This window comes from Culex pipiens, chromosome 2 (genome assembly GCF_016801865.2).
Source record: "Culex pipiens pallens isolate TS chromosome 2, TS_CPP_V2, whole genome shotgun sequence".
Lineage (NCBI taxonomy): Eukaryota > Metazoa > Arthropoda > Insecta > Diptera > Culicidae > Culex > Culex pipiens.
This window is the reverse complement of record NC_068938.1, coordinates 88,691,348-88,830,883: the sequence shown is the minus strand read 5'-3', so window position 1 is coordinate 88,830,883 and position 139,536 is coordinate 88,691,348. Positions and strand designations below refer to the sequence as shown.

Below are 139,536 nucleotides of genomic sequence, written 5' to 3'. Positions count from 1 at the left end.
AAACGTGTCGTGTTTTAGTAAAAATCCAGAAAATGTTAAGGCGTCAGTTTTTCTAAGGAATTGCTGTGAAGATTGTTAAACGTATCGTAACATTTGAAAATTGATTTAAATCCATTGGCCGGATCGAAAACTTATTTGATTATTTTATCATTCCGTTTGTCTCTTATAATTTTCACATTTTTCACGATTTATAATCAGAAAAATTGCTTCTGTTATGAGCCGACCAATTCAAAGGAACTGGTGATCACATACTTCACAAGATCGAACAACTACAATTACATCAATAACACGCTACATGTTGTGCCACTTGCAGGAGTTTATGCTATAATCACTTAATTTACAAGCAGAAACAAACCATTCAACTGCCCAGTAGCCAAACATTTCGGAGAACAAGACACAATTCTTGGAAAGGGCCAACGCAAAAAATGCTACGATAATCGCTGCGGGTGTGCGCACTCATTAATTTGTACGGCTCAAGCCCGTCAACGCAGCAACGGCTCATAGAGCGTAGCTGTCGTTGGCCATTGGGAAGCTGTCGAGAGGTACAAATTAAATTGCACTAAGCTCTGGCACCGAGCACCGCCTCCATTGGCGCGGTAATACTTTCTTCGAGTTTTTTTTTAGTTCTTTTTGTTTCTCTTTGATCTACTAAATTTAGTAATCACAGTTCAAGCCGTGTGAAACTCGACTTGGACCAGTTTAGTACAACAGGCGACATTTATTTTGCCTGCTGTCTGGTTGACGAAAACCTGAGCTTGAAAAAAAAACTACCCACGTCAAATGAGCTTTCAATCGCGACTTAACAATCGATTGAGAATGCCTAACTGGTAGTTTTGGGTTGACTTTTTTTATATGGTGATTGCTAATCCTGCTTCCGAAGGGCGAAACGGGGGCTGGTCAAAAGTTGGCTATCAATGAAATCGGTAACGATTGTGTGCAGAATGTGATTTGTATAAATATAGTTTTTGATCGCCTTCTAAGACACACAACAAGTTTAGCAGCCATTCAATCAAAACCTCACAGTTCTAATCAAACAGACCGAAATGGTTTTCAAGGTATGTTCTCGAAAAGCTGAGATCTCACAAAAGTGTTCTAATCCATCCGACTTTGTTCCATTGCAGTTCTTCCTCCTGTCTGCCCTGATTGCCGTGGCCAGCGCTGGTCTGCTGCCGGTTGCCGTCAAGCACGTGGAATACGCCGATGCCCCCGCCGAGTACCAGTTCTCGTACTCCGTCCACGATGACCACACCGGAGACATCAAGAGCCAACAGGAGGAGCGTCACGGAGATGACGTCAAGGGACAGTACACCCTGATCGATGCCGATGGTTACCGTCGCGTTGTGGACTACACCGCCGATGAGCACAACGGATTCAACGCCGTCGTCCGCCGTGAACCGCTGACCCAGAAGGTCGTCAAGGCCGTCCTCCCGGTGGCCAAGGTTGTTGCCCCAGTCCAGCACTACGTTGCCGCCCCGGTGGTCCACAAGGTTGCTCTGCCAGTCGCCAAGGTTGCCTACCCCGCCAACCTGGCCACCGTGAGCTTCTCCGCCCCGAGCCTGAACTACCACTACTAAGACCATCTCTAGTCTCAATTTGTTGATATGTGCGTAATATAATACAATAGTTGAAATGTGAAGCAAAGGGTTTTAGTGGAAGAATATCACATAACTAGCTGTTCTGAATTTTTGCCTTGCTCACCTTAATGAGGAAAGGCTATAAAATCACTCGAAAAATGAACTTCTTTATTTGACCTTGTAGACCCACCTTCACGTATACCTATCGACTCAGAATAAAATTCTGAAAAAATGTCTGTGCGTGTGTCTGGATGTGAGTCCGTGCATCGAAAAATATGCACACGATTATCTCCGGACTCCGGACTGTTTTGATCTCATTCGATTCGTCTTGGGGTCTCACAAGACCCTAGTTAATATTATGAAGTTTAGAAAAGTACTTCAAAAGTTATGCTAAAAAACGATTTGGCTAGAGTTTGAAACATTATAAAAAGGTGGTTTTTGTAAGAAAACCCGTCATGCTATGTATTGTTAGAAAGGTACTTGAAAGACCTTTCCAGCGCGTTCAAAAGATTGAAATCTGACAACCTCATCAACAGTTATGAGCACTTAACGTGAAGACTTCCATCATTGCCATGTTTTTTCGCTCAATGATATAAATTTTGCATCGCTATAAATATTTTGACAAAATTTCTTCTACAAGTTGTTTACAATAGTGCCCTACACATGCTGATTCCTTTTGGTAACGATTATCCCATTCTTTGCAATGTTATGGAAATCGTCATTAATCAATGATTACCAACTAGGACGTCATTGATTGTACCACAAAATTATATAAATTTTTAAACACATTTGATTTAGACCAAAAATTCTTTCAGTGGCTTCAAGAAGGCAACAACCTGCACATGCTGATTTATTTGCAGAAATTCATTAAATTGAATTCAATACAGAGAATTTCAGAGTGATGTTCAAATTTCTTCGAAAATGATCAACGGCTTCACCTTAAGTGTTATTTATACACTTTTTTGAGGCCGGATCTCAAATATTTTGATAAAAAAGTTGTCCGGATCTATCATGCGACTCATCATTGGACAGGTAATCAAAAAACCTTTCCAACAAGCCAAAAAGATTGAAGATCTGACAACCCTATCAAAAGTTATAAGTACTTTAGTGTTTTTAATACACTTTTTTTGAGGCCTGATCTCAGAAATTTTGATAAAAATATGCGAGGAAGGCACCAAACACCTAAAGGTGGATTAAGTAACGTTTTAGTTTTAATTTGACATATTTTTTCAATGTTTTTTTTATGTTTTTATTATCAACATTTAAGAATCCTAAATAGTTTTCAAAGCTTTTTTTAGTTAATTTCACAGTTCTGAAATCAAGCATTGATAATAAACTTTTTTTTTCGAATATGTTGCATATTGGAGTTCTTGAACCAATTGGCCCAATCTGGCCACTTTAGGGCCGGTTTTAGTTTTTCCGGATTTATTTGGTAAAAAATATACCCTAAAATGCTTCAGAATTGATCCATATCAAATTTTTCCGGTTGAAAATATTCACGAAAATGATCCGGCCCTGGCAAAAAAGATATGCGTCGCACCTCGTGACGCCCGAGACGCCCGAGATGCCAAACTTTCAAGGTCTGTACCGAGCTCCAGGGTGCTCCAAACTTCAATGTTATCAGTACCAAAACACGCGCAAGGATCTGGCCTACACGCCAGTGATGTTTTTGGTAAACGCATTAATGGCCACTTTAAAAATAGACATTTTTGAAAAAAAGTATTTTCAAGGGTTAAATCCCATTTAAATTTAAGGCACCAGCTATTGTTACGTCCAATCAAGCTCATATTTGGGATTTGAGTAGAATAATAATAACACCGGAACAAACCCCTGAATGCCCACCAAAAAGTCAATTTTGTTACACTCTAGCAACCACTCTCTGGTGTAATGTCCCTTTTTGAGTACCTTCCGAAATTACACCTTTCAAATTTACTCAATTTTGACTGTGTATCTCAGGATTGAAATTAGAACTGGATTTTTAAGATCTGCTATGGTCATAAGTTGAGACAGATTAACACGATCACTAAGTAAAGCAATAGTTTTTTTTTAATTAGTTTATATTCAGATATATTCCGCTACATTATGCTAGATTGATGAATTTGAATATGCCATTTAATAACTACACTCTTTAATGATGATAGTACGCCTTCTGCACCGGGACGGCCAGCACCTTGTGCACCTGTGGCTGCGGTGCCTGGTATCCCTTGATCGGTTCCCGGTGGACCTGGGCGATGAATCCGCTCTTGCCATCGACGTGGTACGTCACGGTGCGCTTGTGGCCATCGGCATCGATCAGGTAGTATTCGCCCTGGGTGGTGTGATCCTTGCGGGACTCCTTCTGGCCGTGCACGTCTCCGGTGTGGTCATCATGAACGTCGTACGCGTACTCGTAGTGGGCAGGTGCGTGGTGTTCCTCTTCATGATGACCCTGTTGATTACCCTGCTGGTAGTAATGCTGGGCAGCGATGGCGCCAACGAAAGCCAGGAGAACGATGGTGACCTGTAATGTTCATATTAGTATAGAAATTTATTTCTGATTCGAAAGAACAGTACAATTACCTTGAGAGACATGTCTACTGTTGAATAGTTTTAATGGTAGATCTTTGAAGAATGGGACAATCGACTGCACTGATATCAGGTCAACAACTTCACGCTGCTTATATATTGAATCTTGTTCGCCTAAAAATTTGAGAAGGAATCGTTTGCTAAACTCAATTCTACTTGATTTAGTTGTTTCATGGACATGGCTGAAAATAACCTCAAAACATTCAAGTTGACATGATAACACGAAACTGCTCTCAGTGAGAACCAGTTAACGTGAAAACTTTTTACAGCTTCCTTCGTGCAAACATTAGGTTGACTTTCGAATGATAAACTCTTCTAGTGCAGCAACGATAAATGCTGGGGAAACGCCCCAAAAAGGAAAGGAGTCCTGATTGACATTGCTTGGTGTGGGAAATTTTCAACGCATTATAAATTGCAGCCAGTTTCATGGCTTATGCATCAGTTTCAGTAAAGCTTTTCAAGTGTTTGTTTCTGCTTTACAAAAATCCAAGTCATAATGTCTGCCAAGGTATTGTTGAGCAATCAACTTTAGAAATAACAAAATGTCTTAACACAGATTTATCAACATTTTCTAGATCTTGTCTGTTGCTTTGTTGGTGGTATGCTTCGGAGCCATCGCTGCCCAGCAATACTACCAGCAGGGTCATCACGAGGAGGAACACCACGCGCCTGCCCACTACGAGTACGCGTACGACGTTCATGATGACCACACCGGAGACGTGCACGGCCAGAAGGAGTCCCGCAAGGATCACACCACCCAGGGCGAATACTACCTGATCGATGCCGATGGCCACAAGCGCACCGTGACGTACCACGTCGATGGCAAGAGCGGATTCATCGCCCAGGTCCACCGGGAACCGATCAAGGGATACCAGGCACCGCAGCCACAGGTGCACAAGGTGCTGGCCGTCCCGGTGCAGAAGGCGTACTATCACCATTAGAGTTGTTATTAAATACTAGTCCAATTGTAGAATAATAAAGTGAATGAAGCATGTTCTACACTAAATATACAAGTCTTAGTTATTTTCCATTAGTTTAAGCTTGGACGTTATTCTTGTGAGGATGGTTTGAGATAAATGAATAATTATATTTGCAAACAAAATCTCATTTTATATGTGTCAAGCTAAAACCGATATACTTTATTTTGTTTAAAAAAAACTACATTATTTTTTGTGCATATTTGCATAATTTATTTAACACTTTTGAAATTAATGTCATTATTGAAGATTTTTTTACAGTCAGTACACTGCCGCTCAAATCAGGTCCGTCTGATCTAATCTAATCTAACCTTATCGAACACAAGCGCAGCCAGCCCGAAGAAAGTATCCTGGAAGAACTTGGGGTTAGATTACGCCCCAAGTACTTTCTTGTCAATATTAATTATTGCAGTACACTTGAGTAACCCCGAAGATGTATTACATAAATTAAAGCGGCCAGGCCTACTGCGTTGCATTAACCGCAGAGACAGATTCTGTGAACGGAGCACATTTCACAGAATCTACAGGGGAGGAAGTATGCGTGGACATACCGTACCAAACGCTCGTGTTTACAGTTTCATATGTGTTTTGTATAATGTGTTAAGTGTAAAATATAGTGTGGTTATATAATCAATTAAATATAATAATGCAATGTAATGATCATTTAATAAAATCCCTTCGCCTATATATAATAACCACGCACCCAAGCACACAAACAGCGACACAAAAGAAATGAAAATGAGCATGCTACTCTTGAGCATGCAAGACAGCGCGTCCCCGCGGTCAGCTCACTAATCGCTCAAATCAGGTCCGTCTGATATGTAATTTTGTCAATGATGCAGTTTGGTTTCAAATCATGTGAACTATCAAAAAAAAACAATAAACTTTAGTACTTTGTTAAAGAAAACCGTAGAAAATTCACTTTTTCGTGAAATTCTAACACGTTACCTTATGGGCGGGACAAATTTGACGTGCGTTTTTCTCGGCTTGCTGTTCTTGCCTATGGGACGGACTCGATTAGAGCGGCAGTACAGTCATCTCACACATTCGGAACACCCACAAATTCGAAACACTTTTGTGATAATTTGTCAATAGCATGTGTAACAGTTGCACTTGTTAGCAGTTATTTATTTATTTATTTCGGTTTTTCCGTTCGTCTTTAAATGTAATTCGATCTCCGTTACCACGGTAATCAATGTAGGTGATGTTAGCCCTCACGATCGTTGGTAACTATCGTTACTGGTTTAAGACCTGGAGAGAGAATTTCGCTGAGGTCGCTCATATGTTGAATCCTTCGGGAAGACGGAAAGGGACGGTCAGAGCCATTGCCGACCGCTAGAGTGGGACGGGAACTCAGATCTTTAAAGATCCGAAGAAGCCCGAGGCAATCTCCGGGAAACGACGTACCAAAAGTACGTCTGGGGCCACTTTCCCCGTTCTGAGGAACCTAGTACTCGTTCACTTTGTCCCAGACCTTTGTGAAGTGTGGAGTGCGCGGACTTTTATCCCGGGTTCCCCTGTCCAGTCCTGAGGTTTGAAAGTGGCGTGGTAGTGTTTCCGGTTAGGCTTTAAATTCTAACTTCTCCCCCCCTAGATCTCGTCGAAGTTAGAAGTTTGTGTGTGCGAAGAAGTTAGCCTAGTGCGCGGCCTAGCTAGAGATCAGGTAAACCGTTACCCCGTGCGAATTATCCCCGTGCATGTGCTAACCTCATTCGCGAAGTTCGAAGGCTTCGCTTCTCTCGCCCTACCAGCTAAGCAGCACCAGAAGGAGATCGAGCGCGCGTCCACCACCGCCCCGCATCGAGTGTGGGACAAGTTTTGACCCGGCACACGCTACATCGCCGGAAGAGACGAGCCGTCAACATCTCGTCTGGAGGCGGTCCATCCGCCCACGTGCTGGCCCGGAAAGCCAAGTCCCGGCCCGCGCAACTTCATCAAAGTCGACCACGCAACCGCAGGTCGAACCGGCAGAGTCGTCCGCGCCGTCCGCGAGCACGCGGTAAGGAACAACAGCAGCAGCATCAGCAAGTAACAGGAGCAACAGCAGCAGTCCGGTGAGTCCATTCTATTGGTTCGGGTGAAGGGTGACGGCCACGAAAGGCGTCACGAACGTTTTTCCGTTCCGGCTGCGGCCGTAGAGCGGACGCCATTTTGATGGAGGGCGTCCATTTTGTTTAAGCGCGTGTTGCCATGCGCTCGGAGTGTGACGGCCTTTATTGATTCGCCCCACACATCCACGACATCGCACTCTAGTGCCTTTTGTCTGCCGCAGTCCGCTTGACTGCCGGTGACGTCAGCGATCAGCTGTTCCAGCTGACGAGCTGAAGATTTGAGGAGAGAGCACAAAAGCACGGGGTAACAGAAGAACGAAGAGTACAGACAGTAGGGTGAGCAAACGCACACAGTAGGAAGATGATTAGTTAGACGTTGAAGACGAAACAATGAATGAAATACAAAACCTTAGACTAGTCCAATAAAATGAGCACCTCTTTTTGATTTCCTACCTGAAGTATTTTGTGTAATTGTTTTGGAGTTAAATAAAGTCCCTGCAGTTAAAATGAGCTCACGTGTTAGTTTTTTTGGTCGATCCGGAGCGCTGCTTCCGTCACTTTAGGGTCCGTTCCCAGTCCTTTCCTCCCCAATGCAAAAGTTCGGCGTATTTCCCATGCTTCGTGAAGTTCTCTGGTGGCGGGTGTCGGTACTACCCATGATGATTCATACGGGCACGGGGGGTCCTATACTGGTGGATTTCTGAGGAGCTTTTTCGGGAGGCTGAGCTTTCCGTACCGTTCTTGTGGGTCACTTTGGTACGCTGGCCGATTCGATCTTGCTTCTTCCCTGGGAAGAAGTTCAACCGAGCACCTCTTCGAGAGTCTCAAACCGGGCAAATTTAACATGGCGGGCAGTCTCCCTCACGGGAGTGGCGCATAAGCTGCACCGTTTCCAACCGATCGAATCGCAACGGCTACATTTATTGATTGGGATTTGAGTGTTAGGATGAATGAATGAGGAATGTCAACCACTAGTCATAGTCAAACTGTTAGTCTTGGATTGTTCAAGCAAGTAGTTTTTCTGGGAGAAATTAAGGGATAATAGCCTGTAAAGTAAATGACCGAAAAAGAAAGTATCCATGATTAGGTTAAAAAAATTTTGCACTAGCATTTTGTTGAGGATTTCTGAACGTTCGCTGGAGACCGGAGTGAAGACGTTGATGGTCAGTAACAAGCATTTTCTGTGATGGATCATGACTTGGAAATAGAGATGGAGGTTACTTGTAACCGATGATCATAAATGACCCCGAACTGTTGAAGAATCTTTCGCAAATTGTTTTTAGTGAAATTTAAATATATTTGTAGTATTTTTTTGTTTTTTTTTTGTGTGGTTCCTCCTTGTTTTTTCGTATGATTTCCCCTTACGAAAATTCAGTTCTTTATAAACTGAATTTTCGTAATTTAAGCATGGAGTGATGTAACAGTTGCACTTGTTAGCAGTTATTTATTTATTTATTTCGGTTTTTCCGTTCGTCTTTAAATGTAATTCGATCTCCGTTACCACGGTAATCAATGTAGGTGATGTTAGCCCTCACGATCGTTGGTAACTATCGTTACTGGTTTAAGACCTGGAGAGAGAATTTCGCTGAGGTCGCTCATATGTTGAATCCTTCGGGAAGACGGAAAGGGACGGTCAGAGCCATTGCCGACCGCTAGAGTGGGACGGGAACTCAGATCTTTAAAGATCCGAAGAAGCCCGAGGCAATCTCCGGGAAACGACGTACCAAAAGTACGTCTGGGGCCACTTTCCCCGTTCTGAGGAACCTAGTACTCGTTCACTTTGTCCCAGACCTTTGTGAAGTGTGGAGTGCGCGGACTTTTATCCCGGGTTCCCCTGTCCAGTCCTGAGGTTTGAAAGTGGCGTGGTAGTGTTTCCGGTTAGGCTTTAAATTCTAACTTCTCCCCCCCTAGATCTCGTCGAAGTTAGAAGTTTGTGTGTGCGAAGAAGTTAGCCTAGTGCGCGGCCTAGCTAGAGATCAGGTAAACCGTTACCCCGTGCGAATTATCCCCGTGCATGTGCTAACCTCATTCGCGAAATTCGAAGGCTTCGCTTCTCTCGCCCTACCAGCTAAGCAGCACCAGAAGGAGATCGAGCGCGCGTCCACCACCGCCCCGCATCGAGTGTGGGACAAGTTTTGACCCGGCACACGCTACATCGCCGGAAGAGACGAGCCGTCAACATCTCGTCTGGAGGCGGTCCATCCACCCACGTGCTGGCCCGGAAAGCCAAGTCCCGGCCCGCGCAACATCATCGAAGTCGACCGCGCAACCGCAGGTCGAACCGACATCGTCGTCCACGTCGGCTACGAGCACGCGGCGAGGAACCGCAGCAGCAGCATCATCAAGTAACAGGAGCAGCAGTCCGGTGAGTCCGTTCTTTTTCTGCGGGTGAAGGGTGACGGCCACAGAAGGCGTCACGAACGTTTTTCCGTTCCGGCTGCGGCCGTAGAGCGGACGCCATTTTGATGGAGGGCGTCCATTTTGTTTAAGCGCGTGTTGCCATGCGCTCGGAGTGTGACGGCTTTTATTGACACGCCCCACACGTCCACGAAACAGCACTTTAGTGCCTTTTGTCTGCCGCAGTCCGCTTGACTGCCGGTGACGTCAGCGATCAGCTGTTCCAGCTGACGAGCTGAAGATTTGAGGAGAGAGCACAAAAGCACGGGGTAACAGAAGAACGAAGAGTAGACAGTAGGGAGAGCAAACGCACACAGTAGGGAGATGTCTAGACGCTAGAACAGAACAATGAATGAAATACACAAATGTTAGACTAGTCCAATAAACGAGCACCTCTTTTTGATTCCCTGCCAACTAAATTATGAGTGATTATTTTGGAGATCAATAAAAGTCCCTGCAGTTAAAATGAGCTCACGTGTTAGTTTTTCTGGTCGATCCGGAGCGCTGCTTCCGTCACTTTAGGGTCCGTTCCCAGTCCTCTCCTCCCCAATGCAAAAGTTCTGCGTATTTCCCATGCTTCGTGAAGTTCTCTGGTGGCGGGTGGCGGTACTACCCATGATGATTCATACGGGCACGGGGGGTCCTATACTGGTGGATTTCTGAGGAGCTTTTTCGGGAGGCTGAGCTTTCCGTACCGTTCTTGTGGGTCACTTTGGTACGCTGGCCGATTCGATCTTGCTTCTTCCCTGGGAAGAAGTTCAACCGAGCACCTCTTCGAGAGTCTCAAACCGGGCAAATTTAACATGGCGGGCAGTCTCCCTCACGGGAGTGGCGCATAAGCTGCACCGTTTCCAACCGATCGAATCGCAACGGCTACACATGTAGTGCGTCCATCCCGGGAATTCCCGGGACGAAAATCCCGGGATTTTCGTCCCGGAAATTCCCGAATCCCGGGATTTGCCAAAATTGAAAAAAATATCAAATTTTGGTCTGGAAATATCTTTTTTTGTAGAAATACATTAATAGTTGAATATATAGTAATTGATAAAAATTTTAAAGCATTAAATTTGTATTCGGCATTTATCAGCATTAATTTGGCTTATTAGGGAAAATTGATGAAATTCGAGCCTAGGACCTAGGAGTCCAAAGGCTTGAATAGGGAGGACACTCAAACCTCTTTCTACTCTAAGGAAACTTCCACCCCACGATTCGAACTGACGACCTTTGGATTGCGAGTCCAACCGCAGCCAGCGATTCCACCGGAGCAAGCTTGGTTTGGTGCGTTGTTTGTCTTTGTAGCGGGGAGACGACTCCCACGCCTGAAATGACTTAACGGCCTAAAAACAACCAAGTCCGGGACCGACGCTTTACTTCCTCATTCGATAGAAGGTTGGAGCAGATGGGAATCGAACCCATGATCTTCCGCTTACTAAGCGGCCAGCGTAACCATTCTAGCCTAGCCTAGCCTGCTGCCATTAAACGTATATTTCCCGAAAATTCAATAAATGACACACCGTAAACCGGGGTGACATTGAAAGGATTTCAATTTATTGGTAAAACATTGTTCTACCGGTGAGACACGTTCTGGGCTGGGTCCGACAATATCCATGCAGGTTTTTTTTAACACTGGAACGCCCAACGCATGTCCAACTTACACGGACGCCCAAGCCTCCCAAATAAGGTGGAATGGTAAATTCAACTCGCTGGTTCTCGGGCATTACTCAACCAATCGGGACGATTCTTGTTTCCAGTGATTTGTAAGAATTTCTAGATGATCCTAAAATTTTGCAGAACTTGATTTGAACAAATCTGTAATTTCTGCGACCGAAAACATCGTTCCACCTTTTTTAAAAACGACTGCCTCCGCGGAATTTTTGGCGAATTTTTTTACACGCGAAAAAAAAAGCTGGAACGATGTTTTTAATTGCAAAAATTACAGATTTGATGAAATTAAATTCTGCAAAGTTCTAGAATCTTCTAGACATCCTAACAAATCACTGGAAAGAAGAATCATCTTGATTGGTTGAGTTATGCCCGAGAACCATTGAGTTGAAGTTACCGTTCCAAATTTTTTGGAGCCTTGGGCGTTGGAATGTTAAAAAATAAGTTGTTTAACTTCTTTTCATTAATAACTACAACTTTGCTGAAAACATCAAATCGATCTGAAAGACCGATCTCAATATACCGATATTTATTGGAATCTTAAATATTTTTATAGCATTTCGGTATGAACTGATGCCAAAACTGTATGAAGTTGAAGGGAAGAACAAATAATGCGAACTGGACTTTTTGGCCATTGAGATTATACCCACAATGTGTTACAGCCATCCCTCATATTCGGAACAGTTTACAGATCGGCCATTGTTCAACAAATCATGGAAAATCGATAATTGAACATAATGATTTGCTTTTACCTTCATGTGAAAGCTTTTCTTGCGATCTTTCGATTGATGTATAGACCGGCTGTATATTTTTACGTTTTATATCAAGTTTTTAAAGAAAAACATTGACCCTTGAAATCCACAAATTCGGAACACTTTTTTCTTACGATGTAAACAAACTTTTTTTTCTCCAGGAGTACTTATTTTTTTTACAAAATAATGACTTCACACTCTGAAACCAATAAAACTTAAGCTTAGTGATGTTTTGAACATGGACTGATATTTTTTTTGTGAAAATATCAATTAAATTCAGGTGTCCCACAATTGTGGAAGGCACAGTAACATCCCACAATTATGGAACAGGCAATTTGGATGCAGTGTTTTGCTGCTCTGGTTAAAATAGTCTTGAAGCGCAGGTTTTTGTTTAAAAAGTACTACTTTTACTAGTTAAATAGCAAGAGAATATCCAAATAAAGGTTCTAAAAATAGTAAGGTCGACAGAAAAGTTGCATTTTGCATCCTATTGACAAATTACCACAAAAGTGTTCCGAATTTGTGGGTGTTCCGAATATGTGGGATGACTGTACCTAAATAGACAAAAAGCTCATTTTTAGCGAAAAAGATAAAACCAAGTATTGTTTTGTGTAATATGTTATATTTTACTACATTACGCTAGGTTGATGAATTTGACTATGACATTTGTTGACTACACTCCTTATTGGTGATAGTACGCCTTCTGCACCGGGACGGCTAGCACCTTGTGCACCTGTGGCTGCGGTGCCTGGTATCCCTTGATCGGTTCCCGGTGGACCTGGGCGATGAATCCACTCTTGCCATCGACGTGGTACGTCACAGTGCGCTTGTGGCCATCGGCATCGATCAGGTAGTATTCGCCCTGGGTGGTGTGATCCTTGCGGGACTCCTTCTGGCCGTGCACGTCTCCGGTGTGGTCATCATGAACGTCGTACGCGTACTCGTAATGGGCAGGTGCGTAGTGTTCCTCCTCCTGATGTCCCTGCTGATAGTATTGCTGGGCAGCGATGGCGCCGACGAAAGCCAGGAGAACGATGGTGACAATTGAAACGTTACATTATTCTAGAACACAAAATGTTCAAAAATTCAGAATCGTACTTTGAAAGACATGATTGAAGCTATTGAATGGTGCAGATGATACGAAAAAGTGAACTCAACTGAAACCAATTTCAACCAGCAGTGGGTTTATATAATTCCTTCGTTGCACATGAACTGGTTCAAACTCCAGAACTACTTTTACTAATTTCTCCCAAAAGCTGCACGCATTGTCTAACTTTGCCAAAAGTGAGCGAAAAATGGCCTGTTATCGGCGTGTCCTTGCCGTGGAAGTTGACGCCGGTAGCAGTCGGGTGAAAAACAGCCAAATCCGTTCAAGAAACAGGTTCGCCAATTTCGGCCATTTTTGCCACTCACGAGAAAGACAAGGCGGTCCGCAAAACGAGATGGAGTTTGCCAGTGCCAGAGATACAGACACACAATATATTTTGCAACAGTTTAGCACGTTGACGCGTAAGAACCATTTTTTATGTTTAATTACCTGTGGCCAAAGCCAACCAGGTGGCCAACTAACGGCTACTTGCGTGTTGTCACTTGGACCATGCGTAGTTTGAGCAATTTCTTCTTTCGAAAATGATTGCTGTGAAATTTACGAGACCGTTCGCGTTCTCGCTTGGGTCTCCACAAGCCGCCCATTAAAAAAGTTGATTTACGGAGGCATGCAAGGAATCCAACATGGAATTAATCTGTTTGGGTCGACAGCTTATTAGGCCGCTGCACGGAGGATTTCAGTGTCACAAGTATGGCACTCAAGGCCCCGCCGTTTTGCAGGTGATAATTGGCCGTAATTAAGCCAATAAACAGGAGGGATTTATCGTGGGGTTGATTTGACGTTGGTGGACACATTCTGCAGCAACAATGTTGCCGGAAAATGAATTTAATTTAGTGATATCTGTGTTCAATTTTGCAGTTCAATTAGAAGCTAATGCGCTTGCTTTCCGTGGTATTACTTTGTGACTTGACTGTTTTCTATTTTAAATTTTTGGGCCATTTTTACAAATTTTATTACGATTTGTTCGATTTCTAAAACAAAAACTAACTTAATCCACCTATGTGGTTGGAGCCTTCCTCACTGAGACTTTTGATAAGACTGTTGACCTTCATTAATCCTACCTTTAGCTATCTGGTGAGTTATATACAAATAGATAAAGAAAAGGAAATAAAACTGAAAATTTATTGACTGTCTGCCGTCGAAGCGCGATAGAGAACCTTCCCAAAAGTTTAATGTTTGAGGTGCAGAAAAATCATGAAAAAAGCGACGAAGTAGGGTTAATATCTTCTGGATTGACTATGCCCTCAAATTACTTTGTTCTAAATTAAATCCAATCAATTTCCAAATTATTCGGTACTTACGTTGGCCCTTCTGTATCGCAAGCATCTTGAAACTGGAAAGATATGAGAAAATATAAAGTTAAAAGAGAAAATTATCATAATTTTGAAAGACATATAATTACAAGTTCAAAAATAGAATAGCTTAATACAAATCAATTGCAAGAAATTTTTGTATTTGAGGTGTAAAAATGAAAAATCTATGTTTCGAGAAGGAGTTTTTTTATCGATTTGATTCTGTTAAATTCCGAAACAATAAATAAAAAAATACCGTCAATGGGGGTGACATTGGGTCTGGGGGGTGACATTGGGTCAAAGTTATTTTTACGGGTTTTACCATTTCTCAGGTTCTTCTCAATGAAACTGAATTCTGTTAAAACACTTTTGTAAAATGCTTACGTGTGTGTGCGTGTGTGCAACCAACCAAACGGAGCCACGCGGCCGCTTCTTACAAATTGAGTTGTTTCCATGTATTTTAGATTTACATTCTATACATGCAAATAACTCGCATAGGCATTTGGAAAGTATTAGCTCTGCCGAGCTTCGGTGACCCATTTCTACGCAGGCTAGCCGTGCGCGAGGTACCTCAGCTTGAACCGACAAGCCCCGCCCTAAAGAACGTTTGCATCAATCGGATTTAAACGTTATTCAGAACTTCCGGATCTCTGCCAAATGGACAAAAACCCAGCGCGTATTTAGTTGGTAGTAACAGTATTCCTAATTCCAGTGAAAGCTCACCAGGCCGTGATGGCGCAGTGATTAGCAATTTTGCTTAACAATCCATAGAACGGGGGATCGAACCCCGCCTCGAGCGACTTTGGTTTTTAGTTCATGTTACGTATTTAAAGTATTTTAAAGCCTTAAACATTTTCGTTGGGAGCAGACGGGCATCGAACCCAGGACTATCCGCTTACAAAAGCGAACACCGTTACCATTCAGCCACGGACACTCCCATATTTTTATCCGTTCCGTTCCGTGAAAATTTAACGAAGATCTAAAAAGGAAAGAGCTCACCGGGATTCGACGAAACAATCCAGGCCGAAACATAGAGACAAATCCAATTCTTTGACTCGATCATCTCGACCACCATTCAGCGTCAATCGCTCCGGACAGCACCGAAATTTTCACCAGCAGCTTCAAAAGATTCTGCTTCTAGCTAGGGCAAGCTCACCCTCGAAGGTCCCTGCTTCAGTTGTGCTTGCCAAAAACTACCACTGTATTTCCTGTTTACAAATCACATTTCTCTTTAACCTCCAATTTGAAATTCCGTCGCTCAACATTAGAAATCCGATTCTTAACCTCCCGGGCAATCAACATATGAATCATATAATTCAATTAGAAAACTATAATAATCAAAATAAGAAACGAAAAAAACGCGGAGCAAAAATTCAAAACGTCACGACGCGCGCGCGGCTTGCTTCGATCCCAAAACACTTTTGTAAAATGCTTAGGACCAAAAATTGTAACAAAACACCGCGACAAAAGAAATAGCAACAAATAAACAGACTCAACAATAGGGAAGATTTTAGGAGAAAACAATACACAGTAAATAACAATAAGTTTTTGAATTCAAACTAAAAATAAAACAGTTTTTGCTTTAATGAAAGTTGTTAAGCACACTACAAATGGTTAGGCGCTTATACTTACATCAAACCCTACTTAATGTACCACCCCCGGCCGAGTTAAAATGCGTAACCGGAAAAGAAGGTGTGCATGCCTGGCACGAACACTCAAAGCGTGTTCTAGCGTGCTGCTCGTACTGACTCAGAGCAAGGGTGAGATGTAGGTGTAAGGGCAGTGCGTGTTCGTCGGGAACCTAGTGCATAAGATCGGTCAAGGCCCGTTCTTACACTGAAAATTGCGAATTGCGAATTATCCTATCCCTAAAGAATTTTAATTTCAAATAGAGTACCTCAACAACCTCTAAAATTTTAATGGGTGAATTTTATGTTAATCAGTTAAATGTGCTCGGAATGACTTAAATTATTATCAAATAATTAATTGAATATTATTGAAAGGAAAAAATGTGGATTAAATTAGATCTTTTGATACCGTAAAACGGGGTGACTTTGATAGGTTTGCGATTTTTCCGAAAAATGAAGAGTACAATTAAAAAACGTAAGGAATGGTTCAGAATCATACTGACCGTGGTAGAGAAGTGTTCAAAGTTCCTCAAGAAGAAGTTTTCATAAAATTTTGAAGAGTTTAAAAAGTTAGTTAACTATAGTTAAGAAAATGTTAATGAAAGTCATTATTTTAAACTTCTCAAAGTGTCATGATTTTCTCAATGAACATGGTTTTGAATCGGAAAACGGAATGCATTTTCGGATTCTTTGGACAATTTTCCACTAGGAGAAGATTCAATAAGTTTGTAAATAATAAATAATATGTGTTTTTGAAACACAGTTAAAAAAAATCTTCAAATTTATAGGCATTTTCAATAATTTTATAAACAAAACTAGTTTTAACAAATTTCAGGCAAAATTCCGACTTTGGAGTGCGCGCGTGTGTGTGTTAAGGTGCGGCTGGCTCTGGTTGAAAAAATGACAGTTGAGCCAGTCCGTTTTGCGATGCCTGTCCGTCGGGTCGCATGTTTTTTCGCGTCGTTCGTCGTCGGTGAGTTTGTCGAGTGTGTGCGCGCGCGTGTGTGTGTGTGAAGGTGCGGCTGGCTCTGGTTGAAAAAATGACAGTTGAGCCAGTCCGTTTTGCGATGCCTGTCCGTCGGGTCTAGAGCGTCCAATTTCCCGTCCCGGGAAAAAAATTCCCGGGAATTCCCGGGATTTCCCGAAAAAAAATATTTCCCGATTCCCGGGAAATTTGGAAATTTCCCGGGAATTCCTGAAATTCAAGCGGAAGTATACATTTTCTCAACTTTCTGGTACATTTTTTAAACTTTCAAAAAAAAAATCTAAATAAAAAAACTTATTTTAATAAATTCAATTTACTGTTCTTATTGAACTTATCAGTTCGTCTAAAAATTTTATGATAATAATTTCCGAAGCATTCACAACTAGGTAAAGATCTTGTACGATATTATGAATAAACTTACGATATTAAAAATAAACTATTAAAATTTTGGTAAGCTTTTTAAGCAAAAATTCTTGTTATATCATTTGAAAATAAGGTAACTCTTCCCGCCAAGATCAAAATTGATTTTTTTTGTTCTTTCAAAAGTATTCGAGAAATTACAGTCAAAAGTTAAAAATTTATAGAGCACTTGAGCTACACTCAAAAAAATGAGTTCGCGTAAACGTGAACATAGCTCATGCCAACGGGAACCAGGAAGAAAACTGTTCACTTTCATGGTGCAATGCACTATAAAAGTTGAATAGTTTTCTTCCTGGTTCCCGTTGGCATGAGCTCTGTTCACGTTTACGCGAACTCATTTTTTTAGCGTACCAAGGGCGTAAAGTTTAAATCTGAAACTACTAAACAACTTTTTTTTCTATGAAAATTCTTTTTACCGAAGTCTTTTATTAGGCCGAATCATTAAAAATATCATTAAAAAACTACTTCAAAAAATGTAAACATATTTCAAATACTCGCTTTTATTTATATATTTTCCTGAAGTTGTATGTTTTTTTACAAGCAGCCAAGGCATTAAGTGAACCTTACACTTACTCTGACCATTAGAATTGCTATTTAATACTATTTTGTTGCAAAATATTGACCAAAACCAGGATCAGAACAATTTTCGATTAATTTAGAATTTCCCGGGAATTCCCGGGATTTCCCGGGAAATTTGTTGAAAATTTCCCGTTTCCCGGGAATTTTGTAACCCCGGGAAATTGGACGCTCTAGTCGGGTCGCATGTTTTTTCGCGTCGTTCGTCGTCGGTGAGTTTGTTGAGTGTGTGCGCGCGTGTGTGTGTGTGTGTGAGTGCGGTGCCTGTGTGGACGCTCAGTCCTGTTTTTTCGTGTTATTTTCCGTCTCTTTTGTGTCGCTGTTCGTGTGCATGGGGTGATTGGTCATTATAATTAAATAATGGCATCAGTAGTGCGGTGCCTGTGCCTGTGCGCTCAGTCCTGTTTTTTTTTCGTGTTATTTTCCGTCTCTTTTGTGTCGCTATTTGTGTACATGGGGTGATTGGATTTCTTCTTCTTCTTTTTTCATTTATTTTTTGTTCGCGCGTTCGTTGGCCGATTAATTTTATTTTTGTTCTCTTTAGGGACCATCCATAAACCACGTGGACACTTTAGGGGGGGGGGGGGGGGGGTTGTTTGGCGATTGTCCACGATCCATACAAAAAAGTTTTTTTTTTTGTATGGACAATTGTCCACGAGGGGGGGGGGTAACAGATTCAAAAAAAAGTGTCCACGTGGTTTATGGATGGTCCCTTATATAGTTTTCGATAGAAACGATCCGATTTTTGTTTTTTGAGACAAGCAAGTCGTATTGCTGGATTAAGTCCTTTCCATATCATCGAGGATCGGAAGGCACGTCGACGGATATGTTTTAAGGCTTATGATATAAAATAATTTTAATGAATGAAGCCCTTCCTACATCACCGTTGATCGGAAGGCACGCCGACGGAGAATTTCGGGAGAATCGCGGTCGAATTAATACTATATTTAAATCCTTAGATAGGTATCTTTCCGCAGCCGGCTGCCTAAGATTTTTAAAATTTCAACCGATAAACAAATTGCTCATGGTCGCTTCACCTACCACAGTGAATCCTGACCTCATACCCATCTTACTAACCCCTCAAAACTCATGTGATACTTTGTCGGAGACGCAGTCGATTTGGCGGTCCCATCACTCAAGTATCGGCTAACATTCCCATCCACTTCCCCGTGTCTTACCACTGGTCGTGGCCGGCGTCGGTATTGATAAGCACGATAGGGACCTTTGAAAATTGCGAAGGGGTGATGATTGGTTCCTACTTTTCATCTGTGGTCCACGGAGCAATGTTTGGGGGTCCTGGTCAATAACGAAGTAGCAGCTACGGGTAGACACCAATGCTATGCTATGCTATGCTATGTGGTTGGAGCCTTCCTCACTCATTACCAACAGTAGCTGTACACAAATTTCATCCATTTTTTAGATCCGAAATAAAAAAGTATATAAACATCACTTAAGTGACCATATATAAAGACAGGGTTGCCAGATCTTCAATGTTTTGGACTTATTTGGAAGGTCTTTTGATTACCTAACTAACGATGGGTTGGGTGGTCTGGACAAAGTTTACATACATTTAAATGAGATCCGGCTTCCAAAAAGTACATCAATATCAGACATTTGTTCAGTTTTCGATTCTGAGTCGATATGTTTGCATGAAGGTGGGTCTACGACGTTTTTATACAAAGTTCATTTTTAGAGCAGGATTATAGCCTTACCTCAGTGAGGAAGGCAAAATGATGACAATCCGTTGTTAAATTATGTGTAAACTTTAAACATAATTTGCAGTTGAAAATCGTGAGTTTTATTTATTAAATCTCAGAAGCATTTCCTTCAATCAATTGGCTTTATATTGCATTTCTAAAGACCAAAACAGACTGCGAAAGAAATGTAAGCTTACTGGTTGATCTCGAGGACACCGTCCCCAGCTAATGGTGGAAAATTTGCGTTCAACTTTCGAATACTTTCGGAGCTGAAAGACAACGGACAGTTTCTATTATAAAACGAGTCGATTTCAAAGGAATAGTATCATTCAACTATCGATACTCAAACCTTACCAACCTTTTAGTACTTTTTGACAAACTTCTAGAAACAAACATGTCTATGAAGGTTTGTTTAAAATTGGAAATTTTAAAACTTTAAACTCAAATTAAATATTTTTTTAGGTTGCTGTTCTATTTGCGCTCGTTGGAGCCATCGCAGCCCAGCACTACTACCAGCAAGGACATCACGAGGAGGAACACCACGCACCTGCCCACTACGAGTACGCGTACGACGTCCATGATGACCACACCGGAGACGTGCATGGCCAGAAGGAGTCCCGCAAGGATCACACCACCCAGGGCGAATACTACCTGATCGATGCCGATGGCCACAAGCGCACCGTGACGTACCACGTCGATGGCAAGAGTGGATTCATCGCCCAGGTCCACCGGGAACCGATCAAGGGATACCAGGCACCGCAGCCGCAGGTGCACAAGGTGCTGGCCGTCCCGGTGCAGAAGGCGTACTATCACCATTAAGGAGTGTAGTCAACAAATTTCATAGTCATATTCATCCACCTAGCGTAATGTAGTAAAATACAACATATTACACAAAACAATACTTGGTTTTATCTTTTTCGCTGATAATAAGCTTTTTTTCTATTTGGGTAAAACATTGTGGATATAATCTCAATGACCAAAAAGCTCATTTTGCCTAATTGGTTTCTCCATTCGACTCTCTGATGATAAATCGATTTGTAGGTAGTTTTCATCAAACTTGAAACCATGGGTACTGAACCAAAACGTGTATAAGTTTTATTTAAAGTTTGTTTTTATGTTAGCACATTTAATTATATTTTTTTACAAATTAAACATTATAACAACGAAATGTTTTTTCAAAGCGCTATTAAAAAATCTAATTATTCGTTAAAGTGGGTCGAGTTTGAGCACGCAGTGTTTATACAACAACACAATTCTGAATCTACAGGGGACACACCACCGTACGCTTCGAGATTTTTGTTGATTCTTTGGAAGCACAATGCAGAGATGTTTTTGTACTGCGGGACCTTCTGGGATGGGGCATTGTTTTACCACGAATGCCTTAGACACTAATTGTCGTGTTGATAGCACCACAGATCTCTCTTTGCCGGTTGAATAATGTTTTAAAAATAAATTCATAAATATCATCAATGTCACCAATGTATACGGTATGACGTTTATTGACTTTTCGATAAATATACATTTCTCGGGTGAGTTTTCAAAAAACCGTAAGAGCCATCGTGACCTCCGACACTAATTTTCGTTTTTCTTCAAATTGCAACAATATTTCATTTGTTTTTAGTTTAGAGCACTTGAAGGACGTGTAAATAAACAATCTCAAGCATTTTTGAAATTGGTTTATCGTAAGCAGGTCAAGTACCGATGCAAAATGTGCTTTGTTTACCAATGGCTCTTACGGCTTTTTTAAAAACTCACCCGAGATTTAATGTTTGACTTTGGATAAACAAATACATGAGCACACATTGCAAACAGAATTTGGATGCCAGAGTCTCGAGGTGTAATTGAAAGTTTGAATTTGAGAGAAAAATGAACATGAAAAATGAGGTTTTCCTAGTGCCGATACAGTAATGTTTTTTTTTTTTAAATCCAGGCCGTTGCAAATATTATTTAAGGTTCTGTTCCCAAAATCTGGTGAAGTTCGAAGGGTGGGATTGACCAAATTACTTTACGTTTCAGGCCAAAAATTAGAACTTAAAAACAAAAGTGATCAAAAATGCGTTAAACACAAAGTTAAAAAATTGTGTTATTTTGTAAGGTATAGTCAGATCCCTTCAAAGAGTAAATCTGCTCACTGGGAATACTGACCGGTAGGGGATGGGTTTCGACTAACGGCGTGCTGGATTTCCAATCCAGAGGTCGTGAGTTCGATTCTCGTACCGGGAACATGAAGTTTTTTTTTAAAAAAAAAGGTGGGTAATTCTCTACCAAATCACACGAATACGAGAAAAGTTGCCCCGACCCCTCTTTTATTTTCGCGAAACTTTGTTCTAATGGGTAATTTTTGTCCCTGATCACAAATCCGAGGTCCGTAGTTGGTATCTCATGACGGAGGGGTGGTACCTTAAAATTTTCGTAAAATCGCGATAGCTGTAGAACATTGTTACACTCTAAAAATTAACCCTGCAAAGTTAGAAAAAACACGAAATTTTAAAATGAAAAACTTTGTTCTAAATGAAATTGAGGGGAAGGGGGTGCAAAAAAATAAAAAATATATAAAAATAGAAATTACGAGCCATGGTTTCAAAATTTTAATGAAAAAAGTGTTTTAATATGCATTATATATCTAACCAGTTGTTTTGCAATCATTAGTTTCCAAATTATGTAAGTATTGACGAAAATTTTATTTTTTTGTAAAAAAAAATAGTACATAGAACACCGCAATTCTGCATTGTAATTTCGTGAAAACTCAAAATATTTTTAATCCAGCCCAGGCATGCCAAATGCAGAAAAATGCATTTTAGATTGTATTTAGTTGATTTAATTCTATTTTCATTAAAATTTTGAAGATTTTTGAAAAAATATTTTTTTGCCCCCTGATTTTCTGGACAGATTTTTAAGCAGGAGGGGGGGGAAGGGGCCACATAAACTTTGAAACATATTTGCAACGGCCTAACGGAAAATGGGAGAATTTTGAAAACTTTTTTAGTGTTTTTTTTTGATGTTTAAAAGATTACGAGATGTCAAGTTTGCTTTAAAGAATAATATCGTGCTCAGTGTTTTCACAAACACATTTCAAAAAAAAAATCGTAACATGTAAAACACAACAGGACCTTTAAAGAAAATCTCTAGATTTGTTAATTCAAATGTTCAAAGGTTTTCACAAGTTTTAGATGGCCATTGGATCTTTTAATGGATAAATATATTTAGTAAGGAATTTCTAAAAGAACAATTCGATTTTTTTTAAAAAAGGTCCTATCAACATATGAAAGACAATAGTATATAGGACCCTTTTAAAAATATTAGACTTATTGATAATCTCCCTTTTTAAATCAAACTCTCAGTAAAATAAAAATAAAATGTCTAGTTAGCAAAAGACCAAATAAAAAAAGCAATTCAGTGTTTAAAAAGTAGTTAGAATTCCGTACAAATCCTTATCATGCGAAAATTCCTTACAAAAATTCCGGCCTGTTAAAAATCCGCAAAGAGTGTCGAATATCCGTATGGTAAGGAAAAAATCCGTACAGTTGGTAGCCTTAAGTATTACCTATTTTTTGATGTGATTGAGAAAATATTATGACTGAAAAATGACATTTTACAAAAATAGAGATAAATTTAAAAAAAATAGTGGTAATATTAAACATTTTTTCGACAGAGAGCTGTACTAATTATGTGTTATATCATGACTAAGGCTACCAACTCTTGCTGAGAAAAAATCCGTACACTTTGCCGATATGATCCCGTGTTATAACAAAACATATAACATAATCTGTTAAGGAAATGTTCAGATTAATTAAGGAATAAACAATATAACACTGTGTCGTATAAACAGCTTATAAATTGCTCTTTGCTATAAGAGTGTATATTACTTGAACGTTTTAAAAACAGTCTCAAAATAAACAGTGATTTACTGAGTCAAATCATCAAGGTCATTTATAAAAGTTTAAATGTTTACGAAATGGCAAGTTTGCTGTTACGAATTATATCGCTCTGAGTGTTATCGCGAGAACAATTGTTGTTGTTGTTGTTAATTACTTTATTTCCGGAAGCTTTAACCTTTCGGTCATTCGCTGCCCCGCGAGAACAATTGAGTACAAAAATTAAGTTTAATATTGTTCACAACGATAAACCATATTTTTCTGACTACAATGACCCTTTGTACGAGAGGAAAGGATTTAAAATGGATTTATTTTTAATTTTTTGAAAAAATACCATTGCTGATTAAAAAAAAAAATTGGCTTGCTAATTTTATTTATTTTGCATTAAAATGAAAAAAGTGATCAGAAATGGCTAATGTTAATCCAGATTTTCACAAGGTTTCACAAGCTTAAGATAGCTTTTGGATCTTTTATTGGATAAATATGCTTTGTAAGGAAATTGAATAGAACAATAATTGAAAACCAACTAAGAACTGAAGGTAAATTATCCAAAAAATCTTTCATAAATCAAGCTGACAGTTATACACATGAAAAAATTTAATTAGCAAAAGCTTTGGCCAAATGAAAGAAACAATTCAATTTAAAAAAGGATAAAAAAATATGAAATTAACATTTTGAAATTTATGGATTGTTCGTATTGATGCGATTCTGGAGGAAAATGAATAACACAGACAAATTACGTATGAAAACTCAACATGCATCATTCACTTTATTATTCTATAATTGGACTAGTATTTTATAACAACTCTAATGGTGATAGTACGCCTTCTGCACCGGGACGGCCAGCACCTTGTGCACCTGCGGCTGCGGTGCCTGGTATCCCTTGATCGGTTCCCGGTGGACCTGGGCGATGAATCCGCTCTTGCCATCGACGTGGTACGTCACGGTGCGCTTGTGGCCATCGGCATCGATCAGGTCGTCGCCATCGTGCTAACTTGTCGTACGTGCATTTTGGGCCAAATTGAGTTAAGAACGCCATTTTGTGCAGCTCACAATGCCTCACCTTTTGACCTTCACAGATCCCCAAAATTCGATTTCAATCCTGAGATATTCAACAAAAACCGAAAAAACTCCGTGCATTTTTGTCACTTCATATATGAAAGTGGTTTCAATCTTGTCGTGCTATCTTGTCACTCCATGAAAATTGATGTAAGTGCGACAAAAGGCCGAAGGGATTTCAGGCCAGGAAAGTCAGGATGCGTTTGTCACACGTACAAGCTAGACTACCGTAAACATTTGTAATTATAACTCGGGACTCCAGCAACCAACTTCAACCAAACTTTGGGACAATGCACAGAATGGTGAGCCAAACAAAACGTGATTGTTATTGTTTACATTGCGTGCTCTCGTTTTTGAATATTCAAGGTCAAACATTAAAACGCGTTTTTCTCGGAACGTCAAAATGGCGGGTGCGACAAGATAGCACGACGACGTCGAGGTAGTATTCGCCCTGGGTGGTGTGATCCTTGCGAGACTCTTTTTGCCCGTGCACGTCTCCGGTGTGGTCATCGTGGACGTCGTACGCGTACTCGTAGTGAGCAGGCGCGTGGTGTTCCTCCTCGTGATGACCCTGCTGGTAGTTGTGCTGGGCAGCGATGGCTCCGAAGCATGCCACAAACAAAGCAACAGACAAGATCTAGAATGTTGATAAATTTGTCTTAAGATATTTTGTTATTTTCTACAGTTGTTTGCTCAGCGATACCTTAGCTGACATTATGACTTGGATTTTTGTAAAGCGGAAACAAACTCGTGAAAAGCTTAACTGAAACTGATGCATACTCCATGAAACTGCTTGCAATTTATTATGCATTGCAAATTTCCCACACCGAGCGTTGTCAATCAGGACTCCTTTCCTTTTTGGGGGCTCGTTCGTTGCAGCACTAGAAGATTTTGTCATTCGAAAGTCAACCTAATGTTTGCACAAAGGAAACTGCAAAAAGTTTTCATGTTGACTGGTTCTCACTGAGAGTGGTTTCGTGTTATCATGTCAAGTTTTATATTTTAGGATTATTTTTAGCCGTGTCCATGAAATAACTTAATCCAGTAGAAACGAGTTTAGCAATCAACTTCTTGCCAAATTTTCTAAAATGGCTTACAGTTTTGCATACATGCCGTTAAACTAAAGATATCAGTTTTAAAAGAGTAAAACTAAATATTACTAAACAAAAATAGAGAAGCCGGAGATATCTTATTGCCTGTATCAACAACTTTCCACTATATGTGTCACCAAAGAGAGGTCATATACAAGCTTGTCCAAAACGTAGTGAAATGGCTCAAGATACGCACAATCACACATACTATCAACAGGTGAACAAGATTCAATATATAAGCAGTGTGAAGTTATTGACCTGATATCAGTGCAGTCGATTGTCCCATTCTTCAAAGATCAACCACTATTCAACAGTAGACATGTCTCTCAAAGTAATTGTACTGTTCTTTTGAATCAGAATGAAATTACTAAACTCATATGAATGTTACAGGTAACCATCGTTTTCTTGGCTTTTGTTGGCGCCATCGCTGCCCAGCAATACTACCAGCAAGGTCATCACGAGGAGGAACACCACGCACCTGCTCACTACGAGTACGCGTACGACGTCCATGATGATCACACTGGAGACGTGCACGGCCAGAAGGAGTCCCGCAAGGATCACACCACCCAGGGCGAATACTACCTGATCGATGCCGATGGCCACAAGCGCACCGTGACGTACCACGTCGATGGCAAGAGCGGATTCATCGCCCAGGTCCACCGGGAACCGATCAAGGGATACCAGGCACCGCAGCCACAGGTGCACAAGGTGCTGGCCGTCCCGGTGCAGAAGGCGTACTATCACCATTAAGGAGTGTAGTCAACAAATTTCATAGTCAAATTCACCAATCTAGCGTAATGTAGCAAAATATAACATTTTATAAAACAAAATGTGTTTATTTTCGATGAAAATTAGCATTACTAAATTCTATATTTATTAAATATGGCTTCAACTTTGTAGGTAAATCCTCTATGACAAGGGTGGCCAAAGTATGGCCCGCGGTTTTATCCTTTTTAAAAATTAAGGTTTATTTTAAACATTTATTTGCGAATCTTTTTTGTTTTTTGGTAATATAAAAAAACTTATGATGTATCAATATTTTGATCCCCACATTAGGATACAAATCAATAGTTCAAAAAATTTGTATAATTAAAAAAAATCCACACGTTTCAATCGTCAAAAATTTCATCAAACATTTTTGAAAATATTTTTAAAAACGTTCAAGTTTGACTTAGGTAAAATACTGTAATAGTTGCAAAATTATAAGTTTTCTTTATTAATTTGCAAATCATAATGACCCTTTTATGAACTGGCCCTCAAACTTACATTGCACTTCCTACGGGATTCGAACTCATTACAGTTAAATGACAAATCTGGTTGACTACCAACTGATTCAATCAGACAAAATGTGGAAATCGCAGGATCAAGTTTGTTGCAAATATTTTACAAAGCTTTCGTCGATCAACCCACCCCTCCCCCATTATTAAAAAAATGGCTCGAAAAACCAGAAGCATAAATTTATTTTCAAAAAACTTCAAAACTTCAAAAAAAAATAAGTGTAATCAGCTGAAATTAATGAAATATGCATTCCTTTGCATTTAGAATCATTGGAGCATGTTTGGGATTATTAAAAATAATTTGAATTATAGTGAATTTTCGATGAAATAAATGTTGAATTCTGGCTCTTAACGATTTTTCATTAGCCACACTTAACTTATAGATAAAATCACGCCTTTTGATGAATTGTTCAATTGTAATGTCACCATTTTCGGATTATAAAAACAATTTTTAATTATTTTTTTTTTAAACACAAATACATTCAGCTAAAAACTCTTTTTTCAAATACCTGAAACAATAAAATTAACAATACCGACAAAAAACCGTTATTTTGTGGTTTCTTTTATTTTAAATTGAATTTTTTTTGAAATCTATTAAATTTAATTTTGGCCCGCAAGCTCAGTATTTTTAGAACGGTCTCTCCCGATTGATGTGATATTATCAGCAAAGTTTTCGATTTTGAAGATTAGAATTGTATTGTTAAACCTACAATTTTGGTGAATTTCTTTGAAATCGATTAGTTTTCTCATGTCATGTCGGTGAAAAGTTTGGCGGAGATCGACACTTTTTCACCAAACGTCTGCCTTACATGTGTCGTTATGGCGTTTTCAGACAAATCTGTCACCGCGCCACCATTGGTTTTGCTTCCGCGCCACAGGAGCGCGGTGACAGATTTCTCTAATATCCGTATAAATTTGTGCGATGAAATGGTTCCAGAAAATCCGCCAAAATAGTATGGAGTGATAAGAGGATAAGTGTAAATGGTTTGGATTGCCTCACCATTCAAGCCTTCGAACGCCATGAGCTGAGTTGGAATTTTGCCACCAAGCCAACTTTGTAAAGTGAACATTTAATTTTGTATCAAACTAACTCAAACGTACTTAAAAATATTGTTTTTTTTTTTTTGTTGATTCCCGATTCCAGTAATTTTGATATACATAAGCTCTCAAGATTTGGTTTCAAGTTAATAAATAAATCTGAACAGTTAATAATAAAACCCCTTAGAGGGGGTGACATTGGGTCATATGAAACTAACATGATGCTCAAATACAACGATATGGTAAAAACAAGTCATCCAACAGTGTTTTTATCGATTCTTGGTCCATTTACGAAAATTACGACAATGCAGAAAAGCTACAGTTTTAATTTTTACCTGTGGAGGGCGCAAAAATTATCAAATTCAAGTCATTTATATAGCCATTCAATTTTTACAATTTTTTATATGTAGGACCATCATAAAATTAAGAACAACTTTTCTCAAGAAACTATATTTTGAGGTTTTTTTCCCGCGAAGTTATGGGATGAACTTTGTTTTCAGGGCCCCGAAAAAACCCGGATTTGAACCACCCTTATGTACATGTATTCTATACGAAAATACCATATTTTTATGGTGCAAGACTTTATAATTGTGCAACTACTGACTGAAAAAAAACCTTAACAAAATTTACTATTTAAAAATATAAGGGTAATTCTCCGCCAACTCACACAGCAATTGCGAAAAAGGGTTTCTGGGAGACTCACCACACATAACCTTCGGTCACCCAGAAATGAGCAAAAACTGGCAACAGAGACCACAAAAGACCCGGGGGTCGTTAAAGTGGATTACCTTGCTTTTTTTCAAGTTCATAAAATGGAATAAAAAAAAGGTTTTCTGATCATTCTGATCACAAGAAAACTAATTTTTTTAAATCAACCCTAATTCACTTGAAGGTAAAAAGAACATTATAGGTTTAAAGTAGGCCATAAAAGCCTATTTAGGCCGTATGAGGGTTTTCAGAACCATGACCAAACCTGTAAGCTCGAAAATCTTACAAGGGAAATTGATATTAAAAATATATGAAAATATACGGATATTAGAGAAATCTGTCACCGCGCTCCTGTGGCGCGGAAGCAAAACCAATGGTGGCGCGGTGACAGATTTGTCTGAAAACGCCATAACAATATGTGAAAAAAATAAAAAAGGACAAATAAAGTTTAAAAAATCCCTAAAAGCATAATTTATTATATTTGACTATTACATTTCCTTTCCTTCCTAATGGTGATAGTACGCCTTCTGCACCGGGACGGCCAGCACCTTGTGCACCTGTGGCTGCGGTGCCTGGTATCCCTTGATCGGTTCCCGGTGGACCTGGGCAATGAATCCGCTCTTGCCATCGACGTGGTACGTCACGGTGCGCTTGTGGCCATCAGCATCGATCAGGTAGTATTCGCCCTGGGTGGTGTGATCCTTGCGGGACTCCTTCTGGCCGTGCACGTCTCCGGTGTGGTCATCGTGGACGTCGTACGCGTACTCGTAGTGGGCAGGTGCGTGGTGTTCTTCTTCATGATGACCCTGTTGATTACCCTGCTGGTAGTAATGCTGGGCAGCGATGGCGCCAACGAAAGCCAGGAGAACGATGGTGACCTGTAATGTTCATATTAGTATAGAAATTTATTTCTGATTCGAAAGAACAGTACAATTACCTTGAGCGACATGTCTACTGTTGAATAGTTTTAATGGTAGATCTTTGAAGAATGGGACAATCGACTGCACTGATATCAGGTCAATAACTTCACACTGCTTATATATTGAATCTTTTTCGAATGTTAGCATCTGTTAATAGTACATTTTCACTACATTTGGCACAAGCTTGTATGTGACCTCACTTAGGCGACAAATATAGTAGAAAGTTGTTGAAACAGGTCAATAAGATATCTCTCCCTTCTTTTCTATTTGATGATAGTTTTTATCCTTGGTATGGCCCATAATTTCAATAAGTTGCATTTTTGTCAAATTTTTAGCCTTTTGAGAAAATTTGGAAAGTAATCGACTGCTAAACTCGTTTCTACTTGATTTAGTTATTTTATGGACACGGCTAAAATAGTCCTAAAACATTCAATATGACATGATAACGCGAAACTGCTCTCAGTGAGAACCAGTTAACGTGAAAACTTTTTGCAGCTTCCTTGGTGCAAACATTAGGTCGACTTTCGAATGATAAAATCTTCTATTGCTGCAACAAACGAGCCCCCAAAAAAGGAAAGGAGTCCTGATTGATAAAGCTTGGTGTGGGAAATTTGCAATGCATTATAAATTGCAAGCAGTTTCATGGTGTATGCATCAGTTCCAGTACAGCTTTTCACGAGTTTGTTTCCGATTTACAAAAATCCAAGTCATAATGTCAGCTAAGGTATCGCTGAGCAAACAACTGTAGAAAATAACAAAATATACGGATATTAGAGAAATCTGTCACCGCGCTCCTGTGGCGCGGAAGCAAAACCAATGGTGGCGCGGTGACAGATTTGTCTGAAAACGCCATATCTTAAGACAAATTTATCAACATTCTAGATCTTGTCTGTTGCTTTGTTTGTGGCATGCTTCGGAGCCATCGCTGCCCAGCACAACTACCAGCAGGGTCATCACGAGGAGGAACACCACGCGCCTGCTCACTACGAGTACGCGTACGACGTTCATGATGACCACACCGGAGACGTGCACGGCCAGAAGGAGTCCCGCAAGGATCACACCACCCAGGGCGAATACTACCTGATCGATGCCGATGGCCACAAGCGCACCGTGACGTACCACGTCGATGGCAAGAGCGGATTCATCGCCCAGGTCCACCGGGAACCGATCAAGGGATACCAGGCACCGCAGCCACAGGTGCACAAGGTGCTGGCCGTCCCGGTGCAGAAGGCGTACTATCACCATTAAGAAGTGGAAATATAATAGCCAAATTGTAGTCAAATTTGTATGTAACTGATAAACAAATCGAAAGTAAAGTTGGAACATTATAATCCTCAACCTTTTCATTCATGAAAGATAGATCCCTAGAACCTTCCTTAGTAGGTCCCTTCGTTTTCACATATCCACTTTTTATATTGAAGAATGTATCATTCTTGTGCTATTATAAACCATTAGTTTTTCCTCAAAAGGCTACACATAATTGCGAATTGTTCATGTTATAATTCTAAAATCTGTGATTAGTGGTTTTCAGATTGATTTGCTGTCTAAGAAAAAGTAGTTGGTTATCCTACAAAAAATATGCTTGATAGAATAACAAAATTGATTTTGCAAACTTTTGATTTTGCTTTTCTGACTGAGGTTAGGCTTTAATCAGAGGGGCCAACATCGGGGGTACGGGACTTTTTGGCCCCTTGAATTTGACCCTTTCCCTTGACTAGATAGGCAGCCAGTCAGACAGTCAGAGAGTTGACTGCGTTTATTTTGCACTTGCAGAAATACAATGTTCCATCCCAGAGGATGGCCGTTAAGAAAAGAAGAAATCGCCTCAACATTCTCCAGGATGCTTCCACAAGTATGCCTGCGGGAAGGTTAGAATACGTTTAATTAGATGATTTTTTTTAAGCTGGATCACAATAATCAAAACTAACGAATACATTTCCGAATCTATCCCCAAGGATTTAGTTACACATATTTTTCTACATATCCGGAACCGTGGTGTAGGGTCACGCCTCCTGTCGGACAGGGAAGTTTATGTTGGCCCCGGTCTAACCTAGAGGTTAGGTATACTATAGTTAGCTATAGTTAGCTCATTCCAGGTGTACACACAATTTTTTTACTGAAATTCAGTAAAGCTTTACTGTATTTTCATCTACTGAAATTTCAGTAAACGATTTAGTAATTTACATTTTACTAAATTCTCAATTAACTGATATTTGTCACTTTGACAGATGATTAACTGAAATTTCTGTAAAATGATTGTCAAAACAACTGAAATTTCAGAAAAAAGGTGCAGGTGGTTATGTTCTACATGACCAATATGACAAAGAACTTTGTACAAAACTCTAAAAAGTAATTCTATTTTTATTTATATTTTTTAATTCTTTGCCAATTTATTTAATCATTAATAATTAATTCTAATTTAATGTTTGCAATCATTGGCACCTCTGTGGAAATAAGTTGCCAAAAAACGAAAAAATTGCCAAAACAAGTATTGTTCGGAAAATGAATTTTGATACACATATAGCCCAAATTTGTATGGTTCCGTAAATGTCCTCCCGGGAAAACCTTCCCTCAGGGCAATGGCCACTCCGGGTGTGGCCAATCCTGTCAAAATGGCCATTTTCATTACCAGTATCAAAAACCATGAATTTTGATACCCATATTGCCCAAATTTGTATGGTTCCGTAAATGTCCTCCCGGGAAAACCTTCCCTCAGGGCAATGGCCACTCCGGGTGTGGCCAATCCTGTCAAAATGGCCATTTTCATTACCAGTACCAAAAACCATGAATTTTGATACCCATATTGCCCAAATTTGTATGGTTCCGTAAATGTCCTCCCGGGAGAACCTTCACCAGGGCAATGGCCACTCCGGGTGTGGCCATTCCGGTCAAAATGGCCATTTTCATTACCAGTTTCAAAAACCATGAATTTTGATACCCATATTGCCCCAAGTCGTATGGTTCGGTAAATGTCTCCCCGGAAGAACCTTCCCTCAAGGCAATGGCCACTCCGGGTGTGGCCAATCCTGCCAAAATGGCTATTTTCATTACCAGTATCAAAAACCGTGGATTTTGATACCCATATTGCCACAATTCGTATGGTTCAATAAATCTCCCCGGTAGAACCTTCCCTCAGGGTAATGGCCACTCCGGGTGTGGCCAATCCTGTCAAAATGGCCATTTTCATTACCAGTATCAAAAACCATGAATTTTGATACCCATATTGCCCAAATTTGTATGGTTCCGTAAATGTCCTCCCGGGAGAACCTTCACCAGGGCAATGGCCACACCGGGTGTGGCCAACCCTGTCAAAATGGCCATTTTCATTACCAGTACCAAAAACCATGAATTTTGATACCCATATTGCCCAAATTTGTATGGTTCCGTAAATGTCCTCCCGGGAGAACCTTCACCAGGGCCATGGCCACTCCGGGTGTGGCCGATCCTGTCAAAATGACCATTTTCATGCCCAGTATCTAAAACCATGAATTTTGATACCCATATTGCCCAAATTTGTATGGTTCCGTAAATGTCCTCCCGGGAGAACCTTCACCAGGGCAATGGCCACACCGGGTGTGGCCAACCCTGTCAAAATGGCCATTTTCATTACCAGTTTCAAAAACCATGAATTTTGATACCCATATTGCCCCAAGTCGTATGGTTCGGTAAATGTCCCCCCGGAAGAACCTTCCCTCAGGGCACTGGTCACTCCGGGTGTGGCCAATCCTGCCAAAATGGCCGTATTCATTACCAGTATCAAAAACCATGAATTTTGATACCCATATTGCCCAAATTTATATGGTTCCGTAAATGTCCTCCCGGGAGAACCTTCCCTCAGGGCAATGGCCACTCCGGGTGTGGTCAATCCTGCCAAAATGGCTATTTTCATTACCAGTATCAAAAACCATAGATTTTGATACCCATATTGCCACAATTCCTATGGTTCAATAAATCTCCCCGGTATAACCTTCCCTCAGGGCCATGGCCACTCCGGGTGTGGCCAATCCTGTCAAAATGGCCATTTTCATTACCAGTATCAAAAACCATGAATTTTGATACCCATATTGCCCCAAGTCGTATGGTTCGGTAAATGTCCCCCCGGAAGAACCTTCCCTCAGGGCACTGGTCACTCCGGGTGTGGCCAATCCTGCCAAAATGGCCGTTTTCATTACCAGTATCAAAAACCATGAATTTTGATACCCATATTCCCAAATTTGTATGGTTCCGTAAATGTCCTCCCGGTAGAACCTTCCCTCAGGGCAATGGCCACTCCGGGTGTGGCCAATCCGGTCAAAATGGCCATTTTCATTACCAGTTTCAAAAACCATGAATTTTGATACCCATATTGCCCCAAGTCGTATGGTTCGGTAAATGTCCCCCCGGAAGAACCTTCCCTCAGGGCACTGGTCACTCCGGGTGTGGCCAATCCTGCCAAAATGGCCATTTTCATTACCAGTATCAAAAACCATGAATTTTGATACCCATATTCCCAAATTTGTATGGTTCCGTAAATGTCCTCCCGGTAGAACCTTCCCTCAGGGCAATGGGCACTCCGAGTGTGGCCAATCCTGCCAAAATGGCCGTTTTCATTACCAGTATCAAAAACCATGAATTTTGATACCCATATTGCCCCAAGTCGTATGGTTCGATAAATGTCCCCGATAGAACCTTCCCTCAGGGCACTGGCCACTCCGGGTGTGGCCGATATCCTACCAAATTGTTCCCAATCATTTCGGTATTCCGGTGACCGTTATGGCAACCGTCAATATCTTCTCGGACCTCCCTCAGGTTTGTGCACCACCTGTTTCTTTCAACGTGTGCGTGTGAGTGTGAGCAATAAAATTCCCAACGTAAGGTCCGTCTTTGATGAAAGTCTGATGGACACTAAATCCTCCAGAGGCTAACTTTTAGCTTAAATAGTTGGCACGGCATCCACGCAACAGAAACAGAATGTCACGCCGAGGGCATGCGACGGTAACGCTACATTTTCGAAAAATTTTGCATTGACACCGCAGATAGAGCTTTAAGACAAAGTCCTTTGTCAAAAGAAACGTCAAATCATTTTGCTGAAAATTTAGTAATTTTTTGTGGCAGCTTAACAGTTCATTTGCTGAAGATTCAGCAATCGTTGCCGGCATTTCAGTTATCGAAATTTAATTTGCTTGTCATTGAAAATGTTTCCAGTACTGTTATTTATTAGGATGTAACAAAAATGACTTTTTGGCGGGCATTCAAGGGTTTGTTCCGGTGGGCATACTAAGCCTAAATCCAAAATATGAGCTTGATTGGACGTAACAGGAGCTGGCGCTCCGCCTTTCAATTTTAAATGGGATTTAACCCGTAAAAAAAGATTTTTTCAAAAATGTCACTTTTTGAGGCATTTTGGCCACTGAAGCGTTTATTTTCAACATCATTGGCGTGTAGGCCAGATCCTTGCGCATCTTTTGGTACATATAACATTGAAATTTGGAGCACCCTGGAGCTCGGTACAGACCGTCAAATTTTGGCATTTTTTCGAAAAATCGGCCCCGGCAAAATCAAATGGCGTCTAGGGCGTCGCGAGGCGCGACGCATATCTTTTTTGCCGGAACCGATTTTTTGAAAAAATGCCAAACTTTGAAGGTCTGTACCGAGCTCCAGGGTGCTCCAAATTTCAATGTCATATATACTAAAAGATGCGCAAGGATCTGGCCAATGATGTTGAAAATAAACGCCTCAGTGGCCAAAATGCCTCAAAAAGTGACATTTTTGAAAAAATCTTTTTTTACGGGTTAAATCCCATTTAAAATTGAAAGGCGGAGCGCCAGCTCCTGTTACGTCCAATCAAGCTCATATTTTGGATTTAGGCTTAGTATGCCCACCGGAACAAACCCTTGAATGCCCGCCAAAAAGTCATTTTTGTTACACTCTATTATTTATACATGTATTTCATCAATCGTCCAAACCTGAAAAACAGGTGGTTATCATAGAGGCATTTGTTATTGACATTTTTCTTACCTTGGTTTCTAAAGATCGCAATACAAAATAAAAAAACACAACATGTTTGGAAGAGGATTTTCTCTCGGCAGCATCCTATCAATAAGTCATAAGTGACATTTCAGTTTGACAGATATGCAGTTACTGATTTTTCAGCAATGTTTTTGTTCATTACCGAATTTCAGCTAAAGTGATGATTACTGAATCGCATTCAGTTAATTATTTGACTGATATGGCAATCCAAAATTTGCTGTGTAGGAGTCGTCTCCCTGGGTCCTGTCTCGGTGGAGTCGCTGGTAGGAAGTTGAACTCACAAACCAAAGGTCGTCAGTTCGAATCCCGGGGTGGATGGAAGTTTAGGTTTAAAAGAGGTTTGCAATTGCCTTAACAATCATAAATTTGGACATCCAGTTTCTAAAGAAATCTCGCAATCGAGAACGCCAAGGAAATGCTGCAGAGCGAACAATTTATTTATTTAATTTTATATTTTTTCTACATCTAGTTTGGCATAAAACCTCCAAGAGATTCTTTTCCATTAACAACTTTTTATATGTTTTGATTTATTTTTATTGTTAACATAAATAATGTACGTCTTTGAACGAATGTTTTATGTTTTTTTTTTTAATATGTGTCATATTACACTTATTAAATTTTAAACACAACCAACCGCATATACTTTATGTGAAATTTTTGTTATTTACAGACAATCAATCGTTTGAAAATATTTATGAGAATGAAGACTTCAAGAACTTTCTTGATTAAATAACCTTATCAGCTAAACATGGTTGAATGATTAAGGTTTCAAGTTATGCAAAAAGTTCATAGTTTTGTGATAAATTGGTATCTTGTCCCATATGCATTTTCATCACTTTTGAGTTATTGATGCAGTTTGATTCAAAATTGAGTGCTCTTTCTGAAGAGCATATAACATTCAGTACTTTGTTCTAGAAATCATAAGGAAATCAAGTTTTTTCGCGAAAACTTGACATGTAGCCTTATGTGTGGGACAAACTTCAAATGCGTTTTCCTCAGCATGCTGTTTTTGCATATGGGACATTTATGGGAACATGGGCAGTTCACGAAAAAAAAATTAAAAACGCAAAAATATGGATTTTCATTTGTTTTGAATCATTTTAATGAATAAAATTGTGCTAAATTTCACTAGTTATGACATAAACTTCTAATGGTGGTACCCGTGGCTCACTGGGACGGCCAGCACCTTGTGCACCTGTGGCTGCGGTGCCTGGTATCCCTTGATCGGTTCCCGGTGGACCTGGGCGATGAATCCGCTCTTGCCATCGACGTGGTACGTCACGGTGCGCTTGTGGCCATCGGCATCGATCAGGTAGTATTCGCCCTGGGTGGTGTGATCCTTGCGGGACTCCTTCTGGCCGTGCACGTCTCCGGTGTGGTCATCATGAACGTCGTACGCGTACTCGTAGTGGGCAGGCGCGTAGTGTTCCTCCTCGTGATGACCCTGTTGATGACCCTGCTGGTAGTAGTGCTGGGCAGCGATGGCTCCAAAGAGCGCAAAAGCAACCAGAACAATCTGAAAGCAAAACATATTAGAAAAGTGATTTAAAGTTAAACTATTGTGAGTTCATACCTTGTACATTTTGTTGTAGATAGGTTGTAATGTGAAATCTAGAAAGACTAAAGCTGAATGATACTTTTCCACCGAAATTTCTCAACTTATATACAAAATCGATTTGATTGGGCCAACACCATCTTAAGAACAACTTTTCACCAAAGCAGTGCCAAAATTCATTCAGTTTCTTGTTTTCTGCTTTCCCTGTTGCACTTTCAACCGAGTGTCCTTGCAAACTTCTCTTTTTTTTTTGTTTTCGTTCAATGCAGTAAACCGGCTTTCGGATTAAAATTCTTAATGCTACCCGCTGATAGTGGCCAGCCAAGGGGGGTCATTGTCTGCACCTCGTTAAAGTCTTTCCTAATTGGCAGTTTATTTTTATATCTCGCATGACTTCGGCAGCTTAAAGTGGATAATTGTCGTGACATTACCGGGGTCTGCACGTTCATTATGGGCCACAGTCAAATGTGGTCTTCCGTAAACGAGATCGGACACGCCTCTTTGAGGGAATACTAACAAGATTTTCTGAATTGTAGCTTGTACTCGAATGGTTCTGTTGAATGGACGATCAAATCGGTATAAATGTGTAAGAAAAGCAATGTTAACACATCAATTTATGTTTATTATCTTGCTCCACATGTTGACTAACTGAACGATCAATATCCAGAACAATTTGATTTTCTTTTTATTTATTTTTTTATTTGAAAAAGCAACTCTGACTGAACTAATTTCAAAAAAAAAACAAAATTAATTCTCAGAAAAATATAAAACCATGAGGGTCATTGGGTGAATACTGAACCGCGTTTATACGTCGCATTTGGATCCACAAGGATCTTGGAGAGCCACTAGAAAGAGAGAGAAATTGACATAATAGAAGAGCGAAAGAATTGGTGTTTTGTAGAGGTGGGCAAAAAAAGAGCGAGTCGCTCAAAGAGCCGGTTCACCGAATAGAGCGAAAGAACCGTAGCTCACAAAAAAAGAACCACGATTCTTTTTGAAAATTCGGTCTTTTGAAAGTACCGGCTCACGATAGCATGATTTTTGTTATAAATATAATTTATTGAAATTCCAAAAAAAATAGTAAAATGAGTGTTTTTGAGAATTGAAAATGTAATTTCAAATATTACAATGCTTATAAAAAAAATCCCAATCTTTAAACAACATGAGAAACCTTTCACTTAACAACTGATTGTACTTTAAAGTATTACCGGAGTACAAATTTATGCATTATTATGCATTTGCATAATTTGTAAAACATTACTGAATAGTTTAGAAAAAAAATGGGAAAAAATAAATCCTTTTGTCCGATTAAACCTTAGCATTTATAGACTTTATCAATTCAATCAGAATGTAGAAAAGAGTTTACAGAATGTTTTCTCCAAATAAAATATCAGCATAAGTTCAATTCTTGCAGAAAAAAAACGCAATTTTAAAATTAATAGTTATTTTTCCAACATCTTAGATTTAAGCTTGGTAGCCATTCAATTACTCGAATGTTTAGGTTCGAGTAGAACTCCGCAAAGACCTATGGTTTTCAAGGGCATCTTCTCGTTTTCAGTTTTATTTTCTTTATCAAATAATTTGTAAAAGTCCAATGAGAAATAATGAAAATATAAAATCACACGATTCTTAAAAAAAACCTTTTCATCCAAATTTTGAAAAAGAACGAAAGAGCCGTTCAAAAGAGCGGCTCTTTTTATTGAGCGAACGAAAATGAGCGGCTCCTAAAAAAGAGCGGTTTTGCCCACCTCTAGTGTTTTGGTTGCATCGGAGACATGGCCTTGCTTCCGAATTCTGAGGAATTTCGAAAAAAGGCACTTTTTTTCTCACTAAAACTCAAATATCTCGGCACTTGAGTGTCCAAATTGCAATTATTTAGAGAAAAAAAAGTTTGCCGTGAAATTGCCTACAAGCTTCATGCATTGATTTTGCTGGGAAAAATGGGCTAACCTAAATTAAATATGCATCTCTGACAAAAAAAAATCGTTTTTTTTTTCGACAAAAATCAACCTGGGAGTAGCCAAAAACATAAATTTTGGTCCAATATTGATAGTTCACCTAAAGCTATGGACAAAACCTATCTTTTGAAGAGCAATTCTCTACGAAATCGGTCTTTTTTCTTCAATTTTAATTTTTGTATTTTTTAATCCGGCTGAAACTTTTTTGGTGCCTTCGGTATGCCCAAAGAAGCCATTTTGCATCATTAGTTTGTCCATATAATTTTCCATACAAATTCGGCAGCTGTCCATACAAAAATGATGTATGAAAATTCAAAAATCTGTATCTTTTGAAGGAATTTTTTGATCGATTTGGTGTCTTCGGCAAAGTTGTAGGTATGGATACGGACTACACTGGAAAAAATAATACACGGTAAAAAAAAATTTGGTGATTTTTTTATTTAACTTTTTATCACTAAAACTTGATTTACAAAAAACACTATTTTTATTTTTTTTTATTTTTTGATATGTTTTAGAAGACATAAAATGCCAACTTTTCAGAAATTTCCAGGTTGTGCAAAAAATCACTGACCGAGTTATGAATTTTTTAATCAATACTGATTTTTTCAAAAAATCGAAATTTTGGTCGTAAAAATTTTTCAACTTCATTTTTCGATGTGAAATCAAATTTGCAATCAAAAAGTACTTTACTAAAATTTTGATAAAGTGCACCGTTTTCAAGTTATAGCCATATTTAAGTGACTTTTTTGAAAATAGTCGCAGTTTTTCATTTTTTTAAATTAGTGCACATGTTTGCCCAGTTTTGAAAAAAATATTTTTGAAAAGCTGAGAAAATTCTCTATACTTTGCTTATTCGGACTATGTTGATACGACCTTTAGTTGCTGAGATATTGCAATGCAAAGGTTTAAAAACAGGAAAATTGATGTTTTCTAAGTTTCACCCAAACAACCCACCATTTTCTATCGTCAATATCCCAGCAACTAATGGTCCGATTTTCAATGTTAACATATGAAACAATTGTGAAATTTTCCGATCTTTTCGAAAAAAATATTTTTGGAATTTTCAAATCAAGACAAACATTTTAAAAGGGCGTAATATTGAATGTTTGGCCTTTGTGAAATGTTAGTCTTGATTTGAAAATTCCAAAATTATTTTTTTCGAAGAGATCGGAAAATTTCACAAATGTTTCATATATTAACATTGAAAATCGGACCATTAGTTGCTGAGATATTGACGATAGAAAATGGTGGGTTGTTTGGGTGAAACTTAGAAAACATCAATTTTCCTGTTTTTAAACCTTTGCATTGCAATATCTCAGCAACTAAAGGTCGTATCAACAAAGTCCAAAGAAGCAAAATATAGAGAATTTTCTCAGCTTTTCAAAAATATTTTTTTCAAAACTGGGCAAACATGTGCACTAATTTAAAAAAATGAAAAACTGCGACTATTTTCAAAAAAGTCACTTAAATATGGCTATAACTTGAAAACGGTGCACTTTATCAAAATTTCAGTAAAGTACTTTTTGATTGCAAATTTGATTTTACATCGAAAAATGAAGTTGAAAAATTTTTACGACCAAAATTTCGATTTTTTGAAAAAATCAGTATTGATTAAAAAATTCATAACTCGGTCAGTGATTTTTTGCACAACCTGGAAATTTCTGAAAAGTTGGCATTTTATGCCTTCTAAAACATATCAAAAAATAAAAAAAATTAAAAATAGTGTTTTTTTGTAAATCAAATTTTAGTGATAAAAAGTTAAATAAAAAAAATCACCAAATTTTTTTTACCGTGTATTATTTTTTTCCAGTGTAGTCCGTATCCATACCTACAACTTTGCCGAAGACACCAAATCGATCAAAAAATTCCTTCAAAAGATACAGATTTTTGAATTTTCATACATCATTTTTGTATGGACAGCTGCCGAATTTGTATGGAAAATTATATGGACAAACTAATGATGCAAAATGGCTTCTTTGGGCATACCGAAGGCACCAAAAAAGTTTCAGTCGGATTAAAAAATACAAAAAAAATCGAATGACCGAAATCCTAGAGAACTGCTCTGAAGACAATACACACTTGATTGAAATAGTTTTTTTTATTGATTCCAAGCGATTTTAGAATCATAATCTATTATTTAAGAGCGAGTCCACGAACAGGGCATAACCCTTTGTATGGGACGTCGTTTGGACCTCACCAATCTGCCTGAAATTTTCAGGAGTTGTTTGTACATATAAAACTAGCATCTGGCCAAAATATGAGCACTCTAGGTCAACGGGAAATGGGGCAAATCGGGACACAAAGTTTGAAGGTTCAAAAACGTCAAAAATCTTAAAAAGGCTATAACTTAGGCAAAATTCAATTTATTTTCAAAATTCAAAATGCATCCAAAAGGGCTTAAAAAATACAACAAAATGCAGGGAGAAGCACCCCAATTGGTTAAATCTAAAGGGAGTTATTGGCATTTTAGTGAAAAAATAGAATAATTTTCAAACTCAAATAAAAAAGTGTTCCATCCAGTTATCAACTCGGTTCGACCTGCAGTTTGTAGAGGACATCTGGGACTACCATTTGAGACAGAGAACGCTTTGGGTAAGGCAGTTTAACATATTAAATAGACACTTTTACTTTTAGTGAATTTTTTAGTTGTAAATTTTTGCTCGGGGGACCCCTTAGATCCCATTTTCTGGTGATAATTTTATCATATTCGTGTTCCTGAGACAATTTCACAATAGAAACATGCATAAAAATGTTTATTTTGATCCATTTTAAACCTTTAAAAAATAAAAGTTAAAAAAAATCTTCGATTCACATTTATTGAAAATCAAGCTCGTTTCCAAGGATACTAGATGACACCAGAAAAAGCAGCTTTTTAATTTTTTTAACTTTTATTTTTTAAAGGGTTAAAATGGATCAAAATAAACATTTTTATGCATGTTTCTATTGTGAAATTGTCTGAGAAACACGAATATGATGGAATTATCAACATAAAATGGGATCTAAGGGGTCCCCCGAGCAAAAATTTACAACCAAAAAATTTACTAAAAGTAAAAGTGTCTATTTAATATATTAAACTGCCTTACCCAAAGCGTTCTCTGTCTCAGATGGTAGTCCCAGATGTCCCCTACAAGCTGCAGGTCGAACCGAGTTGATATCTGGATAGAACACTTTTTTATTTGAGTTTGAAAATTATTCTATTTTTTCACTAAAATGCCAATAACTCCCTTTAGATTAAACCAATTGGGATGCTCTATCCTGCATTTTGTTGCATTTTCAAAGCCCTTTCGGATGCATTTTGAATTTTGGAAATAAATTGAATTTTGCCTAAGATACAGCCTTTTTAAGATTTTTGACGTTTTTGAACCATTTAACTTTGTGTCCCGATTTGCCCCATTTCCCGTTGACCTAGAGTGCTCAAATTTTGGCCAGATGCTAGTTTTATATGTACAAACAACCCCTGAAAATTTCAGGCAGATTGGTGAGGTCGATGTGAGATGGGTATGCTTTGCTCGTGGACTCGCTCTTAAGAAGTGAGCACCTGAAATTCCTCGACATGACCTCAAAATGGGTCAGGCTAATATTCAGTCATCAACCAACCAAGCGAGTGTGTAACAGGTTGCGTTTGTTTGTCTATAGGGGAAAGTAGGGCAAGTGTAACAAGCTAAGGAAATGCTCGTTATAACCCATTAAAAACGTTAAAAAATCTGTCGGATTTTTTTTATAATCATCTTATTCCAGGTCTTGACTAAGACTTTGATAGAACAATTTTTTAAAAACTCCTGTGTTTTAATGTAAAAAAAATGATTATAAAATGTTTGATTTTCCGTACGTTCGACAAAACTAGTGGAACAAGACGAACAACCCGTTTGGGTAAGAGGAACAATGCATGAAACAACATGTTAATTTGCTAACAACTGAACTGTTATCACTTAGATACATCAGATTGTATTTGAAACGTTTCTTTAATTTTTTGATTAAATAATTATACTTCACTATAAATTTGATCGTTTTTACGAAGAAAAAAAAAATTACTAAGATGATAAATAGTAAATTTTCGTAATATCACTATATTTTGTGTGGACAATTTTTTTTAAACAACTGTTTATCAGTTTTTAAGTACTTTTATGTATTTATTTCCCAATAAATCATCTTGTTACAGCAATTCGTATTTTTTTTCATACTAAAAATTTATATGGTACACTTGCCCCACCTGAACAATATTTTTTAAAAGCTCTCTACAAAAATAACCAAAAGATAAATTATACTTCATAATAGGTGCAATTCATTGGTAGGGACACTACTGATCTAGGAAAAACAGCATTTTGATAAAATGAGCCTTAAAACGAACCCCAAGCCTTATTTTGTACTTTCCAAAAATTATAAGAAGACTATGGTTTTTGGTCTCAATTTTGACATAATCGAAACCACGGGAAATTTTACGTTAGTTCTTGCGTTAGTTTGAACTTTGAAACCAGCTCCTTATCGTGTTTGGGAAAATCTAATTGGGACTACTTTACAACAGTTCATCATCTATTATCAGATCTGGTTTTCAGATCACCGTGTCATGCAGCATCCGAACCCTTGACATTTGAAATTGGTTTGGTCTTTTGTTTTGAAGCTCTGATTTTTTTTTCTCAAAAAACCCTCTCAAATCAAAATCTTCCTGACCCGGTGATCCCATGGAAAATTGGCAAGGCCACCAGCTGTACTTGCAAGTGCGTCACGCCGTACGTTCCGTTGCGTAACACCCAAAAGTTGCAACTTTCTGAACAGGCTTCCCAGTCAACTGGCGGCGTTGCGACGTTGCTGGTCGAAATTAAGCAGTTGATTTTATTTTGCCTCCTTCACGCGCCCGTGGTCCAAATTCACCGTGGCAGTCACGGGTTTTTATCAGTGTTGTCTACACGATATGGGCCCATAAAATGGTTTTTATCTTGAGTATGCATTTCAGACCACTGCTACTGATAGAGAAAGTATAGCGGGCCGAAATGGTGGCCAGTTTTTGGGCATGTTACAGAACCGAATCGGTTTTGGGGTATAAATACTATTCATTCGAGGATAACAGCATCATTCAGCCTTCTGCATTTCCCCGGTCAACAGTTTTGAACTGTGCTCAGATTAGAACATCAATATGGCATTCAAGGTAGAGCAACTTCCTTTGAAAATAGTTTGAGAAAGTTCTAAAAAAATTCAATATCTTACAGATCTTCGGATTGCTAGCATTTGCGGCGGTGGCCGGTGCCCAGAGTGGTATCGGTTATTACGGTCAACACCTTCAAAAGCAGGTCGAAGTGCAACCAGAATATAGCTACCAGCAACAACCTCAAGTGCAAGAGCAAGAAGAACTCCAATACCAGCCGCAAACCCAAGTCTACCAGGAGCAACCCCAGCAGGTTCAAATCCAGCAGCAGCAGATCCAAATCCAACAAGTTCAACCTCAGCAGGTGCACTATCAACCACAACAACAACAAAAACACTACCATCACCACGAGGAAGAACACCATGCACCCGCTCACTACCAGTTCACGTACGGAGTCCACGATGACCACACCGGGGATGTCCACGGGCAGCAGGAGTCCCGGTCGGGAGATAAAACCGAGGGTCAGTACTATCTGATCGATGCCGACGGTCACAAGCGGATCGTAACGTACCAGGTGCACGGAAAGAGTGGATTCGTGGCTCAGGTTCAGCGGGAACCGATCAAGGGATACCAGGCCCCGCAGCAACATCAGCAGCACTTCCAACAACAGCATCATCATCATCAGGAGCAGCAGCAACAGCAGCAGGAATATTACTAAGTTTAAATTAAGGTTAAGATTTTCAGTAGAATAACAAATTGCTTAAAGATTGTTCTTTTTCCATCTTTTGTTATGGAATTGTATATGAATAAAACACTTTAAGTGCGCAAAGCCAAACTAGTTGTCAAAAATTAAATATTTTATTTAAAAAAAATGGAGGCGGCAAAATCGACGGCATTGAAAACCATGATTAGGTGTCACAAGTTAAAGGAGCAGTATTCCATCAAACCCAGAAATGGATTAATTAGTAATTTTTAAGATTTTACAAAAAAAAACAGTTTTTCTATTTTTTTAAATAGTGCACACAGCGTTTTAAAAATAATGTCTTCTAAAAGTTTTGGAAATGTCAAATAAAGTTGCCTAAGAAACATTGAAGATTAGACCTCTGGTTGTTGGCATACAGTGGATAAAGGAAACAGAAACAGAAAATTGCAGTTTTCTCATTTTTCTTAGTCGAACCTGATGCCTAAATCTCAGCAACTTATGGTCCAATTTTCAATGTAAAAAAAAATGTGAAAATGTCTGATCTCCTCGAAAACAAAAATTTTGAACATTTTGGAATCAAGACTAACATTTGAAAAGGGTTAAATATTTAATAATACAATTTAAATTTCTCGTCGTCAGTTTGAATCCCGGGGTGGATGGAAGCTTAGGTGTAAAAAGAGGTTTGCAATTGCCTCAACAATCAAACCTTTGGACACCTAGTTTCGCCAAGGCTATGCTGTAGAGCGAAAATTTGATTTTGAAGTAATCCAATTGATTTTTATCTGATTTGCCTTTTGAAAAATGAAATTAAGATGTTATCGCTGATTTAAAATAAATAATTTTACTAAACATTTAAGGAAAATTACATTTTAACACTGCCTACAATTTCAGTTGCACTAATTTTTCTGCTACCGAAACCATATCATATCACTAACGTACACGATACCGTTAAGCGCCATGACATTGATAATTGTAACAACGTTGTGCTCAATTAACGACACCTTGCACTTCGCCACAAAAGGTATGAACTTATTTTTGTAGGTTCTGGGAGTTAGTATCAGCTACAGTTAGACACACTACACCATATTTGCTCAGTACTTCCCTCCATGCATCAGGTGATTCGTACAGTGGAAGAACGGATGACGAAGATCATCCAGGGTATCATCTTTCGCCCGGACCGGCCGGCAATCCACTTGACGGAAGCATCAGATGATTCCGCCTTCTAATCTAGTTTTCTGTATAAAAAGCATCATCTGCCTTCCAGAAGGCATCAGTTTGATCACAGCCTTTGATTAGCTAAAGTTTTTTGTGCTTTAGAGATTAAGGCTGATCTAGGAGAGAGCATGGCTTTTAAGGTAAGTTGGAATAGGTTCTCTGGTTGATTGCAAAACTTTTCTGATCTTTAAATCTACAGTATGTGATACTGCTGGTGGCAGCTGTCGGAGCGGCCAGCCTCCAGGATCGTAGTCGGGATCAGTCTCAACAACAGCAACAGCAGCGGCATCCTGCCACCGATTCTCAAGACCAAAGAAGCGACGATTCGGTGGGATACGACTTCTCGTACTCGGTCCACGATCCCAACACCGGAGATGTCAAAAGCCAGGAGGAATCTCGCCGAAACGGAAACGTCCGTGGTCGCTACTCGTGGGTTGATGCCGACGGAAACCGACAGATTGTGGACTATCAGGCTGACGATCGCAACGGATTCAACTCGGAACATCGACAGGAACCAGCTGTCAGACCACGACCAAGCCACGTCCTCGTCCCGGCTCCGCTGTACACCATTGACACCGTGATCGCTCCGGTTTGGACATCGGCAACCCGTTCAGACAACTCCCGAAGCAGAAGCCGCCAGGACCGCAACCGCAGCGATCAGGATCGTGATCAAGACCGGGACCAGCAAGATCGCGATCAGCGAAACCAGCGCGACGGTCAGGACAACGATCGTGAAAACCAACGCAACGAGCAGGACAACCGCGAAGATCGTGACAGCCGTGACAACCGGGATAACCGTGACAACCGTGATAGCCGTGACAACCGCGACGGCCGCGATAACCGCGAACAGCGTCGGGATGATCAGCGCCGGGATGAGCAACAGCAGCGCCAGCGTGGTCGTGACGAGCGAAGCCGTGGACGTGACTCGCATGCCCAGTCCGAGGTGCGATTCCAAGCTGCCGATGTTGCGTACCAGTACAGCAACTAAACCCAAAACTGCAACGACAAAACAGCTGCCAACCAAAACCACCCCGTAGACCGATCCCACGCAATGGAAGCAACCCGTTCAACGCTCTCTTATGATGTATAGTCTGCAACGCAATAAAAGCCCACCCTGAACACGAAATCAAACCTCTCCCCCCTAAGCTTGATCTTATCCCTAATCCCCTTCGAAATGTTCCGCAGTTGGCACCGTGTACGGTAGTGAAAGGACCAACGCCCCTCTTTATTTGCCCACGAGAGGAGGAGTTCAAAAGTTGGCAAGACCTGTCTCGCACTGACCTTGGTCGCATCGGTCGGCACGTATGATTTAATGGTTCGTTGCCTTAAAAAGTACGTTTCTGGTTGCGGTTTGCACTTTTTATTCTTTATCAGGGAGCTGACTGAAGACAAAACTTGAACATTGGAATTACGTACTACTCATTCATGGAACACTGCAGTCCGGTCAGTGTCCAATGCATATTGCCAGAGGGGTGAAGAGTTGTCGGAGAAAATAAGAAGCCACTAATAAGCTGCCCTGGTAGTACCACTTTTGAAGGTGGAATGGTCTGAGTGAGTGAATGTACTGATAGATCGATTCGGTGTCTTTGGCAAAGTTGTAGGTATGGATATGGACAACACTGAAAAAAAAATGATACACGGTTAAAAAAATTTGGTGATTTTTTATTTAACTTTTTGTCACTAAAACTTGATTTGCAAAAAAACACTAATTTTTTATATGTTTTAGAGGACATCAAATGCCAACTTTTCCGAAATTTCCAGGTTGTGCAAAAAATCTTTGAGCAAGTTATGAATTTTTGAATCAATACTGATTTTTTCAAAAAATCGAAAAATTGGTCGCAAAAATATTTCAACTTCTTTTTTCGATGTAAAATCAAATTTGCAATCAAAAAGTACTTCGGTGAAAATTTAATAAAGTGCACCGTTTTTTGAAAATAGTCGCAGTTTTTTTTAATTAGTTCACAAGTTTGCCCACCTTTGAAAAAAATATGTTTGAAAGGCTGAGAAAATTTTCTATATTTTGCATTTTTAAACTTTGTTGATACGACCCATAGTTGCTGAGATATTGCCATTCAAAGGTTTAAAACAGGAAAATTGATGTTTTCTAAGTCCCACCCAAACAACACACCATTTTCTAATGTCGATATCTCAGCAACTAATGGTCCGATTTTCAATGTTAAAACATGAAACATTCGTGAAATTTTCCGATCTTTTCGAAATAAATATTTTAAAAAAAATTTAAACCAAGACTAACGTTTTAAAAGTTCGTAACATTGAATGTTTGGCCCTTTTGAAATGTTAGTCTTGGTTTAAAAAAAATGAAATTATTTTTTTCGAAAGATTGGAAAATTTCACGAATGTTTCATATTTTAACATTGAAAATCGGACCATTAGTTGCTGAGATATCGACATTAGAAAATAGTGTGTTATTTGGGTGGGACTTAGAAAACATCAATTTTCTTGTTTTTAAACCTTTGCATGGCAATATCTCAGCAACTAAGGGTCGTATCAACAAAGTTCAAAAGTGCAAAATATAGAGAATTTTCTCAGCTCTTCAAAAAAAATTTTTTCAAAAGTGGCCAAACATGTGCACTGATTTTAAAAAATTAAAAACTTCGACTATTTTTAAAAAAGTCAACTAAAAATGGATTACACTTGAAAACGGTGCACTTTATCAAAATTTCACTAAGGTACTTTTTGATTGCAAATTTGATTTTACTTCGAAAAATGAAGTTGAAAAATTTTTGCGACCAATTCTTTGATTTTTTTTTAAATCAGTATTGATTAAAAAATTCATAACTCGCTCAAAGATTTTTTGCACAACCTGGAAATTTCTAAAAAGTTGGCATTTGATGTCCTCTAAAACATATAAAAAAAGTGTTTTTTTGCAAATCAAGTTTAAGTGACAAAAAGATAAATAAAAAATCACCAAAAAAATTTTTGCCGTGTATAATTTTTTTCCAGTGTAGTCCATATCCATACCTACAACTTTGCCGAAGACACCAAATCGATCAAAAAATGCCTTCAAAAGATACAGATTTTTGAATTTTCATACATCATTTTTGTATGGACAGCTGGCAAATTTGTATGGAAAATTATATGGACAAACTAATGATGCAAAATGGTTTCTTCGGGCATATCGAGGGCACCAAAAAAGTTTCAGTCGGATTAAAAAATACAAAAAAAAAATCGAATGACCGAATTCTGAGAGAACTGCTCAGCATGTAATTCAACTTGGAAATATGATTCAACTTTAATTTTGAACGTCAAATGAAACTAATTTACAGTGGTCCAAAACGCAAAATTTAATGGGAAATAGAAGAGTTGTTGCAAATAGGAAGGGACAACTTTTGGCTTGGTTGAAAATAAGTGAGGTTCACGGTTAGGTAATATTGAATTAGGTTTTAGAAAAAACTTACTAAACCGGCTCCGTGGCTTAATGGTTACGGCTTCTGCCTCACAAGCAGAAGATTCAGAGATCAAATCCCGGCCGGTACCTTTGAAATTCGGAATCATGAATTTGAACTTTGAAAATGAACAAAAACGAAAATGAATCAGGTTGGAATTCAATCTCACGCCTTTGAATTGGTGGTCTGGGACGCTAAGCAGTCGGCCATCAGAAGGTTTACAATCTAGCAATGAAATGATCCGTAGTGTTGAAACATGTTATCTTCTCATATTAAATACGCGCTGATCCCTGATTTGCCTGAGGGGATTGGAAGTCTAAATATAGATCAAGTTTCCTTCAGATGCTTGCTTCTATGTTTAGGCGGGGCTGAACAATGTCCAGCGACCTCGGAATTGGACCGCAAGAAGCTCTGTCATTCTGAAATGGGTCGTTGGCAAACCTCAACAAATGTTTTATGTAGCAATTCAGGGTTATGTGATGTTGTGATGTGATGTTCTCAACACTTAGTCAAAAATATTTCGGGTTTCAATGAAAAATAACTTAGGCTTAACTTTCACGCTCAAAAACTGCCATTTTCACGGGCATCTTCATTCCGAAACACAAAATTTTTCGCAAATTTTACGGAACGTGAAATTTTTTTTAAAATCCTCTAGTTTTTAAATCAAATTGAAATTTTCTTCATCGATTTCAATATTCTTATCTAAATTTCTTTGTTTTTCATCGACATTTTGGAAGCCTTTTCAAGACCAATAAAAATATTCATAAAAGTTTCCATCTCACCCTTTAAAATTTTTTTTAAAAAAATCTAGATGCAGAACAGATAAAAGATTATTACAAAATCAATAAATTTCAAAACGATTTAACTTTTATATTTCTAATTTTCCAGGGGGCCACTGAATTTCATGAAAATTTCACAAAACCTTAAAAAATCTCAGATATTTAAAATCAATCAAAATACTATGAAGCAAAATCAATTTAATCTAAAATATACCAAGCTTAGATCTTCTGGTCCTTTAAATAAAATGATGAAACTATTATTTCGATCAGTATATGTCCGAAGAAATGCTGCTAAAATACCATCGATGCTCCAAATAGTGTTTTCTGATTTCTCAATATTTTTACTCGGTCCCAGTAATATTTTTGTATTATGATTGGTTCAAGAATCAGAGCAGTCATCCTACCGTTTTGTTTTTGCGAAAACTTTCTACAAAAGACATATTTTTTTTTGAATATATAACTCACTATCTTATTTATTTAGGTAGTTGGATATTCATAGTATTTGTTTCTTAGTAAGTGTTGTAACAACATTGTTTTGATTTTTGGTTTCCTTTTCAATAGAAAATGTTATGGAATTCACATTAAAAAGGCTTTGTGGATGCAAGATTTGTTTAATGGTTTTATTTTTGATTTTATTTCAAAACTTTCAAATTTTACTTAAATGAAGTCAGAGAGTGGAACTTAGACGTTTCAAGCATTATTAGAAGTCCCATACAATTTTTCCGATAATCGAACTTTGGACAATATATAATATATAAATATATAAAGTTGAGGACGGGTTTGTAAACAGCTAAAATTTTACATACAATTCATTTTTATCATTGCGGCTTTGAACTACTGAAAAATCCAATCCAGTTGCCGATCCCGATGATGCTATGAGACGCGGGTTCGATTCCCGCCTTATCCACTGAGCTTCTATCGGATGGTGAAGTAAAACGTCGGTCCCGGTTTCTCCTGTCTCATCAGAGGCGCTGGAGCAGAAATCCCACGTTAGAGGAAGGCCATGCCCCGGGGGGCGTAGTGCCAATAGTTTCGTTTTTTCATTTTTGTAGTATATGTTTTACGCAAAAATCCGCCAAAATGTTTCAATAATTGTATTTAGAACAAAAAAAAACATAATTAATTATTTCGACAATTATTGCCAATTTTTCATAATTATATTTACCAAGATATTATTTATGCGGTTCTATCATCACTCCCAACTCGGAACTGCCACCACAAGCCATCATACATGTCTCTGCGTTTCCACCCCGAGCAACATAATAAGCGGGGTCTCTCCAACAAAGCCGGCTCCTCGCCGCAGACAATCCCTCGGGCGGTTCAGGTCGGGCAGCGAGTAGCTCTTACGTAACATCTGAACTTGTATCTTGAAATAAAAAAAAAACATAGCTGGAAATAAAACAACCATCTGAGTTATTTCACCGGCAGCCGCTCGATTTATGGAGTCTCCCCCCTTGAAGTAGATCTCGATCCGAAAAAAAACCGGTTCTGGCTCACCGGTTCACTGGGTCTCTGGGTCTTGAAGGGGGAGCCTTTCTCACGACACGCAATGCCTTCGTACGGCCAATGTTCAGGAAGCGGTGCAAAAAAAAATGGCGAATGCAACCGATGAGCGGGCGAAAGATGAGTGAGAGACGATTCTAGCCGTCCGCCGAGGATATTCATCAAACTGTGACGTAGGGAAGGCCCCCGACGATCTTAAGATCCATCGCGAGGGAGCGGCTTAAGCGCGTATTTAAGCGAGCCCACCGAAAGGAAAAGTCATCAGTGTCAGTTTTCAACCGATCGTATCGTAAAGCAATCATCTTGAAATGGCTTTCAAAGTGAGTGACGCAGTGTGATTTCGAGTGTTGGGAATTAGTTTTATATATTTTAATTTATGAAACTATTGTTTTGTATGCTAATTGAATAATATCAGTTTTCTTTAATTTTTCGTAATAAATCAAGAAGAATGTTCTATAAGAAAAACATGTTTTATAAAATCAGTGGATATGTAAAAAGAGCTGGGAGTGACTATGGGGCAACATTAATTTTCACGATTTTGTTAGAACCTAAGTAAATGAAACTTTTTAAAGGGTTGCTAAGGAACATTTGGTTAATGAAGATGTAAGCTTTGAAAAGAGCTGGCAGTAAAATTCACAAAATTTAAACCATTTAATAAATAAACGGTAAATTTATCGTTCCCAGTTCGCCGCCGTGTTTGCCGTCCTAGCCGTGGCCAGTGCCGGCGTTGTTCCGGTGCAGCAGCTGCACACGCAGTACCACGAACCGGCCGCGCACATCGCGTACCACCAGCCCCAACCGGCCCTGATCAAAACCGTGGCCCAACCGACGCTCGTGAAGACCTACGCGCAACCCACCCTGGTGAAGACGATCTCCCAGCCAACGCTGGTGAAACAGGTCGAAATTCACGACGATCACAACGCCCAGTACGACTTCTCGTACGGAGTGCACGACGAGCACACCGGAGACATCAAGAGCCAGCACGAGACCCGCCACGGAGATCAGGTCCAAGGCCAGTACAGTCTGATCGATTCTGATGGCCACAAGCGCACCGTGGAGTACACCGCTGACGATCACAACGGATTCAACGCCGTGGTGCACCGGGAGCCAACCGAATTCAAGGTGCCCCAGCCAGTGCAGAAGATCGCCATCGCTCAACCGGTTACCAAAGTGATTGCCCAGCCGGCTTATGTTGCAGCGGCACCAGTCCATGCGCACTACCACGAAGCTCCGGCGCACCACTACTAAGGAAGACATACGATAATGATCACGTGGTAATTAAATAGTTGTTTGCATTTTTAGCATTCCGTTTTCGATAGGTACAAATAAATTACTCAATAAATGATACAAAACACTTTTATAAATTTGAATATTTTGTTCTGTTGCTTTACTATTTTTTTATGACTGCACGTACTTTAATGCAAACATAACGTAATCTAGACACGTTCATTGATGTTTCTGCTGATCGCATTTGTCACTACCGTCACCAGGGGTGACATTCTCACCCCTTTGACCCAATGTCACCTCTGATGACGGCACTCGTATAAAGGTAAAATTTTCCAAAGAATTAGCTGTATTTATACAGCAATTCCATTTGCAAGGAGCCTAAACTGAAAAAAAAGTTCATCGATCGGATTCAAAATTTGTTGTGGGGGTTCCTAGCCGAAATAACCCGTATTTTTTTTTTGTTGCGCCATTAAGGTGACCTACATCGTGCTAAAGTTGTCCCAAATTCGGTCATTTTTGTAAATTTTCGCAAAAAACACATTTTTCAAAAAATCATAACTCCGTACCATTTCAACCGATTTGAGCTGTCTTGGACGCAAACGAAAGATGATTAGTTTGCCTTTGAAAGAAAAATAATTTGAGGTATGAAAAAAGTAGCCAAGCATCTGAAAAGTCTAATCTAATCTAATCTAATCAGACCCTAGCGCAGCCAATCTTTCGAAGGGATCCTGGAGAGTGCCTTAGGTTAGATGACGCCTAGCACTCTTCTTGTCATTTATTAACATTTGCAGTGCGCCATTGCATTGAAATGCATTGAAACATCACAAGTGTTAAACCGGCCAGGCCTACTGCGCAAAGCCGTATCGCAGAGATGACTCGTAATTGGGTTGAGTTTGAGCACTGAGTGTTCGAACAACAACACAATTCTGAATCGACAGGGGAGGAAGAAGCGTGGGGACACACCACCATACGCTCCGAGATTTTGGTTGTATTCGTTGGGAGTACCATGCTAAGCATATTTGGTACTCCGGGACCCTCTGGGATGGGACATTGTATTTCCACGAATGCCCTGGACACTATTTGCCGTGGTTATAGCGCCACAATTCGCTCTGTAGCCAAGCATCTGAAAAAGTCGTATGAAAACATAAAATTGCGTTTTGTCAGCGTTTGGACCAAAGAGTCTATGTCTGGAATTCAGGTTTATCGGATTCTTCGGGAAATTTCACATTAAATTTTAAAATATTGGTGATGTTGAACCGTACGTTTTAAAGATTTGATTTTTTGAAAATAAAAACTGGATTTTTCGAAGCGTCACGCGCCAAAACGGAAAAATGACGAAATCATTTTTTTTTTCTTTAAAACTACGATACTTTAAAATTTCAGCGATGACCGTCCTCCTTTCGTGGACCATTCCATACAAAAGAAATCTATTTTGCATGGAGCGTGGGCAGTATTTTTCTTACCATTTACTAAATACGCGCCGATCTCTGTTCTGCCTTATGGGATTGGAAGTTTAAAGATATGTTGGGGACTCGTCTATTTCTTGCTTTATGTTAAGGCGGGGGACAATGGCCCAGTAACCTCGGAATAGGACCGCAAGGAACTCTGTCATTCTGAAATGGGTCACTGAAAGCTGCGCGAGGGCTAACGCCACCAAATACCCGGGACTGTGATAAGCTGAGATAATATAAGCACACACACACACGCGCGTTTTTGCCAAATACAGGATTTCCTTCAAGTTTCTAGAACAAAGTACAGTCCAGACTCGATTATACGAAGGCCTCGTAAAATTTCACTTCGGATAATCGAATCACGAAAATATGTTTTTTTTTTTTGTTATTTTGTTTTCGAGTTCAGTATGACCCCTAAACTCCACTTAACTGCCCATGATCCCATGAATGTTCCATATTCCGCATTTGTAGTTTGTCCCACACATAAGACTACGTGTTAGGTTTTCGCGAAAAAAAAAACTCGATTTCCTCCTGATTCCTAGAACAAAGTACTGAATGTTTGAGGCTTTTCTATAAGCACACGATTCTGAACCAAACTGCAGCAATATCTCAAAAGCGATGAAAATTCATATGGGACATTTATGCTATCAGGGGCAGTAAAGTAATTTAGAATTTTAAAATCCAAGATGGCGGCCAATATTGTGGTGACAAAACATTTTAGAAAACCAACTGTGGTTGATGCCACCCTCACTTCTTCCCAGCGATGGAATAATCATCATCAAAAGAAAATCTTTGGACGTTCATCAAGATAAAAAATCCAAAAGGAGCATGGCTCTCCTCTCTCGCGCACGAAAGATCGGTAAAAGGAATCTAAAAAAATCATCATCTTGGTTATTCGGCGGAACATCTTTTTCACTACTACACTTGCATGTGTAACGTCACAGGTCGAAAAATGAACTGTCACTTTTTGTAGTTGGGCAATTAGTGTAAACAAAGCGAAATAAATAATTTTAAGTGATGCTAACAAGGAAAATCACAAAAAATCATCCACAGATTGATTTTTTGGAGAAGTTCGGGAGCGATTTTCTTTTGCGTGATTTGCCTCCTCTCTCTTTCGCGGGTGAAGAAAGTTCGCAAGCGAAAATGATTTTTTTGCGATTATTCCATCCCTGCTTCTTCCTAATAATTGATCCGGAAATATATTTCATCTGAATTATTAATTCTATGAAAATTACGTCAAAACTTAAGCAGGGTTTCCAGATTCAGACTCGTTTTGAAAGTCTCCGATCACCTTTCCAACAAATGGCCGGTTGATAAATCCGGACATAGTTTACATACATTTAAGTGCCTAAAAAAACATACATTTAAGTGGCCTCAAAAAAGTACATAAGTATCATTAAAGGGTTTAAACTTGAGACATATTTGAATCAATGTCTGGCCATTTATCTAACATTCCCATATATGAGAAAACACATTTTTATGCATAACATTTGAACTACTTATCAAAACTTCAATTGGTATAAAACTCGATCAATGGGACAATCGGTTCAGCCAGTGCCGAGAAACATGAGCTTGTTTGTTGGTCACACACATTTTTGATTCTGAGTCGATATGCACACATGAAGGTGGGCCCACGAACTTATTATGAAAAGTTCATTTTTAAAGCAGGATTAGGCCAATGTAAATATTTTTCAATGGTTTTGTCCCTCGGCTCTGTCCGGGTCGAGGCGGGGGCAAAAAAAAAATAAAAAAAAAATATAAAAATAAAATTACAAGCCGTAGTTTTAACATTTGAATACAAAAGGTATTTTAAAATGCATTTTACCTTAGTTCAGTTGTTTTGCAATCAATAGCTTTCAAAAAATTAAGATTTGACGAAAACAAAAAAAAAATGCGAAATGGTACTGGACATCGAAAATTTTCCAAGAATTCAAAGTGGTTTTAATTCAACCTAAACATTCTAAAAATTACTCTAAACACAGGAGAATGCATTTTAAATTGATTTCAACTGATTTCACTTAAATTTCTGTTGAATTTTTTATGTTTTTTGAAAAAAAAAATTTGCCCCCTGATTTTTCGGGCCAACATTGAACGATGGGTGGGGGGGCTGTGACAAAAACTTTAAATAAAATTTGTACCAGCCTTATAGCCTTTCCTCAGTGAGGAAGGCAAACATACATTTTATTACTTATTAAGCAATCAACTATTCAAATTTGATTAAAATGTTTTGTTCTAGATTTGATGGTTTACTCAGAATTCCGAAAAGAAATAATTATAAAAATATTTTTAAAATTTTGCCATTTCTCGATACTCAACTGTACAATTTTTGGGACATGGCATTTTAAGGGAAATTTAATGTACCTTTCGAATCTGCGATAATCCAGAAGGGTATTTTTTTCATTTAGAACGAAAAATTTCATTTTAAAACGTCGTGTTTTTTCTAACATTGTAGGGTTATTTTTAGATTGTAATAATGTTATACAAAGTTGTAGAGCAGACAATAACAAAACATAGATTTTAGGAAAAATATATTTTTCAAATTATTCACTAAATTACATAAAACTAAATTACATTCACCGCCTATCGAAGAACTATACTTTATGGATAGCATTTTTACTTAAAATTTTATGTTTCCCTAACTACTTCCGCCTCACTTTGTATACGAAACGCACCCTCACAAATTGCCTTAAAATGCCAACACCATTAGGATGCCACAACAAAAAAAAAACACTCAATTGAAAGGCGTGTGCCCGACCTCACTAAAGTTGAACGCACTTGTACCAGGTATCTCCAAAAGAATTCAAAACTCCCCCAGCATGATCGTCGCCACCAACCGTTGCGTTTGACCTGTTCTCTGTCCGGCCGAAGATCGCGGACTGATCTCATTTTTCCCCCGTTCGCTTCCACATTCTTCGCTCACGCGTGATTCGCAGAAATGCCGACGACGACTACGACCTTCAGGGACTTGCTCTGTTTGTCTGCACACTGCTGGCTGCGTTGATTCACGTGTTGTTCCACTTCCGAAACGATTGATCGCGTCCCATAATTCTTCTTTTGGTCTGATTTTTGTGTTGTTTTCGGCGTCGATCAACAGCGTCGCGGTGGAAGGGGTTGGACATGGCAGTCGTTGTCGCTGTTGTCTCTTGGTTTGTTCTTTGCAAGGTGGTTGCATCCGTTGTGCGATCAACTTGAAGTCCCAAAAGGACCATAACTGCCGTTGCCGAAGACCGAACCGAATGAAGCGGGGTTCTGTGTTCTCAAGGAAACCGCGCAACGGCTGATCGAATCTTTTTTCGGTATATAAACGCGAGATGTCAAAGCAGTGTCATTCAGTTAAGGTTCTACTTGCGAAACAGTGCGACAGTTGAGCAAATTTACAATGGCTTTCAAAGTGAGTTTTCTTGTGGAGAAATGTAGAATTCTTTGACTAATCAGCTTTTATTGTTTTCCAGTTCATCCCTCTGTTTGCCGTTCTGGCCATGGCCAGCGCCGGACTCCTGCCAGCCCAGCCCGTGTACCAGCAGGCTTTCCACGCGGCCTCCCCAGTCTACCACCAGCAGCCCCTGGTGCAGTACTCTCACCAACCGACCGTGGTGAAGACCATCGCCGCCCAGCCCACCTACGTTAAGGCCATCGCCCAGCCAACCATCGTGAAGACCCTGGCCCAACCAACCTACGTCAAGCAGGTCGAAGAGTACGCCCCAGCTCACTACGAATTCTCCTACTCCGTCCACGATGCCCACACCGGAGATATCAAGAGCCAGCACGAAAGCCGCAACGGTGACCAGGTCCAGGGACAGTACAGCCTGCTTGATGCCGATGGCCACCAGCGTATCGTCGACTACACCGCCGATGACCATAACGGATTCAACGCCGTCGTCCGCCGGGAACCTGCCGCCGTCAAGATTGCCCAGCCCGTGACCAAGGTCATCGCTGCCCAGCCCGTGCAGAAGGTGTACGCTGCTCAGCCGGCTTACTACTCCGGACATTACTAAGCCCGGAATAGAGAGTTCACACGCACACGCATGTAACCATCAACTGATCATCACATTATGCTAGGATAGATAGAGAAATTTTTGAAAAGTAAAACGAATTGTTGTTGACAAATTTAAACAATCTTCTTTTCTTCTAAAACTACATTCATCCCAATATTCAAATCACCCTGAAACTCGTTTTTTTTTTTTTGTTGGCACTTGTTTTGGTGATTTTCTTGAGTTTTCACTCAGTTGTGGGGAAAAAACCCAGCTTTTTATAAATCTATGAAAAAGCGTTCAAAATTTGTCAATTGCAGTCGATCAATTGGACTTACAATCCAGAGGTCGCAGGTTCGATTGCCACGGTTTGCGCCCAAATACTCTAAGTGTCAATATGGGTATTCGGCACCGTCGCTCCGTACCATATTCTCGTTCACTTAGGAGCTCAGGGGGCGAAGTCCTTGTAGATAAAAGGAAGAAGACACTAGTGTTTTGTACTGGCAATAGTGGCTGACAGCTATAAAGTCAGCTTCGTTTCTTTTTGCCTTTCTTACAAAAGAAAGGTTTAAGGTTTGCTTTTGGAAAAACGCTTTTTCAGATATCTTAAAAAAATCGTGCGTGGCGAGGAGTCCTCCCAGCAAAAAGTCCTATTACTAATTTGAAGGTTTTGATGCGCTCTTTCGATTGAATTTTGGCCCGAAACCCGGAACTCAAAGCCTAATTTTTGAGAGCTCTTTTTCTGAAATACTTAGGCGATGTCTGTATCCGCTCTTACAAATTTGAGTCTTCCATCATTGGAAAACCGCTCGTAAAACCCACATTTTTTATATTTCAGATTTGTAGTCGTGGGGTCGGAGACGAACATTTTATTTTTCGATTCACAATTTTCAGCCAGTAAATGTGGTCAAAGCCATTTTCAGAGGTATTTTTTTGACTATTTTACAGATAACACTATAAAAGACTGAGTCAGAGGTTCAATCCTCGGGTGGCAGCTTTGGAGCTTTGGTCATCCCGCAAAATCAGTAAAGGTTTTTCTTTCCCTGCTGTCTGCGCTTTGGAGAAACCTCGAGTTAGTCAAAAATGGACTACTCGGCGAAGAGCTCCAATGCCAACTGACGACAGTCGGGTCAATACGAGAGAGCCGAAAAAACTGATGACAAAGGGGAGAGATCTAAAAATAGCCAACAGGGACCGCTCCAGTCCCCGTCCGTCCTCATCATTTGAAGTTGGACATCAACAGCCTGCGAGCCACAACAATTCTTCAAAAGTTGCTCATTTCTCCTTCGCTAGGTCAACTACAACTACTTAGCTTCAGCTGATCTGTGCACTTCGGAAGATAGTTGACTGGCCAACTAGCTGAAGATGCGCTAACAGATACGATGAGTGTTCGGACTCAAAAAACACGAGAGGAGAATTCTTCCTTTCGCACAACCACGCTTCAACGCACTGCGTTCAGGCGCACTCTACCAGTGTATATGTGCATTGGAAAAAGACTGTAAACAGATAGCTTGATTCTTCTCAATAAGATTCGAGCAAAAATTGCAGCCTTAAGAGTATAACAGGGAATCACAAAAGATAGTCGCTAGGACGGTCGAGGTGAACTAATCCCAATATCTGCCCACAAGGCGGACAAATAAAAAATAAAAGACTGAGTACCCTTTATATTTTTCTAATAATGTCAATCTAATATGTTTTTCTTAATTAAATGTTAATACCTTGTGGCCCATTATGTACCTCTGAAATTAAAAAAAATGTATTCGAGGTTTAGCCTAAAAATATTTGAAGCTTTATGTCAAATTCTCACTGGGTGGCATCATTTTGTTTCTGAATAATTAATTGCACCAATATATTTGTCGGAGTTTCATCATTTTGTAAAAAAGGCTCTATTTCACCTCTGGTGATATTAAATTGAGTTTTAAAATGATTTTTGATATTTACTTGAATTTCTTTTTTGTTCTTAAAAACCCGATTTATTAGCCTCTCTTACAAAATTATGAAACTCCAACAAATATATTGGTGCAATTAATTTTTCAGAAACGTAATGATACCACTCAGTAAGAATTTGACCATCAAAGCTTTGAATTTTTTGCGTATTTCTATTACGAAAATTTTGGTACCCTAACATGTATAGGTCATCGCTGAAATTTTCAAGTTATCGCAGTTTTAGTGAAATAAGTAAATTTTTCCCGTTTTCGTCATTTTCCCATTTTTGCGCGTGGCGCGTCGAAAAGCCCAGTTTTTATTTTCAAAAAATCGTATCGCAGAGTATTGAAAACATAACTTTACCCTTTTTTTAAATGTAATGTGAAATTTTCCGAGGAATCCGATAAAAATATTTTCAGACATAGGCCCTTTGGTCCCGAGACCTTCAAAACAGCATTTTAAGTTTTTATACGACCTTTTTAAATGTTTAGCTGGATTTTTGAAACTTCTTACTATTTTTCCCATATAGCCAAACTAATCACCTTTCTTTTGCGACTAGGACAGCTAGGGAAAAAGTGGTTTTTGCGAAAAATGACGAAAATTGCAATTTTTCGGACCACCCTAACACGGCGTAGGTTACCCTAATGGCCAAACAAAAAAAATACGGGTCTAATTATTTCGGCCAAGGAACCCCCAGAAATTTTTTTAGCCCGATCGGAGAACTTTTTTTGCGATTATTCTTTATGTAAACTAATGTCAAAAAGATAAACAATGACTTTTAAAACCCGCCGTTTGACATCCATGATTTTTAAAACCCGCCAAACTAATCGTAGCAAACTAGGCGTTGTCAGGTTATTTTTTAGTTGTTTGGAAATTTTCGTTTGGTGGAACTTCCTGAGTTTGGTTCAAGTTTGGTATTTAATAAATTGATCTTTAGTTATTTTATCTTAAATCGGCATAATTTAACCACGTCCTCCCCAGGTTTGAAAATACTTTCGCTTCAAATCGTTGGAACGTCCGGATCATGTTTAAAACGGCCCTGTAACCGCCTCCGGTTAACTGACGGAGAACGCAAACGACATTCGCTTCCCTGATGCTGGAGAGCTTCGTTCCGACATCAGCGCCACGGTTTTGTGAGCGGTAGAAACGGATATTTGTTCCGAATTCAGTAATTCAGTTCGGGATTTTGGTAGGACCGGTTGATTCGGTTTGAGAACCGGTGCAAGGCTGAAAGTTTCGATATCCCTTGGAGTTTAGATGATGGCAGCCAAAAAAATCGCATATGAAGTGGCTTAGACCTTTGGAGAAGGTAGCAAAATGTATATTAAAAAAAAATTGTTGAGTTGTACGTCAAGATTCGATAAATATAGTCAATTGTTTTAAATAAAACCGTATTTATTTGTTTTCTTTGAATTCAATAAAATTGAAGGGGTTTTTCATGGTTTTTATTTTTATATTTTTTGTGTTTTTTTTTTAACAGGGGATCGATCTTCAAACTACTATTCATCGATATACTGTTGATAAAGTCGTGCGGATCATGACTGCACTGTAAATTTCCAATAAAAGATTCCGGAACATTTTCTTCTGCCCCTCGCAAGCTGTGTTTATAGCCTCGTACTCTTCGAATTGACCATGTTCTTAGTGTTTAGTGCTGAGAATAACTGTCCAAACCATTGCCGTGCAAGTTACATTCAAAATACTTTTTTCAGCAGGGTGAAACTGCAAAGATACTAGTTATTTTATCACACGCCAAACCCTTCAGGGTTTGATAAAATACAAAGTGAACTCCTACAAACCTTTTCCAACTCAAATCCAGGTTTAGACCGTTAGAATTAAGCTTTAGGAAAACGTGACAATGGATTCGCGTTAGATGTAAACAGAAAATATTTGACAATAGGGGAAATATACCCATTTTAATCACCCTAAGCCGTTCGACCAATTCTCATCACTTTTACCGTTTTCCGCTATTAAATCAACATTTTCAGATGTATCAACAATGGAGAGTTGCTTGCTCACTTTTATTTGAGCTATTTATTACTTTGGAACAGTCAAAAACACTTTATGAAAGCTGTAATTTGTGATCAAAGTGCTGATAGGCCGATAATAGAAATAGGCTGAAAAAGGGTATAGTTCCCCTATGTTTAGTTCCATCGCAACCAAGTTTGCTGCGATTTGTTTGGCGGGTTTGAAAAATCATGCATGTCAAACGGCGGGTTTTAAAATTCATTGTTTATGTTTTTGACATTAGTTTACATAAAGAATTGCTGTTTTCGTGGGGTATTGCTGTATAAAACCAAAAATTTAATAATTAAAATTAGGGTATAAGACGTAAAACTCAAATATGGCTGAATCACTGGAAATTAAATTTTAGAAAAGCTTCAAAATTTTTGCACAAGCAGTTTATGACGATTTTTTCGAATCCTATTACTAAATTGAAGGTAAAACCCACATTTTTTATATTGCAGATTTGCAGCCGTGGGGTCAGAGACGAACATTTTATTTTTCGATTCACAATTTTCGACCAGTAAATGTGGTCAAAGCCATTTTTAGAGGTATTTTTTGGACAATGTTACAGATAACACTATCAAATTAGAAGAATTCAGTTTCAAACAAAAAGCCATTCGAAAACATGCGCCATAAACTGCTTGGGCCCAAAATTTGAAGCTTTTCCAAAATGTATTTCCAGATATATAACCATATTAGTGTTTTGCGTCTTATTTTTACCCTATTGTTTCCCATTAAATTTCTGGTTTTATACAGAATCATATACTGCACATCAAATTCGAAGTCCCGGCTCGTTCTCGCTCGAAAGATCGACAAGTCGTCAAGTCGAAGCATAAACGCCAGCACATTAACGCTTGCGCGTATTACGCTGCGCGTGAAAGTGTTCTTTCTGGCTTCTCATAATATATCGACATAGTGCAATATCGATACATATTTTATTATGTTAATCATAGACTAACATTAAAGACTGAGTACCCTTTATTGTTTGCTAATAAATTGTCTATCCAATAAGTTTTTCTTAATTAAATATAATTATCTTGCGACCCATAATGTTCTTCTGAAATTAAAAAAAAATGCATTCGAGGTTTAGTCTAAAAAGATTCGAAGTTTCAGGTCAAATTCTCACTGGGTGGTATCATTATGTTTCTGAAAAATTAATTGCATCAATATATTTTTCGGAGTTTCATCAATTTGTAAGAAAGGCTCTAATTCACCTCTAATGGTATTAAATCGGGGTTTTTTAGCAACACTGAGGAAGGAGATCTAACCATTTTTTAAAGCAATTTCCTATCTGTTAAGCAATCTCTTTTTCTATTTTTTACGAGTTACAGTACGATTTGAAAGAATTTCGAAAGATTTTGAATTCCCAGGAATTATGAAATAAAACTTATGTAAAATAGTACTCGTTTATTCTACTAGGTACACTGTTGTATTCATTCAAAAAAATAGTATTCCACCAACGCCAAATAATTTCAATTGAAGTAGGCGTCTTTGGCATAGCTCTGGTGTAAATTTCAGTGAAATTGTGCAAATTTTATTTTTTTTTAGAACAAGATGTTTTTTTTTTGTTATTTTCGGCACGAAATTATTTTTATTCAAAATTTATTCTTAAAAAGAGTTTCCGTAGCTCTTTATTTCCAGGATTATTTTTCAAAAGGTCGTAAGCGCCAGTTGTAAACAAAGCCGTTTTTCGATTGATTTACGAATTATTAAATTCAAAAATGCTTTGAATTGTTCATCTACAAGTCCTGATATTTTTATTTGTTCCAGAGACAAAATCAACTAAGTGTCGGTGGTCGCGATGGCCGTTACGACGTTTTGCAAGACAGCCAGGGATTGGATCTTGAAAGTTAGTTTTGAAAAATCATGAAGTTTGACTGGACCAAAGAGACCAATTCTTCCCCTAGAGCAGCGATTCTTAACCTTCTTCTAAGCTGGTACCCCCTGCCATGAAAATCAAGTAGGCTCGGTATCCCCGTTGAGAATCGCTTCCCTAGAAAATCTGGAACCAGTCGTGGTAGGTCAGAATTGATTATATTACTAATTGGACACTAGTAGAAGGCTACTCTGTTGGAATCATGGACCAAACTGTACCATTCTAATCAAACTTCTTCTTCTTACTTTATGGAAGGTCTGTATTTTACTAAAATAATAGTATGTTTCATGTCGAATTTGAAGCCAAAGAAGTTTTTTTGGAGTTCTAACAGCAGATTCAAACTTTTTAAGCATAATTCAAGCACTCAATTGTTGAAATATTTGAATACAATCATATTTGAAAATTCCTTATATTTGTAATTTATCAGTTTTAATTGGAATGGATGTTTGGAGGATCATTACAAGAGCGAAATTTTTCGACGATATTTGGCTAAGGGGAATTTTCTAAAATCATCTGAATGAATGTTTCGATGGAAATCCGGCAAAATCCGCAAAATTGACCCGTTTTGTTACATAGTTTTTAGCTAACAAATAAAATAAAAACTTTTGCCAGGTTCAAGTTCAACGCTCATGGGGCAGTTTTTATTAGCGACTTAAACCTACAGAACACACACAGTTGTCAATTATCGTTAAACACTTCACAGTCAGTCTTCACAAGCCATGGTCAGCATTCGACAAATCCACCTCATTTATTCCCCCCTCAATTGTGACGAATTCGATTGGCGATGATCAGCGGGGTGTCGTAGTACTTGACCATGCGCGAGTTCGAGGTGGCGTAAAGTGGGGCCACGCGGTCAGCAGCCGAGGCAATCGGAATCGCCCGGATGGCATGGGCTACGGGGATGACCCGCCCTACGACGGCCGTCTGCGGTTGGTGACGAACGATGGCGTTGAATCCGTTTCGGTCGTCGGCGCTGTAGTCCACGATCCGCTCGGTTCCGTCCGACTCGAGCATCCGGTACTGACCGCGCACCTGGTCACCCTGGCGACTCTCCTGCTGGCTCTTCACATCACCGGACCAACTGTCCAGAACCGAGTACGAGAAGGTGTAGTCCGGGTCCTGGGCACCGTCATCATCCTGGGGCTCGGATCGATACTGCTGGTGTCGGGAGTGTTGCTGCAGCTGTTGATGGTGCTGTTGTTGGCTTTGACGACTCACGGGAATCATGGCGGAACTGGCCGCGGCAGCCAGGGCACAGAAAAGGATGAACTGGAAATGTAGCTCAAATTAAAACTAGAAGATCTTTTAAGCGCATTTTATACCTTTGCTGCCATTTTTGGGTTTGATTTAACTTCTTTGAAGATGCTACCGGAAAATCTCTGAGCTGTCTGATGCATTGCTGTTCTAGAAGCTCATCTTTTATATTCAAAACAGCGGGATAGTTCTAGTGACCATTTTCAACGTAGACCATTGAGAGTATCATGTTTCTTAATCTGTCAAGGCATCATTTCGAAAGTGAACGTTACCTGCTGTTCACTGTCCGTTAGAGTAAGTAATTGGTTTGTTTGGTATTGAATTTCAAACACATGAGCCATTTTCTTCCAATTTGCTGACAATAGCAGTTGTATGTATGTATGTATGTATGATCCCCATACCCGCAGGCAACTTGGTCCCGAAACACATGTGAGCGCTAGGTGAACAATTCGATCATCTTTTACTCCGTAATCTGTACACCCACGTGCATAAGTTGCATCCAGTGCATAAGGGAGGGGACGACGCAAGCGTAAGAAAGTGTGATAAGGGGGGAGGGGAGGTCCGTGATACTGTGACGTCATGCTAGACTATTTCTTGAATACTGAAAATTCAGTCTTAAAATATATTTTTTTTAATGTTTTATGTTTGACAAACTTTACTCATTAATGAAACACGATACATGGTTTAAAAAAACAGACATTTTGATAATTGATTTTTGATGAATGATGCTTAAATCATACTTTGAAAAAAATAAAAAAAATCCAAACACAACCTGCAAAAATAAAAAACTTTCTCGATTGAACTCCGAATAAAAAAATAATCCTACATTTATAAGTCATACTTGAATCATACAACAATTCGACGTCGTCGTGCTATCACAGGGTTGCCAGGTTGCCAGATAAATCTGGGAATGCCAGATTTTTGAAGTGTCAGCCAGAATAAAGATTTACCCTTCTCTGTGCCAGATATTGACAGATTTTGCCAGATTTTTCACTTTATGCTCATCTTATACAAAATTGTTGATTAAAATGAACGTATTTAATAGAAAATCAAATAAAAGTAGAATATGTTTTACAAAAAGAAGATGTAAATTCAACTTTTTTAAGGTCATAAAATCAGTTAAACCTGAATTCTGAATTGAATTCTACAAAATTTTGAATCAATTCATATCCGGCCTCCCCTTCGCCATTCACAATTGTAAAATTTTCGTCTGCCAGATTTTTCCAGATTTTTCGTCGATATTTTGCCAGATTTTTCAAATTTTGACCTGGTAACCCTGTGCTATCATGTCGCACCCGCCATTTTGACGTTCCGAGAAAAACGCGTTTTAATGTTTGACCTTGAATAAACAAAAACGAAAGCACGCAATGTAAACAATAACAAACACGTTTTGTTTGGCTGACCATCCTGTGCATTGTCCCAAAGTTTGGTTGAAGTTGGTTGCTGGAGTCCCGAGTTATAATTAAAAATGTTTACGGTAGTCTAACTTGTACGTGCGTCAAACGCATCCTGACCTGAAATCCCTTTGCCCTTTGTCGCACTTACATCAATTTTCAGGGAGTGACAAGATAGCACGACAGGATTGAAACTTCTTTTATATGTAGAGTGACAAAAATTTTCGGAGCTTTTTTTGGTTTTCATTGAATATCTAAGGATTGAAATCGAATTTTGGGGATCTGTGAAGGTCAAAAGATGAGGCATTATGAGCTGCACAAAATGGCGTTTTTAACTCAATTTGGCCCAAAATGCACGTACGACAAGTAAGCACGATGGCGACGAATTGCTAAAGTAAATTTTCAAAACAACCTATGAGTCATGGATTTTCTATCCAGATAGGACCTATTGAAATTTAATCTAGATCGTACAAAAAATCAAGATGGGAGGGGATCCAACAAAGCGTAACGTACTTTTCAAGTGGGGGGGGGGGGTCGAAGCGTGACAAAGTATGACATAAGGGGTAGGGGGGTTAATTTTGGCCGATTTTAGCGTGACATACATTATGGATGACACCCTAGTTTCATAATAAAAAATACACGAAAAGTTTCAGACGCAAACACAAATAAACACAATAAACGCTTTTTCTCTATACAATTTACAAGGCTGCTTATTTAAATTAAAAATGTATTTTGTCTCAATATTCACAAGTCATCAAACTGTTCAAAACTTCATATCGAGCTATCCATTGCAATTATAATTACATGATAATTTTTACAAACATACGTATTTGCAATGCAAATGCAATGCTTCACGAAAATACTCAAAATTATTGTTTTTGCAATCAAACCATCCACAATAACGATCCCTAGGTCTTTTGTTGTCTCTTTTGCAAGTTTCTTCTCGGAGTCCAAAGGCTTGAATGGAGAGAGCACCCAAATCTATTTCTACTCCAAGGAACCTTCCACTCCAGGGTACGAACTGACGACCTTTGGATTAAAAGTCCAACCGCTTCCAGCGATTCTACGGGAGGAACGGCCTAACAACAACCAAGGCCGGGACTGACGTTTTACTTCCCCATCCGATGGAAGTTAATTTTTTTTCAAATAACCAAGTTTCATAATACAACGAATAAAAATGCTGTTCATTTCAATCAGGCCTGCCCACCGTACGGCTCGCGGGCCGGATCCGGCCCGTGAAGCCATTTCATCCGGCCCGCGACGCTTTTTCAAAATAGTTCTATGTCTGGCCAATTGATTGTCTGCATTAAAAAAATGAGCTTGAAATCAAATTTTGTCATATTATAACAACATGTTTCGTGTTTGAATTTAATTCTTATAAATTCTAAATCGATATTTTTAAACTGAAAAATCGTGCAAGAAAACAAGAAAACAAAATTATCAATTTCTTAAAATAGTGAAACTTATGAACAAAAAACCTTGATTGTTGTCTAAAAATGCTCAAAAAGACACTATATTTAAATGTCTTTCAGTTTGAACTGTGTTCACTAAAAATTGAAGTTTTTTTTATTTTCTATTTTTTAAACAAGGGCGTTGCAAATATTTTTCAAAGTTAATGTCGCCCCCCCTTCAAAGTTGGCCTGAATAATCAGGAGGGCAAAAAAATATGTTGTCGAAAAACTTCTAAGTTTTAATAAAAATTAAAGTTTAATCAACTAAAAACCAGTTAAAATGCATTTTCCCTCGTTTATAATTATATTTAGCATGTTTGCACTCCTTTGAAAACATTTTAAGAGGCAGTATTTGTAGATTCTGCTCGGTTTGTTCTAGAGGTCGTATCGAGGTGCTCCGATTTGGATGAAACTTTCAGCGTTTGTTTGTCTATGCATGAGATGAACTCCTGTCAAATATGAGCCCTCTACGACAAAGGGAAGTGGGGTAAAACGGGCATTGAAGTTTGAGGTCCAAAACACATGAAAAATCATAAAATTGCTCGCATTTCCGTAAAACTTCATCAATTCCAACTCTCTTAGATGCATTAGAAAGGTCTTTTAAAGCCCTTCAAAATGTGCTATAGACATCTAGGATTGGTTTAACTTTTTCTCTTAGCTTTTGCAAATTACTGTTAAAAATGGATTTTTTTAAAACCTTCATAATTTTTGGCAACAGCCTCCAACTCCCATAGGTCAAAAGTTAGGGAATTTCATGGACTATAAGCCTACGGTATTAACTTTTTGGCCAATCGCAGTTTTTCTCATAGTTTTACGATTTTTCTAGAACAAACATTTTACAACGTTAGTTTTTGCCCTGTAGGCCAAGAAGACGGCACTTTTTGGTCTCAATTTTGTCATATTCGGAATCCTCGGTCAATTTCACGTAAGTTAGAAGTATTAGAGTTGTAATTTTGATTTAAAAAATAATTTCAAAAAACATTTTTGAAAAAAGAAATAGATCTTATTTACCCTATAATCAATACCTCAAATGCTGTATCAAGTAGGCGAAAACTTGTTTTACCCCTAATCCGACAAAATTCTAAATAATATTTTAATTAATTCTAAATGGCATTTTTTCCAATAAAATTCAAAATTCCAACACCTCAATCTAATGTAAAATTTTCTGAGGATTCCGAATATGACAAAATTGAGACCAAAAAGTGCCACTATGGAGGCCTACAGGGCAAAAACTAACGTTGTAAAATGTTTGTTCAAGAAAAATCGTAAAACTATGAGAAAAACTGCGATTGGCCAAAAAGTTAATACCGTAGGCTTATAGTCCATGAAATTCCCTAACTTTTGACCTATGGGAGTATGGGTGTTGGAGGCTGTTGCCAAAAGTTATTGAGATTTTAAAAAAATCCATTTTCAACAGTAATTTGCAAAAGCTATGAGAAAAAGTTAAACCAATCCTGGATGTCTATACCACATTTTGAAGGGATTCAAAAGACCTTTCGAATGCATCTAAGAGAGTTGGAATTGATAAAGTTTTACGGAAATGCGAGCAATTTTAAGATTTTTCATGCTTTTTGGACCTTAAACTTCAATGCCCGTTTTACCCCACTTCCCTTTGTCGTAGAGGGCTCATATTTGGCATGAGTTCACCTCATGTATAGACAAACAAACCCTGAAAGTTTCATCCAAATCGGAGCACCTCGATACGACCTGTTTCACATCGGTGAAAAACTCGCTCTTAAATTTTCATGAAATACCGATGAACAGTCCCAAGAAAAGTTTTTTTTTTGCGAAAAAAAATTCCGTCAATACTTCGATATTTTCAAAACTAATGATTGGAAAGCAACTGTACGTTTGTAAAATGCATTTTAAAACACGTTTTTCATAAAAATGTTGAAACCTAGGCTTGAAATTTCAATTTATATACTTTTTTTATTTGATGGAAAAATTGATTAAAGAACGCCATTTTACGCAGCTCACAATGCCTCAACGTTTGACCTTCCCAGATCCCCAAAATTCGATTTCAATCCTGAGATATTCAACAAAAAACCCGATTTAATCCCACCAGGGGTGAGATAGAGCCTTTCTTACTCAAGAATATAACTACTTTCAATTCATAACATCGACTTTGTTTATTTATAACATCAGCACAAAAGAAAGTGACATGATACAAAAAATCTTATGATGAAAGCAAGGTATTATTAATGATGTGTTTTCCACCACACACGAACATCACTCGATCTCCACGGAATTTATTTTCTCAAAATTCGAGGGTTAGAGATAGACGAGTTTTGTCAAGATGAATCGATAGAACGTCGAAAATCAATGCAGTGTGATATTTTAGCGATTTTTCCGATTAGTATTCATGCTGTATCGTCTTATTTACGAAGATGAAAATGACGTCCAGCCATAAAGTAAAACCTATACCTTTCTTTAGTAAGAAAGGCAAAAACAAGGAAAACCGTGCATTGTTGTCACTCTTTATATTCAAGAAAGAAGTTTCAATCTTGTCAGGCTATCTTGACACACCCTACAATGAGAATAATTATTTGAATTAACCTAACCACACTCAAAAAAATGAGTTCGCGTAAACGTGAACAGCGTTCAAGCCAACGGGAACCAGGAAGAAAACTGTTCAACTTTTATAGTGCATTGCACCATGAAAGTGAACAGTTTTCTTCCTGGTTCCCGTTGGCTTGAACGCTGTTCACGTTTACGCGAACTAATTTTTTTGAGTGCAATGATAATAAAAATCATTTTATATTTTTTATATTTATATTATATACATTTTAAGTTTCTTTTAAGCAAATCAGTTGCATAAGAGATGCTTAAGTATTAGCTGTAAGTTATATCCACCGCAACAGGGAACTTCATTTTCTGCATCAATCACACACTTGCTTGTAAATCCATCAGGTCCCAACTGGAAAACAGGAAACTATTGCTCTAATAATGCTGCACACTGATATGGCTGGTGGCATGTCCTCCATGACCTCCATGGTACGCCAGCGGAGCACTGTGGTAAGCAACTGGAGCATAATGGTGCGTGGCCTGGATAACCGGAGCCGCCACGTGGTGCGCATAGGCATGGACGGGCTGGGCAATGACCTTGGCCACCGGCTGAGCGATCTTCACTCCGGTCGGTTCCCGACGGACCGTGGCGGTGAACCCGTTGTGGTGATCGGCATGGTAATCGACGATACGCTGGTGGCCATCGGCGTCCAGCAGACTGTACTGGCCATGGACCTCATCTCCGTGGCGGGACTCATGTTGGCTCTTGATGTCTCCGGTGTGACCATCGTGCACGGAGTACGCGAACTCGTAGTTGGCGGGGGCGTGATGCTCGACACCCTTCACGATGGCATGATGAACCGGAAGGGCATGGACAGCGGCCACGTGATGCACCGGAGCAACGTGATGCTGAGCCGTGTGCAGCTGGATGCTCTGATACGAGGATGCGTGTCCGTGCTGGGGAAGGGCTCCAACGGCGATGGCCGCCAAAAGGGTGGTCAGGGCGATGAACTGTATGGGAGAAGGGTTTTTATTAGTTAATATTGTTGATCTTCACTCATATTCAGAAGACTCACTTTGAATGCCATTTCTATGTTTGCTGCTAAGCTCGTACTAATCCTCAGGTACCGTTAGACTTGGAAGCTGATCGCTCAATCATACCCATTCGACCAGGACCTGCGGTTTAAATACAAACCAAACCAAATCGGCACACTCCGGTGCAAACCGTGACGGGTTTCCATAAACCTGCCAAGAACTCTTTTTTACGGTGGGAAATTGAGTTTTCGTCATACGCACTTCTGTGAGTGTCACCCTTATTTTTTTAATAACGAGTTCTTCCACCCAATTGAAAAATGCATTTGCAGGTTGCACCACACCGGCCAAAGAACCGGCATCGTCGTCGTGTTCAAGCACCCGTTGATTTGCTCACCTGGTTAGAGTTGGTTGGTGGGCCGCAAGAACGACAACCTCGTTGACACCGATAAGTAGCGCAATAAACAGACAAATCCAATGTACCGATTAATGCATGTCCTCGCGCGCTGCGTTGATGAATCAAGCTGCTCCACTTGGTAAATGGACCAGTTATTTCGGCTCGTTTTGACCACCGCCTCGGCAAAACTGCAGCAATACGCATCAACCACCGTCGCCGACATTGGGACCGGGGCTGTAATTCAATACTTTAACGGTGGCCGCAATTACTATCGCCAATCGCGATAAATTGAGCAATAATAAAATACTTTTATAGGTTCGACACACTCCCGATTTGGGCGGTTAAATCATTAGCCGGAAGGCTTTGATCGAAATTAGATTGAAACTAACGAGCAACGCACCAAATTCCGGATTCCAACTCGTGACAAGGCGAGAACCTAAATTAATTGAACCGATCTGATCAACGCGTACTTTTACAATGGAAGCAACTTGTTTCAACAATGTCAGCGGAGCCAAATTTTGGGGGCTCGATGTGGGCTGGGATGTTGCATGTAATAAAATGGAAAGTTGTTACAAGGACTACGAGTCAGAGTTACAGGATAGATTCTTGTTCCAATTGTAACTTTTCTTGGGATATAAAAGACCTGGAATCGCTATCCTGAGCATCATTCAGCGATTGCAAGTACAATCAACAATATTCATACCAACATGGCATTCAAAGTATGAAAACATTTTCTCTAAACCAACCATAAAAACTAATCAATTTTCTTACAGTTCGTTCTCTTCGCCACCCTGGTCGCTGCCGCCAGCGCCGGACTGATCCCTCAGCATGGACACATCGGACACGCTTCGTCCCACCAAACCTTCCAGCAGCATCATGCCGCTCCGGTGCACCACGTGGCCGCTGTCCATGCCGCTCCGGTTCACCACGTGGCTGCCATCCACGCTGCTCCAGTCCATCACACCATCGTGAAGGAAGTCGAGCACCACGCTCCGGCCAACTACGAGTTCTCGTACGCCGTCCACGATGAGCACACCGGAGACATCAAGAGCCAGCACGAGACCCGCCACGGCGATGAAGTCCATGGCCAGTACAGTCTGGTTGATTCCGATGGTCACCAGCGTATCGTTGATTACCACGCCGATCATCACTCCGGATTCAACGCCGTCGTCCGTCGTGAGCCAACCCACGTGAAGATCGCCCAGCCAGTGCACAAGGTCATTGCCCAGCCCGTCCATGTTCATGCCGCCCCAGTTGCTCATCACTCGTACTCGCATGCTGTCCCAGCTGTGGCTTACACTTCCCAGCATCATTCTGCCCCAGTTGCCCATCATTCGTACTCTCATGCTGCCCCAGCTGTCGCGTACACTTCTCAGCACCATGTTGCCCCAGTGGCCCATGCTACCATCTCCCATGTTGCCCCGGTTGCCTACACCAGCGGCCATGGACATGGACATCATGCCACCAGCCACATCAGCCAGATCAGCCACAACAGCCAGTACTAAATTTAAAAAAATACCGATGCAACGCAATCTAGAAGAATTCAAATGAAATAAACGTACAAATTTGTTTAAGTAAACTGCTTTGCTTATTTTTATTGCTTGATTGAAGGGTTTGCCGATTACTAACTTTTACTAGTCATTGATTAAAGTTTTTTTGAAATTAGCTTTTCAAATTCTTATATTACAAGAAAGTAAGGGAAGACTTTTGCTGCAAAAAAATCAGAGTTCAACACTAATCAGCGCTTCAATGGAGCTATCAACGTGCGTTTGTATCCGCTCTTTATATAGTTTGTAAGTTAGTTTTAAGTTATCCTTTTTGTAAATGCAGAACCTACTACATTAGCAATCACTGAATTGCGAAAGATACATTATTTTATGAATAATTTAAAATACTGGTATCAGTAGCGTGACCAGGCACTGACATAAGGGGGGGCACACGCATGGGAAATTTTTTGATTGTGGTGTTTGTGAATGATCCCTTGGACAAATCCAGATGCTTATTTTTTAAATGATTCAGCTTGGTATAAAGGTAATTTATTAAATGACAAATGATGTATTGAAACATGCAAAATGAAATATTATTGCACTATATTTTATTTTAAATGATTAAATACTATATTTTATACATAACTGTATATTTTTACACTTAACAGACACTCTACACAACAAATGCAATCATAAACCGGAGCGTTTGGTACGGCATGTCCACTAGCGTGGCTCACGGATATATGAAAAAGTCAAAAGTGTTCAATTCCAAACGCCTCGACCGGATTTTTGTAGCAATATGGCCCCAGAACATAGCCTGAAACTTTGAGCGCATTTGGTTAAGGTTTAGTACTTCCACCATTGACCTGAAGTTAGTATGGAACTTTTAAAGATTTACTATGGGAAATTTTCACTTTTAACCTCTTCTTAGATAAAGTTTCCCAAAACCCAATCAAATTTTCTTATTCTCAAGTTTCTTATAGGTTTTGATCCGGGGAACAACTTTGTAGAACATCGCAAAGCGCTAGGAATTGATCCTGAAAAGATACAGGATATTTTTTGGAGCTAGGAATTTTTTTTAACGTGCTCTGAAAATTTGCCTGTATTTTTCCGGGATTAATTCCTAGCGCTTTGTGATGTTCTACAAAGTTGTTCCCCGGATCAAAACCTATAAGAAACCACTTCTTTGAGAAAAATTCATAGGGCATAGGAAAATATACTCGAAGAAGAGTTAAAAAGTTGAAAATAAATAAATTAAATTTATTGAAATTTCTTTATAACTTCAGGTCAATGGTGGAAGTTCTAAACCTTAACCAAATGCGCTCAAAATTTCAGGCTATGTTTTGGGGCCATATTGCTACAAAAATCCGGTCGAGGTGTTTGGAATTGAACACTTTTGTCTTTTTCATATATCCGTGAGCCACGCTAATGTCCACGCATCCTTCCTCCCCTGTAGATTCTGTGAAATGTGATCCGTTCTCAGAATCCTCTCCGTGGTAATCACAACGCAGTAGGGCTGGCCGCTTATTTTTTTTCAATACATTTTCGGGTGCTCTCGGATGTACTGCAATTATTAATATTGTCAAGAAAAGTGCTTGGGGCGTAGTAACTGTCAAAATTTTGAGCAAAATCGTTAAGGATAGCTTTTTATCGTTGAAGTTCGTATGGAAAAATTTAAAAAAATGTATGGGGAAAAGCATATTTTAAAATTTCACCAAAAGGTGGCGTTAAATGTGTCGGATCATTGTCCGACATATCCAAATATCCATATCCAATTGGCCGCTCATCACTTTTTTCGAACTGTAATTATACGTTAAATTGCTGATGAGTCAATCAATAGTCAATATAAAGTGCGAAACTCATTTCGGAACTAATTTAGAAATGTATAGTTTTATATTTTTAATATTTATATTGAACTTTGTCCATGCATTCTTTTGCCAAAATAAACCATTTTCCATAACTAGTAGTGGGGCCTGGTCAGTGGTCATACAAACCACGTGGAAATTGTCCATATATAAAAATATATTTTGTATAGAGCGTGGACAATCGTAACAAAGACACGGTGGGTAAGAAGGGGATTATTATGCAACTTGCATGCACCTCGGAAATTCCTTCTGGAGGTTGTTGGGGGGACTATTCTGAGTCAGAAAAATCGATTCCCAAAATATTCTGTCGGTGAAAACTGATTTTATCTCGATTTGAAGTCAAAAAACCTAATATATCACCTAAAACCTCAAAAATACGTCTAAAATCTCGGTCTAACTCTGGACAAAGATGTAATTTTCCATCAATATATCAATTCTTAGTGCCCAAAATATATTCCTGACATAGTACACCTTAAATCGGTCCATGACTTGAGACCCAGCGTCATCAGGATGTGTAAAATAGTGTTATTTCTAAAAAAATATTTTCAATTTGCTCTGGTAAATAAACTGCCGTGTCTGAATTCAAAAACTAATGTGGTAGCATTGTTGCAAACAAAATGAAGAACAATTTTGCAGAAAAAAGTATGACATTTTATCCATTTTCAGTAAAGTTATGTCTATTTTAGTGGGAAAATTGTTGCCAATTTTCAAAATTCTTCGATATTTAACTCATTCCTGTTATAAACAGCTACTACGATCATACTCAGTAGGATGTAACAAAAATTACTTTTTGGCGGGCATTCAGGGGCTGGTTCCGGTGGGCGTACTGAGCTCAAATCCCAAATATGAGCTTGATTGAACTTAATAGGAGCTGTCGCTTTGCATTTTAATTTTAATTGGGATTTAACCAGTAAAAAACATGGTTTTTCAAAAATGTAGATTTTGAGGCACTTTAGACACTAATGCGTTTATCTTCAACATCATTGGCATGTAGGACAGATCCTTGCACATTAGTTTTTGAATTCAGACATGATAGTTTATTTACCAGAGCAATTTGAAAATATTTTTAAAGAAAAAACACTATTTTACACCTTCTCATGACGCTGGGACTCAAGTAATGGACCGATTTAAGGTGTACTATGTCAGGAATATATTTTGGGAACTAAGAATTGATATTTTGATGAAAATTTACATCTTTTTCCAGAGTTAGACCGAGATTTTAGACGTATTTTTGAGGTTTTAGGTGATATATTAGGTTTTTTAACTTCAAATCGAGATAAAATCAGTTTTCACCGACAGAATATTTTGGGAATCGATTTTTCTGACTCAGAATAGTCCCCCCAACAACCTCCAAAAGGAATTTCCGAGGTGCATGCAAGTTGCATAATAATCCCCTTCTTACCCACCGTGAAAGAGTACAAAGTAAGAAGAAATTCAAAACAAATCGATAGGACAGGAGGGAGCTACTAAGAGCTCAGCATCTCTGTACAAAGACACTTTTTAAACTTCTGAGAAATTGAAAGTTTAGAAAGAAAAGTCAAAGATTTGATAAAGTAAGAAGAGTAAAAAGTAAGAAAAAGTACATTTTATTAACATTTTCAATATTAAAAAAATTAAAACATTTGCGCTTTGAATTTTAGAAACTATAAGTATGAAAAGACTAAAAACAAATATTTTAGATTGTTAAAATGTTGAGCATAATTTAAAAAAAAATCTAATTTTTTTTTATAATTTTTAGACCAGGAAATTTCATGAAAGTTCAATTTTTAACATTGAAATCGAACCAAGTCTTTCAAGGAAATCGCGAGTTGAATAATGAAGGCTATCAGATGACACTAATCAACAAATTCGAAAAAAAAAATCGGTTTCATCAAAATTTCACCTTTTCAAATTGCAAAAAACGAAAAAATTTCGAACGAAAAATACCTAAAAACAAATTAAGTCGTTTTTGGAATGTTTAGAACGCCATCAAATTGGGCGAGCAATTTTACTTAAAATCCCAGCCTTAAGTCAAGTTTCTTATTTGTCGTATCAATTACTCAACGAATAAGAAAGTTGTTGACCTTATTAAGTAGGATCATGCAAATTTGGCAAATATGTACAACTAATGTACAACATAAGCTTCAGAGACAACACCAATAATGACTGTTATTTTTTAAGCATAATGAACTAAAGCTCAAACAACAAAATTAATCATTTTAAAATTATGTATATTGAACAACATGTTGGTAGCAGTACATTTCCTAACACTATTTACAGGTTCAGTTCGCTAGTAGGATTGGCATTTAGTAATGATATCCCGAAGACAGACCATGTCCAATGTGCTGGGTGCTGTGGACAACTGGGGCAACATGGTGCTGGGAAGTGTAAGCGATAGCTGGGGCAGCATGGGAGTACGAGTGATGGGCAACTGGGGCGGCATGGACATGGACGGGCTGGGCAATGACCTTGTGCACTGGCTGAGCGATCTTCACGTGGGTTGGCTCACGACGGACGACGGCGTTGAATCCGGAGTGATGATCGGCGTGGTAATCGACGATACGCTGGTGACCATCGGAATCGATCAGGCTGTACTGGCCATGGACCTCATCTCCGTGGCGGGTCTCGTGCTGGCTCTTGATGTCTCCGGTGTGCTCATCGTGGACGGCGTACGAGAACTCGTAGTTGGCCGGAGCGTGGTGCTCGACTTCCTTCACGATCGTGTGATGGACTGGAGCAGCGTGGATGGCAGCCACGTGGTGAACCGGAGCGGCATGGACAGCGGCCACGTGGTGAACCGGAGCGGCGTGGTGTTGGATGGTTTGATGGGAGGAAGCATATCCGTGCTGTGGGATCAGACCAGCGCTGGCAGCGGCGACCAAAGTGGCCAACAGGACAAACTGTGAAAGATGTACAATAAGTATGTTTTGTAAATATTACAAATTTAAGTTTTGCTTACTTTGAATGCCATTTCGATGTAACTGTGGTAAATTGAGCTGTTCTCAACGAATGATACCAAATTGTCACAAATCGGCCACTTTTATACTGAATCTGTTCTGTCCCCAAACCAAGAATCAATCTCAACCCGTAAGGACGACTATCGCAGTAATGACGTCCAGCAGACCTTGGTGGGTGTGTACAACTTTCTCTTTCCGTAAGCGAGCCCCCACGAAAATTGGCGGTGTTTTTCGAATTTCCAGCGTATCTATCATCCACCAACCGGGGACCAGCCCCCCTCGTAATGCGCAATTTAAGCGGATCAAACCAGAGCAGACAGTTGCGCAGGAATGCAATACGGCGGCGCATATTTCGCTTGCATACAAACCGGTTGCAAGAGACCCCAAAAAAAGCCTGACCCCCAATGTCAACCGCAACCCAAGTGCGCGCGGATCGTTCTAAAGCCAACCTGCACCGTCTTACCGGTGTGGGATCAGGTTTCAATTATGGACGACCTTCGATGAAATTGTATCAACCACACAACTCGTCGGCGACCACAAGTCAGACCTTTTTTTGGGCATGGAGAAAACAGCTCAAACAAACCGGCTTCTAGAACATTCATGTAACGTTTATTACTGCTCATTTACTGTACAAACTACTAGACAATAATTCATCCACTTATCGTGTACGCTAACGCAATTCAACTCAAAATGATCATTATGTTACATTCATCGAGATCTATCACAGATTGTTTTGGTTCTATACACTGCTGGTAGTAACAACTTAGCATCTAATCTTCCTTAAAATAAGCTCTAAGCAGGTGCAAGCAACTACTTGCTAAGGTACTTGGCGGCCCAGTCGGGTCGTCCCTTGCCGTCACCACCAGGACCGACGTACGTCAGGACACCTAAAAATAAAATACATTTTAGAATTAAGTAGTGTAACGGTAATTTAAAGAGTCAAGACTGCTCACCACTATCGGGGACCCATTGCTTCTTTTCTGGTGCATTTCGGGGAACATCTTCCCATGGAAACAGTTTGAACGCAGCATTGACCCCGTTGAATTCTTTGTTTGTTGAGAAACTTAAAAAGAAACGAATTATTTGTACGATAGTTAAGATTTTTAAATAAATTAAGTAAATATTTGTTACAGTGAACAACAAAAATTAATTGTACGGCATTTTTTTCATTTGACTGAAAGTTTTTTGGGATTTTTTCTTTTAACAAAAGAATTTATTTTGAATCATGAGTTTGTCAATCGTCAATACTATTTCGGCAGATATCCAACCTTTCGAAAAAAAAAAATGTTCAGAAATATACTCTTATTTAAAAATTCGAAAAACGGAAATTTTTCAGTTAAAATTTAACTTCAACCCTCTACAACGTAACCCCGTCTTAAGACAGGCTTCGATTTAAAAAAAATCGCCAAAAATCAATTATCAACCAATTTTTGGTCTTTAAAAATAATAGGAAATAAGAACTCTTAAAATTTTAGAAAATTTATGGGTTGGAAGTTTTACTTAATTTATGCTACTTTGCCAATGGTTTTAAAAATGTCACCCCTAAGGTCAACTAAAAAATTGTTGACCCCTAAGATCAACTTTGGCTGTGTTTATTACTAACATTTCCTATATTTTAAGTAAAAAGAAGTATGTAGTCATTTTTCTAGTGTCCCAGACTATGCCTCTACGCATTTTTTTTGCAATTTAAATGATAATGGTGCCATTTTATAGCAGAAAATGTGAAAAACAAGCATAAATTGCAAAAGTGACTGTAAAAAACATGAAAAAATTAGAAAGGTGGTAGAAATGGTCAAATGCTACCGAAAACAAACATAAACTAAACAAGATAAATGTACATAAAAATACTAAAAATGAAACAATAAAAACATAAAACAAGAGAAGTAAAGTTTTCCGTAGAACAAAAAATGCTCAAAATGACCTCCTGAACAAGGGAAAAAAAATTCGAAAAAAAAATGTGGGCAGTAGAGGGTTAAGCGACTATATCTATTTATCAAAAAATCTAAAAAGCACTTTTCAATTGCAACTTTAATTTTACATCATAAACTGAAGCCAAAAAAATATAACTTTTCTCAAAACTTATCTCAAATGCTTCGATAAAAAAAAAAAAACATATTTTGGGAAACTTTTTTTTGTGAAAAAAGTTAATTTAAAAATCGAGAAAATTTCCGTCTGCCTTTTTTTTCTGAATAGTCTTTGATGAGGACTATACTGCCCATGTTCGCATAAATGTCCCATAAGCAAAAACAGCATGCTGAGAAAAACGCAAGGCAAGTTTGTCCCATACATAAGGCTACGTGTTAAGTTTTCGCGAAAAAACTGGATTTCCTCCTGATTTCTAGAACAAAGTACTGGATGTTGTAGGCTCTTTTGAAAGAGCAAACGATTTTGAACCAAACTACATCAATAACTCAAAAACGATGAAAATGCATATGGGACAATTATGCGATCAGGGGCAGTATACAACTTTGCGCAAGACACCTAATCGATCATAAAATTCTTTCAAAAGTTACAGATTTTTACGTACCTAAAATTGTATGGCTTCTTTAGTCATACGGAAGGACCCAACAAAGTTTGAACCACATCCACCAAATCCATTTTCGGTTTTGGTGGAGAATTACTCAAGTGGTCTTTATTTTTTAACTAACGATTTCTTGGCCACTAGCATTTCAATTTTTAGTTTTATAAAAAAAAACACTGAGAAATTTTTCTATAATTGAAATATTTTCAATTGTCTTTTGAAACATCCATGAACCAATTGGAACACACTGATGGTCATTTGCAAAAGTTTTGGAGATTTTTATTTACGAACTAATGACGCAAGTTGTCCCCTTCTTGAGTATAGAAAAGGAAATTCAAAATTTAATGGAATTCGTGTATCAAAAATGAGTCATAAAACAAATTCACCATTACTTTATTTAATCCTTTAATTTTTTCATTATTGTAATAATATTGATTTGATTTGGCATCTTAAACATAACCACTTCATTTCTACCGTAGAGCTAGTTTTACATTAGTTGATTTATTTACCTGTTGTTCGACACAAACACCTGCTGCTGGTTTTTCCGCCGCGGCGCGATGTTCGCACTCGAGTGCGACGGCTTCGCGTCCGAGTTGTCGTAGATGTCCGTGAGCCCGTTGTTCTTCATCGATCCCTTGGCAAACGGAACCGTGTTCGGATATTTGGAGGGGCCGGAATCTTTTGAAAACGACACCGTCCCGAACAGATCCTCAAGCTTGAACTCGTTGCCAGTTTTCTTGGACGATTTGACTTTGCTTCTGAAAAAGGTTGAGATGGTTGGTAAATTTTTGTTGACAGTTTGAATATGGTTTTGAATACCCTAAAATGTCCTCCAGGTCATCCTCGAAACTACTCCCCTTGACTGGTTCCCAACTGCGACTGAAGTGACTTTGGAGGCCGCGGTTCAGGGATGGATTTTTTGCCTTGTTCAGCCTGATTTCTTCGTCTGTTTTGCGAGTCAGCAGCACCGGTTGTTTCGAGAACGCGTTGTACACCTTGGAGTCGTTTAGGAAACTATCGTTGAAAACGGCGTTCCCAAAGTCCCCGTTACCGTTTTGTTTGTGCAAGTAGAACCCACTGCTGTTGACGTAGCTCGAGTCGTCGCTGTCCACTGCTCGAGTGATCTTCGCCACATTGTCCACCAAGTTTCGCGCCACAAAAATGTCGTTCACTTTCTCCTTCCGGCCAACGTACACTTCCGTGGGCTTGTCGTCGATCTTCACCACGGCCGGTTTCACGATGGAATAACTAACCCCGGAGCTTCCGTTGTCGTTCACTCCACTATCACTTTGGTCGGTGATTGATTTCGTAATGCTATTGTTCCGGTTAAGCCGATGGCCTTGATGGCCCAGATTGTAGTTGTTGAGCATTTCGTTTAGCACACTGTAGTTGATCCCGCTCTGGAATCGTCCGTTACTTCTGGCACTGTCCCCGAGCTTGCCGTTGTCCAGCGAAGCACGTTTCTCGACCGGAGGATTCTGAGAAAGTCGCGAAATACTTAGCATAGAATTGATCTCGTTCAGGTCACTATTACTCAACGATTTGTAGACACTTCCGTTGTTATTGCCATTGAGTGCACCACTTCCGATGGCCGGATTTACACTGAACCTGTTGTTGATTGAACCGTTCTCCAGCTGAGCAACGTCTACGATTGATATCCTGGCACTGGGAACTCCGTTGCCGTTCTGCTGAAGCTGCGGTAGCTGAGTATTCCCGTTGGTCACCACACTTGCCGCCGATCGCTGCTTCATCGAACTGAAGTACGGGTACTTGAGCGATTGCTGCGCCGTAGGTCGCTTCTCCGGGTCCCACTGGAGGGAATCCTCAAGCAGCTGTATTGCAGACGTTCCCGCTCGCGTCACCAGCGACTCCAGCGGTATCTTTGGACACTCGGGAAACCGAAACTGTATCGAGGACGCAAGCTTATGTCCCTCGGGCCAGTCGAGCTACAAGTTTAAACAAAAAGGTTCTTTGAGCATCCCTAGCATACCCATTAAGATCCCCCTCACCTTATCCGGCGTTCCTAGCACGGAGCAGATCTTGAACAGCTGGTCCACTTCGCTCGAACCTGGGAACAACGGCCGAAACGTGTACAGCTCAGACATGATACAGCCCACGGCCCACATATCGATGGCACTGCCATAGCGGGTCGAGTGGAGCAGCACTTCCGGTGCACGATACCTGGGTCACGTGACGAACGAGAATGAAACGTTGGAAATACGTGTTTAGTACAATTCGGTGCCGACATTCTCCTCACAGTTATTCGTGCAGCTAATTGTTGTTTACTGTGCCATTGTTGTTTGCGGTTCATATTAGGGGGCAAATTGCAGCAGAACATAAATACAATTAAAAACAAATCACAATTTCTCCGACTTGGTCGTCACAATCTTCTTAGAAGTCGATAACACTACTCGACAAAACAAAACTTGTGTCAAGGGATTCAAGATATCTCATCCGTTCCTGAGAGAAAAGGCATCCCCGAATCCGATGCAATCGACAGAATTTGATTTTATGTCCACGCGGACTGATTCGAATCTGGTAAATTTTTTAACATAAAAAATCGAACAATTTAAAAAAACCATGCGTCTCCTCCCAATTATATGAGCCATCTACAAGAATATGGAAGCGCCTGGTGCATAGCCATTTCCTTTAAGCACAACGGAAACAACCAATACAAATGTATAAAAAAGTTGTCAAGTTCTCGGGGGGTCCACAGCTAGCATTTTTTGTACGATTATAAAAAATAAATATTAAAAGTTTAAAATTATTTATTTAAAAAACATATTTTTTGATTTATTTGTATACTAAAATTTTATGTATCTCAAAGGTCTATGGGTACTTCGGGATGTCCATGGTCATCCAAGGACTGCCTGGAGTTAAGATCTACGAGTCTACCGCCGTAACAAGCAAGAGGTCGTCGGATTTTGACCCCGGATCTTGTGCGTATAGCATCAGTGCATATGGTAGACTACTATATGAATGTGTTGGGATGTCCATGGTCATCCAAGGACTCCCTGGAGTTAAGATCTACGAGTCTACCGCCGTAACAAGTAAGAGGTCGTCGGATTTTGACCCCGAATCTTGTGTGTATAGCATCAGTGCATATGGTAGACTACTGTATGAATGTGTTGGAATGTTCATGGTCATCCAAGGACTCCCTGGAGTTAAGATCTACGAGTCTACCGCCGTAACAAGCAAGAGGTCGTCGGATTTTGACCCCGGATCATGTGCGTATAGCATCAGTGCATATGGTAGACTACTATATGAATGTGTTGGGATGTTCATGGTCATCCAAGGACTCCCTGGAGTTAAGATCTACGAGTCTACCGCCGTAACAAGCAAGAGGTCGTCGGATTTTGACCCCGGATCATGTGCGTATAGCATCAGTGCATATGGTAGACTACTATATGAATGTGTTGGGATGTCCATGGTCATCCGAGGACTCCCTGGAGTTAAGATCTACGAGTCTACCGCCGTAACAAGCAAGAGGTCGTCTTATTTTGACCCCGGATCTTGTGCGTATAGCATCAGTGGATATGGTAGACTACTATATGAATGTGTTGGGATGTTCATGGTCATCCAAGGACTCCCTGGAGTTAAGATCTACGAGTCTAGCGCCGTAGCAAGCAAGAGATCGTCTTATTTTGACCCCGGATCTTGTGCGTATAGCATCAGTGGATATGTTAGACTTCTATATGAATGTGTTGGAATGTCCATGGTCACCCAAGTCCCTGGAGTTAAGATCTACGAGTCTACCGCCGTAACAAGCAAGAGGTCGTCGGATTTTGACCCCGAATCTTGTGTGTATAGCATCAGTGCATATGGTAGACTACTATATGAATGTGTTGGGATGTCCATGGTCATCCAAGGAGTCCCTGGAGTCTACGAGTCTACCGCCGTAACAAACAATAGGTCGCCGTTTGGCTTAAGTGGTAAGCAAGGATATACGCACAAGATCCGGGGTCAAAATAAGACGACCTCTTGCTTGTTACGGCGGTAGACTCGTAGATCTTAACTCCAGGGAGTCCTCGGATGACCATGGACATCCCAACACATTCATATAGTAGTCTACCATATGCACTGATGCTATACGCACATGATCCGGGGTCAAAATCCGACGACCTCTTGCTTGTTACGGCGGTAGACTCGTAGATCTTAACTCCAGGGAGTCCTTGGATGACCATGAACATCCCAACACATTCATACAGTAGTCTACCATATGCACTGATGCTATACACACAAGATTCGGGGTCAAAATCCGACGACCTCTTGCTTGTTACGGCGGTAGACTCGTAGATCTTAACACCAGGGAGTCCTCGGATGACCATGGACATCCCAACACATTCATATAGTAGTCTACCATATCCACTGATGCTATACGCACAAGATCCGGGGTCAAAATCCGACGACCTCTTGCTTGTTACGGCGGTAGACTCGTAGATCTTAACTCCAGGCAGTCCTTGGATGACCATGAACATCCCAACACATTCATATAGTAGTCTACCATATGCACTGATGCTATACGCACAAGATCCGGGGTCAAAATCCGACGACCTCTTGCTTGTTACGGCGGTAGACTCGTAGATCTTAACTCCAGGTAGTCCTTGGATGACCATGGACATCCCGAAGTACCCATAGACCTTTGAGATACATAAAATTTTAGTCAACAAATAAATCAAAAAATATGTTTTTTAAATAAATTAATTTTTAACTTTTAATATTTATTTTTCATAATCGTACAAAAAATGCTAGCTGTGGACCCCCCGAGAACTTGACAACTTTTTTATGCATTTGTATTGGTTGTTTCCGTTGTGCTTAAAGGAAATGGCTATGCACCAGGCGCTTCCATATTCTTGTAGATGGCTCATATAATTGGGAGGAGACGCATGGTTTTTTTTAAATTGTTCGATTTTTTATGTTAAAAAATTTACCAGATTCGAATCAGTCCGCGTGGACATAAAATCAAATTCTGTCGATTGCATCGGAATCGGGGATGCCTTTTCTCTCAGGAACGGATGAGATATCGTGAATCCCTTGACACAAGTTTTGTTTTGTCGAGTAGTGTAATTGATTCCGCCTTCAAGCTAGTACACAAATCAATTTCTTTGCGTTAAATTTAGACCCCTTTCATAGAACGAATCCCAAATGCCAACCAACACGCAAACAAAAGCTTAAGAAAGCAGCACGCAATAACCTAAAATAAGCTGCTAATTACAAGTCGACGTTTGGCCGACGTCATCGTTTCTTACCACCGCGTGGACACGTAATCCGTGTAGGGTGGCCGCGACCGGATCTCCCGCGCCAGCCCAAAGTCGGCAATTTTGACCAGCTCCGGCCCGCAGCACAGCACATTTTCCGGCTTCAGGTCCCGGTGGAAGAAGCCGTGCCGGTGCATGAACGCCAGCCCCGTAAGGATCTGCTGCAGGATCAGTCTTATCGTCGACTCCGGGAAGTGCGTCTCGCGGTCCTTGATCAGCTGGTACAGGTTTTCCTGCATGTACTCGAACACAAAGTACAGCACGTCGTTCTCCCGAATGACCTCCTTCAGCTTCACCACGTTGGCGTGCGAGAGCTTCTTCAGGGACTGCGGGGAAATAAAAGGAGGAAATTAGAGTTAGCACAAATTTTTCACACGCTTAATGTTAGTGAAAATTAAATATTTCAAATTTTAGCAGAATTTTCATATTATTTTTAAATTCATTATCAAACGTGATAATGAATTTATGCTAAAAGTAGAACGCAGTAAACTATAGCAAAAATATAAGTATGCAATTTTAATTCAAAAGCCATTTTTGGGTTGAACAGAAGCTTATTTTGCATTTAGAAATCTTCCGTTTCGGCATTTGAACTGATGATATTTGGATTACGATTTGGAGAGACTAACATCCGATAAATAAAGACCAAAATGTATACTAAATTATTGGAAATTGGAGGAATAACAGTTGAACAATCCATTCGCAACGAATTACCATAAGTTTCACTTTATTCTGAAATAAAGTAACTCCACCGCCTTCAAAAAAAATTTAAACCAAAAATTTCATCAAAAACACAAGTGCAATAATTTAAAAACAGTTTTTTTTTTTTTCATATTCATGTTATTTGAGAAAAAAAGTTGTCTTCAACCGCAAAAAATAAAATCACTCCTTGACCAGACCGAGGGATTAAAATGTCTTACTAACCAATTTTTTCACCTGTCCGACTTGATTTTTGAATATTTTTAATGTTGTCCAATTGTAATTTTCTCTTCAATTTCGAAGGTTTTTTTTTAATAATTTGTCCTTTTCTTGGCAAATTCATTGTTATAATATCCAATTACATTACAATGAACTATAGTACAAATCATAATTGAAAGGATCTCCAAAACTCTATTAGGTTATAAGAATTACGAAATTGTGAATTGATTATTTACTAATAAAATAAATTGATTAGAAAATTGTAATTTTCTATTCTCTAATATTTGAAAGACGAAAATGTCTAACAAATACCTGAAATTTCAAAAAACTTCTTCTGATCCCGGGCAGACGGTAATAACAAAATTCATGCCATTTCAATAACAAATACTGTTAAAATAACAGAAAATGTTATGGAATCATCTTGAAAGATCCATGTTTGCATAAGGGTTTCATAACAGTTTATGTTATCATAACAAAATTTGTTATTGGTCTGATATTGGTTGAAAGCCAAAACAACTTGGGAATAACATTTTTTGTTATGGAAGAATAACTCCAACTGTTATTGGGATGGTCGGATTAGTTGTTAAAATAACAAAAAATAATAACAAAGATTTGTTCGAAGAATAACTCAAAATGTTATTAGTCTGTTATTACAATAACAATCCAATAACAAAAAAATCATAACGGCGAATAACAAATCATGTTATAAATAACATGAAATGTTGTTGGCCTAGTATTTTCAAATATCAAAAAATGTTATTCCCACGTTATTTCCGTCTGCTCGGGATAAGGTATTCATTAGTCTTAATGATGGAAAAAGCATAATTTCACAGTTATTTAAAAAAAACGCATTTCCTCAAGTTTATGCGAGGATGGCATTTGGCCCGCCAATCAGAAACATTGAGCAACCGTGATTTATTTTTTTGTGTCGAATGATAAGAAATTCATTTCAGCAATTCCCCCATGTAACCAGAATGATTCGAAGAATTGGCAAGGACGTTCCTTAGACCCGTATTTCTTTTTATGTTTGGCCATTAGGGTGACCTACGCCGTGTTAGGATGGTAAACAAAAATGCAATTTTCGTCGATTTTTGAAAAACCACCCTTTATTTAAAAAAAATCATAACTCCGCGCCATTTCAAGCAATTATAAAGTCTCAAAACACTAGCAGGACATTTGAAAAGGTCATATGAAAGCTTTAAATGCTGTTTTGAAGGTCTCGGAACCAAAATGACTATGTCTGAAAATATTTTCATCGGATTCTTCGGGAAATTCTACATAACATATGGTGAAGTTGTAACAACAGGATTCCGAGATATGATTTTTTGAAAATAATAACTGGGTGTTTCAACGCGCCGCACCCAAGAACGTAAAAATGAAGAAAAATGAAGAAAACAAAAAAAAATAACTTTTTTCACTATACACGGTGTGTTTTCTGGGCAACCTTATGGAGAAAAAATAGTCATCGCTACTTTCAAATGTGTCTTATAGGAAATTTTCTTAGCTTTCCAATGCCTCTAAGAGCGAAATGTTTCATCGAGAAATTTCTGAGATAAATTTATATTAAGTTTTTTTGTTTTAAAATCCTTCATCATTTATTGGAAACTTTTTAATAACAGTTTAGGAAACTTGTCAAATGACATGTTTTATGTGTCATTTACTCATAAAAATGTGCAAAATTATACAAAAAACAACTTTGCAAAAGGTTGCAAATTGCAAAATATTTTAAAAATTTAGTTTTAATTGAGTTTCTGAATATGTGGGATTTATTCAGAAATTAAAGTCAGAAACCCGTATTTAAATATATGTTTACAAGAATTTATACATTATTACAAATTTTTTGTGGTCAAATATCAGCCATCTGCTCTGATTTAACTTGGATTTAGCTGATGCAATCGAAATTTTTGCAGGTTTGAGATTGTTAAGGGTAATTAGATTTTTATGAATAAATATCATATTTCCTTAACCAAACATTAGCCAGTTGCATGGATACCAAAACATGTTATTTACTTGAAATTGAACTTAAATTACTGTGTAAAGTTTCAGGAGAAATACTTTTCATGAGTATGAAAGGTTTTTTCAGTTTTTTTTTTTTTTTTTTGTATGAAATGATCAAGTAATCAGCAATGTTATAGAAGTCTTATCTGTTTTAAAAACGTTTTACAAGTATCTTGAGTTTTGTTCAAATAGCTTGTAATGGAGGCTTCTGTTTGATTTTTTGTTAAAATTAATATTTTATTTTTGTTTCAACCAAAAAAATGTTTATGAAGGTGTTTTCAACATTCTCAGTTGAAACACAAAATTTTAATGATACTTTCAACAGTAAAAAAAATAAAAAATATATATATTTACTTTATAAAAATATGAAAATGTGACTTTTGAAGCATGCAACAGTAATTTGTAGTACATTTCCGATTTTAAATCATGTTTTGTATCTATGTTCCTGGTTAATGGTTAAATCCTGGTGATATTTCCTTAAACAAAGGAAATATCATATTTATTCATAAAAATGCAATAACAATCTCACACCTGCAAAAAATTTGGTAGTATCAGCCAAATCAGAGCAGACACGTGATATATGTTCACAAAAATTATGTAATAATCTATTAATTGTAGTAAAATTTTCATTTAAATACGGTTTTATAATTCTAATTACTGAATAAATTCCACAAGTTCAAAACTCAGTTAAAATATAATTTTAAAAATGTTTAGCGATTTGCAACATTCTACAAATTTGTTTCTTGTCTTATTTTGCCCATTTTGATGAGTAAAAGACACATAAAACACATCATTTGACTAGTTTTCTGAACTGTTTTTAAAAAGTTTTCAATAAATGATGAAGGATTTTTAAACAAAAAACAAAAGATATCTCAGAAATTTCTCGATGAAACATTTCGCTCTTAGAAGCATTGGAAAGCTGAGAAAATTTCCTATAAGACACATTTGAAAGTAGCGATGACTATTTTTTCCTGATAAGGTTGTTCTAGAAAACACGCCGTGATATAACTGAGATAACTATAAAATTTGAGCGATGACCTAGACTTTATTGGGTACTTTATTCGGAACAGTTTACAGATCGGTTAGTGTTAATTTTTTTTTAGAAAATCGATAATTGAACTTAATTATTCGCTTTTACCTTCATTTGAAAGCTTTTCCTGCCATCTTTTGGAAGCTGTATCAAACAACTGCAAATTTTAACTTTTATATCAAGTTTTTGAAGAAAAACTTTGACCCTTGAAATCCACAAATTCGGAACACTTTTTTCTTACGGATGTAAACAAACTTGGGTTCTCTTCATGAGTACATATTTTTTACAAAATAATGACTTCACGTACTAAAACCAACAAAACTCAAGCAAAGTCATGTTTTACGAATGGTCTGATAACTTTTTGTTAAAAAATATCAGTTAAATTCAGGTGTTCCACAATTGTGGGAGGCACAATAAAATCCCACAATTATGGAACAGGCAATTTGGAGGCAGTGTTTTGCTGCTCTGAATTGAACAGTCTTGAAATGCAGTTTTTTGATTTAAAAGTACTACTTTTACTAGTGAAATAGCTACAGAATGTCCAAATAAAGGTCCTTAAAATAATAGGGTCGACAGAAAAGATGCATTTGGCATGCTATTGACAAATTATCACAAAAGTGTTGCGAATTTGTGGGTGTTCCGAATATGTGAGATGGCTGTACTAAAATTTACTTGTTTTTGAGCTCGGAACACTAGTTTTTTTTTCGTATTTCAGAATACGTTTGTAACAACCTCACCATTTTTTGATATGTTATGTATAATTCTCAAAAAAAACCCTTAAAAATACTTTCAGAAATGAGCTCTTTGGTCCCGAGCATTAAAATTCATCGTGCAACCTTTTCAAATATTTAACTAGTTTTTTGGATCATTAAACAAGTTTTCCTCACAGGCTTATTCAATCACCTTTAATTTGCGCCCAAAAGAGCTAAAATTGGTTGAAAATACGAGTAGCTATGTTTTTCTTAAATGTGTTTTTTTTTTTGCGAAAATCGTCAAAAAATGCCATTTTTAAACCACCCTAAACAAAAAATGTTTTCGTGCAGAATTCCTGATTTGTAAAAATTTGAAAAATATATGAGCAATAACATAACATTTATATAAATTAATTAAAAGAAAACGGGTGTAAGAGTGTGCTCTAAGGCAAAATAGGGCAAATGAATTTTTATACAGAACAATTGGGCTATGACCCGAAAAGTTTGAATAAATTTTTTTGCAATGTTTGAGAAATACATAATTCATTTTATTTTAAAAGGTGATTTAGCAAAGCATTCGATTTGATTTGCTCAACTACTTGACGAACCTCAAGAATAAAGCAACAAATCTTCGGCAAAAAAAAAAATATTTATTTGCTAGTTATGAATTCCAATTTTCTAATATAATCTAATCCATTCAAACACACGCGCAGCCAGTTCGATGAAAGCATCCTGGAAGAACTTGTGGTAAGATTCTTGTCAATTTTAATGATTGCATTACATCCGAGTTACCTCGAACATATTGCAAAAAATAAAACGACCAGCGTTGCATTAGCCGCAAACAAATATTCTAAGAACGGATCACATTTCTCAAAACCAAAAGGGGTGAAAGGATACGTGGACATACCGTACCAAACGCTCCAGATCAGTTGTGGTTGGGTGTGTAAGTGTAGATTTGGCAAATAATTATATTTTAAGGAGCAGGGAAGGTAGGGAGGGGGTATGTTGAAATGGAGAAATTAGGGTTGGGGAAAAGGAGGGTGGTGAAAGGGTAGAGAGGATATTCCATTTAATCAACAGGATATAATATAGGGGGGGGATTATCTTTGCTAGTTATGAATTTCCATTTTTTCTTTTTACTTCAAATTAGCTTTTTGATGTTTAATTATGCTTTTTACATGATTGTGACTTTTAAGTGTACAAATTTAACATTGAAAGAAACTAGAAACTTTAAAAAATGCCGTGCCCCTACCCTCCAAGCAAACTGAAAATTGGTACTCTTCGTTATGTTCCAGACATGACCAATAAGACAAATAACATTGTTGAAAAATAAAAAATAAAAACACTCTAGATAGTTAAAATCAATTTTGTGGACGATTTTATCTAAATGTCAAAAACCATAAATCCTAAACCCATTTTGCCAGTCTCGCATGGTTTCATAAATGTCCCCCAGAAAGAACTTCGATAATAATGTCCACTGTTAAATAAATCTGGTTTACATAATGTAACAAAAAGTCCAATTTAAACAAAATACAAATATATGATGGATAGACGAAGTTTCATGGTTGATTTAGAAATTCAAGTTAAAACACATTAATTTCATACTTTGTCCTACATTCTTGCATAATATGTTTCTCTGCAGCTGTTGAATGACAAACCACGAGCCTTCACAACGAGCGACAATTTCCCGTACATCCGGAAGCCATAAACACTGCACCAAGCGCGCATTGAAATTACCATAAATTGGCCCTGTGGCCCCAAACAAACCAACAAACAAACAAACCGAGCAAGAAACTCACCTTCACCTCCCGAAGATTCATGGCTTCCTCCCAGGAGTAGTACTTCCGCTTCATCCGCTTGATGGCGACCTTCTCGCCGGTGTCTTTGCGTTGACCAAGGACAACCGTACCGTAGGTCCCATCGCCAAGCTGGCTCAACGTAAGGTATCGATTCATGGCGAAAGTTTTCTTCTTCCTCTTTTTTCTGTTTTTTTCCAGCTGCAGTTTTTTCGGTGTCCTTAAAAGTTCTACATTTTCCGCACTGAAGGAACTTCCTGTCTTTGTGGTGGCTTTACGTTGCAAAAGTTTTTCTTCCCCTCTTACTGACTTTCGTTGCACTACGACACAAGGTAAAGTTTTTCTCACACAGGTCGTGACACTCTTCGGAAAAGCATGCAACGAGGTTGCATGTCAAACGGCAATACTCTTACCCGCGTTTTGAGACCCCTCCCTCTTCCGTTTCACTTGATCGAACAAAACACTTCGAACCCCCCGGTTGCGGTGAGGTCATTAATATTCATCAGTCACCGGCGCAGATGTCTCCGGGAGCCCACTTTTGGCCGTTCCAGACGTAGCCTCTATTATTCACCGGCATCTATGGCTGAGCAAGGCAGGTGAGGTGCCCTCAAACGAGGCCACAGTCGTCCGAATGTCCTTTCGGTTCGTTTTGCAACCTCTTTCTGCGTGGCCCGGCGGTTTTCCGGGGGAGATGTAAATGAGGGGGTGGCGAGCTTTTCCCACCTTATCGATCAGGACGACTGTGAGAAAGAAAAAGAAAACCCAGAAAAGTGGTTAGGCGAGAAAACTTGAGTTACATTTAAATTAGTGGGTTGTAAGGGGTACAGGGTTGAATTCAACAAAGAACATGTATGAATGAAAATTCAGTGGATTTTTTTACGAGCGAGTATATCTAGAATTTGTTACAAAGCGTATCGACGTGCCCCGATTTGGTTGAAACTCTCAGTTTGTTTGTCAGATGAAATCATGACAAATATTAGCCTTCTACGAAATTAAAATAGTAGTTTATGCAACAAGTTGCAAAAACAAGATTTTTTCAGCAAGAGTTGCACATTTATCCAACAAGGTTTACCGAGTTCAACTTTTCAGCACCCAAAGTTCTATTATTTAGCATTTTTGGTAGAGAAAAGAAGGCAGTTTTGCCACTCGAGACTGACAGGAAAAGTAAGTAGTTTCACGACGGAATTGCAAAAAGGATGAACGACGAAACAGCCTACTTTACTATGTATGTATGTATGTATGTATGATCCCCATACCCGCAGGCAACTTGGTCCTGGAACACATGTGAGCGCTAGGTGAACAATTCGATCATCTTTTACTCCGTAGTCTGTACACCCACGTGCATAAGTTTTTTTGCACGAATTTTAGTGCTACAAATACCGACGCATAGATCAAAATGGTTACCCTCTTCCCTTCCCAAGCGCCGGAAATTTGTAGCGGGTGTAGGGACACTTTGCATAGACGCCCTTGCTCCCATCACGTCACTGAGGGTATGGAGCGACGAAAAATTAATAAGCATGCCCCCTCAGTCGAACCTTTATTAGAGAAGCAGGCAATCCACAACTCACAGCGAACGACCAAGGGAACACCCTACCGCGTATATAATAAGGTTGGCGTAGTTGTCTTGATTGTTTTGTGAGTATGATAGAATAAGTGAGAGTTTTTTGTGTTAAAAAAAAGAACGGGCTCACCAAATAAGAAAACATCAAATCCTGATCCAATCCAGCCTTCAAACTTCAGGTTTCAAATGATGTCAAGTTCCAGCTTCTTGAAATTGAACCGCGACGTCCATTTTCTGTTACTGTTGCTGCTGGGGAATGCTGACCGTGATGAAAACCAGAAAGGAACACCAAATTTTGAAGCTGTCACAAGTTCTTCAGATCTTGAGTGATGACTTTGAAGGTTTTCCCGTTGAAACGTTCTGTGGTTCCTCTGCCAATTGTAAACAGCTGCTCAGGTTCTTGGCATGGACACTGAACCGCCGTGAGCCGTTCCTCTCTGCACTTTCACTTTTGAATTCGAACATTCAAATATTGTTATTCAATACTCCGCTAGAACCACTACCGGTGCACTTCCACAGCAACCAACACTAGTACCGGAATCACCGGAATCTGCCGGAATCACAATTTTGGAACAAATATCCAAGGAAAAAAACGACAGCGAAAATCTTTGACGTCCTTCTCCGAGCATAGCTTACTTCGATCTCCAACGACGAAACAGCCTACTTTACTCTTCCAAAAATAACAGAATCGAATTGTTGTTAATACTTGAACATCCACAGTCTGCCGTGTTGGCGCACGTTGCGCGAGTTGACACAAACAAACGTACACACTAACACATAACACACTCACACACGCATGCCCACAGAATAAAGATCAAGTCGAGTTTCACACGTTGAATCGAACGGTCGCATTTTTGTACCTGTCCGAAACGTCTCCGGTTGCCGCGATAAAGTACAGTCCACTCCTCGAAGGCCAACACGAATAGTAACCCTTTTCAAAACAAATGCTGAAATGAGCGACTCTAGCTGATTTAGCAACCTTTGCATAAACTACTATTTTATATACTGAATTGTGTTAAAATTGTTATTGCAAATTGCAAATTTATGTGCTTTAAACACCCGTCTCTAGACGGGTTTCGATCTAAAAAATCGCCAAAAAATAATTTTTCAGACAATTTTTGATCTCTTAAAAATTGGAAAGAAGATTTCTATTTTTATTTTAGAAAATTTAAGGAAAGTTTGACATGTTTTAAGTGACTTTGCCAATGTTTTTACAAATTATTTTTTTAAGTGGTCAACTTTGGCTGTGTTTTTACAAACATTTACTATATTTTCAGTAAAAATAAGTATTCACTTATTTTTTTAGTGTTCCAGACTATGCCTTTACGCATTTTTCTACAATTAAAATAATAATGGTACCATTCTAGAGCAGAAAATGTGAAAACAAGCAAAAAAATAAAAAGTGACTTTAAAACAAGAAAAATAAGAAAGGCAAAATGTGATGATATCAGGTGGTAGAATAGGCTTAATTCTACAAAAACAAAAATAAACTAAACAACATAAATGCAAAATTAAAATACTAAAAATAAAACAAGATAAACATAAAACAAGAGAAGTAGTTTTTTGTCGAACAAAAGTTGCTCAAAATGACCTCCTAAACACAGTAGAGGTTTACTGCTCTTAATGCAAAATTGTGCAAATAAAAAGATAATTCAGTCCATTTTTCGATTCAAATTCATTTTCATTGCAAAAACATGACACTTTGATAGTATTCCTACACAGAAAAAAATAATGTAAATTTGGAAGCTTTAATTTTGGAAGGTTGAATTTTACCTCTTTTATGATGTAATATTACCTCAATTTAGACTGAAAAAGTGACATTACACCAGAAAAGTGGTAAAATTACACATTTCCAGAGGTAAAATTACACCTTTTTTCTGACATAAAAGATGTACCCCTTCCCAGATGTAATATTACCATGATTTTTTTTTCTGTGTATGTATTAACAAAACTACTTGATAAACTTTTATTTTAATAATCCTATGTATCCTTGTTTCATAATTATAATCAATTTACCTGTAATTTAAAAAAAATATGAACTTCCTTTTGTTGTATTTTGAACATTTCTATACCAAGCTCAGTTTGGTTACACAAAATTCCTTTTGTATTTAATTCATATTATGTATTCATTTTGCAACTTCCACTTCAACCTATCAATGTCACCCCGGATTGCGGTATCCGTTTGTTCACAATATTTTGAATATTGAAGTTGCGCACGGAGAAAAAAGCATTCCGAAAATCGTGAACAAATGTGCATGTTTCTGCGTAAAATATTTGTTCATGTAATCGTGAACTCGTGCACGATTGTATGAACAAAAAACTACGTTTTCATGAACAGAAATGATAAAAATCATGAACTAAAGTTCACGATTGTAAAGAAGCGTTACGTTACGTTTTTAAACATAATAATCTTATTATTGTGCAGGTTGTACGCCATTTAAATATGGGGTTCTCTAAAAAAAATAAAGGCAAATCCCTAAGCCGCCGTCACAGTGAGTAACGGCTTCTTACCAAAATTATTAGTTAAAAACTGCATTTTGCCCACTACGGCTGTTCGATATGCTTAATACTTTCAACACACAATCCAGAAAACTTAACATTTTTTATTAGCTCCAAATCCTTTTTTCACATTTAAAAAGTGTTCTTTAAATCGTGAACACATTCCCACGTTGTTCCCTGAAATCGTGAACAGTGTTCATGATTTCGATAACAAGCTAAGCGTTATGCTGCTGGCGTTACGATTTTTCGTGAACACCTGTTCACGTACCGTGGAATATCACCTTGTTCCAGATTTCGTGGCACATTGTTCACGATTTTCGGAACGCTTTTTTCTCCGTGCGGGTTTAACCCTGCTATTGACACACCTACAAAAAGTAGGTAAATTTGTGTTTCCTAGTTACCTATAATTTCAAGCCCAGTTCTTATATATAGATTAATTGATCAAAGTATTGTTATTTTATTACATTTTTTTTTTCAAGTCCAGCGAGGAAAACATCTTTTGTGTCTGTTTTATTCTTAAAGTTGATCATCTCATAACGATTTTTTCCTTAAATGACACAGTTTCTAAAAGAAACTTTAAATAAAAATTCAATATCATAATTTGATTTTGCAAAATGTTTATAAGTACAGTACACAGAAAAAAAAATCATGGTAATATTACATCTAAGGAAGGGGTACATCTTTTATGTCAGAAAAAATGTGTAATTTTACCTCTGAAAATGTGTAATTTTACCACTTTTCTGGTGTAATATCACTTTTTCAGTCTTAATTGAGGTAAAATTACATCATAAAAGAGGTTATATTCAACCTTCCAAAATTAAAGCTTCCAAATTTACACAATTTTTTTCTGTGTACTAAAAACCCGATTTAATCCCACCTGGGGTGAGATAGAGCCTTTCTTACTATAGAATATAACAATAGTAGAACTTTTTTCAATTCATAACATCGACTTTGTTTATAACGTCAGCACAAAAGAAAGTCTTATGATGAAAGCAATGTATTATACACAGAAAAAAAAATCATGGTAATATTACATCTAAGGAAGGGGTACATCTTTTATGTCGGAAAAAAGGTGTAATTTTACCTCTGGAAATGTGTAATTTTACCACTTTTCTGTTGTAATGCCACTTTTTCAGTCTAAATTGAGGTAAAATTACATCATAAAAGAAGTAATATTCTACCTTCCAAAATTAAAGCTTCCAAATTTACATTATTTTTTTCTGTGTAAATGATATGATTTCCAAAGGAAATAAAAAACGCAATTTTCACCAAAAGAATATTTTCAATCGTACAATATGTTTGTAAGTTTGTAATCAAACAAGCGTTTATGACAAACGCGATCATAGCAAGCCTCCCATGCGCCAGTGACAACGCACACCGCGGTTTTGGGTTTTTAGCTTCGGTACGAGCCCTTTTGTGTGTTGGTATTGTCCGTTTCTTTCAAAAGTACACGCCGCGCGGCATTTCAGAATGTGCCGCAGACACTGTTGCTAGCGATTTTTCGCCCGCGAGCGAGAAGAAGCTCTAGTTGGCAACGAAAAAAAAAACAACAACACAACGCTTGAAGTGCATATAATGATCAAAGCTTTCCTTTTTCACCCAACAACAAGAACCAAGAACTTTCGAAGAAGATCCCCACTTTCTAAAAAGATCCCCACTCTATAAAAGCTCTTTCAAATTCACCTCAATGTTTCTCAAGATTTAAATCTTTTGCCTCTGATCTAGATAAAACATTAGTTAGGACACAAACCTCTAGACCACCACACAACAAAAATAAATGACAGAATTTAAATCGCATAATGGTCTCATGTCGCAGGTTTCAAAAGAAATACTGGACAGTTATGCATATAATGATAATACTAAAGAGCCGAAAAATATACGATATCTATAGTAGCAAATGAAAATCGATAGGGCACCCAACACATATTAGAGTATATTGGATCCCAATAACAAGACGCGCCAGCATTAGAAGCTCAACTTGACGACTTGGCGACGATGCGTCTAAAATCGATGCAGTGTGATTTTTTGACGATTTTTTGACGACCTATACCTTTCTTTAGTAAGAAAGGCAAAAGGTAAATCGCTCTAAAAATTGATCCGGATTGCCGATCGATGTCAAATTTGTTTCAGATGTTCAAACATGGTCTGTACTATGAATGTAGAAAATTTCGGATAAAATCGGGAATGAAAAGTGTTGGCAAAGGTCACCAGGTGGGCTTTTACCTTTTTTTAGGGATTTTTTTTTCTTTTGGTAGGTTAATCAAACGGCTCTAACTCCAGAGCCAGATTATGGATCTGGATGAAAATTTGGGAGGTTGTAGAGCTCGAAAAATGCAATTTTTGAGATAAATAAAAGATATGAAAATGAAAAATTTTGACCATATTTTCATTTGAACACTGTGTATTTTGTTGAAAAGTCTGGCCGCATCCGAAAACAGATGGATATTTCGAAATTCGGTCTCAAAATGACCCTTGTTCAGCACACCAGCTTTCAAATGCACTTGGAACAATCAAAATCGAAAATAGGGGAGCCGAGGATTACGCGACACAAAATTTGGCAAAAAATATACCACACACGGACATCACTCGAACTCCACGGAATTTATTTTCTCAAAATTTGAGGGTTGGAGATAGGCGAGTTCTGTCAAGGTGAATCGATAGAGCGTCTAAAATCGATGCAGTGTGATTTTTTGACGATTTTTCCGAAGAAAATTCATGCTGAATCGACCTATTTACGAAGATGAAAATGACGTCCAGCCTTAAAGTAAAACCTATACCTTTCTTTAGTAAGAAAGGCAAAAAGCTCAAATTGATGCGTTTTTTATAAATTTTGTTTAGTTATTGTTTTTTGCTTCTTAGGCATGCATTTTTTTGGCAAGGAGATGAAGTAGAAAAAAATCACTACAAAAATATAGTAATAAAATGGAAAATTTAATGTTTATATTCCACATTCTTGTCATCACAACCTGCATGGCCATGAACCGTAAACAACCAACAACTCATGTGTTTATGAATAATCACTATACGCTTAGTTTAGACCCTTGTTCATATCCAGCTGAAACCGATCTATGGGTTCAACTGTCTATGACATCTGCCGCCAAATGTTTTATTCATGACGTCCAAGGGGTGGCAACGGCCGTACACTTTTCTATCGCACCCACACCCACTGTCTCTGCTCTGAAAATTTAAGTTCACTCTACACGGGGTGGACTCAGTGGAAATGTAAACACATGTGTCACAAAATGAGTATCGATCTTCTGTCTGTGCAAACCAGCTAAGGGTGAATCCTCCCCCACTAAATAACATCTATTGACGATGCATCTATAAGGTCATTGATTACCACAAGAATCAATTTAGATGTTCAATTTGATCGGAACATGCAATTGCGGAATTACTGGGTTTCTTATTCTACGAAGAGAAAGCTGGCTGAAGTAGCTGAGGACCTAAATAACTATATTTTTTTAACAAATCTTTCAAATTTACTTGGAACAACATTTTTCTTCATTTAAAAAGAAAATAACAGTTCGTCAACACTATTTTTATTTCACACGCGGATGGCTTTCACATACTCAATTATTAACGATGCTCGGAGTGGTGGTGGGTGGAAAGCTGGCACTATGAATCCAATTTCCCAAAATCTAGACACTCACCCACGAACACATCCAGTGTCAATGTTACCGTCTCAAGGTCAAATTACATATTTAGTCTGTTATGACAAGCTACAATCGATTGAACGTTGTCCTGTACTCAGGTCTGAACGAATGATAGTTTTGTTTATTTGTATTGAAAACTTTTAGTACGTGATTATCACTAATAAGAATGAGAATAAAATAGCTCATTAACAGGAAATTTAAATAATTATTTAATAATCCCAACACGTTAAACTAATCCATGAAAAGTTTCAACAACAAAGGATTTTTTATTTTGAAAAGCATTTCTTGTCAATGATTTCTTATCATTTTTTTTTTTTGCTTTGGTTGAGTTGTTAATAATGTTAAGTCAATGTTCAACTTTGGTTTGGTAACGTATTTTTTCAGGCAGCCCTAACGTTCTGTCTTGGCATCATTACAAGAAATTCAAGGGATAGTGTTCAAATCAATATTCCATAATTTATTCCTTCACAACTTAACGGTCTTAAAAACACTGCAGCCATGTAAATTACAAACTTTACCTTGAACAAGAACTATTTCACTGGCAGCAAGTCAACTGTAACTCACCCTCAACAACTCTTCTACAGCTGAACGCATTGATTCTTGTAGCCCTCCGCCACCCTTCGATTGTAAATTTCCACCACCTGGCTGCAAGTCAGCAGTGATGGCGGCGCATTTACATTTTCACCAGGGGATGACTTTCCACATCATTTCCGTTTGCGTGAGGACCGATACAACTTGGAAAAAGAAGAAGCTAAAGGCGGTTGCGATGGCAGGAGGGTGGAAAGGATTAGTGACCTCGTTTGCTTTATGGGAAACATGTTTTTCCCTCTGTTCCTTTTCGCTGGCTCATTCTATACAATTTATGCTCCACCATGCTCGCTGGGTAGCATGGTGGCCATTATTTCAATGTTTTAGCATTGTTTATGTATTGGTGAGTGGCTTTCCAACACCCTTTTTTTTTGCTCTATTCTTAGCATTGGGTAATGAATGATACTTTCAGCATGAAGGTAAACGTGTCATTCGCATTCGAAAAGTCTAGCATTGATGCATAATGCACATTTATCCTTCGGGCGAATTTAAGCTTTTGTTGAAACTTTACAAGGTTCTCAAGAGAAAACGTGTTTTTGCCTCTGACTGAACTATATGCGTACTCAGCAACAATATATGCTTTCTTATTTTAACATTGCAACTCCCAAGCCCTCAAAAAAAGTTGGAACGGTAACTTCAACTCGCTGGTTCTCTGGCTTAACTTAACCAATCGAGACGATTCTTTTTTTCCAGAAATTTGTAAGAATGTCTAGATGATTCTAGAACTTTGCAGAACTCGATTTGATCAAATCTGTAATTTTTGCGATCAAAAATTTCGTTCCAACTTTTTTTTTGCGTGTGAAAAAATTCGCCAAAAATTCCGCGGAAGCAGTCACTTTAAAAAAATAAATTGGAAGGATGTTTTCAATCGCTGAAATTACAGATTTGTTCGAATCAAGTTCTGCAAAATTTTAGGATCATCTAGACATTCTTGCGAATCACCGGAAACAAGAATCGACTCGATTGGTTGAGTTATGCACGAGAACCAGCGAGTTGAAGTTACCGTTCCCACTTTTTTTGGAGGCTTAGGCGTCCGTGTAAGTTGGACATGCGTTGGGCATTATTTGTTGAAACTGCATGAAAAAAATGTATATCATTTTTGGTAACCTACATTAGATAAAAAAAGGGTATTGGTTTGCATTTAAATTGTTTTATGTTGTGGAAGTAAAATGAAGCAACAAAAAACAATTTAAATGCAGTCCAATACTCTTTATTAAGTAAATTCACCCTATATTATTGGTTATAAACAAACTCAAACATAGAAATAGAACAGTTTAAAATTGGAATTGCTTCAAATTGGTTCCAAATTAATTTGGTTAGACCCGTACTTGTCTTATTAGTAACAATTTAAAAATAACAAAGCTATATATTTTTAATTTTTTAATCAGATCTAATCCCACTACATTGCAATATAAATGTTATGAAGATTAAGAGATTGTATTATTTTTTTAAATGCCTATGCCATGAAAATATTTGACACATCTAAAACAACAAAGTATTTCAAAAAGAATTGCGAGGATTTTATTTCAAGATTAAATGACTCAAGTGTGAAAAAGTAAAAAAAAAATACAAATTCTTCAAATTTGAATGTTTAAACACAGTGTGTTCCGACTTGTATGTATGTTCTGACTTGTAGTATAGTAAGGAACATACAATTGTAACAAAATTGTTGAAAATAATCATCATATTTTTGCCACCAGAAAAAAAGAAGTTAGCTTAGCTCTGCAATAATGGTAAATAAATGGTAATTTTTATTCAATTTTTCTTTTATTTCTCACAATGAAGACACTGAGAAAAACACCCTTTTCACAATAACAAACCTTTAAGAAGCTATATAAGGTCTATAAAGTCATAATTTGATTTTTACTAGGGCTAGCGATTTTTCATGGCAAAAGAAATCAAATTACGCGGCATGCCAAATTTAAAGTATTGGAATTTCACGGTTCTCTAAAATCTGCTTAACATTATCGCAAAAATGTGTACTTAAGGGATAATTGAGTGTAGGAAGTTACTGAAAAAGATAGCAGTTGTTTAAGATACAAAATATAACCCCTGACAAAAAAGATCACGACAAAAAAAAATATGAGCTCAATTATGGGGAATTTTGCAGAATTTTCATCAGCAGATTTACCGACCCAGCCAACCTGTTTTAACTGCGATATTACAAATTTATATTGCAAAATTAGTATCGGTAAACGTAGAATCAGTCAAATAAAGAAATGAAATTTTGTTTGCTACCATGGTTTTTAGCAAAAGAGAAATTTGAGTTTTTCAAATAAGTTTAGGCAAAATTCCATTTATAACAGCTTTTTTACCCTTGTTACTAATAATTTCATAAAATTAAAAATGATTGAAGAGTGCCTAAGAATTTTTTCTACATTTCTTTTACTGTATTTTAAACCAAATTGAATTAAAAAAATACATGTCTGCGTAATAAAAAAATCATTTGTTATAGCATACTTCATATTATTACGTCCTTCCATGGTATGTTAAAACCAAAACTTATGTCGCTGGAAATGATCAATCATTTTTTTGCATTTCGCAAAACATTGTATAAACATAATTTCAAAATTAAGGTTTCAAAATGACTGTGAAAATCTTGTGTAGCACAGGAATCAATTTTTAAATACACTGAGGAACAATTTGGCGTTATCACAAGAAAATTACAAAAAGCTTGGATATTTTCAATTCTTATTTGAAAGAATGAAAATTACTCCAAATGCTGCAAAAACTCTACTTATTATTTGCCCTCACAAACCAAGGGCTGATTTTCTTAAACCAAAATGTCACCATATTATAAAGATGAATGAGGTAAATTTAAAGTGGGAGGATCATGGAACTATCTTGCGCTTGCTTTTCATCCAAATCAAAAAGTGCATGATCTAAATCTCGAATAATGCAAATTTTTAGAGAATTACTCTTAAGTACATTAAACCTTAAAATTACAAATCGCATATGCAATTCAATTCAGTAAATTTTTTTTTTTAAAACTCAATAGTTCTGCTGCAGAATTAACACTAACAATTCAGAGAATTGTAAGAGAAAGGAAGAAGGTTCTTATGCCTAATACATTTTGAGAAATGTTATCGAAATTTCTGCCCTGATCTGAAAACTTTTTCCAAGGTTTCACCAACATCCCGCGAAGATGAGAAGAAAAACTCGTTCACTTTGAATTTCCTCTCAAAGAGTGCTCAAAGAAAGGATTGACGAAAGGGGTTTACTTGGATTAACTATTGGTTCACGTGGTTTATGCATAGCCAGTCAACCATTCAAAAAAAAATATGGAGATGACCTAACCTGATAATGTTTAATTAACTAAATAAATGTTTTTTTTTTTAAAAAGGCTCATTGCTTAAGAGCGAGTCCACGAGCAAAGAAATTTTCAGGAGTTGTTTTTACATATAAAACTAGCATCTGGGGTAAAATTATCACCAGAAAATGGGATATAAGGGGTCTCCCGAGCAAAAATTTACAACCAAAAACTTCACTAAAAGTAAAAGTGTCTATTTAATATGTTAAACTGCCTTACCCAAAGCGTTCTTAGCCACAGATGGTAGTCCCAGATGTCCCTTACAAGCTGCAGGTAGAACCGAGTTGATATCTGGATGGAACACTTTTTTTATTTGAGTTTGAAAATTATGCTATTTTTTTACTAAAATGACAATAACTCCCTTTAGATTTAACCAATCGGGATGCTCTACCCTGCATTTTGTTTCATTTTTTGAGCCCTTTCAGATGCATTTTGAATTTTGAAATTTAATTGAGTTTTGCCTAAGTTATAGCCTTTTTAAGATTTTTGACGTTTTTGAACCTTTAAACTTTGTGTCCCGATTTGCCCCACTTCCCGTTGACCTAGAGTGCTCATATTTTGGCCAGATGCTAGTTTTATATGTACAAACAACCTCTGAAAATTTCAGGCAGATTGGTGAGATCCAAACGACGTCCCATACAAAGGGGTATGCCCTGTTCGTGGACTCGCTCTTAAGCGAAACAGGATTACACAGTGTAATTGGATCGCAAACTACAACTCATCTATCCCACAAATGAAGAGCTCCAATCAGAAGCTATTTTTCACGACCACAACCTATGTTTAAATGCAGTATTTACCCTTGCTTAACAACCACCCGTGCCGAAGAAGTGTTTTAATTAGCAAAACGGCGGCCCAATCCGATTGAGGCCATCTCGGCCAGAGTCTCTCTCGGAGGAGGTCAAAAAGTAACACACAACTCGTTGTTATCCAATTTCCCACGATTTTGCAAAACTTTACACGCACTGCTTTCCTTACACACCTGGCTTGGCTGCCTGAACGATGGCAATTACCGATATTACGGCCCGAAGTCTTGCAGCACACTGCACACTTTGAACTCCCCCAGCAGATAAGATCGGGGTGCGTGTTCTACGTCTTAAGACTGCAGGCAGCGACTATTTGGTAACACCCTCAACTACCACCCATTAGTGACACTCGCGACGATATCGGAAATACATTTGCGGTCATGTCTTCACTGACTGCCCAACAAAACGGGTGTTCTGCTCGATGTTATGTTTATCGGTTGCCGTGGCAACCGGCCACTTTTACAGTGTTTCATTGATGGTAATTTGTCCCTTTTTTTCTTTGGTAAAATAAGGAAAATTTCACGACTCTTTAAGCACTTTGCGGGTGTTATAATCCTAGAGTAACACCTTTTGCACAGTTTTGTAGAACAAAAACCGAATATTGTAGGGGTTATTTCAAACTAAACTCTAAACAGAAACAATGCGTCCGATCGTCTCGAGTTTGTAACAGCAAGTGAGCTTTTGAGTAAAATTTGAAGTGACCTCAGTCATGCGCATTTGAAGTGAATTATGAGTTGTTTTCTATTTTGATTCGAATGTTTTAGTACAAAATACTAAAAGAAGTTTTTTAGTTCAGACTGTGAACAAAACAAATAATTTGAAACGTCCGTTTGCATATTGTCTTCCTAGTTAATCATCGGATTGTCTTACCATCAATTTTGCATAATTTTTATTTTCAAAATAGCTATCAATATCGAAAATAATCTTAAAAAACATATTCTTTTTTGCATTAAAAAATCCAGTCGCAACAATGTCAAAACTCTTTTACATTATTCTTTCGAATGTGAAAATGGTTAAAATTGTGTTAAAAATTAATCGACAACTAATCAACTAAATTTTCATAAGACATAAGTAATCATTTTCTAATAATAATAGCACCTGAATCAGCTCAACTCTGAAGCAACATTTGAAAAGGGCGCAGAAGCATTATGACAACTGCAACTATTTTGTAAATTCCAAAACCAGAAGTGTTTAGAGGTAGCTGGGGAGGCGAGAAATTGATTTACACTTCGAATTTTGGGAAAAAAAAATTCTTACGGCTTGAGAATTAGAAATATACTGTCAAAATGCTTATCCACTTCTTATGTTGCTCAAGAATTGTTATTTATCTTCAACCAATTTGAACCATTTTTAGTCCAATATATCCTTAAGAAATTTACAAACTATCAAAAAACAGAGAGTGCATTTTAAATGTCGGTTTTTAATGCAATTGTATTTATAGTGAAATAATTCAATATAATGTTTGATGATGGCATGTACTTAGCAAATTCAACTTATTTTGCGTTTTCAGGCTTTTAAAAGGATTAGAATTGCGTCGTTTTTGTTAAAAAATCAAACAAATATTATTTAATGTTTGATTTTATCCATTCTATTTCATTTACAAACAAAACCTTGCAGTTTGACTAAAAATCATATTTGAAAACACAAAAGTTTAAAACCTAACATTTTTTTTATTACACTGAAAAAGGATTTTCAACTTCTTTATAACTCATGCAAATTTATTTTTCATCATAATTGAAGGCTTCGGTGAACAAATGATATGTTATCATATAAAATTTTAGTTTAGTCCAAGTAATTTTGTGATAAAATCAACTTCAAAAAATATCTTGTTCAATTTTTTTGATCTCTACTTTTACAAAAGAACCAAATCCGATCTACCTTCAGCATTAATTGAATAATAGACATGATCCTCGTCCCACTTGATTAACCGAATACGAAAAACAGGAATATGAAGCACTCAAGATTACATGCGCAAGTGAACTGTACAATTGCCTGCCTACCTTGACAAGGTGGTTCAAAAATTTGAAGGTGATCGATTTTGGCCACGCTCGTTGGTGATAGGGACACACCCCCAGAAAGGACTTTTTCCTTAAGCTAAAAAAAACTATATTGTATAAAAGTGTAACGATTCGTTCGAATTCAGTACAGTCGCTTGCTTCACTCAACAGTGTTTAAGGTTTATCAACAAAACAATGGCTTTCAAAGTAGGTTTACAACCTGAAAATATGTTAAATATATTCTAACAAATCAATGTCTTTCCAGTTTGTTCTTTTCGCTGCCCTGGTCGCTGCCGCCAGCGCCGGACTGATCCCTCGGCATGGTGGACACATTGGACACGCTTCGTCCCACCAGAGCTTCCAGCTGCACACTCCAACTCATCACCATGCCGCTCCGGTGCACCACGTGGCCGCTGTCCATGCCGCTCCTATTCACCACGTGGCTGCCATCCACGCTGCTCCAGCCCATCACACGATCGTGAAAGAAGTCGAGCACCACGCTCCGGCCAACTACGAGTTCTCGTACGCCGTCCACGATGAGCACACCGGAGACATCAAGAGCCAGCACGAGACCCGCCACGGAGATGAGGTCCATGGCCAGTACAGTCTGATCGATTCTGACGGTCATCAGCGTATCGTCGATTACCATGCCGATCATCACTCCGGATTCAACGCCGTCGTCCATCGTGAGCCAACCCACGTGAAGATCGCTCAGCCAGTGCACAAGGTCATTGCCCAGCCCGTCCATGTCCATGCCGCCCCAGTTGCCCATCACTCGTACTCCCATGCTGCCCCAGCTGTCGCTTACACTTCCCAGCACCATGCTGCCCCACTTGCTCATCACTCGTACTCCCACGCTGCCCCAGCTGTGGCCTACACTTCCCAGCACCATGTTGCCCCAGTGGCCCATGCTACCATCTCCCATGTTGCCCCGGTTGCCTACACCAGCGGACACGGACATGGACATCATGCCACCAGCCAAATCAGCCAGATCAGCCACAACAGCCATTACTAAATGGAAATAGTTACCCACTTGATAGCCCAATTGCGTCGAAATAAAAGTACAAACCTGTTTAAGTAATATCAAAGAAATGAGTAATTTATTCATTGAATTTGGAATGAAAACAACAAGGCTTCATTCATAGAATACGTCACGCTGAAATCAGTCATAATTTACCCCTCCTCCCCCTTTTGTCATTGAGGTAAGAACGCCACTTTGTGCAGCTCACAATGCCTCGCCTTTTGACCATCACAGATTTCCAAAATTCGTTTTCAATCCTGAGATATTCAATAAAAACCGAAAAAACTCCGTGCATTTTTGTCACTTTTCATATGAAAGAAGTTTCAATCTTGTCGTGCTATCTTGACACAGCCTGAAAATTGATGACAATTGGCCAAAGGGATTTCAGGTCAGAACGCGTTTGACACAGGTACGAGCTCAACTACCGTAAATCCCTCTCCCATAGAGCGTGACATACTTTATGGATAACGGGACGCCTAAGACGTGACGGGATTTAAACAATCATTGTTATATTTACATATTTTTTAAAATAATGTTGATTCTTACTAAATCAGCTGGCTCAACTCAAACATGTTCTTACTCTCTTATTTTCAAGGGGGCACCACGTTACCAATAGTAACACTCACCGGTTCCCCCTTATTTATTTACCTGTTAGCAAGCAAGCGTCATCATTGTCCTTCATAACGTTCGAAAAACTGTGTGAGCAAAACATTCGCTGTAGAAATATCATAAATCTACTCGTAAAAAAATGTCCAAAAAACTAGCCGCCGAAAACTCGATCCACAAGGAGCAGGAACCGGGTGTGATCAACAATGACATGCTCACCAAGGCCATCATCGAGCAGGGCCACAAGGGTGAAGCGGGCCGGCTGGCCCGGATGGATCAGGTCCAGCTGGAGGCCATCACCGTCATCCGGTTGGAGTTCCAGAGTGAGTTTGCGGGGGTTTTGACTTTTTTGATATTGAATTTTATTTTAATGCAGACATCCTCAAGATCGATCATCTGTGGGTGCTGAAAAATCTGGAAGTTCTCTCGTTGGCTTTCAACAAGATTGACAAAATAGAAAACCTGCACCGGTTGGCCAAGCTGAAGGAGCTGAACCTTTCGTTCAACTTCATTGAGAAAATTGAAAATCTGGACAAGCTAGTTCGGCTGCGGACGCTGTCCATTTTTGGCAATCGTATCGCTAAGCTGCAGAACCTGGACCATTTGGAGAATCTGGTGATTCTAAGTGCCGGTAAGAACAACATCGCCACCCTGGACGGTATCGAGCGGTTGCGTTTTCTGAAGGACCTGCGCTCGTTGAATCTGGCGGAAAATCCAATTGCGACGGACGGGAGTAAACCGTTGAGGCTGTACGTTGCTTGTCTGTTGCCCCAGCTTAAGTACTATCAGTACGTGCTGATCAAACCGGAAGAACGGACTGCCGGAAAGGAGATGTTTTCGTGAGTTGGTTGATTTTTTTCGTTAGGGTTGCGAATTTTTTTAATCATTTAATTTTAGTCGAGAAATTCAGGACATTTTGGAGCTAGAAAAGTACGAGATTGTTGAGAGGGAGAGAAGTGCCAAGGAAAAGGCCGATGAGGTGTACTTGTCCAAGAGTTTCGTTGAGCACTTGAACGGGCATCAGTTGTTTAGTTCTCTTTTCACCGGTGATCCTGACGGTGAAGCGTTGCTGGCCATCGGCAATGACGCGTTGGAGTTGAAGAATGAGTAATTAATGCGATGATGTTCGGCTATGTTGGGGGTCAACATTTGATTGATGATTTTCAGGTATCAAGCAGAGGCATACGGATTCACGCAGAAAATCTACAAGATAGGCCTGGAGCAGTACGAGCGGCGCCAAGAGGAGCTCAAACTGTACAACAGCTGCATCGATTCGGAACGCAAGAAAGCCCAAAAACTCGGTCAAGAGTAGGTTTTGCGTGCCATTTGTGTTTGTTTTGTAGATCTCTAACGGACACACATGGTGTCTTTATTTATGACTGTCGCCGCAGCATCATCAACCACTTTTTGGAGGTGTACAACCGTTTGTGCCCGCGGGTTAAACAGATCGTGATCAGCATGGACCGGGACGCCCTGAAGCATGTGGAGTCGCTGTCGGCACATCACGCGCTTCAGCCGTTGCTCGATGAACTTGAGCTGGCCAAGGACGAGTTCAACTCGGTCTTTGAGGACTCGTGGCACACGCTCATGAACATCGAAATGCAGCTGTTTGAGCGCACCGAGGAGGGCAATTCAAACTTTGAGAACACGATCAAAGAGATGACCAACGAGTTTATCGAGCAAGCCCAGGCTCAGTTTGTTCTGCTGCGCGAGGCCGAAACCAGCTTCAGCGAGGCACTGATCGGGGTCGTTCAGCAGTTCGTCACGTTCAAGGCCGCTTCCGGTCACGCGCACGAAATCCCACGTGCATTACAGGAGGTACAAACACGCACCATCCAAAAACACTTCTTACCAGTTAATTCAAATCACTCCGCTACGTTCTTCAACAGGCCCTGGAAGACAAGGACGTGATTGGCAATCTGGCCGCCGGAATGCGTGACAGTCACATGCAGTTGATTGACGCTCGCGAGGACAAGCTAATCAACCGAAGCCGAACCTGGGTGCGCGAGCTGTGCGACGGACTGCAGAAGTGAGTTGGGCGGTGCAATTTAATGTCACTCGCGTGACCTCAAACTGTTGTTACCTACTTCTCTTTTAGCTCCGAGATCAAGAGAAATCGCGCCAAGGTGCTGGAGATTACGTACTTCCTCGATCAGCATCGGCAGTACTTTTATGCTCTGTTTGAAGAGGTTATTCCGACGCAGGGCGAGAGGAAATCAGTTACGGCGAGAGTTCAATTTACGGTTGATAATAATTGATTGGTGTATTTTGCGATATTTTTATATTTATTTACAAGTCATGATCAATTAAACTATTTTGCGTGTTTGTACTACAAGGATCCGTCTAAAACTCATGATATCACAGTTTTCCAATTAATAGTGGCTGTTGTGGCTGATCTGGCTGATGTGGCTGGTGGCATGATGTCCATGTCCGTGTCCGCTGGTGTAGGCAACCGGGGCAACCTGGGAGATGGTAGCATGGGCCACTGGGGCTGTATGGTGCTGGGAAGTGTACGCGACAGCTGGGGCAGCATGGGAGAACGAGTGATGGGCGACTGGGGCAGCATGGACATGGACGGGCTGGGCAATGACCTTGTGCACTGGCTGAGCGATCTTCACGTGGGTTGGCTCACGACGGACGACGGCGTTGAATCCGGAGTGATGATCGGCGTGGTAATCGACGATACGCTGGTGACCATCAGAATCGATCAGACTGTACTGGCCATGGACCTCATCTCCGTGGCGGGTCTCGTGCTGGCTCTTGATGTCTCCGGTGTGCTCATCATGGACGGCGTACGAGAACTCGTAGTTGGCCGGAGCGTGGTGCTCGACTTCCTTCACGATCGTGTGATGGACTGGAGCAGCGTGGATAGCAGCCAAGTGGTGAACCGGAGCAGCATGGACAGCGGCCACGTGGTGCACCGGAGCGGAATGGTGCTGCTGGAAGCTCTGGTGCGACGAAGCGTGTCCAATGTGTCCATGCTGAGGGATCAGTCCGGCGCTGGCGGCAGCGACCAGGGCGGCGAAGAGAACGAACTAAAATTGCGATTCTTGATAAAATTTCTTGAAAATCTCATGGAAATGTTTAAATTCATACCTTGAATGCCATTCTTGCTGTGAATGTTGGATATGTTCTACTGGAGGTAACGCTTGTGAATGATCAACCAGAACAAAGAAATTCGTTTTTATACCGAAAGCTGAAAATTGTTCCCACCAGGGAAACGACCTTGAAGGGTGTGTCACTTTCTCCCAAAAACAGGATAGCAGAACGAAGTCGCTCGGTGTCATTGCTCCGCAAGCTGTTCTGTGCAAATCCAGTTCAACGAGCTTCCTCTCACCACTTTTGATGTTAACGATATGGAGGGCAAACTTGCAAGATATACCGGTTTTCGAAGTATGATTAAAGCATTATTTTAAGACCAAACATATATTTTCCAATCACATCAAATATTTGTTAAATAGATAACAAATCATTTTGATTTTCTATCTTTCAACGACTGCAGATATCCTAATAGCACGTTCTGAAACTCTGATGACGTTACATGCTTCGTCACAAAGTCAAGTTCTGCTTGTCTATAGTTTTGGAAATCCTCTATGTTCAACTTTCTAAGTTCGAGTTTCGTTTTATCTCTTACGACAGGAATCATATCCTTGAAAGAGTCCAGAAAAGCTACCGCCTTCAAAACTCCTTCGTCCTGGTTCATCACCAGCTCGTCAATCATTCCCATCTGCAAGGGATAAAATTTTAGTGTCTTCTAGCAACATTGAAACTAAACTCACTTTCAATGCTTGTTCCGCGCTATACAGTTTGCCAGTAGTACAAGCAATCTCCGACATGCGTTCTCCAATAACTTTCGACATTGTAGTTTGCAACCACCTCGGAACCGGGAGACCCAAGACAGTTTCATTAAGCCCAATGCTGAAGTTGGGCTGCATCACACGATACTCGCAAGCTAAAGATATCATACATCCACCGGCGGGTGCATGCCCCTAAAAGCAAAAACGTGTTGATACTTTGTTTTCAGCTGAACCTTAGAAAACGCTTGTACGTTAATAACTGCAACCGTCGGAAATGATGTTCCATACAGTTTCATCCACGTGTCCTGCAAACTGGTCCAAAAGACCCTAAACTGTTCTGGGTTGGGGTTGACCATTTCCGTGAGTTCTAGCCCGGCGCAAAACACCTTGTTTGAAAACTAAAAAGCAAATATTTCAAAACATGTGCGAGCTACTCAAAACAAATTTGAAATTACCTTCGATGTCAAGATCATGCCTCGTGCCTTGTCACGTTCCAAATCATCAATGGTACGCTGGATCGCCCTCATCAGTTCCAGATTCATAGCGTTGACAGGGGCTCGGTTCAGGGTAACTGTGGCGTATCCCGTCTTGGGGTCCATTTCGGTTACAACGGGTCCATTATTGGCAGCACTGCTGAAAGATCGCCTCAGCGCACGACTCAAAAGAGTCGAATAGGGCGTAGGACGAAGCATTTCTGAGGAGAAAATGGTTAATATTTAACTGAAACAATCTATCTTTTGAAAATGTGTAACTTTGCTGAATCAAGACCGAAAACAATGTTTTGAAGCAAGGGTTCTGTTTGCTCCTAGAAGACTCATTCACTCGCGATCGACAAATCGAACGCGACGAAAAACAGCTCTGACCGTTTCCTACCATTTGTCACTTCCACACCAATCGCTACCGAATACTCTCTTTTTCACTCTCCCTCTCACTCGAATCGGGTAGTGCAGCGAATTGCTCAGAGAGGCTGATTGCGCTATGCAATTTTGTTGATAACACAACACCAAAGTCGCATTTGACAGCAATTGAACGGTTGCGCGCTCCAGTTGGCAATGATTAGTTCAGCAATGAGTGAGTAATTTTTGACGTTTTAGTCTAAAACCAGGTTGTAAAGTGTTCAGTGTTGAAAATCCGGCGAATATGAATAAGACTGCTGAGAAAAGCCTCTATCCTCAAATAATCATTACTAGCTGCCACACCACAGAGTATTCTGTGGCGACTAGTTTTTTTGAGGGCTACCGCTCGATGACAGCTAACATATTTCGCAGGGACAGTGACAGCTCGAGCTCGATCTTTGTTTTCATCACTGGAGTTTTTTTCTTTTTTTTTTTTGAAAAGGTGCAATAAACCAAATTTCCAGTTTTTGCTTTTTGGGTGTTTTTGAAACCGCCTTGAGTCAGGGGTATCAAAAAACACCCAAAAAGCAAAAACTGAAAATTTGGTTTATTGGACCTTTTAAAAAAAAACTCAAGAATTATCGAAACCATGTTTTGCTGCACAAAGTCAGTTGCGACACGCTACGTTTTGTCTGTGCGGCAAAAACAAATCTGCAACATTGTCATGCAACATTCTATGGTTACTGATAACATTCACTAGTGTCTATAGCACGTTATTTATTTTAACTTTCTCAACAATACAACAGTGATGATCATTCTATTGCGATGGGCTGCTTGTTACTTACGAGGATTAGACTGAGTATTGTCTGTTCAAGTTAAAAATAATAAACGAAGATGTCACAAAACATCACGGGTGAGCACAGTATAGAGTTGTATCTTCCAGCGAACCAAGATGTGAACTGACTTATCAGGAATACAAATATGAGCTGCTCGCGATAGCTATTAAAGGAAGGCTGTCAATTTATTTGTTTTATTTCATTATTTGCAATAAATCAGTAAATGCGTTGTACTTTTAATGATGAGAGGTTAAGAAGTTAAAGATATCTATTCAATCGTTCATGTCAATCATTAAGGAACACGTTACTTGTAATTTAAACAATACCAAGATTGCAGTAAGATCAGTGGAGCTCGTCACCTAATAATTAACATCTCGACAGCCAAGTGATCTCTGACCGTTACACCGTTCATTGATTCAAAGCAAACCGCTAGAAGTTGCTTTATCACTTTGCTTGACGATTTCCTAGTATTTTATTTGGGGTTGGGGGCATTTTGAAACCAACCCAAACGTAAAATCACATAAAAAGCACATAACGAAGCTTCACAAAATGTCAATAATTGCAATGTGCTTTAAATGCGTTTTCTTACATGAAATGCCAAAAATATTGCAAAAATAATTTCTGCAAAAAGTTAAACTTCTCCCGTTTTCTTATCATTGACTCTAAGGAACAATATTGTGATACTTCAGGAAAGTATATATCGCCTAAATTTGTATGATATTACTTAAACATGTTTGTACTTTTATTTCGACGAAATTGGGCTATCAAGTGGGTAACTATTTCCATTTAGTAATGGCTGTTGTGGCTGATCTGGCTGATATGGCTGGTGGCATGATGTCCATGTCCGTGACCGCTGGTGTAGGCAACCGGCGCAACATGGGCGATGGTAGCATGGGCCACTGGGGCAACATGGTGCTGGGAAGTATAAGCGACAGCTGGGGCAGCATGCGAGTACGAGTGATGGGCAACTGGGGCAGCATGGACATGGACGGGCTGGGCAATGACCTTGTGCACTGGCTGAGCGATCTTCACGTGGGTTGGCTCACGACGGACGACGGCGTTGAATCCGGAGTGATGATCGGCGTGGTAATCGACGATACGCTGGTGACCATCAGAATCGATCAGACTGTACTGGCCATGGACCTCATCTCCGTGGCGGGTCTCGTGCTGGCTCTTGATGTCTCCGGTATGTTCATCGTGCACGGCGTACGAGAACTCGTAGTTGGCCGGAGCGTGGTGCTCGACTTCCTTCACGATGGTGTGATGAACTGGAGCAGCGTGGACGGCAGCTACGTGGTGAACCGGAGTGGCATGGACAGCGGCCACGTGGTGCACCGGAGCGGCATGGTGATGAGTTGGAGTGTGCAGCTGGAAGCTCTGGTGGGACGAAGCGTGTCCAATGTGTCCATGCTGAGGAATCAGGCCGGCGCTGGCGGCAGCGACCAGGGCGGCGAAGAGAACGAACTGTGAAGAAATATTTTGTTTTTTTTTTTTTTTTTTAGACAAATCCATTAAATGAACTTACTTTGAAAGCCATTGCGATAAGTTATCAGTAGTGAACGGTTTGACTAGCAAACTGAGAATATTCTCCAAAGTTCACACCCCCTGGTTTTATACCATATCATCTAGAGAAAAAGCACCCAAAAACTGCCCTTGAAATTTACTTCTGTGCAGTACCAAACAAGCCCTCCCATCTCGAACGACACTTTCCCGAAAATGGGATCGATGTCCTCCTCCGCATCCTACGTTGTACTGGTTCATTCATGACGTAGCGCCGGTCACCGACCGCTACTCGACTGTTGCTGCATCGCAGTGTTGCAACTGAGCGACCTTAAACTAGTTCCAGTGCGGTAAAATGTAGCAAAAGTTGCAGGTTCAGTTGTAACCCTGAAGGAATTCCACTTCCTTCGCGGGAGTTTGATGAAGCGGTGAAACCTGTTTTACTTTGCCCAAAAAGTACGGTACACAATCACTTGCGCGTGAGTACAAGTGAAATCACTTTTTTGAAAAGAAAGCTGGATTTATTGACCATTAATCCAACACCTATATTAAATGTTGGTGTCGATTTAAATGAACCATTCTAGATAAGCTCATAAAGATTTTTCAAGTTGATGTAATTGAGAATTTTTAAAAAGAAACTAAAGTATTTTGCAATTGATCAAACATTCACACAACATGTTGCATGTGATTCCAGATACTTAGTGCAACACTTTCCTAATAATTTATCTAAGTGCATTAGAGCCTATAAGGCGCTTAACATTACACCAAAAAATAAGATTTTGTGATTCCAAAAACCAATTGATTAAAATGGTCTTGGTTCGTTTATTTGGAGGCTTGCCTGTTCTGTATCGAACAGTGAAAGGATTTCGAGGTCGGTATAATTGTTTTGTCACAGAATGTTCAACTGAATCAGTGACGCCGATCGGTCCCGTTCTGCTATCCTGTGAATTTCCAGTTTTAAGGAGAAAGTGACACACCCTCCAAGGTCGATCCTGTAGTGGGAACGATTTCCAGCTTTCGGTATAAAAACGAATTTCTTTGTTCTGGTTGATCATTCACAAGCGTCACCTCCAGTAGAACATATCCATTAAAGCAAGAATGGCATTCAAGGTATGAATAATGACATTTCTATGTGATTTTCAAGAAATTTTAACAAGTATCGCAATTCCAGTTTGTTTTGTTCGCCGCCCTGGTCGCTGCCGCCAGCGCTGGACTGATTCCTCAGCATGGACACATCGGACACGCTTCGTCCCACCAAACTTTCCAGCAGCACCATTCCGCTCCGGTTCACCACGTGGCTGCCATCCACGCTGCTCCAGTCCATCACACGATTGTGAAGGAAGTCGAGCACCACGCTCCGGCCAACTACGAGTTCTCGTACGCCGTCCACGATGAGCACACCGGAGACATCAAGAGCCAGCACGAGACCCGCCATGGAGATGAGGTCCATGGTCAGTACAGTCTGATCGATTCCGATGGTCACCAGCGTATCGTCGATTACCACGCCGATCATCACTCCGGATTCAACGCCGTCGTCCGTCGTGAGCCAACCCACGTGAAGATCGCTCAGCCAGTGCACAAGGTCATTGCCCAGCCCGTCCATGTCCATGCTGCCCCAGTCGCCCATCACTCGTACTCCCATGCTGCCCCAGCTGTTGCTTACACTTCCCAGCACCATGCTGCCCCACTTGCTCATCACTCGTACTCCCACGCTGCCCCAGCTGTGGCCTACACTTCCCAGCACCATGCTGCCCCAGTGGCCCATGCTACCATCTCCCATGTTGCCCCGGTTGCCTACACCAGCGGACACGGACATGGACATCATGCCACCAGCCACATCAGCCAGATCAGCCACAACAGCCATTACTAAATGGAAATAGTTACCCACTTGATAGCCCAATTGCGTCGAAATAAAAGTACAAACATGTTTAAGTAATATAAAATCAATTGTATGTGTTGATAGGGTGGAATCGAAAATTGGTTTCTTCAGCAACACATTTTTTGGGTCCCTTTTAGGCTCCCAAACAACCTCTCAAAATGTGGGAGCGATTGGTTAAGCCCACGATTGGCGCAAAGCGAATGAAATTTGTATGGAAATTACTATGGGGAAACTTGCATTTTCACATTTTTTAAATTACAAAATTCATGTTTTATTATTTTATGAAACTAACACCGTAGAAGTATAGCCCTGGATGTCCTGAACAACTCTCCCCAAGACAGTATGGTGCTAACTTGCTTCAAACAAAAGTTACAGAGCGTTCTAGAGAGTCATTTAGGAATACTCGGTAAAAACATAGATTATTAATTACCTAGATGTCTCACTTCGAGATTTTTCCATACATCCAGTTGGCGACACCCCTTTAGCGCTCCGAGCGCCACCATAGTCAAGTTACAGGTACTAAATTGTTAAACAAAATCGTAGCACTCTTGCACTTTCGACCAAAAGTTGGATGACATCAAAAAGTGTCACTTATTTAGTTTTGATTGCTGGTTTGTGATAAATAAATTTTCACGGAATAAAAACGGTGGTGTTGACGGCTGTGAATGAGTTCCAGTGGACACTACAGGGCACCGATGGACCGAGAAGATTCGACAGTCGGCGGATGAAAAAATGTCACGCCAAACATCTTTTATCGATAGAAGCAAGCGCCAAAACGCTTCTCTTCTGATAAAACAATTATTGCGTTTTCCTTTTTTCAGGTTGACCAGGAGACAACAGCAGTAAAATCATAAAATGCATAACCACAATCTGCAGCAGCCGGTTGGACCAATCGTTGAATGTTTGATACTCGATATGAAGGCCCGGAAGATGATAGCGGAAATGGCGATTACGTGAGTCCAGCGAATCGCTGGTTGATAAGGCCTTCGCAGAAATCCACAGCCGCTCTGTCATGTTGTCAACAACCTGATTGAATGCAGGTCCGTTCGGGGTTGTTCCGTGGGTTGTTCAAAAAACGTCCAGAGATTTTCGGGATTTCAGACCCTATTCCCCTGTCACGCACTGTTCCTATCTATTTAACATGGGCTGTCACAAACTCTGAAACAACCCTCCCCCCCCCCCCCCTTAACCCACTCCTCTTTTCATGGACGTAGTTTTTGAACAAAACCTTCCTGGCAGAGTACCTCAGACCCATTCAGAATTCTGGTATTGTGAAAAATGTGTGCGACAAGAATAATAAAAATAAATTCAGTTCGTTTTTTATTACAAGGAGTCTTTTATTTCGGGTGTACCCCATTTGGCATAATGGACATTTGGCATAACGGGTTTTCAAGAAGGACGTTTGGCATAATGGACGTTTGGCATAATTGATCCAAGACATCAGGGACGTTTGGCATAATGGACATTTGGCATAATGGACGTTTGGCATAACTCGTTCAAAAACCATCGAGGACGTTTGGCATAATGGACATTTGGCATAATGGACGTTTGACATAACTTGTTTAAAAACTATCTAGGACGTTTGGCATAATGGACGTTGTGCATAGTTATTTTTCCGGTGAGTTTTCAAAAAGCCGTAAGAGCCACCGTGACCTCCGACACTAATTTTCGTTTTTCTCGAAAATAAAACAAAATTAAATTTATTTTAAGTATGGGGCACTTGAAGGACGTGTAGATGAACAATTTAGAGCATTTTTGATATTGGTTTTTCGTAAGTAGGTCGAATACCGATGCAAAAAGGGCTTTGTTTACCAATGGCTTTTTGAAAACTAATCCGAGATTTCTAGTTTTTTTTTTTGTTTTTTTTTTATTATGAGTATTCCTCATTTTTACGAATGAAAATGTATTGTTTATTTACATTTTTATATAACTTTAAGATATTATTATTTTTTCGAAAAATTAGGTATCTTGTTATTTTTTCCCCAATAGTAATTTTTTCCTTTTTGATTTATTTACAATAATTTTTTTAATGAAATTTCGATATTTTTTATTGAAAATTTAGTTTAAAGAAGGAAATACCTCTTGTTAGCTTTACATTTTTCCCCTTTCAATATAATTAGCAATAATATTTTTGAAATATTTTTTTTTTCTTTTATATGAAATTTAACATAAACATGAAAAAAAACCTCTTTAAATCTTCGACAATTGAGCTGTTATAATGCAATTTTCCCTTCTTTTGATCATAATTTAACTTGAAGAAGGAAAAATCTCTAGATAAATTCACATTTGTCCCTTCTTTTTCGAATTCAATCTTTAGAACACCTAGAACTGGGCAGCACTCGTCCGACACGAGAGTAGCGGTAAAATTTACAGACACAGATAACACAGTTCTAGATGACCGAGAGAATTATGCCCTCGAGTCCATTCCAAAGAAAAGTTCATCCTTCAAAACAAAAAGCCTGGAGTTTTTTTTTGAAAAGGTCCAATAAACCTAAACTGCCTTGGCCACAACAGCTTGGTGACACAAGAGTAGTCAGATGTCGATGTATGACTTTTGTTGAAAATTTACTGTTTAATTAATTAATGAAATTAATTGTTGAGGTTGAGCTCTCTATAAATGTTGATGGAACAATACTCTCGACCCTGTATTTTGGGTGAAGGGATGTCGATTTTGCTATTCTTTAAATATTTTCCAATTAAGTTTTTTTATGCAATTTTCCCATCTTTTTTATATTCAACTTGAAGAAGGGAAATTCTCTTATAGATGTTCTCTTTAAACATTTCTATCATTTTTGCACATTTTTTCTCTGTTGCTTTATATTTTGCAATAATTGTTGTTAATGCAATTTTCCCTTCTTGTATTTATTAAAAACTAATCTTAAAGAAGGGACTATTGTTTAAAAAAAGAAATTATTGCTAATTAAATTGATATTTTGAATAGAGGTAGGTGAAAAACATAAAAATAATGCGATTATCAAACATTTAAAGCGTGGCAAAATGGGAATCTTCAAAGAGACTTTTTCTTCTATAAGTTGAATTTTATATAAAGAAGGGAACATTTCATAAACAAACTCAATTGTCGAATATTCAAAAGTATTTGGCAAAAAGTTTCTAAAAGTTGAATTTAAATAAAAGAATGGAAAATTTCATAACTAATCATTTGTCAGATATTTAAAGTAAGAAAAAAAATGTACATCCCTTATTTCGGTTGAATATTAAAGAAAGAAAAATTGCATTAAACAAATAATTGCAAAATATTGAAAAAAAAAACAAACTGCACATCTTTTGAGAGATTTTTCCTTCTTTTAGTTTTGAAATTAAAGAAGAGAAAAAAAATCTAAATTGCATTTCTTTATGGAAGAGCAAAATATACATACATTCTTCAGGTTGAATTCAAAAAAGGAAGGAAAAGGAAAAATAGTATAAAATATTGATGGCAAAACTTACATCTCTTTGTTAGTTGAATTTTAAATAAAAGAAGGAAAAATTTCATACCAAAAATTAGATGCTAAGTTTTTCAAAAGGAGAAATTTTTTAGAATTATTAAGATTCTTTCTAAAAAAATTTAAATAAATTTATGGAAAAATGCATTTTAAAGCTTTATTTATTATCTGTTTAGAAAATAGGAAAAAAAGCTATAAATTATTATACTTTACAGAAAATAAATACTAATTTTATAAAACAAAAAAAATAGCAATAATTATACCAAACGTCCATTATGCCAAACGTCCATTATGCCAAATGTCCATTATGCCAAATGTCCATTATGCCAAACGTCCTTGATGGTTTTTGAACAAGTTATGCCAAACGTCCATTATGCCAAATGTCCATTATGCCAAACGTCCCTGATGTCTTGGACCAATTATGCCAAACGTCCATTATGCCAAACGTCCTTCTTGAAAACCCGTTATGCCAAATGTCCATTATGCCAAATGGGGTACACCCTTTTATTTCGAAAACATACATTAAAACTGATTGTTCCTCAGTAATGGGACATAAGGCTGCGTTACATTCGTTCTAAACTGTTTCAAAACTTGGTTCCAAGGTGCGTCTCGTGTGATGATCAGAGGCCAAAGATGAGCTTTTCCGGCATAAACGAGGTCGGAACTGCATGTGCCGAATGATTTGTTCCGTGAAGAGCCACAAATCACAGAAGCTTCTTATGCGGAGGTCAGCATTTGTGCCGATGCTTGCTCAGTAATCGGGGTCGTGATGGCCAGAAAGGTGGAAGTGGTCGTGACTGGAGGCCAAATTACTTGGTAGCGTCAACGTAGAACTGAATCTTGTCCGTCGGCATGCTGAAAGCATTCACTTTCAATCACTGTGGATGGAAAAGCCGACTTCCGTTTCATTAACCTTCCAAGAGTTTGAATACCAAGTGCAAAAGATCACCAATTTTAATCATTCCGATGCGAAAAAATAATGAATGCGTTGTATGTTAAGCCTAAACTTTGCCACATTTACGGGATGTTGGCTAGATAGTCCTTGACGTCGGACGGGTCCAGCCGGCGGAACCCGTTCGCATCACAGATTCCCACCTCGATGTTGTCCGCGTTCATCTGGCCCTCGAAGCCCTCCTTGAGCGTCAGGATCGCCGTGTGGACGGCATCGTCCAGCTCCAGGTCCTCGCTGTAGCGCTTCTCCAGGAAGGTCTTACCGTTGATGGCGTTCTTGCCCATGGCGGTGGCCATCCAGGCAAAGTACGCCCCAGACGGATCGCACTGGAACAGATACGGACGGTCCTCGTCCCAGCCGCAAATCAGCAGCGAAACCCCGAACGGACGAACGCCACCCGACTGGGTGTACTCCTGCATCACGGTGGCGATCTTCTGCACTAGCTGCGACGTCGGAATCGGCTCGCGGTACGTCAGGAAGTAGTTCTGGGCAATCTTGCGGGCCTGCTTGACCAGCAGCCGATAGTCCGGACCCATTCCGGAGTAGATCATTCCGATGTGGTTCGTAACCATCTCGACCTTGTGGACGCTGTGCTCGTCGTACAGGATCGACTTCTGCTTGTTCTCCGTCGCGATCACGACCCCGTTCGAGGCCTTAATACCGACCGACGGCGCGCCGGCCGATACCGCGGCCAGAGCATACTCGATCTGGACCAGCTTCCCGGAAGGGCTGAAAGTGGTCAGCGAGAAGCTGTACCGTTCGGAGGCCATCCTGAACCGGGTGGACCGTAACTGGGAGACCGATTTATCGGGATATTTCGGGTTTTAAACACACTATTTCCGAGACACCGAACCAGCTTGCTCCAAACGCGGCACCGAAAACCATCGGTTTCATCGCTTCCACCAAAGCATGGCCATAGTTTTCCGCAAACTCACGTGACTGCGAAAAACAAAACAAGCTGAATTATTTATAAAGGATTTTTCGGTTGACCCTTTTTCTCACCTGCTTCTTGAACAAGAGCACATAATTTCCGTTGCATTGCACCAGAATATTCATGTTTTAGCATTTTCAAACATTTTCAAACTTTTCGCGAAGGGTGTCGACGGATGCAGCATGAATGAAAATAACCGGAACGCCAGTGTTTTGACATTTTGTGAAAAAATCAGTTGCCACCCGAGTTGCTTTGATTAAATCACTGTTCGCTGAACTGAAATTGGTGAAGTCAACTTTTTCAAACATTCCCTAAGGGCATCATCTAAAATTAGTACCTGTGAATTGCCACCAGGTGCAATTTTGGCGTGGCGGTAGTGTCGCCAGCCCCAACAGCGGAGTGGCGTATCTATATATATTTAGTCTATGGTAAAAATCATACTTTTTGCCAACACTGCCAAGTCAAGTGTAAACCTTAGTAAACTATAATATATTTGAGGAATTGGGGTGCATTTTAACTAAATAATGTCTTTTGAACATTTCTTCATAACGATTTTACGTAAGGCTCATCAAAATAAAAGAACAATCGTGTTTATTTTGTATTTCATGGTTCCTTCGGAAATGTTTGCAGAAAATGTGAGTTTCACTGATTATTTCAATACACTACTTTTGAAAACTCTGTATCTTTTTTGAGATGCACTTTAGCACCATACTGTCTTCGGGAGAGTTGTTCAGGACATCCAGGGCTATACTTCTACGGTGTTAGTTTCAAAAAATAATAAAACATGAATTTTGTAAATTCAAAAATGTGAAAATGCAAGTTTCCCCATAGTAATTTCCATACAAATTTCATTCGCTTTGCGCCAATCGTGGGCTTAACCAATCGCTCCCAAATTTTGGGAGGTTGTTTGGGACTCTCAAAGGGACCCACAAAATGTGTTGCTGATTGGATTTTTGTCTTTTTAAATTTTTCCATATAACTAGATTCCACCCTTATGTGTTGATTTCTTCCAGTTTTTGAAATTTTTCAAAATACAAGATTATAGAAAATTTGACACAAACTGCCTGTATTTATCGAAAACTAAACAAAACATGAAATGCATCAGACTTTTTATCACTAGATTATTTTGTAGACTTTGCCTTCAATGCTTCAAGGTACATTTCCAGTCCCTTCTGGACCTTGGGTTGTGTGACTGCATACACGAACAAATCGATATCCTATAAGAAAGATACGTCAATGTTAATCCAACAGGAATCCCAACCACCTCAACTCACCTGAGTTCTGTTATCTTCCAGTTCCATAATATCCTTGCTACGAAGAGCCTGTTTGGTCATCGATCTAGCTTGGGGTGAAATCTTTTTGAATTTGTCCAAAAAGGCCGTAGCTTTAGCGATCGCGTCCTCCTTGCTCGTAGCTACCTCATCAACCAGGCCAACCTACACGATCAAAAGAATATCAAACCATTCGTCACAGCTCAGTGATGCAAATCCACAAAAGGGCTTCTTACCTTAAGGGCTTCATCCGTGGTGAAGAGCGTTCCCAGCGTCAGCGCCATTTCGGCGTCCCGGCGGGACATGGCGTTACGCATCGACGCCATGAACCACGTCGGCGCCACAATTCCCAGCCGAGTCTCGTTCAGCCCGATCGTGTAGTTCTGGCACATGACCCGGTACTCGCAGCACAGTGACAGCAGACAACCTCCTGCAGGGGAATGACCCTATTGGGTGGGGGAGATAACGAGGTTTGATATGGTTGATAGGGTTGATAAGGTCATGTTCACTTACGTTGATCGCAGCCACCGTTGGGAACGGTGATCCGTACAGCTTGAACCAGACATCCTGCAGAGTAGACCAAAACTCCTTCATGCGATCGACTTTTGGTTTGTACATCTCCATGATGTCTAATCCTGCGCTGAACACACTTTTAGAAGACTACAAAAGAAATTAGTTAATTCTTCACCAAAACATATATAATTCCATAACATTTACCGATGTCAGTATCATCCCCCGCGACTTGTTGTTCTGCAGGTCATCCAGCGTCTCCGAAATGGCCGTCAACAGCTCCAGGTTGAGACTGTTGACCGGTGGACGGTTCAGCGTGACCGTCGCATATCCGGTCTTGTCGTCCACCTCGGTGATGACCAACTTATCCGCAGCACTACTGCAGAACCGCGATCCGGTCACACCGAGGCGGGTCGTCGACGCACGGAGCACGGAACGTAGCATGATGGTGAACTAAACGACTCAAGACTGAAAACTGTAGAAAGCCGGTTATGAAATGCGCACACTTATACAGGCATTGACTTGAGCCCGCAGACAAACAGAGAGATACGAGACATGGGACGTAAACATGGACTTTGAACTTTCACTGTCTCTTGATGACTGTTGTACTGCAAGTGCATTGAAGCAAATCGATCTTTGGCGATAAGTTCAAACTAGTAATCCCAATATACACTGATTTAACAATATATCGAAAATTTCTTAAAAATCACCATCATTACTTACCAAAAACGGTAAACTAAGCTGAAACGATGACTGTAATCTACACGGCGAATACAAAATGTCAGAGTCAATAAGCTCAACGGGCTCATCAGCTCTACGAGTGATACCAAATGAGTTTGGGTGCCGGTCAGTTGTGGAATAACTGGGAAACATGTGTTGCCAAGCTTGGAAGTTGAACGCTGCTTATTGCTTGAAAATTGTACACAAAAAGCAACACTTAACCGGGACAATTTGTTGGTTTCTTATCACCCAACATCTATCGAGAATATATCTCGAGTAAATTTTCATGTCAGCCTATTTGCGATAGATTGCTCTTTGCAGGTAGGTTGAAATGAAAATTAACTCTAATTATTGTTTTTATATTTCTTTAAACCCCTACCTAAGGCTACCGGGACCGTCTAGGATCGAACCCAGGTCGACTGGGTGAGAGGCAATCACGCTTACCCCTACACCACGGTCCCGGCCAAAAAACAACTTGCAGACCTGTGTAAAATGCAAATGGAAATATTTGCAACTGCTTTAATAGGGCAACAAACATCAATTTTTCAAAAAAGGATTTCGATTACAATTCGTGAATTCTTGAATAATTTTATTCATGACTTCGTGATACTTTTCATAATTCCATAATTGTATTCATGAAATCGTGCATGAATTCAAGAATTTTTTTATTGCAGGCTTAATTTTTAATTACGAATATTAATGAATTTACGTATACTTTAGCGAAAAATCTACAGTAAAAATTATCTATTTAGAGTCAACAAACCAGATTTCTAAAAACTTCAACTATTTTATCGATTACTTAATATTATAAAATGATGTTAAAAAATCCACTAAAAATAATATGAACTTTGAGAATAAATCATAATTGTACACGGAGAAAAAAGTGTTCCCAAAATCGTGAACAAGCGTGTGTGTGTGTGTGTGGTCCAATCCAATACCCACGAAATTATGGGAAAGTATAATTTGTACCAGCCTTTGTATAGGGGAAGGTGGGGCAAGACGACCATATGGGGCAAGAGGAACAATTGCTCGTACGGCAGTAATTTTTACAATTTTGATTATTTCCAGTATGAGGAATTGTTGCTAGCAATGCCATTAGCTGATTCTACTACCACATAACCGCCAAAACGACGTAAACGCCACGGGGCATAAGATTTTGTGATTTTTTTTCAAAACCTTTGTTTTCTTATAATATTTGGAAAGTGCAAAATAAGGCTTAGGGTTCGTTATAAATCTCATTTTATCAAAATGCTATTTTTCCTAGATCAGTAGTGTCCCTACCAATGACATGCACCTATTACGAAGTATGATTTAACTTTTGGTTATTTTTGTTGAGAGCTTTTAAAAAATCTTTTTCAGATGGGGCAAGTGTACCATATGGATTTTTAGTATGGAAAAAAATACGAATTGCTGCAACAACATATTTTATTGGGAAATAAATACTTGATAGTACTTAAAAATTGATAAACAATTGTTAAAAAAAATGTCCATACAAAATAAAGTGATATTATGAAAATTTACTATTTATCATCTAAGTAATAATTTTGTTCGTAAAACGATAAAACTCTAAGTAAAATATTATTATTTAATCTAATAATGGAAGAAACCTTCCAAATACATTCTAATCTGATGTATCTAAGTGATTACAGTTCAATTGTTAGCAAATTAACATGTTTTTTCATGCATTGTTCCTCTTGCCCCAACGGGTTGTTCGTCTTGCCCCACTAGTTGAGTAGAACGTACGGAAAATCAAAAATTTTAAAATATATTTTTTACATTAAAAAACTGGATTTTTTGGAAACTGTTTCTTACAAAGTCTTAGTCAAGACCTAGAAAAAGATGATTATAATAAAATCCGACAGATTTTTTAACTTTTTAATGGGTTATAACGAGCATTTCCTTAGCTTGTTACACTTGCCCCACTTTCCCTTATGCCGAAAGCTGATACAACTTATCTCAGTCCCGGGTATTAGGTGGTGATAGCCCTCGCGCTGCTTCCAACGACCCATTTCAGAATGACAGAGCTCCTTGCGGTCCAATTCCGAGGTCGCTGGGCATTGTTCGGCCCCGACTAAACATAGAAGCAAGCATCTGAAGGAAACTCGATCTATATTTAGACTTTCAATCCCCTCAGGCAAATCAGGGATCAGCGCGTATTTAATATGAGAAAGAGATAACATGTTTCAACACTACGGATCAATTCATTGCTAGATTGTAAACTTTCTGATGGCCAACTGCTTAGCGTCCCAGACCACCAATCCGGAGGTGCGAGTTCGAATCCCACTTGATTCATTTTCGTTTTTGTTCATATTCAAAGTTCAAATTCCTAATTCCAAATTTCTAAGGTACCGACCGGGATTTGATCCCTGAACCTTCTGCTTGTGAGGCAGAAGCCGTAATTATTAAGCCACGGAGCCGGTTTCCCCAAAATTGTGAACAAGCGTTCATGAAAAAGGGGAACCACGAAGTGTGCAAATCCCATGGTACGATTTCCAAAAAACGTACTATGGGATTTGAACACTTTGTTCGTGGTTCTCATTTTCATGAACGCTTGTTCACGATTTTGGTAACTCTTTTTTCTCCGTGTAACCATTAGTCGTTTTGATAATATTTATCATGGTTATGGTGCCTAATATCACTTGTTTGGATGATTAATTTAGATAACTGTCGTATAATAGTTACTATCTGAAGAAAATTTACTTCATAGAAGACATAAGATTAATAAATATCTAATACAAACTCTACAAGATTTATGCTTCATTTTTGCTGTTGAATCCCGGGCGGAAAGTGAGTTGGTGGCGATAACTTCGAACTATCTTGGCTTGTTTATTCGCATCTTGCTGTAAACTCCTCGAGTTATGACGACTTATGAAACCGACTGCGTATCATGGAAAGTATATGCCATGATCATACTGCATTATCTACAGTTGATATTGAGCTGTTAGTGGTAGTTTTTTTGGACTTAGCAAAAATTTCGAAAATTTTATTTATTCCAAAATTTTACCCGAACATCATGAAATGATTATTTTGACTTTATTTCAAATTTATGCTGGACTTAGAAAAATTAGCAGTCACTTACATAATTTTCAATTTCCGACACATAGAATAATTTTCATGAGCTGATATTTTAAAATTTGGTTTTATTTATGCTGGACTTTGAAATTTTTGCGTATATTTTTTAATTCTTTACTTTTTACAGAAAAAGCATTTTTTTGGGACTTAGAAAATTTTCGGGAGTTTGGAAACATGATAAATTATTTTGATGTTTATTTTTGCTTTGAACCAAAATTTCGGAAAAATCGTCGAAATTACAGGAAATTTTCGTCCGATTTTTACAAAAACATTCGTTTGTTCCTAAAATAATGTCCCTAACAAAACGTCTTCATTGAAATTTTGAAATTCGAAAGTTGGTTTTTAATAATTATTGATATACCCCCTACAAAAATCGTTCCGGCACTTAGAAAATTTACGGGATCCATATCACGACAAGATTTTTGGTAGAATTTATTTGATTTTTTGGACTTAGCAAAATTATGGCTTTCGGCCAGTAAATATTTTCAACACTTAGAAATTTTTCGAGATGGGGAAACCGAAAAAAAAATTTGGGACTTTTTTGGGAATTTGGAAACATGATAAAATATTTTGATGTTTATTTTTGCTTTGAATCAAAATTTCGAAAAATTCGTCGAAATTTCAGGAAATTTTCGTCCGATTTTTACAAAAAACATCAGTTTGTTCCTAAAATAATGTCCCTAACAAAACGTCTTCATTGAAATTTTGAAATTCGAAAGTCGGTTTTTAATAATTATTGATATACCCCCTACAAAAATCGTTCCGGCACTTAGAAAATTTACGGGATCCGTATCACGACAAGATTGTTGGTAGAATTTCTTAGATTTTCAGGACTTTACGAAATTTTTGCTCTAAGCCAGTTGAATATTTTTCAACATTTTGAAAAATTATTTTGATAAGAAACATTACCAGGCTTTTTGAAATTTTTTTGTGGATTTTTGGACTTATGCAATTTTAGGAATATTTTCATAAACTTTTATTTTTAATTAAAAAAAATAGAAATAGAGACTTTGGATTTTTCGTGATTTGGAAAATTATTGTGACATTTTGGCAATTCAACACTTTCTCCACAATTTTTTAATGAGTTTTTAAAGTAAAATAATTTTTCAACTTTGAAAAATCTTGTTTTGATGTAAGTGCGTATATTCCTGCAATATTACTCATAATTGTGAAGAGGAAGAAGGGGAGGGGGGTCTGAATTGTGGCGGGGTGCATTAAAAACCAATAAAATTATTTTTGGGATCATAATCTACTTTATGAACTTGATATGATTTTTGGAAGATTTCAGTTGTTTGCTACTATAAACTCAACTTGATGTGGCATTGTTGGTCAAATAAACTCAACAAGATTTTTCGCAGATACGCCTCGAACAATTTATGTTCGTGGCCATGTTCGGTTATCTCTTAACCATACCCTGGGATGAACTTGACTTGTTCGTGTTTTTACGAACATGGGTAGATTTTTCCAAGATGCAACTTTCTGCCCGGGATATGCTTGGTATGTAGGCCAATTGATATTGTCTAAGAAATAAAATGTTGAATCTTTATCAACATCTTCAATCGAAGCCTTTTGTGTTGCACCCTCACTCGCAACATAAACCCAACCAGCCAGCATAACTCGCACGCAACTTTCCGTAGCATGCAATCGACCAGCTGTCCGAACCAACTCTCAAATTGACAAGACTGCTGCTGAGCATGTATGCGAACCACACATACCACCCCCTAGCATTGCTTTTTTTTCGCTAGTATTGGTAACGTCGCAGGCCATCGTCCAAATTATAGATTTCCAGCGAGCAGCGAGTGAGTATCGTCCGCCAGTGTCATTTAAAAAGTGGTGCAAATAAGTTATGAGCTTACCTCCCCGCGGATACAGCAGTTCAAGAATTAAACGTAAAGAAAATCAGCAACCATTGCGTATCAACATGCCGTCAATAAGCTTTAACATGCGGTGAGTAATTTTAGATTATTTTCAAGCAAGTTTATCAGGATCCGCCATAGTGGGGAGTTCCTTGTAACACGAAGGACGAATGTCCTTGACAAGGATAAAATCAGCGAAATTCGTGCAATATAAAAAGGTACAGCTGATTTGCACAATTCAGCTGACGGCACGTAAATTTCCGTGCAATTTTGTGCAATTTCACAAGAGAAATATCGATCCCAGTGGAAAATTACCAACTTTTTTCACTTTTTTTTCTGTGCGATGTGACTCACACACAAAAAAAAAGAGTCAGGTTGAAAACATTTCCATCGCGATGGACGTCTTCTGCACGATAAGTGCCGAGCGCCATTTTGTTTTTTCGTAATTTCACTATTCGCGCTGCATTATATACGTTTATAGTGTATAGTTATGGCCCGCGATCGCTGCTTTTGTGTCTACACAACACACATCGCCGTGGTCGTGGTCGTCGTCGTCGTTGCCATGGGCCGCGAGTCTGCGTACTTTTACTACGTCATGTCTCAGATGTTTTGACTTCCGCCCCCCTCGTGGCATGAAGCCGAGCAAAGGTTTATTTTTTTTTGCTTTTTGTTTTTGTCTCTTCGTGCTGGAATTTTGATATGTTTTTTACTCTATTTTGACGGAATCCCGAACGATTGGGGTGTGTGTGTGTTTGTGAATCAACAAATCGGGAGATCCGTGGAGGGTTCAGTCCTTGCAGATGTAAAAACGTGGATTTTGAGTGCTAATGTACCGATTTAAAAATGGTGAAATTGATAGAGCTCATATAGACATCAAGGACGCTGTAATGGCTGATAACACGTGTGCGTGCGTGGTGGTGATTAGAAACCTTTCAAAAGTCATTGAATGTTATTAGATTATGGAGCCACGTTTGCTGGTTTAGTTTTTTTATTGTATATCATTACTGAATAAATCATTCCATTTTTATGTTATTTTTTACAAGCAAATAGTAGTTGCAAACAATTTGTGGATTGAAATATTATGAATAGTTGTTTCTCGAATACTTTTTGAAAAAAAAATCCGGCTCAATCAATCAAAAGTCAAGTCAAACTTTTTGATATTGAACCAAACAATGGGTAGGGTAGGGTCTTTTTTTTCTTAAAAATGCATTGGGTAGGGTAGGGTCGACGTTGCTTTATATGGACTTTTACCTTAATTGGACTTACCAATCTAAATTCAATACAATTTTTTTTTAATTAATCGAAAATTTACCAAAATAAATCATTTTTTCTTCTCCAAAGTTATTATTTCAAGAATAAATTTTCAAAACAACCATTGTGTCATAGGTTTCCTTAGATAGGACCTTTTGAAAATTTAATCTATATTTATATGATTTCTAAAAAAAGGTGTTCAAGTTGCTCTTGGCATGTTTGATAAATGCTTGATTTTTTGCAATCTTTTTAAGATACTTGATATTTAAATTTAATTGATACATGGTCATTCTCCACCAACTCACACAATTTGAATTTTACGTAAAATTTTCAGATATTTAAAAATTACAATATTTTCAAAGTTCAACATCTGGAGTTTTCTTTTTTTTTGAAAACGTCCAATAAACCAAATTTTCGGTTTTTGCGTTTTGGGTGTTTTTAGTACCCCTGTTTCAAAAACACCCAAAAAGCAAAAACTGGAAATTTGGTTTATTGGACCTTTTCAAAAAAAAAACTGCATAATAGTCATTTTAATACAAACAGTCACTTTTTATTTTTATTGAAACACAAAAATTTAGTTTTTGTTGGGTTTTATTTAATTCTCATCTGAAAATTCCGTAAAAAATAACTGAATTTTGACTGTTTTTTCAGAAAATCGCAGCACGGTCAATTGGTTTTTTACCATTCTGTGTTAAGTACAAGCCAACTCAGAGGGGTTTTTTTGGACAGTTACATTTTTTCTAGAAATCATCCCATCAATACCTAAATCCTTGCCGAAGATTCCAAATCGACCAGTAAAAATGTTGTACCAATTGTTTTAATATATGGCACTTTTTTCTCTGGAAGAATCGTTCTTTTTGAATTTACAAAAGCTTTATCAATGAAAACTGAAGAGTATTTGCATAAATGTTATTGTCTTTTGCAAATATTTTCTACCATGCTCATACCCAACATTGTTAATGTTATTTCCTGCTTTCCAGTAATAATTTACGTCATTCCTAAATTTAATACAAAACGATTTTTATTGATTTTAAGTTAAAAAAATGTGGAGCATGAAGATAAATGAATGAATGGAAATTAAGGATTTGGACTAAAAACTGTTAAAAACGGCTTCTTACCTTTTGTACTGAATTTGAAAGCTTTCTTGATGAATAAAAATATTGAACCAAATGTATGCGTTGTGTATGCGTTCAAAAAGTATTTTGATACTAACGTCAGTCTATAAGAAAAAACATTGTAATTTGATTTAAAACTATATGGAAAAATGCCTTCTTGCCTTGGGAAAAAACCGGGAAAACCCGTAAAATTGAAAATCCAAATCTGGGTTAGTCCGGGGCCAACATTAACTTCCCCGTCCGACGGAATGCGTGATCAGACAAATCTCGTCTCGAAAAATGCCACCGGGACCTTCTTGGATCGAACCCAGGCCGGCTGGGTGAGAGGCAACCACGCTTACCACTACACCACGGGTCCCGGCAAATTTTCTATTGATAAAAATTAAATTTAAAAACACCTCTCCAAGGTACAGATTTTCTAATATTCATCATTTTTTTAAATAAAAGCCCCAAGACAATTACTCCTTACTTTCTAGCAATAAATAAACAAAATTCCACTGTAACATCGCCATCATCCTTCAAAGTCCCTCCCTTTTATTTGCAAGGTAACGACATTCCAGCCCAACATTGGAGGCATCAAATTGAAGGTTCTGTTTGCAAATTTGAATGTCAACAATAAATTCACAGAACATTCCGGCCGGCCCGAAGTGAGCTCGCAACGACGATAGTGTAAGCGAAACCGACGAGTCAATCTATCGGCCGAGAATGTTCCAGAAGAAATGACGACGGCAAGCTCGTATTGTCCGTTTCTCTCAAAGGTACACGCCGCGCGGCATTTCAGAATGTGCCGCAGACACTGTTGCCAGACATTTTCTGCACTTTTGGTGCAATAAAAAACATTCCCGGCAACAATGCCATGCAATTCGAAGAAGAAGATCAACAAAAACAAAACGCACAGTATGGGATTTGACAGCGCGCATTTGCCGAAAGTGCGGCGCGTCGTTTCGAGGCTGGTATGCCGCGTGTCTTTTTCGGGAATACGCGCAATATTACATCGCGATGCACTTGCATGAGCAGACACTCGCTCGTCTTTGTAAAGTGCCTACGTGACAATTCTGCCTGTAAGCAAGAAAGGGCGGCTGCATTTGAGGTGACATGGTGTGGTGTACAGTTGATTTATTTATTGACTGTTTGTGTTGTGGTTGTGACGAAACAAACCCTGAAGAGCTCGGATAGGGCGAACCAAATGTAAACAACTTGATCTCGTTGTTATTGATGTTAATGAATCATGGCGGAAACTTTGGGGGACGGAATTGAAATGTGAGCGAAATTGTGACAATCAAACTTTGTTAACTTGATTGCAAATTTGTTTGATGAGAATTTCTTTGAAGTACTGTATAACTGTACGACAGTTTGCTTCGAGAAGGTATAACCGTAGAAGATTAGATGCATTCTTTGTTTAGTGTCTAAAGTAAACAAACCAGACATAAAATCAAGTTTCTGTTTCCAGACAACTATTTATAGAAAATGAAGCGTTATCTGTACAGAGCTTTCACTAAAAACTTTCTGATCTGATAACGAGTTTGCTGACATGTATTAGATTGCTTTAATCTTAAGAGCGAGTTTTTCACCAATGTGTAACAGGTCGTATCGAGGTGCTCCGATTTGGATGAAACTTTCAGCGTTTGTTTGTCTATCCAGGTTTTTAAGCGAAGATGGCGTTCGAATGGTGAACGCCCGAAATGTCAAAATCGCGCAGTAGCACCAACAATAGAAAAAAATGTGGCTGTCATGCCATGGCACACTTGTTCCGTAATGTTGGTACCACTGCGTGATTTTGACATTTCGGGCGTTCACCATTCGAACGCCATCTTCGCTTAAAAACCTCGATACATGAGATGAACTCATGCCAAATATGAGCCCTCTACGACAAAGGGAAGTGGGGTAAAACGGGCTTTGAAGTTTGAGGTCAAAAAAACCTAAAAAATCTTAAAATTGCTCGCATTTCCGTAAAACTTCATTAATTCCAATTCTCTTAGATGCATTCGAAAGGTCTTTTGAAGCACTTCAAAATGTGCCATAGACATCCAGGATTGGTTTGAATTTTTCTCTTAGCTTTTGCAAATTACTGTCAAAAATTGATTTTTTTAAAACCTTGATATCTTTTTCCAACAGCCTCCAACACCCATACTCCCATAGGTCAAAAGATAGGTAATTTCATGGACTATAAGCCTACGGTATTAACTTTTTGGCCAATCACAGTTTTTCTCATAGTTTTTCGATTTTTCTGCAACAAACATTTTACAACGTTAGTTTTTGCCCTGTAGGCCTCCATAACGGCAATTTTTGGTCTCAATTTTGTCATATTCGGAATCCTCGGACAATTTCACGTAAGTTAGAAGTAAAGGAGTTGTAAATTTGATTGGAAAAATTGCAATTTTGAAAGAATTAAAATATTTTTTAACAATTTGTTGGATTAGGGGTAAAACAGTTTTTCGCCTACTTGATACAGCATTTGACGTATTGGTCATAGGGTAAATAAGATCTATTTCTTTTTTCAAAAATGTTTTATTTAATTATTTTTTAAATTAAAATTACAATTCCAATACTACTAACTTACGTGAAATTGTCCGAGGATTCCGAATATGACAAAATTGAGACCAAAAAGTGCCGTTATGGAGGCCTACAGGGCAAAAACTAACGTTGTAAATTGTTTGTTGAAGAAAATCGAAAAACTATGAGAAAAACTGCGATTGGCCAAAAAGTTAATACCATAGGCTTATAGTCCATGAAATTGCCCATCTTTTGACCTATGGGAGTATGGGTGTTGGAGGCTGTTGGAAAAATATATTAAGGTTTTAAAAAAATCTATTTTTGACAGTAATTTGCAAAAGCTAAGAGAAAATTTCAAACCAATCCTGGATGTCTATGGCACATTTTGAAGTGCTTCAAAAGACCTTTCGAATGCATCTAAGAGAGTTGGAATTAATGAAGTTTTACGGAAATGCGAGCAATTTTAAGATTTTTTAGGTTTTTTTGACCTCAAACTTCAAAGCCCGTTTTACCCCACTTCCCTTTGTCGTAGAGGGCTCATATTTGGCATGAGTTCATCTCATGTATAGACAAATAAACGCTGAAAGTTTCATCCAAATCGGAGCACCTCGATACGACCTCTAGAACAAACCGAGCAGAATTTACAAATACTGCCTCTTAAGTGTTCACATGCAGCGACCCACACCATTGTTGTATAAACTCATGAGGGATCCCCGGGGAATTCGAATCAGTCTTCCAATCAACTGGCATGGTTATCGCCTATATAAACTAGAATCTTTCTAGAAGCAAACTCAGTTGTAACAAGTCTTTTCTGGACACCGCAAAACGTCGCAATAGCCGCATCGCGTAATCATCAGACTCATGATTCACTTGTTTACAGTGCATCTTATCAGCAACTACTTTGCGGCAGGTGTACTCTGGATTTTGTTATGTACAACCGACTGCAGCTTGAAACCACACTTTATTGCGCTCTTTTTTTATTTTCGGGACCTTGTTTTGCCCAAAAATAGTTCACCAAGATATCCGTACAAGGCGGAAGTGGTCGTCGTTTGAAATATTCACCAACCCCAGGGGTGAATATTAAAAGTCGCATTTCGGCGGTTTTCCACGTGCGTTTCTTCTCGTTATCACCTTTGCCAGTTGGATAAAACCCAAGGAAGAAACTCTCTGGGTATTTTTTTTTTTCTTTTTGCTTGGTTGTTTTTGGCCAAACCGGCAGAGCTACCGTCATAAAATTATTTATTCATTGCTTGGGCGGGTAGGGCACGGAGGAGGCTTACGCTCTGTTACGTCAAGTTTCATTTTCGGATGCTTAATTCAGAACCATGACCTGATCTTTTCCGTACATCCGAGATTGTTCAACAATCGCGGTCACCCGATTTGAAGACGGAACAATTCAACGAGATACACATGATTACGATGTTGTCACTTGCAAATCTAGGTTTTTTTTTTGTGTTGAAATTTTGCATCACAAGTGGAATTTGAGATAATTTAACAGTGTTGCAATGTTGTTAAGGGGTTACATACATGTAAATCGTCAGAAATGTCTGAGGTTGGTTTGAGCACAAACTTAAACATTTTTTTAAATCTGTTTTCAGGACATTAAAATATACATTTTCAACCTTCATCTAAATAAATTTTAAGACATTTGGTTTTATCATTGCCGAGATACAGCTATAAGAAGTTAGATGTTTCAACACTGCCTTGACCAAATCGGCTCAAAATTTTGGTGAAAACTCATTAAACCGGTCCCGTGTGCATGACGAAGGGCGATTTTCTAAAAAATATTTTTATGTTTTTCAAATTACAAATCATCCCTTTTTGATTTCAAAATCGGGCTTCGTCATGCACACGGAATATGTCTTGCAAATCTTCACCCCAAATTTCAGCCAATTTGGTCATCCCATCTCGAGATATCGTGGCACCCGTAAATCAATTCGGTGTTCAGAGAAAAACGCTCGCAAAGTTTGACAGTTCGCTTTGCGCATGGCAGAATTTTCAGCTTAAATCGTTTCTCACTCAGTTTAATCATGAAATATTTTCAAGAAACTTTCAGGAGTGATTAAGTTGATTTAAAAAAAATTCCGTATTATGAAATGTTGTAATGCTTTTTGCAAGCATTTTTTTACCTAACGATGTAAAATGATGAAAAAAAAAGACCTAGATTATAATTTAAAAAAAAAAGATGAGTTGTTGCACATCTTGAACAGTAGAATTTTTTCGGTTTTTTAAATACATTGTTATTTATCGTCAAACATTGAATATGGTTACCCAATATCGATGCCTCTGTGCTCTCTTGTGCTAACTAAATAGGAATCCCAGCAAACTTAGAACAAGAGAGCACAGATGTGTGTGTGTGTGTGTGTGTGTGTGTGTGTGTGTGTGTGTGTGTGTGTGTGTGTGTGTGTGTGTGTGTGTGTGTGTGTGTGTGTGTGTGTGTGTGTGCAACCAACCAAACGGCACCACGCGGTCGCTTCTTACAAATTGAGTTGTTTCCATGTATTTTTAGATCTACATTCTATACATGCAAATAACTCGCATAGGCATTTGGAAGGTGTTAGCTCTGCCGAGCTTTGGTGACCCATAGGGACGTGGCGTTACATCGTGCTGCCATCTGTTTTTTTTAAGCGCAAGAGTGGAAAAGTGCTGAGTCATCGTCTAAAATTAGACGGCGTCCTATCTCGCCCAGCAAAATGAAGTCGATAAAGTAGTCGGTTTCGATGAGAAAAAGTGGAAAACGTGGTCTAAAAATAGCGACGCCATCCCCCTATTTCTACGCTGGCTAGCCGAGCGCGAGGTACTTCAGCTTTATCGACAAGCCCCGCCCTGAAGAACGTTTGGACCAATCGGATTCAAACGTTATTTAGAACTTCCGAACCCTTGTCAAATGGACAAGGACCCAGCGCGTATATAGTTGATAGTAACAGTATTCCTAATTCCAGTCATAGCTCACCAAAGTCGCGAAGGCATAGTGGTTAGCATTTTTGCTTACCAATCCAAAGGACGGGGGATCGAACCCCGACTCAAGCGACTTTGATTTTTCGTTCATGTTCAGAGTTTTAAGATTTATATTTACTATACTTTCTCGTTGGGAGCAGATGGGAATCAAACCCAGGACCATTCGCTTACAAAGCGAACACCGTGACCAGTAAGCCACGGCCGCTCCTTTTAGAACAAGAGAGCACAGATGCATTGAAATGTTGAAATATCATAGAAAATCTCAGAATGTATTTTCTTCACAATTGTCTTCAATCGAATTATCCTCAACAAATCCTTGCATTTTTAAGCACGTAAGAATGTAAGATTTGAAATACCAGCAAACACATGTTTTAATTTGGAAAAAACTTTGTATCTACTTTTTTGTTACTAAAGAAGTCATTTTGTTCATTAGTACTTCCTCACAAGTTTTCATACAATTTTGACGGCTGTCCATTCAAAAATGCTTTTAAAACATTCAAAAATCTGTATCTTGAGAACGGACTCTCTGATCGATTTGGTGTCTTCGGCAAAGCACTAGGTATTGCTTGTAGAACATGTTGAATTCTTAAAAAATAGTCATTTCCTCTATTCGACTTTTAACACAAAAAGGGGATTGCGCAAAAAATAAATATTTTTTGGAAAATCTCATTTTTGGATTTGCCATTATTCGAGCTATAGCACGAGTTAGTAAAAATTCATTTTGCAGTGTTGCCAATTTTTGACCAATCACGAAAAAAAATGAGAATTTAAAAAAAAGATGAAAAAATTAACACAGCTCCTACTTGTCACGCCTTACCAAAAACTTTCCAAAAACGTTTTATAAGATAAAAATCAAAAACTTCTAAACATTTAGTATTTCCAATTACGCTGTCATTCCGAACATCGTCACAGTACTGTAACTACTCGCCTCCAGAATGCGTGCATGTTTTCGTCGAATCACTCAAAAATTTGGTTACTTATTTTTTAGCAGTATTAAATTTCCAATAATAATTTGTTTCGAGAAATAAACGAGTTCTAACCTTAAATAAATAAAAACTAGAGTACGCAATGGATACAATAACAAACACACTTTGTTTGGCTGACCGTTCTGTGCATTGGCTGATGCACGAAGTGTTTTGTTAACCTTTTTTTGGTACCCTCCGCAAACGTCAAAACATACAACCATACAAAATTGCTGTCGGATCTTTTTTGGAAGAGATCCGGAAAAAGA

General features: G+C 38.8%; 22 protein-coding genes, 1 long non-coding RNA gene and 3 pseudogenes across 27 annotated transcripts; 13 read left to right on the top strand and 13 right to left on the bottom strand.

The window, feature by feature from the left end:
- The first annotated feature begins 836 nt into the window (after positions 1–836).
- LOC120424892 (larval cuticle protein A2B-like) lies at positions 837–1,612 on the top strand. Its single transcript, XM_039589179.2, has one exon. The coding sequence runs from the start codon at positions 1,044–1,046 to the stop codon at positions 1,572–1,574; it is 531 nt and encodes a 176-aa protein (XP_039445113.1). The 5' UTR covers positions 837–1,043; the 3' UTR covers positions 1,575–1,612.
- Positions 1,613–3,629: 2,017 nt separating this feature from the next.
- Positions 3,630–4,260, bottom strand: LOC120424921 (larval cuticle protein A2B-like). The gene is made up of 2 exons (XM_052708568.1): positions 4,134–4,260; positions 3,630–4,074 (listed from the first exon to the last, which is right to left on the bottom strand). The coding sequence occupies exons 1-2, from the start codon at positions 4,143–4,145 to the stop codon at positions 3,703–3,705; spliced, it is 384 nt and encodes a 127-aa protein (XP_052564528.1). The 5' UTR covers positions 4,146–4,260; the 3' UTR covers positions 3,630–3,702.
- A 307-nt stretch (positions 4,261–4,567) lies between these two features.
- On the top strand, positions 4,568–5,135 carry LOC120424922 (larval cuticle protein A2B-like). Its single transcript, XM_052708547.1, has 2 exons — positions 4,568–4,647; positions 4,715–5,135. Exons 1-2 carry the CDS (start codon positions 4,636–4,638, stop codon positions 5,078–5,080), a joined length of 378 nt encoding a protein of 125 aa, XP_052564507.1. The 5' UTR covers positions 4,568–4,635; the 3' UTR covers positions 5,081–5,135.
- Positions 5,136–8,234: 3,099 nt separating this feature from the next.
- Positions 8,235–10,034, top strand: LOC128092921 (uncharacterized). The gene is made up of 2 exons (XR_008212096.1): positions 8,235–9,016; positions 9,079–10,034. It is a non-coding gene; the product is annotated as an uncharacterized LOC128092921 (long non-coding RNA).
- A 2,546-nt stretch (positions 10,035–12,580) lies between these two features.
- On the bottom strand, positions 12,581–12,914 carry LOC120424919 (larval cuticle protein A2B-like; annotated as a pseudogene). The gene has a single exon (XR_005606438.2). The product of XR_005606438.2 is annotated as a larval cuticle protein A2B-like (transcript).
- A 7,118-nt stretch (positions 12,915–20,032) lies between these two features.
- On the top strand, positions 20,033–20,583 carry LOC120424927 (larval cuticle protein A2B-like). The gene is made up of 2 exons (XM_052708563.1): positions 20,033–20,090; positions 20,147–20,583. The coding sequence occupies exons 1-2, from the start codon at positions 20,079–20,081 to the stop codon at positions 20,501–20,503; spliced, it is 369 nt and encodes a 122-aa protein (XP_052564523.1). The 5' UTR covers positions 20,033–20,078; the 3' UTR covers positions 20,504–20,583.
- Positions 20,584–24,366: 3,783 nt separating this feature from the next.
- Positions 24,367–25,128, bottom strand: LOC120424917 (larval cuticle protein A2B-like; annotated as a pseudogene).
- An 855-nt stretch (positions 25,129–25,983) lies between these two features.
- Positions 25,984–26,539, top strand: LOC120424916 (larval cuticle protein A2B-like). Its single transcript, XM_039589209.2, has 2 exons — positions 25,984–26,040; positions 26,100–26,539. Exons 1-2 carry the CDS (start codon positions 26,029–26,031, stop codon positions 26,457–26,459), a joined length of 372 nt encoding a protein of 123 aa, XP_039445143.2. The 5' UTR covers positions 25,984–26,028; the 3' UTR covers positions 26,460–26,539.
- A 2,643-nt stretch (positions 26,540–29,182) lies between these two features.
- Positions 29,183–29,788, bottom strand: LOC120424915 (larval cuticle protein A2B-like). The gene is made up of 2 exons (XM_039589208.2): positions 29,670–29,788; positions 29,183–29,610 (listed from the first exon to the last, which is right to left on the bottom strand). The coding sequence occupies exons 1-2, from the start codon at positions 29,679–29,681 to the stop codon at positions 29,239–29,241; spliced, it is 384 nt and encodes a 127-aa protein (XP_039445142.1). The 5' UTR covers positions 29,682–29,788; the 3' UTR covers positions 29,183–29,238.
- An 858-nt stretch (positions 29,789–30,646) lies between these two features.
- LOC120424923 (larval cuticle protein A2B-like) lies at positions 30,647–30,924 on the top strand (annotated as a pseudogene).
- A 5,811-nt stretch (positions 30,925–36,735) lies between these two features.
- LOC120424920 (larval cuticle protein A2B-like) lies at positions 36,736–37,341 on the bottom strand. Its single transcript, XM_039589213.2, has 2 exons — positions 37,235–37,341; positions 36,736–37,177 (listed from the first exon to the last, which is right to left on the bottom strand). The coding sequence occupies exons 1-2, from the start codon at positions 37,241–37,243 to the stop codon at positions 36,809–36,811; spliced, it is 378 nt and encodes a 125-aa protein (XP_039445147.1). The 5' UTR covers positions 37,244–37,341; the 3' UTR covers positions 36,736–36,808.
- Positions 37,342–44,159: 6,818 nt separating this feature from the next.
- LOC120424913 (putative uncharacterized protein DDB_G0271606) lies at positions 44,160–53,231 on the top strand. The gene is made up of 5 exons (XM_039589206.2): positions 44,160–44,317; positions 44,379–44,966; positions 46,372–47,147; positions 52,157–52,181; positions 52,546–53,231. The coding sequence occupies exons 1-5, from the start codon at positions 44,306–44,308 to the stop codon at positions 53,107–53,109; spliced, it is 1,965 nt and encodes a 654-aa protein (XP_039445140.2). The 5' UTR covers positions 44,160–44,305; the 3' UTR covers positions 53,110–53,231.
- Positions 46,160–47,303, top strand: LOC120424911 (zinc finger CCCH domain-containing protein 13-like). Its single transcript, XM_039589204.2, has 2 exons — positions 46,160–46,312; positions 46,372–47,303. Exons 1-2 carry the CDS (start codon positions 46,301–46,303, stop codon positions 47,158–47,160), a joined length of 801 nt encoding a protein of 266 aa, XP_039445138.1. The 5' UTR covers positions 46,160–46,300; the 3' UTR covers positions 47,161–47,303.
- Positions 53,232–57,782: 4,551 nt separating the features above from the next.
- On the top strand, positions 57,783–58,652 carry LOC120424910 (cuticle protein 7-like). The gene is made up of 2 exons (XM_039589203.2): positions 57,783–57,930; positions 57,992–58,652. Exons 1-2 carry the CDS (start codon positions 57,919–57,921, stop codon positions 58,532–58,534), a joined length of 555 nt encoding a protein of 184 aa, XP_039445137.1. The 5' UTR covers positions 57,783–57,918; the 3' UTR covers positions 58,535–58,652.
- A 6,277-nt stretch (positions 58,653–64,929) lies between these two features.
- LOC120424914 (cuticle protein-like) lies at positions 64,930–65,780 on the bottom strand. The gene is made up of 2 exons (XM_039589207.2): positions 65,639–65,780; positions 64,930–65,585 (listed from the first exon to the last, which is right to left on the bottom strand). The coding sequence occupies exons 1-2, from the start codon at positions 65,711–65,713 to the stop codon at positions 65,076–65,078; spliced, it is 585 nt and encodes a 194-aa protein (XP_039445141.1). The 5' UTR covers positions 65,714–65,780; the 3' UTR covers positions 64,930–65,075.
- Positions 65,781–71,242: 5,462 nt separating this feature from the next.
- LOC120424918 (larval cuticle protein A2B-like) lies at positions 71,243–72,795 on the bottom strand. The gene is made up of 2 exons (XM_039589212.2): positions 71,997–72,795; positions 71,243–71,931 (listed from the first exon to the last, which is right to left on the bottom strand). Exons 1-2 carry the CDS (start codon positions 72,006–72,008, stop codon positions 71,356–71,358), a joined length of 588 nt encoding a protein of 195 aa, XP_039445146.1. The 5' UTR covers positions 72,009–72,795; the 3' UTR covers positions 71,243–71,355.
- A 193-nt stretch (positions 72,796–72,988) lies between these two features.
- On the top strand, positions 72,989–73,929 carry LOC120424890 (cuticle protein 8-like). The gene is made up of 2 exons (XM_039589177.2): positions 72,989–73,068; positions 73,123–73,929. The coding sequence occupies exons 1-2, from the start codon at positions 73,057–73,059 to the stop codon at positions 73,852–73,854; spliced, it is 744 nt and encodes a 247-aa protein (XP_039445111.1). The 5' UTR covers positions 72,989–73,056; the 3' UTR covers positions 73,855–73,929.
- A 3,961-nt stretch (positions 73,930–77,890) lies between these two features.
- On the bottom strand, positions 77,891–78,796 carry LOC120424901 (cuticle protein 8-like). Its single transcript, XM_039589191.2, has 2 exons — positions 78,640–78,796; positions 77,891–78,580 (listed from the first exon to the last, which is right to left on the bottom strand). Exons 1-2 carry the CDS (start codon positions 78,649–78,651, stop codon positions 77,987–77,989), a joined length of 606 nt encoding a protein of 201 aa, XP_039445125.1. The 5' UTR covers positions 78,652–78,796; the 3' UTR covers positions 77,891–77,986.
- A 421-nt stretch (positions 78,797–79,217) lies between these two features.
- LOC120424894 (uncharacterized) lies at positions 79,218–105,943 on the bottom strand. The gene is made up of 8 exons (XM_039589182.2): positions 105,469–105,943; positions 92,851–93,587; positions 86,408–86,742; positions 83,168–83,339; positions 81,978–83,104; positions 81,668–81,916; positions 79,591–79,700; positions 79,218–79,524 (listed from the first exon to the last, which is right to left on the bottom strand). Exons 2-8 carry the CDS (start codon positions 93,004–93,006, stop codon positions 79,448–79,450), a joined length of 2,226 nt encoding a protein of 741 aa, XP_039445116.1. The 5' UTR covers positions 93,007–93,587; positions 105,469–105,943; the 3' UTR covers positions 79,218–79,447.
- A 1,378-nt stretch (positions 105,944–107,321) lies between these two features.
- LOC120424897 (cuticle protein 8-like) lies at positions 107,322–108,346 on the top strand. The gene is made up of 2 exons (XM_052707217.1): positions 107,322–107,465; positions 107,524–108,346. Exons 1-2 carry the CDS (start codon positions 107,454–107,456, stop codon positions 108,271–108,273), a joined length of 762 nt encoding a protein of 253 aa, XP_052563177.1. The 5' UTR covers positions 107,322–107,453; the 3' UTR covers positions 108,274–108,346.
- Positions 108,347–108,943: 597 nt separating this feature from the next.
- LOC120424895 (dynein regulatory complex subunit 3) lies at positions 108,944–111,220 on the top strand. Its single transcript, XM_039589183.2, has 7 exons — positions 108,944–109,208; positions 109,262–109,724; positions 109,783–109,992; positions 110,053–110,193; positions 110,277–110,703; positions 110,775–110,914; positions 110,984–111,220. The coding sequence occupies exons 1-7, from the start codon at positions 109,028–109,030 to the stop codon at positions 111,141–111,143; spliced, it is 1,722 nt and encodes a 573-aa protein (XP_039445117.1). The 5' UTR covers positions 108,944–109,027; the 3' UTR covers positions 111,144–111,220.
- A 37-nt stretch (positions 111,221–111,257) lies between these two features.
- Positions 111,258–116,035, bottom strand: LOC120424900 (uncharacterized). The gene is made up of 7 exons (XM_052706933.1): positions 115,880–116,035; positions 115,152–115,818; positions 113,138–113,376; positions 112,559–112,612; positions 112,076–112,188; positions 111,982–112,033; positions 111,258–111,920 (listed from the first exon to the last, which is right to left on the bottom strand). Exons 1-7 carry the CDS (start codon positions 115,889–115,891, stop codon positions 111,258–111,260), a joined length of 1,800 nt encoding a protein of 599 aa, XP_052562893.1. The 5' UTR covers positions 115,892–116,035.
- LOC120424902 (enoyl-CoA delta isomerase 1, mitochondrial-like) lies at positions 112,052–114,794 on the bottom strand. Of its 2 annotated transcripts, none has more exons than XM_052707216.1 (5): positions 113,556–113,953; positions 113,138–113,376; positions 112,934–113,080; positions 112,665–112,874; positions 112,052–112,612 (listed from the first exon to the last, which is right to left on the bottom strand). In XM_052707216.1, exons 2-5 carry the CDS (start codon positions 113,372–113,374, stop codon positions 112,355–112,357), a joined length of 852 nt encoding a protein of 283 aa, XP_052563176.1. In that variant the 5' UTR covers positions 113,375–113,376; positions 113,556–113,953; the 3' UTR covers positions 112,052–112,354. The 2 variants fall into 2 exon arrangements, with proteins under 2 accessions (XP_052563176.1, XP_039445126.2); XM_039589192.2 differs by lacking the exon at positions 113,556–113,953 and adding an exon at positions 114,364–114,794 and having other exon boundaries at positions 112,055–112,612.
- A 787-nt stretch (positions 116,036–116,822) lies between the features above and the next one.
- LOC120424898 (cuticle protein 8-like) lies at positions 116,823–117,797 on the top strand. Its single transcript, XM_039589187.2, has 2 exons — positions 116,823–116,964; positions 117,026–117,797. Exons 1-2 carry the CDS (start codon positions 116,953–116,955, stop codon positions 117,722–117,724), a joined length of 711 nt encoding a protein of 236 aa, XP_039445121.1. The 5' UTR covers positions 116,823–116,952; the 3' UTR covers positions 117,725–117,797.
- Positions 117,798–122,112: 4,315 nt separating this feature from the next.
- Positions 122,113–123,257, bottom strand: LOC120424899 (proteasome subunit alpha type-2-like). The gene is made up of 2 exons (XM_039589189.2): positions 123,131–123,257; positions 122,113–123,067 (listed from the first exon to the last, which is right to left on the bottom strand). Exon 2 carries the CDS (start codon positions 122,896–122,898, stop codon positions 122,194–122,196), a length of 705 nt encoding a protein of 234 aa, XP_039445123.1. The 5' UTR covers positions 122,899–123,067; positions 123,131–123,257; the 3' UTR covers positions 122,113–122,193.
- An 841-nt stretch (positions 123,258–124,098) lies between these two features.
- On the bottom strand, positions 124,099–125,714 carry LOC120424896 (enoyl-CoA delta isomerase 1, mitochondrial-like). Of its 3 annotated transcripts, none has more exons than XM_039589185.2 (6): positions 125,564–125,714; positions 125,048–125,315; positions 124,844–124,990; positions 124,567–124,776; positions 124,334–124,495; positions 124,099–124,276 (listed from the first exon to the last, which is right to left on the bottom strand). In XM_039589185.2, exons 2-6 carry the CDS (start codon positions 125,282–125,284, stop codon positions 124,181–124,183), a joined length of 852 nt encoding a protein of 283 aa, XP_039445119.1. In that variant the 5' UTR covers positions 125,285–125,315; positions 125,564–125,714; the 3' UTR covers positions 124,099–124,180. The 3 variants fall into 3 exon arrangements, with proteins under 3 accessions (XP_039445119.1, XP_052563175.1, XP_052563173.1); XM_052707215.1 differs by having other exon boundaries at positions 125,048–125,308; positions 125,564–125,677; XM_052707213.1 differs by having other exon boundaries at positions 125,560–125,582.
- Positions 125,715–139,536: the final 13,822 nt, after the last annotated feature.

What these genes read in the sequence shown, in the direction of transcription:
- LOC120424892 (XM_039589179.2), top strand. Translation starts at nt 1,044, where the DNA reads ATGGTTTTCAAGGTATGTTCTCGAAAAGCTGAGATCTCACAAAAGTGT.
- LOC120424913 (XM_039589206.2), top strand. An exon ending in AGCAACAGCAGCAGGAATAT is followed by an intron (nt 44,967 to 46,371) that starts TACTAAGTTTAA and finishes TTAAATCTACAG; the next exon opens with TATGTGATACTGCTGGTGGC. An exon ending in ATCTTGAAATGGCTTTCAAA is followed by an intron (nt 52,182 to 52,545) that starts GTGAGTGACGCA and finishes TATCGTTCCCAG; the next exon opens with TTCGCCGCCGTGTTTGCCGT.
- LOC120424914 (XM_039589207.2), bottom strand. Translation starts at nt 65,713, where the DNA reads ATGCATCAGACAGCTCAGAGATTTTCCGGTAGCATCTTCAAAGAAGTT. An exon ending in ACCCAAAAATGGCAGCAAAG is followed by an intron (nt 65,586 to 65,638) that starts GTATAAAATGCG and finishes CTACATTTCCAG; the next exon opens with TTCATCCTTTTCTGTGCCCT.
- LOC120424894 (XM_039589182.2), bottom strand. Translation starts at nt 93,006, where the DNA reads ATGAATCGATACCTTACGTTGAGCCAGCTTGGCGATGGGACCTACGGT. An exon ending in TGAATCTTCGGGAGGTGAAG is followed by an intron (nt 86,743 to 92,850) that starts GTGAGTTTCTTG and finishes ATTTCCCCGCAG; the next exon opens with TCCCTGAAGAAGCTCTCGCA. An exon ending in TGCTAGGAACGCCGGATAAG is followed by an intron (nt 83,105 to 83,167) that starts GTGAGGGGGATC and finishes TTAAACTTGTAG; the next exon opens with CTCGACTGGCCCGAGGGACA.
- LOC120424895 (XM_039589183.2), top strand. Translation starts at nt 109,028, where the DNA reads ATGTCCAAAAAACTAGCCGCCGAAAACTCGATCCACAAGGAGCAGGAA. An exon ending in GCGTTGGAGTTGAAGAATGA is followed by an intron (nt 109,993 to 110,052) that starts GTAATTAATGCG and finishes GATGATTTTCAG; the next exon opens with GTATCAAGCAGAGGCATACG. An exon ending in GCCCAAAAACTCGGTCAAGA is followed by an intron (nt 110,194 to 110,276) that starts GTAGGTTTTGCG and finishes CTGTCGCCGCAG; the next exon opens with CATCATCAACCACTTTTTGG.
- LOC120424902 (XM_039589192.2), bottom strand. Translation starts at nt 113,374, where the DNA reads ATGCTTCGTCCTACGCCCTATTCGACTCTTTTGAGTCGTGCGCTGAGG. An exon ending in CGACGGTTGCAGTTATTAAC is followed by an intron (nt 112,875 to 112,933) that starts GTACAAGCGTTT and finishes TTTTGCTTTTAG; the next exon opens with GGGCATGCACCCGCCGGTGG. An exon ending in GCGCGGAACAAGCATTGAAA is followed by an intron (nt 112,613 to 112,664) that starts GTGAGTTTAGTT and finishes TATCCCTTGCAG; the next exon opens with ATGGGAATGATTGACGAGCT.
- LOC120424900 (XM_052706933.1), bottom strand. An exon ending in GCATGATCTTGACATCGAAG is followed by an intron (nt 112,613 to 113,137) that starts GTAATTTCAAAT and finishes TATCCCTTGCAG; the next exon opens with ATGGGAATGATTGACGAGCT. An exon ending in GGAACAATTTTCAGCTTTCG is followed by an intron (nt 112,034 to 112,075) that starts GTATAAAAACGA and finishes ATCATTCACAAG; the next exon opens with CGTTACCTCCAGTAGAACAT.
- LOC120424899 (XM_039589189.2), bottom strand. Translation starts at nt 122,898, where the DNA reads ATGGCCTCCGAACGGTACAGCTTCTCGCTGACCACTTTCAGCCCTTCC.
- LOC120424896 (XM_039589185.2), bottom strand. Translation starts at nt 125,284, where the DNA reads ATGCTACGTTCCGTGCTCCGTGCGTCGACGACCCGCCTCGGTGTGACC. An exon ending in GGGGGATGATACTGACATCG is followed by an intron (nt 124,991 to 125,047) that starts GTAAATGTTATG and finishes TTTCTTTTGTAG; the next exon opens with TCTTCTAAAAGTGTGTTCAG. An exon ending in TGGAAGATAACAGAACTCAG is followed by an intron (nt 124,277 to 124,333) that starts GTGAGTTGAGGT and finishes TCTTTCTTATAG; the next exon opens with GATATCGATTTGTTCGTGTA.